This window comes from Arachis hypogaea, chromosome 8 (genome assembly GCF_003086295.3).
Source record: "Arachis hypogaea cultivar Tifrunner chromosome 8, arahy.Tifrunner.gnm2.J5K5, whole genome shotgun sequence".
Taxonomy (NCBI): domain Eukaryota; kingdom Viridiplantae; phylum Streptophyta; class Magnoliopsida; order Fabales; family Fabaceae; genus Arachis; species Arachis hypogaea.
The window spans coordinates 49,324,905-49,467,532 of NC_092043.1; the positions used below are offsets into that span (position 1 = coordinate 49,324,905).

Consider the following 142,628-nt stretch of genomic DNA (forward strand, 5'->3'; position numbering starts at 1 on the left):
ATTCTCTTAATGAATAAATAATTTAATATATAATTAAATTATACAAAATAAATATTTTATACAAGAAGACTCACTCTAGTACAACTCATGAGATATATAGAACAGGACTCATTTACTTTTCTTTTTTTTTGGGTAACTTCTCATTTACTTTACACACGAATGGTAAATTATACAAAGAATATGAAAGGCATTTATTTAAAAAATAAAAAAAATGTGCAAGCTAACACAAGTACGTACACTACTAAAAGAGAATGAGAAGTTTCATTACGAGTGGTTTCTAGTTAAGATTCGAATATAAAGATATATATCTTTTTCAAATATAAAAATAGTGACGTATCTTTTTAATAAATTATATATATTTATTAAAAATATAATTATTAATGTTCTTCTTTTATCAACTTAAATTTTTAGAATAAGTAATTTTATAATATGATATCAGAATTTTCTGTCCAAAAAATTTAAATAAATTCCAAAAAAAAATTAGAATGAGTAATTTTATGATAATATTCAATTTATTTATTTATTTTAAATTAATATATATTAAAAATAAGATACAAAATTACTTATAAATGAGAAAACACTTGAAAATAACATTATTATTACATTATAAATTAAAGTGAGATATACTCTCCTCCCTTCACCAAACTCTTTTTTTTTTTTTTTGTGAGAATGCATGACATGTACTAAAAATATATAACTAGGTAGATATAGCTTTCAAGAAGAAGGAATAATAATTGGACATCCATTGAGAAACCAATGTAAAAGCTTCATTCCCATTATCACGCATATGGCTGATAGCAAGTTCGAGGTTCATAATTAGTATGGACTATTAATTAACCAATCATATGTAGCCACCTCTCACATTTCTGTAAATATGGCTTCTTGTCCTGTATTCATTGTCTCTCCACTTTGAAATTCTTTCATTTGATGAAAAAATCTTTTTTTTTTAACAAGTTTTTTAAAATAAAAATAGAAATCAAATATACGTTATCTATCTGTCAAAAAATACTCTTGACTTTTTAAGAGGTTCTTTTTCAAAAGAATAAATACAATTTTAGGTTTTTGATTATTTACATAAAAGATACAGTATTTTTTTTATAAATAAAAATTTTTTAATTAGTTTTCAATTATTTGAGAAATTGATCTAAACATAAGGGAGAAGGCGTCAGGAAAGCCATTGCCAAGTTTTAAGAAACTAAATGACATTAAAATTTATTGATATATCACGTTAAATAATATTACAATACACATCTTTCAGTCTTAATTAGCTGTTAATATGATAAATTTGTGAAATTAGATGAAATCAATACTAAATTAAGGAATTTTAATGTCTTAAAGTTCCCTCAATTTGTGTTTAATTTGATTTAATTTTCTAAACTTATAATATTAGTAGTTAATTAGAATTATTAGTGTGTGTTGTAGTCAGTGTAATTTTATTTAACATACTACATCAGCAAATTTTAACGTTATCAGTAATAGAAATAACAGAATAACTAATATGACTAATTTATTATTTTTAAAGAACAAATTTAATTAAAAAAAATTTTTGAAGACTAATTTAAAAAATAAGTGATTTTTTAAAAACGAATTTAATTATTTACTTATTTTCAAAGTATAGATGAACACTTTGTCCTTCTAATAAATAATCAACGACTAAAAATAATATTTATTTTTTTTTAAATCAAAAACTTTAAAATATTATTCTACTAAAAAATTGGATAATATTATATACACAAAAATGACATAATCCCTAATTAATGTATAATATGTTTAGAGTGATTTCTCTAAACAAAAAAGCTAAGCCAATTAATGTGTATATAAGAAAAATAGTAAAGTTATATTATGATAATTAGCAATTGTTCATCATTCAGCAAATACCCTGAGCTGGATCCAACATATCTCAGTTTTGCTTGCTTTCAATCAATCCAGGTCATCCTTCATTAGCTTATTTGATAAGACAAACAATTCAAATTAGGGTTCAAAGAATAAATAATTAAGAATGGGTAACAAATATCTTGATCGAGAAGCATAATAAATAGAAGATTATGCTATTCTAGCTACCAATAATGAAAACATCCACGCACATTAACATATATACCGATAATGAGTTATATGTATAAATTTTTTGCGATATTTTTCAACTTGATAAATTAAAAATTATTTTATTACAAATTTAAATTTTATTTAAAAATATATTATTAATTAATATACTATTGTATATACAATATGAGATTTAAATTCTCAACATTAGTTAAAATAAACAAATAATAAATTGATAATTTATCAACCCACACTACAAAAAAATTTTAAAATTGTTAGTGTTGCAAGTGTGAGGAGTGTCGAAATTAGTCCCACATCAAAGAAAGCAAGAAAGAGTGAGGAGTTTATAAGATGAGAGACCCATTAACTTGACACCTTAAGGTTTTGAGTTGGATGTGGTGTCTTCTCATCTTATATTCTCTCACTTGATTCCTCCCCGAAGTCTTCTCGATTGTTGAGAGCTCTCCACGTTCGGCCCAACAAAAATAGCGATGGATTCCAATAAGAAATTGATCACTAAATCGGTTATTATTCCAATAATTTCTTGTAATGCCAAATTGGTTTAAAGACAAGTTATACAGTATTTGAAGATATACTAAAATTTAACAAATAATAATAATAATAACACATTTACCATTAAAATAGTAATATAATATATATCTAGTATATATATAATATTATTTCGACATTTACTCACTCTCACAAAATCTAGTGTGTATATATACATGTGCGCGCACACCCACTATTTTTAGCCACAGTTATAAAAATTTACCGTAAAAAAACAACCGCTATTTGCCGGAATTGGTGTACTGTAAAACGTACTGTTTTGAACGGGGGTGGATATTAATTTAAGAGAGAGGTCCCTAAACTATAATATATAAGAAGCTAACTAATAATAGGGTAGTAATAGGTAGCATAGTGTTGTATAGGTTCAGCAATAATTTTAATTGAACAACCACCAAAAATGTATGTAGGGTACATGATCCTTTGTGAACATTAATTGTTATGTGAAAGGTTCTTGACTTATACACTTGTGACCATTTGAATCACAGAATGTGCTTAGCTACATAATGCATGCATTTCTGTGTTCATAGCCCAACAAATACCAAACTACTTAGTACCAATTGAACGCCTCACTTATATATTTATCACTAGGGTTTCCAATTGAGCAATGTGAGCATAGTTACATATATACTTACTCTCTCTTTTGTCCAAACAGTAATATTATAAAATTAGAATCTTGTGGATTTTTTACTCCTCTCCTTTAATATGAGTTTATTATATATAAATAAATGAGTTGTGTACACCAAAATCAGTTATCAGTATTAAATACATGCTGAAATATAAATACACATTGAAAATAAAGTAAACTACACATGTATTTATATATAAATACATTAGTGGTTAATTTTTGTGTACAAATAATATTTTTGAAATATATAATATAAAAAATATAGGTGAACACTAAAAGTAAGCAACAAATTATTAGCCATTATGTATTTATTTATTTATGTCTATATACATAATGTTATTTTATATATATTATTTTTAATTACGCATAATTGAGATACAGTTATGTTACGTATATTCAAAAAATTAGTTACTAAATTAATTATTTGAATAGAAATTAAATGAAAAATATATTTATAAATAAATACATAATAAATGCTGATTTTAGTAGTTATTTTTAGTGTGTAATAATATCTTTGTGACTTTGTTGTATGTTTAATTCCACGTCAAAAAGAGAAAAAAAACAGCATAAAAATTATGACTTTGTTGATTTTTTTTTTTTGAGAAATTCTTATATACTTCATAACAAATTTAATTCATTTGTTATGTTTCATTCATTGTTTTGGCATGTGAGTAATGTAAATTTATTTATTTATAAATTAAATTTTTAAAATTATATGTAACCACTATATATCATCTAAGTTTTTGTCAAAATTTCTCCCTCTTTTAGGTGTAACCGGTATCTGACCTGTCCAAAAATGAATAGAAGAATATAGTAAAAAAAAAAAAAGCATTCAATTCTCATGGATTCTCTAGTACATACACTTTGGAATCTATGGTATCTTTTTTTTTTTTTTTGTAATGATACAACATGAACCATCTAATCATCTTAGAGTGAGTTATAAAGAATAAAAGAAATCAGGTACGATCTTATTGCTTATCACCTAATTCTTAAGTAATTAATTTCTAGTGTATGTAATGCTAGAAAACTAACCCTTTTTTAATTAATATTAGCTTTTTTTAAATATTTTATTTATCTTAAATTTTATACCATAAATTATACATCCTTATTAACTCAAAAATATAAATTATAAATTCTTCATAAAATAAGAATTTTAAAATTAAAAATTAATAAATATTGGCTAATTAAAATTAATTTCTTATATTTTTTAATTTATATTATGACAAAAAGATTAATTATTGTATTCATTTGATGTTAGATACTTTTGAGGAGACCAAAGATAAAAGAAATCTAACACCCAAATTAATTGGATTTTATATGTAGATCTCATTAAATGATGATAGAGAAAAATAATTAAATTCCCTTTTTATATATACATGTGAAAAATAAAAATAGGTAACAAAATTGGAGGTTGCCTAACTTCAATTGTACCACACCTCCCAAACCTTAAAGGCTATAGCAATAATTCAAAATGAGTGACAATATCTCATCTTTACCAATTCACTATCTATTAGGACCAATCTTAGTTGGGAATGGCCCATTTCCTTTATGTTCTAACCCCTAGGTATGAGCACTTTGGAGAAAAGTATCATTTTAGCATACCTTCTTATATTGTGATAATAAATTAATAATAATATGGTTTTGGTACCACTTAATTAGTTAGTACTCGTGTGCTGCTTCTTTAGCTTCTTCCAATTTGTTTTCATTTTTTAGCATTTTTGTGATCTATATGCTACCCTATGTGTTCTAGCTAGGATAGTGCATAGTGGCTCTTTATATGGTCAAGAATATTGTATTGTGTATGGAAGATGGAGGTTTGTTGTTGGGTCATTTATGAAAGCACTGTTCTTACTAAGTATGGACTCCAATAATTGAAACCAAAGGTAATCTACACTAACAACAAAGCCTTATTTCACTGAGTAAAATCGATTATATAAATTAAATAATGTTATTGTATTTTATTATATATTATAAAAAAATTAGACATTTTAAAAATATAAATGTTCCTATATTTTTTGTTGTTAATTAATATTAGAAAGTCATTTAGATAAAGATGTCTAAAATGTCTTTTTTTAATAATTAAAATTTAATATATATAATTAATTAAACTGTATTATTTCTGTCATAATTAGATCGGACAAACCAATTTAACCAAAAAATCGATGAACTAAATTTTAAACCGATTTAAATTAATATCTTTTTAATAAAAAATAACTACAATACTTCTATAATAGAAAATAACTAAAATATTCATATATATTAATTTTAAAAACCCTAAATTTTAACCTCAGGCTTAAAGAAAAGAGAAGGATTAGGATTTAGAGTTCTTAAAATATATATAAGTATTTTATCATTTTCTCTAATAAGAATATTGTAGTTATTTTCTATAAAAAAAATATTAATTTAAACCAGTTCAATATTTAATTTATCGATTTTTTTGCTAAATCAATTTGTCTGATTGATCTAATTTTGATAAAAATAATATGATTTAATTAGTTATATTTATTGATTTTTAATTACTAAAAAATATTAAAAAATATTTTAAAAGTCTTCATCTAAATAATTTTTTAATGTTAATTATATATATTACATGAATTAAACGATATTATTATATTCTATTATATATTATAAGAAGAATTTCAGGCATCATAAATATCATATTTTTATAATTTTAATTATAATATATATTAATTAAAATTAATTAATAAAATAAGTAAAATATCAATATTTTTGGAATAGTTGAAATTTTTTCTTTATTGTATATGTAATATAAGAACTATTTTATTTGGTGAATTATAAATGATTTAGTAAAATTCAAAAAACCCAAAAAAATCTAGAGGATCTAATTTATTAGTAGAATGATAATTAATATCAAACCTAAAAAAAGAGTACAATAATTGAAGGGATAGAGTCCTTGCTTTTGGTGCATGGAAGTTCACATATGTATGATGACTACTTCTATCTTACTCCATTTATGATGGCACAATTGATGAAGGATCCAAAACTAGCTACACTTTCTATATAAATATGCTTTCAATAATATTTTAATTTTTAGTATTTCATTTGAATTCTATAGCAATAATTGAGCCATTGTTCTTGTTCTTAATTATTCATTAATAATTGTTTATTACATTAAGTTTAATTTGTGTTGATTAATTTTTTTTTTTTTTTGGAGGGAGGGGAGCTGACCCCAAAAAAAAAAATTTAAGTTAGGTTATCCATTAGTGTGAGCAAATAAAGTTATATTATTAGGGAATGGATTTTTTCAATTTTTTTTTCATTCAATTATTATTATAAAGTATGATATCTTATTATATATTTTTTAAGCAATAAAAAATTACACTTAACAAAATAATGAGTTTACCTGAGCAACAATGTATAATCTCTTCTTAAAAAGAAAATCAATCAATTTTAGAGTTTGCTCTGATCTTATTAGTTGAGAAAATCCATATTTATGCTGATTAAACTTTTGCTAATATCAAGAAATATAAATTAGAGTAAGAATATGATACCATATATGGACTTAATTAAAAATCTAAAAATTGACCCTTCGCTTACTTAAATACTTTGTTGGACCCAACACTACAAAAAAAATCAATCTATCAATTTAATAACATAGATATAGACATATATTAACAACTATAAGGATTCCTTGTTGGACCTTAACACTGCTAATTTTGTTCCAGCTAATAATTTTCTTGGAGGGCAAGTTTTGACTTTATAGCCTTTCTAACGGTTTTCTCGTAAATCATAATGGTTATATCATGAAACTATACATTTGTATCAAAATCTAATGAAAAAACAAAAATATTATTTATACGTTAAAATTAATAATTAAAATTAATTATTATATATAATTAATTTATTTTTAATATATATTTTATATTAATAATTAATTTTAATAGTTAATTTTAATATACACTTAATATGTTAGAATAAAAAAGAATACATATATAAATAACTCTCTCTATAATACACTTTTTTTACACAAACTTATTTTAGATTTCAAAACATATGTATAAGCATTTATTTTTTAGTTTGTCATTATCTAACAAGTTATTTTTTAATCATTAAGAGTTTATTTGGACACTATTTTTGAAAACGATCCAATTTTTAATAATATTTTTTAAAATATTTTTTATAAAAATAAAACTAATTTTATATTTGAATATCTCATGTAAAAAATTTTTTTATTTATCATTTATGTTTGAATAAAATAAAATAAAAATATTTTTTTGTTCATTTATTATGTGAAAAATATCTTTTTTCTAAAAATAATCTTTTAAAAAAATATGTAAATTATCATTTTTTAAAAAATATATTTTTATTTTTCTATTATTTTTATTTTTACTATTAAAAATTTGTTAAATATATTAAAAAAATAACAAATTTTTTTATTAAAATATTTTTTTATTAATTTAATGACGTCCAAACAAACATTAAGAATAAGATTTAAGCCCGGCGCGCGCGCGCGCGCGCGCACACACATATATATATATATATATATAATTTTTATGTTTTTTTATTATTTTAAATTTTTTTTATACAAAATTTAAAAAATAGTTTATAAAAAAATTATTTATTTATTTATTTTTTTTATCAATTTAAGTTTTTAAAAAAATATGTTATGAATAAGTTTATGCATGGATGTTTGGTTAATCTATTTATGTATATTTCTTAGTTTTGATCTTTAATACCTTTAAATTACTCTATGATTTATTCTGGGATAATACTTTTGTTAATGGTATGAGTTGACGTTATTTCTCATGTTTATGTTTATGTGTATGAGATTATTGAGGTTGTAATTATTATAGTTAGAATTTGTTTCTCTTGTATGCCAACGCTTTTCATTTTTTTAGCTATCAATATTATAATATGCAGATTTTAATTTATTAAAATGTACTATATACTTAACTCTAAAATAGTATAGGTATAGTATTTGATTAGTGGGTGTCTAGATAGATACGGTTACATATGTTTATTATTTAGTTGCTGAGATTCAAATTTTTTATGTATATATTAGGTTATAAATTCGAGGGTAAAAAATATAAATAAGCCAAGGAGAGCTGGAAATTACCCAAATCAGCCAAATAAAAAATCAACACCTGAATCCACCAGGACCAATTATTATATAATTCGAATCAACTAGATTCGAATTATACTTTCATGTCATTCGAATTGAATTAATTCGAATTACTAGGAATGGAATGACTTAAGGAAGTTCGAAACAATTCGTTTCGAATTACAAATGAGAAATTCGAATTTACTTAATTCGAATTAGTAGGAGAAGCGGATCTTAGTGAGGTTCGAATCTACTTGATTCGAATTAGGTGAAAATCGATTTGAATAGTAATTCGAATCAAGTTGATTCGAATTACAAGGAGTTCGGCTATAAAAGGAGTTCGAGCCAAGTTCATTCGAATCACTTTCTCATTCTTCGACCCCACCAAATTCCAGAGAAAAAGACCAAGGTTCAGTACGAGTAAGACCAGAGCGGGTTTTTTTGTCGATGGGGGACGATCCGGGAAGGCTTTATCGTTTGGATGGAGTAGCTCATATCGCCGGTGTGATCAACGACGAGGTTAGTGGTTTATGAAAGCGGTTTATGATAACGGTATTTGTTAATGGTTTTTTATAATGGTTTATGTTACTGTAAGTGGTTTAGGATAGTGGTTTAGGATAGTGGTGTAGGCTAGTGGTTTTTGTTAATGGTTTTGTATAATGGTTTATGTTACTTTAAGTGGTTTAGGATAGTGGTTTAGGATAGTGGTGTAGGCTAGTGGTTTTTGTTAATGGTTTTTTATAATGGTTTATGTTACTGTAAGTGGTTTAGGATAGTGGTTTAGGATAGTGGTGTAGGCTAGTGATTTTTGTTAATGGTTTTTTATAGCGGTTTATTTAAGTGTTAGAGGTGTAAGGAAGTGGTTTAGGCCAGTAGTTTTCTTTAGTGGTATTTGAAATTGTTTTTTGTAAGCGGTTTGTGTTAATGGTTTTGGATGGTGGTTCTAGCGATGGTTAGCGGTTTGGGTCGGGGTTTTTTGTAAGCGGTTTGTGTTAGCGGTTTTGGATGGTGGTTTTTGTTGATGGTTTTTTTTAGCGGTTTATATTAGTGTAAGCGGTTTAAGCAAGCGGTTTATGCCAGTGAGCGGTTTGTGTATAAAATGTTGGTCGTTTGTTTCATATATCTTTTACTCATCACGATTTATTTTCTGGTTCCATATGAAATATGTTGTACATGTTAGTGGTTTGTGCATCGGTTCTAATTATGTGGTTTATGTACTGGCCAGCCTCGTCGTTGCATATCCAGCATTAGGCGGCAGCAGGGGATGCGTCTTGATGAGAGATACGTTCCGTACTTGCAGATGGCCGGATTGTACCATCTTGCGAGACTGAACGACAGATGGTTCCGACTAGATGAGCCCCTAGTCAGCGCATTCGTCGAGAGGTGGCGGCCTAAGACGCACACCTTCCACATGCCGTTTGGAGAGTGCACCATCACGCTTCAGGACGTCGCATACCAGCTGGGGTTGCCAGTCGACGGAGATTACGTTAGTGGTTGCCTGACAGACTTCCACCTTTACATTGAGGGTGGTCGACCTGCTTGGCAGTGGTTCCATGAGTTGCTCGGTGTTTTACCTCCCGAGAACCAGGTGCAGAAATTCGCAGTCAACTGCACCTGGTTTCAGGAGACATTTGCGGAGTGTCCAGACGGGGCTGATGAGGAGACGGTTAGGCGCTTTGCCCGGGCCTATATCATGATGTTATTGGGCACGCAGCTGTTTGCCGACAAGTCCGGCAATCGTATACACATCAGATGGCTACCTTATGTTGCTCAGCTTGAGGAGATGGGTCGCTACAGTTGGGGGTCGGCGGCACTAGCGTGGTTGTACAGGTGCATGTGCCGAGTCGCCAACAGACATGTGGTGAAGTTAGCTGGCCCTTTACAGTTACTACAGTCTTGGATCTTCTGGAGGTTTCCCACTCTTAGACCATCTGGGTATGAGGAGATTAGCTGGCCCCTTGCCTCGAGGTACCGTTATTGTTTTGTACTGTATATTTTTTTGGTATTTTTTTTCGATTATGCAACCAATTTATATGTTTCTCGTACGCAGATGGTCTGGTTACAATCTTGGGATTAGCAACAAGGGACCTCGGGTACAGATGGCTCGCATGAAGATCGACTTGTTACAGCCTCGGCAGGTAAGTACGCAGAACAGAAACATTGGGTATGAATAACAACTTTCATTACACATAGGAAACAACTTAGTTCCAGACAAGTGCTAATACACATTAAAAAAAAAAACAACTACAAGACAAGTGCTAATACAAAAAAAAAACAGTTAGACGACAAGAGCCAATACATTAACAAATAAAAAGAGACAAACCAAATCTCCTACTGATTTCCAGCAGTCCCGCTGGGGCCTGCGGCTTGTGGACAACTACGCTTGGTGTGACCTGGCTGCCTGCAGAGGCCACATCTCTTTGGCCGGTTCGGATCTACTTCATCCATGTTGGTGCGAATTCTTGTGGATCTAGGACGACCCTCCCTCGCACGCCTCATACTCGGATCCGGTATAACGGTAGGCCCGGCATAAGGTGGCCAGAAACCCTCCGGAATGGGAGGTGTAAATCCCATCTGATAGACACCGAAAACGGAACTAAGGCGGTAGACCTCGTGGACGTAAGGCTGCCATGTAAGTCGTGAATACACACAGCATGCCAGTGCGTGCGGACAGGGAAAATGAAGTGCTTGGAAGTATCCACAATCACAAGTCTTAGACCCTAATGAGACCCTGTACGTACCAAGAGAGAATGACCCTGTCGGAGTCGTCTCAGCAACGGTGTACTCCGAGTTATCCCTGTCGTAAACAGTAACCGTGAAGCACCTGGCTGTCTTTAGGTTGGCCTCGATACACTTTACTAGGTATTGACTGAATTGTTGTCCAGTACCCATCTGAGCCTCTGCCTCCCTACCCTTACGGACGAATAGCTCTGCTAGCCTTCCGTATGTGGCCTTCACCAGCGAGCAAACAGGGAGGTTTCTTACCCCCTTCAGGATTGAGTTGACACATTCCGAAATATTTGTCGTCATGTGCCCGAATCTCCGACCCTCATCACAGTACTGTGTCCACAACGAGTACTCGATTCTGTTCGCCCAGTCACACATTGCGGGATTCTCAGAGCGGAGAATGTCAAACCAGTAGTCGAACTCCACTTCGGTCTTCGCATATGCGGCGTTAACAAGAAGCCTCCGGGCATCTTTTCCCTTGAACGTCAACGCAAAATTCGCTGCAACGTGTCGAATGCAGAACGCCCGGTACGCAGCCGGGGGTAGCCATCCCCCATCTGGAGTCTCGAGTGCTGCCTTGATGCCATTATGCCTATCTGAAATAACTAACAGACCCGGCTGAGGTGTCACGTGCTCACGAAGGTGGGAAAGAAAGAAAGACCATGACTCAGCATTCTCACCCTCAACTAGTGCAAATGCCACGGGGAGGATGTTCGAGTTTCCGTCCTGTGCAATGGCGACTAGCAATGTTCCACCATACTTCCCATACAGATGGGTGCCATCAATACTAACCAAAGGCTTGCAATGACGGAATGCCTGGATACAAGGTGGGAAAGTCCAAAACAGCCTATGAAAATAAATCTGAGACTCGTCAACCTGTCCCCCAACTCGAACAGGGCAAGTCCTGAGGACGGCTACAGTGCCAGGCATCGTCAGCTGAACGCCTAAAACCCACCTAGGAAGCTCATTGTACGACTCCTCCCAGTCCCCATATATGACGGCAACGGCCTTTTGCTTCGCCATCCATACCCTCCTGTATGTTGGCCTGAACCCAAAGTGTGCGGCCGTGGCATTTTGAAGCACCTTGATGTTCACAGCTGCATCAGCCCTAACCATCGGCATAATGAAGGTGGATATCACATGGTAGTCCAGACTCCTGTGGTCACTGGAGATGGAGCTGGCCAGACATGTATGCGGTCCGTTGTATTGCTTCACTTCCCAGATACCCTTCCGCTGTCGGAGACTCAACCGAATCAGCCATGTGCACCCATTCCCAAACTCAAAACACTTTCCCACATACCTGCGGTAGTCAGACTCAACGACCTTGTACTGGACCCCTCGACGGATACTGTACGTCTTCACACTCAACAGCGCCTCATCTTTATCTGGAAATTGTTGGCCAACCTGGAATTCGTTCATACCGGCAGACCCCTCGGTTTCTCTAGCGCCAAATCCTGAGGGCTGCAGAGCATTTTCGTCCTGCCGCATGGCATCCAGGTCCAACGAGGAAAAATGGGGTGGATACTGCTGTGTGCCAGAGCTAGATCCACCGGTAGCCCTCCTTGGAACAGTAGTTCCAACATCATCGCCGCTTTCATCAGCGATCATATCCGGCTCTACGTCATCGTCATCTGGATCATCAAACAAACCATCACCAACACCAGCCGGTGTGGGACAATGTACCTCGCTGGGAATATGTTCCCCATACCGAACCTCCTCTCCAACATTGCCGCTCAGATCAACGGCAAACGAAGGGGACGCAACAGGCTGCATCGGTGGCTCATACACAGGAGCAGAGGATGAAGCAACAGCAGGTCTCGAGCTCGAGCCGGCAACCGCGGCTATAGTATTAGCATTCCGGTTCGAACCACCCGAGCTAGATACCACATCAACCAACTTTGCCAACAGCTCTGGTGTCCTTACCTCGGAAAACTGCCTACGAGAAAGAAACATAACCTGCAAGTCCTCGTCACTACCGATTGTGAAACAATCAAACTTCACCGTGTCATGGAGCACCGCTGTTGGAATGCGGTAGAAAAACTTCTTGACCCTCTTAACTCCTTCAAGACCAAGCTTCTCCAGCACAGAGCTAACAAGAGCATCGTAGGTGGTTGTTGGCGTCACGATAATACATAGGGGATCCTTATCAGTGAACTTCACGCCGGACCGAGTTTTTCTCTTAATCGACCCTCTGTAATGTACCAGAACTAGGAAACTCTCCTCACTAGCCATCTCCCCTCTTTGTTGAGAGCATCATGAGTTCACAGCATATATATATAGCTGTGGCTCGCACTATATATATGTAATTCGAAACAATTTGTTTCGAATTAGGTTGTATCTCAAACTAACCTAGTAATTCGAATTAACTAAATTCGAATTTGCTAAGTTTAATTCGACACAACTTGTTTCGAATTACCTTGTTTTGTGTCCTTACTAGTAATTCGAATTAACTCATTTCGAATTACCTTTTTGTAATTCGAATTAATTCAATTCGAACTTCGTTGTTTCATTGCATTCCTAGTAATTCGAATTAATTTAATTCGAATTACATGCTAGCATAATTCGAATCTAATTAATTCGAATTATATAATAATTGGTTCTGGTGGATTCAGGTGTGGATTTTTGATTTGGCTGATTTGGGTAATTTCCAGCTCTCCTTGGCTTATTTGGGTGTTTTACCCTAAATTCGATTCGAAACGGAGAAAAAAAAAACACAAAATAAATTCTACATCTCAGTCATATCTTTTTCGATATTACCATTAAAGATAAATGTATTTAATGTATATTTAATAAATTGATACACACAAAAATTAGATTGAGATACAGGTTATTTTAATAAATTATTTTATTTTTATATTCTCATTTTTGTCTTTTTTTTATTGTTTTATATATAATATGTCAATAAATAATTCAGATGTCATTTTCTTAATGATAAACGGCAGCACTGCTACATGCATGAATCGAAATTATATTACATAATTTTTTCTTTATTATTATTATTATGACGATGCCACAACCAACATAAACAAATTTTGATGGTTTATACTTGAAGGCTGGGTTTTGATAAAAGTGATATTATTGTATATTAGAATTAGGAAAGTTTAAATTTTAAATTTATAAAATTCCTTTTAAAAATATATTCTTAACTAATTAAAAAATATCTTTATAATATCCTTGTTAACAAAACTAATTTAAAAATTAAATAATTTGAAAAATAGATGAAGGTGTTGGTCCAAGTTTTTTTTACCAATGTGTTATTTTTCTAAAAATTTATTATCAAAAATATTATTTTTTGAAATTAATTATTCAGATGTCATTTTTTATATTACCATAAATAATCATAATTAAAATAGTAAATTAATTGTTATTGTGATAAAAAAGTAACATGAATAATTCATTAAAAAAAGACAATATTTCTATAATAAATTTTAGAAAAGGTGGCGTATATATTGATATAAAAAAAATCTATTAGTCTACTTCTAATAACCATATATGATTCCCTTCTAAAAAGAAAGCATACTTTGTTGGCATCTAACCAAAAATGAAATCATAATAATTAAGAAAAATTGTTAGCTAAAGTATATGATTGAGTTGAAAACCCTATAATGATTGCATTTGAAATGAAAAGTAGCTAGAAAGAGATAAGATGTATCATAGGATCCATAAAATGGTGGTCATTTTCAAATTATCTATCTGCATTCTCAAAAGCTAATTGGCAAATTAGATTGATGACATTTGGAAACAATAATAACAGTGCCACATGGGCCTTTTTTGTTTGTCAGTATCATACCCTTCAATGCATCACCAATAAGAATTAACCACATCCACCAAAGCCCATATGAAAAAAGCTTCAACAACACTATTATCTCGTGCAATGCAATGCAATTTTTTTTAGAAATACTCTTTTAAATATATTTTTGGCTGTCAATATTTACATCTACGAAATACTAAAACACAAAATCGTATTTGACAAATAAGATATAAATAAAAATATTATATTTAAAAATATTAAATTAGTATATTTTATATTTATTTCAATAAAAAATATATAAAAATATTATAAAAAATATATTTTATTTTTTATTATTTTTATTAATTTTTATAATTATATTTTTTATTGTTATATTTTTTTCGAATTTTTAAATAAAAAAATTAAAAATAAATTAAATTTTTATAATTTATTTTAGTTTATTATTAAATAAAATATAAAAATATTATTTTTTATATTTCTATCTTTTATATTTTATTTTTAATATTTTGTCTTATTTTATTCTCGGAATTAAACGCGATCTTTGTTTTTTATGTTTTGGAAAAAGTTTAATGAGAGTGAGGTTTGGACAGGGGAGAGTTTGAGGGAGATAGAGAGATAGAGGAGAGGATTTAGAGATAATCATCATGATTACGATGGTAGTGGATGAATCTTAAAGGATATAATTGGAAGAAAAAATGTTGACTAATTTTCAATTGTTAAAAATTTAATGAAAAGAAAACAACTGAAATGTATTTAAAATATTAAGAATTATATAAACTGAAATAAATTTAAATGTTACAAAAAAAAACTATTTTTTTAAAAATTATCATAGACACAAAATATATTTGATATTTGATCATTTATTTTAATATCTAACTTGGTATTTGAAGATAATTATCAAAGAGGAAATTAATTTATGGTTAGAAAAGATGTGTATGCACAAAAGTTTAAAAGTTAGGGGCCTGCTACACATACAAGTAAAAAGGCCGTACAAGTTTTACAAGTTATCAGTCCAAACTTCATTAACACGCGCATTAACTCATTTTGAATGGAGCGTAACTACACGCGCCCCACTCAAACGGTTCCTCTTCGTCTTCTTCTTCTTCTTCTCTTCTTCTTCTTCTTCGTCTTCGTCTTCTTCTTTTTCTTCTTTCTCTTCCTCTTCCTCTTCCTCTTCTTCTTCTTCGTTTTTTTTTTCGATTTTCATGATTTCTGAAATTCTTCTTATTCTTCTTGCTGCACGTTCTTCTTTCTCTTACTCTTCTTCTTCTCCTTTTCTTTCGTTTCTGCACGTTCTTCTTCCTCGTTTTTCTTTTCTTCTTCTTCTTCTTCATTTACGTCTTTTCTCTCTGTTTTCTCTTTTTTTTTTCGATTTTTCATGGTAAAATCGTCTTTGAAGAAGAAGAAGCAGCAGAAGATGAGGAGGAGAAAGAGAAAGAGTTCTGAATTATGCATAAGATGTACTTCAACGAATTTTGGGTGTATTTTCTTAAATCCTTTGGGTGTATTTTCTGTAACCCTTTGGGTGTATTTGAATGATATCTGACTGATATCTATGGGTGTATCTGACTCATATCTATGGGTGTATCTTACTGATATCTATGGGTGTATTTTTCATTTCAGAAAAAATGGCAAGCATTACAGAAATACACCAAACCGATTACATAAAATACACCCAAGAGATTACAGAAATACACCCAAACGATTACATAAAATACACCCAAGAGATTACAGAAATACACCCAAACGGTTACAAGAATTCACTCAAACGATTATAGAAATACACCCAAAAGATTACAGAAAATACACCCAAAGGATTTAAAGAAATACACCCAAAATCATGCATAATTCAGAACTCTTTCTCTTTCTCCTCCTCATCTTCTGCTACTACTTCTTCTTCAAAAACGATTTCAGAGCTTGATGTCAAAAAACAATAGAAATCGAGAATAACGAAGAAAGAAAACAGAGAGAAAAGCACGTAAATGAAGAAGGAGAAAGAGAAGGCAAGAAACAAAAGAAAAGAAGAAGAAGAAGAGGAAGAGGAAGAAGAACGTGCAACAAGAAGAAGAAGAAGGTGCAATGAAAACGTGCCGTAACAGTATGTGGAGGAACTAACGTCAACGACGAAGAACAAACCAGTGAAAAAGGAGGAGAAAAGAACGATCGAAAAAGAAGGAAAAGAAGAAGGGATGTAGCGCGTCGTACGTGAAGCAGCGCGTAATTTGATTTTATTGTTTAATGAACTTGTAAAACATACAAACCCTAATGGCTTGTATGCAGAGTTTTTCCCTAAAAGTTAATGTCAATTCAAACGTAAAGATGAAAAATTAATTAATGTTAATTCAAATGTAAGGTTAAACAAAAAAAGCGTGTTAGTCAGTTAATATTTTTCGGTTTAAAATACACATTATTTTGTTGACATTATCACATATAATTATCAAAACTAATTATTCATACACAATATTTCTCTAAAACCTTAAAGGGGCACTTTGGTCATTTTGAATTTCCATGCAACGACACCTTCCCTTGACTTCTCGTCTTCAAGGCTTGTTGGTAGGTGTGGCTGTCACAGCCTATCTATATAAGATTCAATTCAATTATTTTGGTATAATTATATTATCATGATTATCATATTTTAAAAATATTAAATAATATTTTTTATCTAAAATAAATATAACAGAAGAGAATGCTTATATCAACTAGTTAATTATGTAAATGTAATATCAACAATTCAAATTTTAACATTTTAAAACAATTAATAATAAATAAGATTGATAACTACAATTAATAATATTATTTTTATTAATATATATACATATTTTTGTTTAATTTTTATAAGTAAAAAAATTAAAATTATTAATATTTTTTATACTTACATAATAAATTTAGTTAATGTATATTAAAAACTAATAAAAAATAGAGAAAAAAATTTTAACGATTTCTGACAATTATTCTAAAAAAATGAGGTTTGTAACAAAAAATATGTCAATTTTGATTAGTACTCAATGGACAAATTAATTAATTAATGTATCATATAAGTATATTTCGTTAATTTTAAAAAAAATCATTGACAGATGAATTAACCAATTTTACGTAATTAAAAATTAAGAATTAAAAAAGTATATATATAATGGATCCAATTTTATTTCATCCTCGTTTTGAAATTCACGTTTCTGTGTCATCGCAAGTTACAATATTCTTGTTACAATGTCCAAATCACACACTATTGATGTAGAGTTTTCATTCTATTTCTTAGGGTTAATGCTAAATGCGCATTTTATGTGATTATTAGGAACACTCTTTTAATTATTTATAGCGATGTATAATTATCTTTAAAAAACCTAAAGATATATTTTTTTAATATGATGTATATTTAGCATCAACAAATTTTTTAGTGATTATTTGGTAATTAATAAACAAGCAAACGTTCTAATTGTATATTTTAGTATTTTAATAGCAAAAAATGTTTGAGAGATAGATAATAAAAAATTAATCTAAAACAATAAAAAATTATCTTATTTTATAGTTTTTAATTACTGTAGGTTTATTTTATTTTATGTTCTTTAATTATCACTTAAATAATTAAATAATATTAAATGTAATAAATATGTAATTATAAATATTAAATTAAATAAGATAATTTATATTATTATCTCCCTAATATATATTACTACTGTTTAATAATAATTTTTTATTTTTACTTTTTAAATTATTGTATAAAATAACATGCATATATAAGCAAAAAATTAGTGAGTAGCAAACTAATAAATATAGCAAAAATAAAAAACTTAAATAATTAATAAGTGGGCAACTAGCTAGGCATTGAAATTAACTCCTAATTCACACATAATATATACATAGATACTATTATGTATGAATACTGACACAGATATGAGATACGACACGCCGATACAGAACATGCTGACACACGAATTTTAAAATCTTATATATAAAATATAAAGTATTTTAATTTTTAGATAAATTGTAATGATATTTTGATATTTTATTGATATTAAAATATAAATTAATTTTTTATTATTTTTAATATTTTATTTTAATTATATTAAATATTTAAAATATTTTTTAATAAATAATAATATATATTATATCTAAATTTATTTCAAGAATATATGTTAAAAATAAAACTAGATATGTTGACACATGCTGGTATTTAGATGTATTCAAACATATTCAAAAAAAAATTATTTTTTATTAAAATACAATTGCATAAAATAGACACACATATTAAACGAATATTGATAAGTATCGTGTTTGAAATGTGTCTGATATACAGACACAATAATTCAATGAAATATCCATATTTCATAGCATAGATATGAGAAAAAAAAACTTCACTTTCACCTTCTAAAATTAAGTTCTGTTTCAACTTTTATATTGATGATAATTCTACATAACGATTTTGTTAGAGATATAACCATTAATGTTACCTTCTCCTATCAGCTTAAGCTTTTGGGATGAGTGGTTTCATGACATGGTATCAGAGCTCTATGTCCGAAAGGTCAAGAGTTCGATCCTTGGAGAACCCCAAAAAGTGAAAAAGAATAGAAAATCAAGCAAACCCAAAAGAGAGGCTCTTGCTTGAGGGGATTTGTTTTGACGCAAGAATTCTCACCAAACCATAAATTAGTTGCGCATTAATAATTACAATTTACACCTTGCACAGTATCATTAAAAATAGAATTGATTCAAGTAATACCGAATTTGATAGTCTCAAAAAGTTTGGACTATTAAAAATATATTTTTTAATTTTTTTTAATAATAGTTAAATAGTCTTTATTTAATTTTAATTATAAATCAGTTATTTATATATTATTTAATTATAAAATATATTTTTATTTTTTAAATTATTATTTTATCATTTATCTATAATGTTTATTGAGAATCAAAAACTAAAACAATAACAAATTAAATATTCCATTATGTAATAAATATTTTGTAATCTTAATCGATCATAATTTTATCATTAATCCAGTTACATACGTATTAGTTGAAAAAATCGTGTTTGTTAGAAATTCAATCTATTGGATGCACAAACCAATCGATTGAATTTTATAAGGCATGTGGGGTTTTTCTTATTATCCAATTGATTAAAATCATCAAAGCAATATAGATTTAGTTAATTCAATCGATTGGTTCTGTCCCTAAGTAAATTCATTTCCAAAATCTTATTTGGATTCATATTATTCATCTATCATATCTTGGTCACATACTAACTCTTCTTGTTGGTTAATATCATCGTCCTCATGATATTGCTCATCCATCTTAGTGTCCGTAAATATACTTGACATTTTACAAATTTACCAATGAAAATTTTTTTTAATACACTACGTCCTATAACACTAAAATTATCTTTACTTATCATTTGAAAAAATATCATTTTCCAAAACCCCATCTTTCAACTCTAATTTTTCAAGTACGATTTTTTTTTATTTAGGGAGAGTTAGCCGCATTCTATATTTTTTTATAAAATTCGCCTGATCCCAAACTCTATAATTTTTATAGAGTTTGCCAAACTCCAGCGAATTTCACTCGAATTTTTTTCAAAACCAACGAAACTCAAATTTTGAAACCATTATCATTGTCTACAAGAGTACATATGAGTACACAAAAATACACAAATAACAAACATGACTTTTTCAACATTAATGGCAATCATTATTATCGTCTCCAAAAATACACAGATACACGGGAATAAGCCATATTTTTATTTAACAAGGATTTTTTTTTATTATAAATTAAAAAAAACTATTATTTCTCCAATATTATTGTGTACTCCTATGTACCCTTGAGACAATGATAATGATTGTAATTGTTTATTGTGAAGTTTAAGAATTTGAGTTAGCTATTTTTTTATAATTTGAAGTGAAGTTCGTCGGGATTAGACAAACTCTATAAAAATTATAATGTGACGAACTTACTTTGTGTAAAAAAACTCGTATTTGGAGAATTAAAGTTAAAAAATAAAATTTTTAAAAATAATAATTTACTAAAGGATAACAAAACCAATCAATTGAATTAACGAAACTCATATTGCACATCAATTGATCTCAGATTTAATATGTTTAATATTGTACCATATATTAGTCACTAGCTAAGATTATTGAGCTAGCAAAAAGAGCCAATTTATATGAACTATATATTATATTATATTTGATGAAATAAATTTTTGTGACTAATTTAATAAGACTATTTTCAATTGAGGATTTTTTGTTTTTCTTTTATTTGTCTCGATCTGAAGAAGAAATTGATGATATATATATAATAAGTAACCTAACTTTTAATTAAATTTATAATCAAAGAGGTGCATGCATGCACAATTCGATCCTCTTTAAGTTGAATACAGAATTAATTTTATATATGAACTAAAAATTTAAAAAAATACATAAGAGAATAGAAAGAAAAAATGACATTTCGACTAAAATTTATGTCTTTATTATATTAATTTATCTGTATAAGTATTTATTTTTGAAAATTCATGATAGATATTTCAATTACTTAGTTTATCGCAGCGTTCTTTAATAATCAAAACTAATGCTTTTATAGAGTGTAACTCGATAATTTTTTCAAGACAAAAAGATTTACTATTATTTATTCAATTTTCTCAGAAACCAATTAGGAAGTAACCAACTAATTGAAAATAATGAGATCTGTTATATATATTCTCCGTTATCTTAATTTTTTAAATTTTAAAACTAAAAATATAAAAAATTAACTTAAATTGACTTATATTATAGTTAGCACTTAGACTATTCCTTACTCTAAAGTCCACTTTCATGCAAATGAAGTATCCAAAATTTAAGAACAAGTCCAAACCTAACAAAATATTCTAAAACTTTGCTAAAATTACTGTAGAGTTACTAAATTCACGCCGTAACAACTCAAAAACTTACATTCGTAGTCTCTCTTAACAAGCCATAGAGGGTCAGGCAGCTTGTACTACTTACACTTAAAGCAGCACGATAATATTTACAAAATAAACTAAAAATATATAGAATAGTATTTGTTAATTAATATAAAAAATTATTAAGAGTTTTTTGAAAAATAAATACGACACTATGATGCAAGCGAAGGGGTGCGCATTGTACCAAACTACGTGCCAATGTGAATGTGAATGAAAATATGAGAATACTATCTTTAATATTATTAATGCATGCTACTTGCTGGTCCTTTACGTAGAAAATAAGAAATCAATAGCTTTTAGCTCCTCTACTTGCATTGCAACATATAGGTTTAAAAAAAAATTGGTGTATATAGCTTTTATCAATGGAATGAAGACTAGAAATGAATGTATATTATTTAATGAATGAAAGGGTTAATAAGGGTTAAAAATATTAAATTTCACTATTTCGGAGTGAGTTTAATTTAGAGTAAATAGTTAAATTTATTCTTAAAAAATTATTATTTTCTAAATTCATCTTTGATTTTTATTTTAATTAAATTCATCTTTTAAAAATTTTAAGTTAGCTCCATTAATTTTTTTTATCACTTTTGTTAATAATATTAAAATTTACTTATGTGACACGTTTATTATTACTACATTAACTCCAGAATATACTTGACGGTCTTAATCAATTGAAATACCTCAATTTAGATGGAGTTAATTTAAGCTAATTGTATAAATTATCATTTTAACAGTTAATTAGGACAATCAAGTATATACTGTCGTATTGCTTAACGCATCTGTTTTGTCGATTTTTAGCAAATTTATAGTGATTTGATTCTAATGATTTGGGAGCGAAACCTGCTTCTCTTTCTGCAAGTACCAGTTTTTCTATAAATGCATCAAAGACCCTCAAATTAAACGAGCATTGAAATGTAACGAATTTCAAAAGGTGTGTAAAAGAAGCTTTTGGAAGACAACATGAATGAAATCGAAAAGGTTTGCAATGAATTTAAATAAAGCGATAAAAATGTCTTCGATTAAATCAAAGGACTTTTGACATGAAGATTAAAGATACTCAAATATAAATCTGACAATAAAATTTAAAGATGCTTTAAAAATAAATTGAACAGGAAAAGTAAAATTTGCTCAAATTGTAAATTGAAAAGATAAACACATAGAAGAAACTCTACAGAAATCAAACTCGAATGCAAACTCAAAAATTCGCTGTATGCTTGAATGTATTTCTAAAGAAAAATTCTAACTATAGTTTCTTAATATTTTCTAGTATTTATAACTCTTTTTTATAACCGACCATTAATGATATGATGTCCCCTCATGAGTGAAAATTTTAATAACCGTTCTCGCTCTTTTGTCCAAACATTTACCAGCTACTAAAAAATACTTAATTCGAAAACACATTCAATCTTTTTCATTCGAATAACTGTTCGATTTATGATATCAATAGAAAATTGTGCCAAACAATTTTCTACTTAATACCTTTACGTGCATTTCTTTTGATCTCTACCTCCTTTTTGAAACGTTATTAATATTTTGAATCAATTCAATTTTTGAATATAATTATTTTTACTAACAGTATCATATCATTAAATTTTGGTGTCATTGAACAATGAAAATAACAAAAAAACTAGTTTAATTTAAAAGTGAAAGAAGAGAGAATAACGTTTTATGAATTTTCCTTCCTCAATTTTACTCTCATAACAAATTCAACTTTACATTACATTAGTCAATTGATTCAAATTGAATCATATTATTTTTTGTTGAAATATTTACTAGATTTAAATGTTCAACTTGTTTTTTCTGATGAATTTCTTATATTTTACTTGAATTTGTTGGCAAATTTCAATTTTTGTAAGATGATAACAGCAATGGTCCACTACACCGCTGTATAGTAATTTCTTCGCTTATTCAGGAAAATTCTATCAATTGTAATATTATTTAAATTTTTGAACAAATTAGTACTCCAATACGCTTTTACAAATAAAAAGAAATTTATTTAAATTTTACCAACTTAAACGAGAGGTAAATGTAATTCTTTATTAAAACAGAATGTAAATTATGTTTTTATTGATGTATAATTTTAATTTCTATTATTAAGTTTAATTTCTTTAATCAATTCACTACTTACTTTCTGCAAAAGGATAAATTAAATTACTCTCTTTCATATATTATTTTATAATTATATATTTAATCAATCTACAAACAGTAATTAAAATTTGAATAAAAGTAATTAAGTTTTTAAACAAACATTAAAATATATTCTATGATTACATAAATATTTCTCAAGTTGATATTCTCATAAAAAAGAAAATAATACAATAAGTTGATTATATTATCTAAAGTTTAATTCAAACATGATATAAATGTATCATACAATAACACACAAAAGAAAATAATTTTACCTTCTAATTTTCAAATAATATTGAAGTAATTGCTTTTAAAAAATGTGTTTATTTTATTCAACTATATCTCTTGAATTATTAATGAGATCCATTTTAAACTTCAACGAATATCTTTCATCATTGCAGGTGTATTATTCATCTAAAGACAAATTATTAAAATTAAAATTAAACAGAAGATATAACTTAACTTCAAAAACTAATTTATAAGATAATAAATATTTCACACGTATAAATTATTTAAAATTTTATTTTTGCAATACAAATAATTAGTCATAAATTTATTCACAATTCTCCTTACTTAATTTAATAGACTAAAAATTAATTTATCATAAATTTAAATTTTATTTAATAATTTATTATTAACTAATAAAATATTATATATATATATATAATAAAATTTAATTTTTTAATATTTATTTAAACGAATAAATGAGCTAAATATTTAATCTATCCAAGTTTATTATAATTTGTCACAAGATTTGTCACAAGATTAAAATAGTTTTTGAGTAATGCTAGGGGACTAGCAATATTTGTGATTGGTAGTCATCAATAATAATTTAATAGTGTGAGATTTTATCTAATAATTCATTTTTATTGGCTGATTACATACTGACCAAAATGCAATAAAATTGCTAGTATGAGACTTTTCCATAATTTTTAATATATGAAAAATTACCGTATGATACCAACGTGATTAGTCACAACCTCCCTTTACCGCTTTATGAACACACTATAAAAACAAAAAGTTGACCATTAAAAAATCTATGTAAGGGGTAGTATCGTAATTTTGCATATGAGCACCACAAAGTTCATTATAAAGGAGAAGATAATGTTTGTAAACCGTTATTACAAACATTACAAAATAAAAAAAATAAAATAAAATAAATAAAAAAATTCCCTTCATGGAGCTACAAACAACGGCCACCACCACCGCCACCACTTCAACCGTAACCGCCGCGGCAAAATCCACCATAAACCGCGTAGGAGGAACGCGCCACCCTGTCTACCGCGGCGTGAGGAAGCGTCGATGGGGGAAATGGGTTTCGGAGATTCGAGAACCTCGCAAGAAGTCTCGCATATGGCTCGGTTCCTTCCCGTCGCCGGAGATGGCGGCGAAAGCCTACGACGTCGCCGCTTACTTCCTCAAAGGCCGAAAAGCGCAGCTCAATTTTCCCGACGAGGTTCACCGTCTTCCGCCGCTTCCTCCTCCGTCGTCATGCACCGCACGTGACATCCAAGCCGCAGCTGCAAAAGCAGCACACATGGCCGCCGCCGCCGCAGCAGCAGCCGTGACTGCCGATGACGCCGGCGATTCGCCGGAGAAGTGCGGCATTTCGAATTCTTCCTCCGACGGCGATGATTTCTGGGGAGAAATTGAGCTGCCTGAGCTCATGAACGATGGAGAGTGCAGATGGAGTTATTCTCACGGCGGCGGTGGGTGGAACTCCGGCGGATCCTCCGGCTCCGGCGACGTAACGGCTTGGCCGGAAGTTGAGTTACCGTATAGTGGTTAGTGTATGTGTGTGTTTTTAGAAAAAATGATAACTTTGTGGTTGGTATATTAATTCCTCTTTAATTTTTTTTAATTATTTTTATGTGTGTATTATAAAATAATTATTGGAAGAAAAACTATAATAATAATTTGTAGCAGTAACTGAAAATTTTTTCTCCACTAATTATTGATATTTAGCATAGTTTTTACTGTTTAAAATTTCTTTAAGTCATGACTTAAAAACAAATTATTTGTTTTTTATTTGTAAAAAAAATATAGTTTAACAGAAAAATCTAATAGCTAATTAGTATATTATTAACAATTATTTTGATATAATTTTAATTTTAATGCTGTTTAATTAGTTAGCATATAGCATGATTAGTGATTATAATTTTATACATGAAATGGTGGATTTTGAATTGAAGCTTTGGCTTACTTAATTATTTATAATTAACTTGAATACACATTTTTAGAGTTATACATCTCTTTGAAGTTTGGTTCTTCTGTATTAGATTTTTCATGAGTTCTTTATTTATTTTTTTTTTCGAAATTGAACTTCAAAAATTATAAAGGTAATATTAGAATGAATGTATATATTCATATATATAATATATATTTTTTTCAATTACTGAAGAAATTAAAAGAGGAAAAAGAATAAAGCAAGAAATGAGATTGTTTAAGTGTAATAATCATAATTATAAAACGGTGGTTAGCTTTGCATTGAACTTGTTAATTACTCTTCTCTCAAATACTAATATCTACACACACATATACACACTCACCTTTTTATTCTATCTATTTTTTTTTTTAAATCTTTGAAGTTGATATCTCCACGTTTCTCTCTCTATCTTTCACTACTTTTCATTTATTCCTCTTTAATTTTAACCCTAATAATACCCTAAAAAAAAGTTTGTATTTAATTAAGCCTAAAAAAGTTGTATTTAATTAAGTAACTATTAACTAACAATAAATTTGTCAAATAGTAGATAAATTCATTTATTTTGTAAGAATTTTGATTTTGAGTCCAAATTTCGTTGGATACTTATAGTTTACTACTAAATTAAATTAGACGAATTTAGAAAGGAATATTAGTAGAAAAGATTAAAAAAGTTAATATTTTCATAGTAAATGAAGATAAGGGTATGTTTAATTATCCATTTAATAATAATTTTTCCTTAATTAATCACTTAAATAAAAATTTCAATCTAGCCATCTTAGTTCTGGCGTGCAAGTGGAATCAACTATCACCAAATTGCTTAAAATCCATTTATCCTTTTATATACCTTTTACGTACACTACAAGAATTTTCTAAAGTAGTGGAATAATGAAACTTTCTCTACCATATTTCTTCTTTATGAACATATTCTCTTCCCTCTTCACACTTTGCATATTTCATTTTGGGAAGTCAAACTTTTCAATTTCAACTAGTTAAACATATAATATAATTAGATAAAGTTTTTAATATATATATATATATATATATATATATATATATATTATGTAACTTTTGAGAGTTGGAAAGTCCTTTTCTATTTTTGGTTTTTATCATTAATAATTAATTAATCAAGCCTTATTATAAGAAATTCGATTACTTATAAATTATTAAAAAAATTATTTATGCCAAGATATTTCAATTAGTCATAGAAATTCTAATACTATCTTAAATTTTTTTTTATAAAACTTAAATCAATAAAAAAACATATGAATAATTTAATTTAACAGAATTTTTTTTTTAAATCTCAATATGACGTAACTAATAATTGTTGAGCTGAAACCAAATTAAATGAAATTTAAAAAATAAAATAAAAGAAAAGATAATAATCCTAGAGAGTATAGAGATAGTAGTGGCTACTAATGCAATATTATTGTGCATGATGAGTTCACGTCATTAACTATATTGATGTTATAGCCTTATAAGCACTTCGTACTTTAGTGCATTATATTGATGTTGCGTTTGAACTGTATGTTTAGAAGAGTCATGTTACATGTTAAATAATATTAAACACAATAATCATCGTGATTATTATGACATAATTACATAAACCTTTTTTAATAAGGATATTACTATTTTATCATCTCCTACATTTTCGTGGTATCAAGTTATCTAAGAATCACTCTTTTTTTTTTCTCAAAGATAAATATTATTTTACTAATATAAAATAAAAGTGTTTCTATAAGGAAGTACAAAATAATTGGATATTCCCATTTATCACCAACTGTGACCGAAAGACTAAGAGCTTAAAGAAGAGTAAAGTAAGAGTAAAGAAAATTAGCAGCATCTATCAGGTATGGCTCACGAGTTCACGCACTAAATTGCTGGCTTCTTTCACTATCTATGGTGCCGGGCTTATTACCTTCTCAAAAACACACCGATTCCTCGCTTTCCAAGTGCTCCAACACAGCGCCGCGATGAGGAGGGTCTTTTGTCTACCGTCTAATTGAGCCGCTGCCCAGGATAAGACTCGTTGCCACCAATTGAAAAATGTCTCTTCTTCTCTCATCCATAGGTCAGGGGTTATTAAGTTTAGTCTCCATATTATTGAAGATAGGGGGCATTGGAACAAAGCATGAGAAATTGATTCAGCCTTTAACATGCATCTTGAACAAGTGACAGGAATGGATGCGAACCGGATGTGGACTTGTTGCAACACTGGAAGCTTTTCATGAAAACTTTTGATATCTTTTTATCACTCTTATTATATCTTTTTTCTTTTCATATCATATAAGTGTTATAAATATAATTAGTCGTTCTTATCATCTGATCTTAACTTAAAAGAAAAATTTATAATATAGCACCAGAGTTGTTTTAATAAAAAATTTAGAGTTTAATTTTTCTTTTTAGACTTAAAATTTTTTTTTTAGCATAAGACAAATTAAAAAAAAATCAACAAGACTCAAAAATTTATTTTTAAGAGCCGTGTTAAAAATATAAAAATTCACGCATTTTTTACTATCCATCTAAATTTTTAAGAAAAATATTTTATAAAAATAATAAGAATTGATAATTATTAGGTGATTACATAACAATATATATGAATTTTAACTTCATGTTCATTTTAATTTATTACACACATATATATATACCGTTTAGGTTTTTTTAAATTAATTCATGATAAAATTCATATATAATAATTAAGCTAAAAAAATTACATGAGAAAATTCAGTCACGTTGTGGAAAAAGATTAACAAGGATAGATAGAGAGATTTCGTCATCTTTTATTATGTGTACATTTTTAGGGGGGGGGGGGGGGGAGTGTGAAGAAATTGACATTTTACTATTTTTCATATCTTTATTTGTCTTATAATTCAATAAAAGGGAAGTGGATCGAAGTAACACTCAATTCAAAATATTATGTTTCAGATTTTAGAACCATGTCAAGAACGTGGGTGATTGTCACTTTGACAACGAAATCTATCAAATGGGTAACATTATGTGTGTGGCTTAGGTTTAATTTTTGGATAATGAGGTGAAAAATGTTTTTAGTTAAAAAAAAATTTGAGAGTTGACTAGTATTTGTTTAAATATAAAATAAATATAATAAAAAATTATTCATCTAATATTTTTTTCTTCATTTTTCTTGAATCTCAAGTTTTGAGATATTTAGTAGAAAAAGATTTTTTTTTTCATGCTGCTTTGTCACCTAAGAAGAAGAAGGTTAATATATATCATCAATAATAGTTGATAAAATAATTTATTTATTTTTAGTTTTGTTTACAAAGGAGTAAGTTAATTAGAAATGAGAGGATTATTTTCTAACTTTTATGACTGGTGAAAAGAATTCGATTATTGTTAAATTTAAAAAAAAATAACATAAGGCAAATTAAAAAAAACGAAAAAAGCTGTATAAAAATTTAAACAAACTCAAAAATATATTCTTATTATTTAAAAGAATTTATTAAAAATATAATTATTTATGTACTTTCTCTTATCAACTTAAATTTTTAGTAAAAGTGATTTTATGACGAAAGATAAAAATAAATTTTAAGATACATCAAAACTCGAAATATTTTAATTATTATTGAAAATGCTTCCACTAAATTATCACTCACTCCGCTATATGGAATTATGTGAACAATAATAATTTTAAAAACCAAAAGAATAATATTGATAAAAAAATGTTATTTTTCACACATGTTTAATGTGTATATATATACATATATATATACATATATATTATTCATATAAAATATACGCATATTAAAATATGAATACATAATATATAAAATAATACATATATAGTGATTTTTAATATGCACAAAAAATATTGGACTATACATTATCCTAATAAAAGCAGCATTGAAAACATTGCAATGAATGTCATTTTAAAGCTGGTCAAGGTCATTATCATCATAATCAGCAGATACAGCCATTGATAGAAGAAAGTTACTAGTGTCCATTTTCACACTTAAATAAATCCTCTTCTTTTTTTTTCATTTTATAAAGATATTGTATAAATAATAATTTTTAAGTAGTTAATATTATTAGCTATTTTTTTATCTTTATTTTTGAAGAATTTAGGAGTAAGAATTTAAATTTAAAATTATAAAAATTAGCTGATATATATTAAATAATAAAAAATTAACTCCCAAATTAAACACTATCATAAAATCAACCCCTCCCCTAAATTATTGTTTATTATAAAATAACTATAAATTTATGTAAGATTATTGTTTATTTTATTATCCTATAAATACATTCTTTTGTTAACCTACGTATTAATTACTTTATCCAAATGAACAATAATTATTTCTCAACATAAGTGGTTCATGATTATAAAACCAATATTTCAAGTGCTAATTCCTAATTAGATAACACTCTTGGCTTCTCATCATAAAAAATTTTTAGTATTTATTTATAATTCTATCTTTTGTTCTTTTGTGTGGTCCGGTAATTAGAATAAAGGACATATATGTTAATATATGATATGGAGGGCCTTCTTCTAAGATTCTCTCAAGAAATCTTTGCAAGTGCATTATTATATATACTAAGAGAATTATTTTGTGTTTTATATCATAAAAAATGTATAAAAAAATTGTTTCAATTATTATTTCTCATATATAATAAAATGCTAGAATATATATATATATATATATATATATATATATATCTCAATAATAGACAAGACATATTTAAAAAAAAAAAAAGAAAAGAAAAAAGAGATTGGAAGAACCCAATGCATCAACATCTAAGTGAGGGTATACCCATTTAGGACCACAATGTTGCTTGTCCTATAAGATTAAAAATTATTCATATATATAGCATGGTGAAAATTCAGCATATTAATTATTTGTAACGACAAAGACTGTAGTTTTGTGAAAGTTCTATATACAAAGATAAATAGAAAACTAAAATAAAGGACATAAAATTCAGCTTGTTCTATATGCAGTGAATTCATTTATTTTAACTTTTAACCATTGCCATTCACCAAAGTTTTTGAGTTGCAATAAATAAGGGTTGTTTACCACACGAGTTGATACAAGTAGCAGTAAATATTCGAAATATATATATATATATATATATAAAATATAAATTTCGTTTAAATTAAGTCGATATTTTATCCAGGTTAATAACGTAACCCAATTTAGATTTAGTTTAGTAGTTACATCATTGGTCTATTTAATTAAATATAAAATTCGAATTCTATTTTGTATATGCTGCAATTTGTTATGCAGTTTTATTCGAGTTGTAATAAATTAATTTTTGACTTGTTCAGATAGAAGATATTATGTGAAAAATTAAAAAAATTCATTATTAATAATAGATTTAATTATTCTGTTAGTCTCTATAATTTTACTAAAATTTTAATTAGGTCTCTATATTTTTTTCTTTTTTAATTAGATTTTTACACTACTTTTAATTTTATAATTTAGCCTTTTCTAGTGTAAAAAAATATTAGAATTAACTGAATATTTTTTGTAAATTAAATATATTCATAATTAAAAACCTAATTAGATCTTTGGCTGTATGTATTTTAGAAGAAATATTCTATTAATTTTAACGTTTTTAACATGAAAATGACCTAATTACAAAATTAAAAATAGTGTAGGGATCCAATTATTTATATATATATATATATATATATATATATATATATATATATATATATATATATAGGGACCTAATTAAAAATTTGATTAAGCTATATAAACCAATAGAATAATTAAACCTTACTAATAATAGGAAGACTTTATAACTAATGGTTTAGAATTATGAAAAGAGCAATGCTATATGGCTAGCAAATATTATTATTTTTTGTCAGCATTTAGCCAACAATAATTTGCACTCATATTTATAGACGTTTTGCATACAAAAAGTATATAATTTGCACCTATATTTATTAGAGTTTTACACATATTTTTCAGAATTTATACACATAAATTAATAAAATGATAATTTAATATTTGTACTAGCCAAATAATAATAAAAAATACTAAAATTTGCTGGCCCAAAAATTTTTCATATGAAAAAGTGAGACAAAAATTCAATAAACACAACATAATAGGGCAAAGGAGAAAGGAGTAATTAAAGCTGTAATACTACGTTATGTGTGACAATTACTTTGCATGCCAATTAAAGAAATTAAGTACCTTGCCATCTCAAAATTACAGTTCTGAATTTGTCAAGTTTTCAATTCTGACTGTCCTTTCATTTAATCATTGAATTGAATTCAAGTACGAAACGAACCAAATAAAATGATGCAACTTCATTCATGGTTCAAGTCATCCTAGGGTTTTAGCTTTTAGACACATTGACCATTCTTCACTGCATGTATTATTAATGCATACAGTTAATTAACACTGACCATGCATGATTCTGTTATGCAACAAAAAGGGATCGGAGCTGCAATCTTTATTGGAGTAGTTAATTTGTATTTTTCATAGGATTCTCAATAATTCAGAAAATTTTCTCTAAGAAAATAGTTAGAGTTGTATTATCTGTTATATATATATATATATATATATATATATATATATATATATATATATATATATATATATATGTGTGTGTTTTTTATTTAATAGTTTAAATTTTTAAAAGAAATAATTTTATGATATTATTTTAGAATTTCTATGACAAAATATATATAATTTGATCATTATTATTTCTAAAAAATTATAATATAAGACAAAGATAAAATTTTGTTCATTTATTTTTATCTAATATTTTAATCTTTTAAAAAAGATGATATATGATAGTATTGAAATGATTTTCCAAAACAATAATAGATGGATCGGACGAGAAGGTTTAAGAAGAGTTAAAAATAGTGTTATAAAACCGTTTTTTTTAGTTTAAACTGATAGGAGAAATAGGTAATATTAATGGTTATATCTTTAATTCAGGGCTGGAAGTGAGTCAAGTCAGCTCATGAGTCAGTTCGAGCTCGACTTGTTAATAGCTCAATAAGCTGAACTCGTGAGCTGGTGAGCCGAGTTTGAGCTTAGAATTGAGCTCATAAAATAAATGAGTCGAGCTTGACCTTGGATAAGTTCAGCTCATTATATATATATATTAATACACATATTTTATATGCATTTAATATATACTTTTAATATTATATATACACATATTAATGATCTTAATTATTTAAAATTTATATTTAATTTTTATATATAATTTTGATGTAGGATATAAATAAAAAATTTATAATTTACTGAAAGATAGAGAATATATAAAATTGATCTTTTTAAATATTTTTAAAATATATAAATTATAATTTATCAAAATAGAATTATAGATTATGTTTCTATTATTTGAGTCAACTCGTGAGCTTTCGGCGAATCGAACTTGAACTTAAGAAATAGGCTCGATTGTTAATGAGTCGAGTCATAAGCCAAGCTTAATTTTCGTGAGTCGAGCTTGAGCTTGATCTAGCTCGGCTCAACTCGGCTCATTTCTAGCCCTACTTTAATATTTTTCGCAAGCAAGAGTTTCTTTTGGGTTTGTTTGATTTTTGCATAAGTCTTTTTTTTAAATTTCTCTTATGCTTTTTTTTTTGAGTTTATCAAAGATCGAATTCTAAATTTTTTGGACATAAAACTTTGATGTCATGTCACATAAAATCACTTCTATTAAAAATTTAAACTGATAGAAAGATGCAACATAAATAATTATTATATCTCTAATAAATAATATTTCATATTCTTTTATATCTTCTTATTTAATTACGGTTTGGAAATTGTTTCCAGAACACAAGTACAAGAAAGCAAGTACATAAGCTTGTTTGATGGTTGAGACGTGAAGAAATTACTTTAACATTTTTTGTTTTATTCTTCCAAAATATTACAATTACTACCAAACACCCTTCTATCTTGAGACAAAATTAAAATATTTGACCCAAGCAACTTCAAGTACAAATTAAAAGTGGAAATTCACTTATTTTAATGAGAGGGATAGATATATGGATCTTATATTAGGTTAAAATTTAAAACTAAAACATAGTATTATTATTTTAGATTAATTAAGGAACAATGGTAAGAACAACGCAAGGAAAAAAAAAAATCAAAGGATTAAAATAGTGATAAGAGCGAAATTCCAAAATTAGAAAAAAAATAAACAAAAGGACAACATGTGCTACATGATAGATGACATTATATATTATATATTATATATGCTATAAATTAAAAATTATGAATATGAATAATTTTATGTGTAGCCGCCACCAATATAATATGTCACTACCATTGCCAACAAGTTTTCATGGAAAAAAAATTCACACAAGTCCTTTTCTCTACTCTTCCTTAAGTGTTTGATATCAAGAAGTGATAATATATATATATTAGATACCTCCAAATATATGTTAGCAAAAAGGTACAAAATTCATATCGAGTGCATTATTGTTCCAGCTGTTTGAGTTTTATTTGCTTGCTTTCTTCTTCATAAATATGAAGAAACTGAATAATATCGTGTCACATTTGAAAGTTACTTTCCTGATATATATAGGGGTCCATATTAATATATATGAACACGCTTAGCTTGGACGTGTTTTATTAGATATATATACGAGTAATTAGTTAGAATTAGAGATTGATTAATTACTTTTGAATTATAATTAGTTGGCTATTTATTTGTTATTTCTTATATTATATGAGGGTGTTATATTATTGGAATTTGAGTACGTAAAATATTCTTTTAATCCATAATATTTGAGTCGAGTCTTAATTTATGTTATTTGAGTAATAAATTCGTAAATATTAAATAAAATTCTAACGAATGAAATTTTCTGATGTTACATTTGAAGCGATTGTTCGAATTTCTTACAATATACAAATTAAAAAAGTTCTTATTAATGATAAAACAGGTCACAAATGTGGGAACTATCTTTATTTATCGGAAAATTTTGAATTGAATCCTGTTAATAATTTAGGTCGGAACAAAAGCATAACAAAATGACACAAGAAATTTTATGTAATTCAGTTTAATACTTATGTTTACAAATGAGAATAACCAAAACAACAAAACTCTTAAACAAAAATTACAAATAAAAGAACATATACTAAATAGGATGCATTTTTTTGTTTGTGTTGTGTATATATGATTTTAGGTTATATATAAATTGCAATTTTTTTTTATTTTGACTTCCTCTCTATTATTTCCCTTTTCTTTTCTAGCACCATGAGTCTACCATGAGCTTTTTTTGGCGTTTGATACATGTAATCTATTTTTCTCATTTAATTTAGCATGTGATATATGTATATGTAAATATCTATATATAATGGCGAAAGATCTTAAAAAGTATGAGAAATAATTTAAAAAACGGTCAACACTGCTTAAAAATATGTAAACTAATTAACTTAATTTGTGTCAAAGCAGTTAAATTAAAGAGTCAATTTTTTTTAACTAATATCAATCAATTTTTTAAATTATTTTTTAGTTCAATTAGAGAATTAATCTTTTTAAAGCAATATCAATCAATTTATTCAAATTTTAAATTTAATATAAACAATAAATTTTAAATTCTAAATTATAATAAATTATAATACTAAATTTCGAACTATTTAAAAAAAATAAAAATAAAAATAATTTTAATAAAAAATTAGTTAATATTAACTAAAGTAAAAATTTATCTGCAGTTTTTTTTATGAATTTACTAGTTAAAAATTGTTAGATAATAATTAGTCAAAGTAATAATCATGAGAAAAAAAAATTAAAGCATATATGCATGATTGGCATTGTACGGACAAAAAATTGGGTAGATTTGATTGTCTCATAGTTTTGGAACTGAACGAAGAGGACGCAAAGAAGAGCAAGTTGGATGCTACTGCTACAATGGAAGATAACAATTTATTATGAGATCTCAATTTATTGAAACCACAAAAATGGAGACACCTAATTCAACACGTGAGACAATAATAATCTTTTTTGGAGTTTATTTATGTATAATATGTGGAGGGAAATTATATCAACGGGGTCCATTTTTGTTTCTAGGGTTAAAAAACAAGGCATGTGATGCAAGGTTTCTATAAAAAAAAATTGATGGATGTTTTGTTTTATATCCGCAATTTTTGCATGCTCCATTTATCATCTATGTACCCATATATAAAATTACTATATATTAAATAAGTCAAAATTGATAATATTTTATTTTTTTAAGAATTTAATTTTGATACATTATAGCAAAGCAGTAGGACCTGATAATATCCCGATTGAGGTTTGGAAGGGTATTAGAGAAAAAAGCATTAACTGGTTAACCAAGCTTTTTAATGAGATTTTAAGGTCAACGAAGATGCCTGATGAGTGGAGAAAGAGCACCTTGGTACCTATCTACAAGAATAAGGGGGATATACAAAGTTGCGGAAACTATAGAGGGATTAAGCTTATGAGTCATACTATGAAGTTATGAGAAAGGGTGATAGAACGGAGGTTGAGAAAAGAGACACAAGTAACAGAGAACCAATTTGGATTTATGCCAGGAAGATCTACCACTGAAGCGATATACCTATTAAGAAGGATGATGGAGAGATATCGTAGTAATAAAAGGGATCTACATATAGTGTTTATTGATTTGGAAAAAGCGTATGATAGGATACCAAGGGAGGTCTTATAGAAGGTTTTATAAAAGAGGAGAGTAAGGATCGCATATATTCGGGCAATTAAAGACATGTATGATGGGGCCACAACTAGTGTGAAGACTCAAGGTGGTGTGACGGAGGAATTCCCTATTGGTATAGGATTACACCAGGGATCATCCTTAAGTCCATACCTTTTCACATTCGTCTTGGAAGTACTCACAGAGCACATCCAAGAGCATGTGCCATGGTGCATGCTTTTTGCCGATGATATCGTCCTTATGGGAGAGTCAAGGGAAGACCTAAATAAGAAGTTGGAGTTATGGAGAGAAGCTTTAGAAGTGTATGATCTGCGCATAAGCCGTAGCAAGACGGAATATATGGAATGTAAGTTCAGTCTAAGAAGGGAAAACCCCAATATAGAGGTGAAGATTGGAGAAAACATCATAGGAAAAGTTAAAAGTTTTAAGTATATTGGGTGCATCATACAGGATAATGGAGAGATTGAACAGGATGTAAATCATAGGATCCAAGCAGGTTGGTCAAAATGGCGGAGTGCATCTGGTTTTATATGCGACAAAAAAGTGCCTTTAAAACTTAAAGGTAAATTATATCGCACCGCTATAAAACCGACTATGCTGTATGGTACGGAGTGTTGGATGGCTAAAGGGGAGCACAAACATAAGCTGAGTGTGGCAGAGATGAAGATGTTGAGATGGATGAGTGGTCATACGCGATTGGATAAAATAAGGAATAAAGATATAAGGGAGAGAGTTGGAGTAGCACCCATTGTGAAAAAGATGGTTGAATCGCGTCTCAGGTGGTTTGGACATGTGAGAAGAAGACCGATAGAACATCCAGTCAGGAGGGTGAATGAGATGGAAGATGGACAAAGGGCGAAAGGCAGAGAAAGACCTAAGAAGACCATCCATGAGGTGGTCAAACGAGATCTACACGTAAACGATCTCTCTGTAGACATGGTACATGACAGAGCACAATGACGTCATTTGATTCATGTAGCCGACCCCACTTAGTGGGACAAGGCTTTGTTGTTGTTGTTGTTGTATCGGTATAAAATATTTTACACAATGGTATAATTATATCTGTTTTTTTAGATGATATTTAAGTAATCAAAATAAAAAATAATTATTTTTATTGATGTGGCATTATGTAATTAGATGCTGATGAGCGAATAATTTATACGTTTTTTGGCATTGTTTTTAGGTAGTTTTTAGTAGGATCTAGCTACTTTTAGGGATGTTTTCATTAGTTTTTATGCTAAATTCACATTTCTAGACTTTACTATGAGTTTGTGTGTTTTTCTGTGATTTCAGGTAATTTCTTGCTGAAATTGAGGGACCTGAGCAAAACTCTGGTAAAAGGCTGAAAAAGGACTGCTGATGCTGTTGGATTCTGACCTCCCTGCACTCGAAATAGATTTTCTAGAGTTACAGAACTCAAAATGGTGCGCTTTTAATGGCGTTAGAAAGTAGACATCCAGAGCTTTCCAGCAATATATAATAGTCCATACTTTATTCGAGATTTGACGATGTAAACTGGCGCTAAACGCCAGCTCTATGCTGCATTCTGGAGTCAAACGCCAGAAACACGTCACGAACCAGAGTTGAACGCCAAAAACACGTTACAACTTGGCGTTCAACTCCAAGATAAGCCTAAGCTCGTGTAAAGATCAAGCTCAGCCCAAACATACACCAAGTGGGCCCCGAAAGTGGATTTATGCATCAATTACTTACTTCTGTAAATCCTAGTAGCTAGTTTAGTATAAATAGAACTTTTTACTAGTGTATTATACGTCTTGGATTGTATTTTTTGATCTTTTGATCATGTTTGGGGGCTGACCATTCGGCCATGCTTGGACCTTCATCACTTATGTATTTTTAATGGTGGAGTTTCTACATACCATAGATTAAGGGTGTGGAGCTCTACTGTACCTCAAGTTTCAATGCAATTATTACTATTTTCTATTCAATTCCGCTTGTTCTTATTATAAGATATTCGTTGCACTTCAACATGATGAATGTGATGATCCGTGACACTCATCATCATTCTCACCTATGAACGCATGACTGACAACCACTTCCGTTCTACCTTAGACCAGGCGCATATCTCTTGGATTCCTTAATCAGAATCTTCGTGGTATAAGCTAGAATTGATGGCGGCATTCATGAGAATCCGGAAAGTATAACCTTGTATGTGGTATTTCGAGTAGAATTCCGAGATTGAATGACTGTGACGAGCTTCAAACTCGCGATTGTTGGGCGTGATGACAAACGCAAAAGAATCATGGGATTCTATTCCAACATGATCGAGAACCGACAGATGATTAGCCGTGCTATGACAGAGCATTTGGACCATTTTCACTGAGAGGATGTGATGTAACCATTGACAACGGTGATGCCCTACATACAGCTTGCCATGGAAAGGGATAAGAAGGATTGAAGGAAGACAGTAGGAAAGCAGAGATCCAACAGGGACAAGCACCTCCACGCACTTATCTGAAATTCCCACCATTGAATTACATGAGTAACTCTATCTTTATTTTCTGCTTATTTATTATTATTATTCGAAAACTCCATAACATTTACTATCCGCCTAACTGAGATTTACAAGATGACTATAGCTTGCTTCATACCAACAATCTCCGTGGGATCGACCCTTACTCACGTAAGGTATTACTTGGACGACCCAGTGCACTTGCTGGTTAGTTGTGCGGAGTTGTGACTAAGTGTGATTCACGTTTGAGAGCGCTACCAAGTTTTTGACGCTATTGTTGATGATCACAATTTCGTGCACCAGATGCACGTATAAAACTATGATACTTTATATTGACAGTACATTAAAATTAAATTCTATTTTTAATCCCTTAAAAATGAAAAATATTTACGTTAGAATAATCTTAGCCTTTTATAAACTTTTAATTTCGAGTCAACCTTAAAGATAGAGTAAAATTAAGAGAGTAGATAATTCATTCCAAAAAATTTTCCATGGATAGTGCTATTAAAATTATCTCAAAATTTTAGTAAGAATAAGTTTATTTATTTGTGAATTTGCCACAAAATCAACTAGTTTTATTTACACAATTTTCATTTGGTAATCATACTTGAAAGCTGGAATTCAAACTTTTGAAGAGCAAGGTTCTTCTTATTCTCAATATATGCAGCAGGTTAAATAATTTAGCTCAGGATTTTTTTTTTGTCATTATGTGTTTCTGACTTTTTGCATATTTAGGACTTAAATTTTAAAGTGGTAGTTAAAATTAGTCGTATAAATTAAAATAGTTTTGGAGATTCTAATTGTACTAATTATTTATTTGAAATTTATAAAAACGTAAGAGATTAGTTTTTAAAAATCTGATAAGTCACTTTATGAAAAAGGATTAACATGATTCGTTTTTTCTAATTTTAGAAACATAATTGAAACAAGGTGAAAATTCAAGTGCAATCGACTTCACATAAAATTAATAGTTGAGAGTTGTTAGATAAAAATTTAGTCAAATCAGTCAAATTATCTAACGTCTGTCAACTATCAACTTCATATAAAGTTAATTACATCTAAATTTCTACCTTTAAACAATTGAAATCTAAAAAAAAATTACTGCACATAAAAAACAACTTTAAAACTTAACTCATAAATTCATATCTAAAGTGTGAACAATATATTATATTATGTTGGCAGTTTTGTAAATAAAATAAGTTAGTTTAATAGTAAATTTACAAATAAACAAACTTTTTTTGGACAAATTTAAAATATCTTTTTATGGTGTCCATTGTTTTCAAATTAAAAAACCCAAAATATCCTTACCAATTGCACACTTAGTGTAAGGATGACCGACGATGACGTGTGAGGACTGTCCTGCAGTGACGCTAGCGGCGTGAGGACGAAACCATAACAGTATAGGATATTGAGAAGAGGGATTAGAATTTGTAATTTTGTGTGATAAATAATGAGTAAAAGTGAAAATAAATTAAGATAAATTTTAATTTAAAAATATTATTATTGTCAATTAATCAAAATTTAAATTTGATCAAATAATTTAAAAATAATTATTATTAATTGAATTATTTAATTTTTGATTAGTGGACAATTGGCAGTTGGCTCCCTATACTTTTCCAAAATTTAAATATCCGCATTGAATTTTCGTGTTTTGTATCATGATTTAATCTCTCTTGCTTTGTCTCATCTATGGTTCTGAAAACCGGATCAAATGGGTCGGTCGGTCGGACCGAACCAAAAACCGTCCGGTTTACACAAAAACGGAAGCTCCTTCATTTCTTTCTCCCTTTCTCCCTTTCTGTCTTTCATTCAAAAAGAAATCACACTAGCCCAGCCAAAAGACCCTAGCACTGTAAGCCTACACCACCGCCGCAAGGAGTGGCATACTGCCGCCATCCGTCGCACTCAAAGTTCGCCATCCGTCCGTCTATCTAGGTTCTCTCGTGCTCCAAGTCTTCAACCCCTGTTTGCTGTCACCGATCGCGGCTGCTTCCTCGAGCTCGGCGTCCGTCGTCTTTGTCTGCTCAGCCGCGCTTCCGTCGCCGTTTGTTTGCCGTTCACGTTCGCGTCTTCGTTCGGCTGTCGTCTTCGTTCGCGTTCTTCGCCGTTCACGTTCGCTCGGCGTTCACCATTCGCGTTCACTCGCCGTTCACCGTTCGAGTTCGCATTCTTGTTCGTCTGGAAGCCACGTTGCTCTGCTTCAAACTCTGCGACCAACCCGCGGGCTCCACCTAGCCGTGGAACTGCTCTCTTTTGTGGCCGCCGTGAGTTCCCTAAACCCGCCACCAGACAATACACTCACACAACACCAATACTCTGCTTCAAACTCTGTAACTTCTGATTTCTGTTACAATAAGTAACTATTTGATTTGTTAGTGGTTTGGATTTTTTCATAGACTGAATTAAAGTTACAATAATTATGTTCTCTTCTCTATCACATTGATATTAAGCTTTGAATTCTCTTATTTCGTTTTAATTTTACCGCACTCAACATGTTTGATGAAATGCTTTAACCATATTTCTGGTTGGTTTTATAATTTCTAGCTTTTAGAAACTTAGTAAGTTGATTGCATGTGAAATTAGAATAATTGGATCTTAGTAATTAGGAAATTTTAGCTGCACAAATAGCATCTTTGCAGAAAACATATTAGCATGATGATTCCACTTGCATTAGTGTTCTTCTGGTAAATTTTAACTGTTATTGTGAACTTGTTAATTTGCTAATTGCTCTTGTGTTGTTGTTCCGTTGTTCTTCTGTTACTTTTATTTTTTTGTTTTTGTTGTGATTTTCTGTTCTTGAACTTGTTAAGTTGATAATTTGCTAAATTGTTGGGCTGCTGTTGTTTTAATTTGCTAAATTGTTAGGTTGCTGTGATTTAATTTGTTGGATTTTCTATCTAGGTCTTGTTCTTGTTTATTTGCTAAATTGTTGTTGTGTATTTATTGTTGTCTTTGAGATTATTGCTGGATATTGGTGGTCACTGATTTATTATATGCTTCATGTTTTCATTGTTTTCTTCTGAAGGAAAAAGAAATTCTGTTTTCATTGTTTTGTTGATTGTTTGTTTTGTTTCAGAAATCAATTTTTTGTGATCAATGCTCAAACTCTGAATGTTGTTCTGTTGTTTTTGTTTTGTTTCAGAAATCAATTTTTTTGTGATCAATGCTCAAATTCTGAATGTTGTTTTGTTTTGTTTTAAGGCTGTGTTTGGAAGAGGTGATGATTTCTGAGTGTTGTTTTGTTTTTGTTTTAAGGCTGTGTTGGGTTCAATTTTCATTTTGTAGGAAATTCTTTGAGGTAATAAGAATTAAGAAGGAAGACTATTTCAACGGTATTACTCTGTTGATTCTGGTCTGCTACAAGCTTGAACATAGAATTGAAGAGAGAAACCCTTTATTATTTCGTCATTGGCCTATTTTTGGCATTGCATATCATTGTAGTTTGTTTATTCATAGAACTAGTTGTTTATGATCCCCTTTTGAAATAAAAAAATGCTGTAGAAGAGTGTTTAGAACCAGTTGCTCTATTTATTGAATTTTTATAGAATCAGGTGTTTATCAGAAAATGGTTTTTCTGGTTGAACCACGGTTAAATCGGTTGAACCAATGAACTAGTAACTAGAGCGGTTTGATGACCGGTCCAGTTTTCAGAACCTTGCTTTTGGTTGTTAATATGGTTGGAAAGTGGGAAGGGGTGAAAGCTGTCACTGGTTTTGCTTCTTAATCTTGATGCTGTTTTTTTGTGTCTGCTGCTACCTCGGCGGTGTTAATACGATATTGAATTTGACCATACCAGTTATCCAACACTAACTATTTTCTATTGTACAGAAAAATAAGACCTGTAACAGCTGCCTTAGTTATGAAAACTTTTTGTGTAGGTACTAAGAATTTGTACTCTCTGTGTTTGTTGTGCATAGTTATTTTTGGACTATGAACTGGCCATAGAATGGCATTTGATGACATGGTTGTAGCTGTTCTGCTTGCTTGTTCTCTATTTGTAAGCATGGAAGGGCTGTTTTTTTACAATAAGTGGAGGTCATGTCACCACACCTTTCATCTTTTCAGTTGAAATGACTTTAATGAACTTTGCTTTAGAAGTTTAATGGAATTGGGTGTTACCCTTGTGTTCTTTTAGTATGTAGTGGAGCCTGTCCACTCTGAATTCTGAAATCTCAAGTGTGATGTCTGAAATAGTAGTTCCGATTCAACAAGACTCGATTGCTTTTTTGAATTTATTAGTATAAACTAGTTATTTTGTATCCAAAAAACATGAAGTTTGCCTATGATGTTTATTGAAATCTAATATAATAGACGGTGATGGATGTTGTTGATACGGTTATTCTAAAGATGCCTATGGTGTATATTCTATAGTATTTGCCTAGACATTTTTGATGGTTTGGAGTATTGAGATCAGGTTTTCTAATATAAATGTGTTATACGTTAGGCAAAAAGGGTAAAAAGTTGGTTTTATAATGGAAAAAAAAGGCTAAACTGGTTTTTTAAATTGTCAAAAATTGGTTTTATAAGTTAAAATTGATTTTGTAAAGAGAATGTTGACATGTTGACATGTTCCTTTCAAAAAGTCCCTTGTTAACAGCTTAGCTCAAAATCCAACAAGAAGCAGCCAATAACAGCTGCTTTCCCACTTATCAATTTGTTATTCACATTAAAACCAAATCCCCTGAATTCTCATCAACAACCATTCAACCTATAATCACAAACACAATGGAAAAAACTATAATAATCATGGATCCAAAGCTAATTAACTATAAAAGTAGAATTTTAATGTTGTTCATGTTGCACTGTCTTGATTTCTCCCTTTTCAGGTTGCAAGCTTCCCTTTTATAGATCAACACATCAGGTTGGCAAATAAAACAAAGGTGGTATATCATGTGTACATTGAATGGAGTAAGAAGAGTTGATCTTCAATAGAAGTAGGTGAATGGAGTTAGAAAAGGTGATAATTTTGAATAAAAATAGATGGCAAATTGAATATTCTTGATTAACCATAAAGATTCATTCCACGAATTGAACCTTATATCAAATTGTAGATCAAAATAGTTTCATACCTAACACTTCCCCTCAATGTCTCAACCAGAAAATGAGTCCCAATCTCCACACCGCCACCACCATCAACCTCACCATCTTAAAATCCCTCTTACACCGTTCAATTTCCCTAAACCACTTCAACCAGATCCTCTCCCAATCCATTCTCACTGGTCACATCCACAACACACTCTTCTCCACCAAACTCTTCACCTTCTCCCTCCCCTCCTTCCCCTTCCACCACTCTCTCCGCATTTTCACTCACTTCCTCCAAAACCCTAACCCCTTTGCCTCTAACTCCCTCATGCGTGCTCATGTCGATCGCAACCAACCCCACCATGCCATTTCCCTCTACAACTCCCTTTGCAGAACAAGTGCTGTTTTTGATAACTACACACACCCCATCCTCCTCCGTGCATGCGCCTCACGTACCTCTGAGCTCGAGGGGAGGCAAGTGCATTCCCATGTTCTCAAGATGGGTTTTGGTTCTGATCTTTATGTCAACAATACCTTGATTAATTTGTATGCTGTTTGCGGGAACATGGAGAGCGCTCGCAAGGTGTTCGATGAAAGTCCCGTGTTGGATAAGGTTTCGTGGAACACGATTTTGGCTGGATATGTTCAATTGGGTGATGTGGAGGAAGCAGAGAGGGTTTATGCTATGATGCCAGTGAGGAACACGATTGCTTCGAATTCGATGATTGTGCTGTTTGGGAAGAGTGGTTGTGTTGAGAAGGCGCGCCAACTGTTTGATGAGATTGAGGAAAAGGATATGATCTCGTGGACTGCGCTGGTTTCATGTTATGAGCAGAATGGGATCTTTGAGGAGGCCTTGGGTTTGTTTGTTGAGATGAATGCTAATGGGGTGGTGGTGGATGAGGTGGCCGTGATTAGTGCTGTGTCTGCTTGTGCACATTTGATGATAGATAGGACTGGGAAGGTGATACATGGCTTGGCTACAAAGGTAGGGATTGAAGGTTATGTTAGCTTGAAGAATGCACTGATCAATTTTTACTCGAGTTGTGGGGAAATATTGAATGCTCGGAAGGTTTTTGATGGTGGTTTGCTTGCGGATCAGATATCTTGGAACTCAATGATTTCTGGGTACTTGAGATGTGGCTCGGTTGAGGATGCTGAGATGCTGTTTGATTCTATGCCTGAGAAGGATGTTGTGTCTTGGAGTGCTATGATATCTGGTTATGCGCAACATGAACGATTCTCGGAGGCCTTGGCTTTGTTTCAGGAAATGCAGGTTCATGGAATTAGGCCTGATGAGACTGTTTTAGTGAGTGTTGTCTCGGCATGTACCCGTCTTGCTGCTTTGGATTTGGGTAAATGGATTCATGCTTATATAAGTAAAAATAGATTGAAAGTTAATTTCATCTTGGGCACAACACTTATAGATATGTACATGAAATGTGGTTGTGTGGAGAATGCATTGGAGGTTTTCCACGGATTGGAGGAAAAGGGGGTTTCTACATGGAATGCGCTCATTCTTGGGTTGGCAATGAATGGTTTAGTACAAAAGTCACTTAGCATGTTTGAGATGATGAAAAAATCAGGAACTTGTCCTAATGAAATTACATTTGTGGGAGTTCTTGGGGCTTGTCGGCATATGGGACTAGTAGCCGAGGGGCGCCGCTACTTTAATTCCATGATTGGAGAACACAAGATAGAGCCGAATGTCAAGCATTACGGATGCATGGTTGACCTGTTGGGGCGTTCAGGTTTGCTTAAGGAAGCAGAGGAAATGATCGAGAGTATGCCAATGGCACCGGATGTTGCTACATGGGGTGCTTTGCTTGGTGCGTGTAGGAAGCACAACAACAATGAAATGGGAGAGAGGGTTGGAAGAAAACTCATTCAGCTTCAACCTGATCATGATGGTTTCCATGTGTTATTGTCAAATATATACGCTTCGAAAGGGAATTGGGGCAATGTTCTTGAAATTAGGGATATTATGGCACAACATGGGGTGGTCAAGATACCTGGTTGTAGCATGATTGAAGCAAATGGGATAGTTCATGAATTTTTTGCAGGGGATAAGACACACCCAAAAATCAATGATATTGAACATATGTTAGACATAGTGGCTGCAAAATTGAAGATCGAGGGATATACACCAAGCACAAATGAAGTTTCACTTGATATTGATGAAGAAGAGAAGGAAACTGCACTTTTCAACCATAGTGAGAAACTTGCGGTCGCGTTCGGACTGATCACTATTCCTCCACCAACTCCTATCAGAATAATGAAGAATCTGCGAATATGTAATGATTGCCACACCGTGGTGAAACTAATCTCAAAAGCATTCGATCGCGAAATTGTGGTGAGGGATCGTCATCGCTTCCACCACTTTAAACATGGATCTTGTTCCTGCATGGATTTTTGGTAGAAGAATTTGTTGCAGACAATCGAATTGGTTTGGAGCAGCTTGCATTCATAAAACATCACTTGGCTTGAACTCCTCTTAGTTTTGCTCAAGCTTGATCCTGATCATGAATTGATTATTGAGCTTTTGGATCCACAATTTGTGACAATTCATAAAAACTTGCTTTCACTAAGATTCATGAGGGTTCAACAAAGTTGATTCATCTTCTTACCAGATTAAACCCGAGGTAATCACAACATAAGTTCACCTAAAATTATATTGGCATGGCAGCCCAAAGTTCAACACAGCCATGAAAAGGATATGATGTGATTGGTATAAAATACAAAGGTGTCAGTGTCACTGAAGACTATGAGTCTGCCATCTCTGCATGCTTCGGAATATTGGGGTACCACTTTTTATTATTATTATTATCTTATATATTATCCATGAGCCTAATCAACCTGCTGAACATTTTTTAAGTGCATAGTGTATATTTGATTATTTGTAGTCAAATTCTATCCTATCCTATCCTATAACATACCTAGAAAATAAGGTTATTTTAGTAGTGGAATTCCAACGTGTCATCTCTTATGTTCATCTCTTATGTTCATTCTGAGGTTTTATTAAGATATCAATATTTTCATTCTTCACTCATCATATTCTTATTACCATATCACTTCTACATGAAACTATTTTCATTACACTTCACATTTCATGACTATGTCAAATTTTTCTATCCTATTTTTAAGCTTGCTTCACATGTGCACACTTTTTTGAAATTTCAATTTTTGTAATTTTGAATTCAAATTCAAAATTAAAAAGAGAATCTCTCCATTCTCTGTTTTCAGTTTTTTCTCTTCCTCGTCAAAATTAAGAAAATGATTCTCTCCATTCTTTTTTTTTTCCTCCGTTCACTTATTCTTTTCTTTTTTAGTTCTTATTGGTTTCTTCCGTTCACTTTCTTGAGACACACCCCGCTATCAGGCGGAGGCACAAAGCTTTGTATGGGATCTGCTTCAATTATGGATTCTTAATGCTTTGCGATGACGAGTTATGTATGTTCTTTATTATTTAATCTAATGTATATTTTTTAATTTTGGTAATATTTGAAATATTGTTGTTGTTATGCATATGCGTCTTTGTTTGGTATGTAACTGTTCATGCAGAAAAGCCATAACATTATTGTTGTTGCCAGGAATTTATTTTCGATTCGCCAAAAGGTCTTAACCTCTTTCCCTCTTATATTCAATTTGCTTACAATGTGTAAAACCAAATAAGATTTTATGTCAATGTATGTCAAAGGTTGGACTTTCTTTCACGATGGGACTTCGTACATCATCAGAAATTTTCCTTATCAGGAGATGGCACAGATTTTGTCTTCAAGATGATATAGTCGAAGAAAACAAGGTCAAATTTGACGTTCCTATTGATAATGAGAAATCAATGAATTTAAAAGTTTTAAATATTTAGTATTTGTTAGGATTTTTTCTTCCATCAAACACTATAGTTTCTTTTGGTTATTCATTATGCAGTTAATTTATTTTTATTTATCATTATTTTATCTATTTATATATGTGATAGATATCTTTATTTGAATATAGTAGTCTAATTATCATGCTCATTATTTTTTTTATTAATTTTTGTTTTTTTATTGATTTTTCTTCTAGAATGCTTTATACATAGCTTTCATTGTATTCTTACATGGTATTCAAATTCTTACTACGAAATTGATGCATTCTAATTATCAAATAACTTTGTGCAGTGATATAATAATTCTTACATGGTATTCAAGTTCATACTCGTGTAATCAGCTTCAAAATTTCTCTTATATTATATGTAACGGTAATTTATATATTGAAAAATCATTTAATCCTCATAATATGTTTTTACCAGATTTCTTCAATAAATATATAACTATTTGTATAAATGTATTATTCTATATGCCTAAACATAAAGCGAATTATTATAACTCAATGCATCCAAACCATATATCCATTAATATTAAACTTGCTATGATAACTCAAATTTATATTCTTAGACACAATTTAACATTTTCATGCCGTATATAATTGTTGTTGTATTGATCACAATTATATATTTGTTGTTACTAATTCAGTGACTTCTCATTCATTTTGCACATAAAAGAGTTCAATCAATGTTTTGTCACCTATTTTATACTAATTTATTTTAATAAATTTGTACTCCACTTGATAGTTTAACCTTTCTTTGAATCATACATTTTTGTTCTTTTTTTCACTATTCTATAATAGTTCTTTATCTACTTTACTATTCACATAATTATTTTTTTCTTTCATATTTAGTTACATGTGTCACTTAAATTCGTATATTTTACTTGATTTTTTTTTTGTGTGTACAATATCATTACTCATAATTTCAATTATCTATCATGATTTTTTTAGCCTATTATCTTAATTGTACACCATGATTATCTTTATGTTCTTCCTCATCGTTATTGATTTTTTTTTGTGAAAGTCATGATGGTTGTTCACATTATAAATATTGTCCTCCTTCAATTTGTTTTACTACACCAAAACAACTCTTTTTAGCACCATCACCAAATTAGCTTGATTATATTTTCTTTCACTATCTTTTTTTATTATTTTAAATAATTTCATCTTTCAACTTGCTAAAGGATATTAAAACTATCAACGAAAATCAAAATTACAGGATAAAAATCATGAGTTTTAAAATTGTGATCAATCTTACCAAACGATCCAAATTATTATAGAACACTTATACATATGTTATTAACATAAAAACACTTTCATAATAAATAATTTTTATTAAACTTATCATATCCGTGCATACAATTCACTAGTTCTTAATAAAATAAACATTAGAACAGCTACATCAAAATGATTTAAATTTTTAACATGTTTGTTCGATCTTTTATGATTTGGAGTCGTTTTTTTCTCCTTGTCTAAAAGTTTGGATGCTTTTTAATTTTGGGTGATTACGGAGCAAGAAAAACAGAAGAAATATGTAAATTAAAAAAAATACTGGGTCGAATATAAACAACAGATTAATTTAAACTTGGAGAGCCCATTTGTTGTGTCATATGCTTTTCTTTTTTTTGGTGAACAGTATGCATCTTTTTAGTGTTGGTAATTGATCAAATGTCAACAATAACAAAAATTAATATGGAAATATACCGGACCAAAAAAAATTCGTTATGCTACATTGGTAGTGTAGATGCTTCTTTCTTATATGCCTAGTCATTAAATATTTACTAATATTTGCCACATACTAATTAACTTGGAATAAACTCAATCCCAAAAGACAAAGAAATATCATACTAATATTTATTATTATTATTATTGATGAAAATTACATAACTTGAATTCAACCTGAAAAATCCTTCTTTGCCATTGGTAAGCATTATATGCTCACACGTCCTCACTCGTAACTTTGCTTTAGAAAAAGAAACAAAAAAAAAATGTTCATTTGAAAAGCAAGCTTATAGTTGACACTTGACATCTAATTCTATGAAAAAGGCATTAACAATTCATAACTTGTTCAATGTAAAATCTGCATTCTTTTCCAAACATGTCAATATTCAAAGTTTTTCAAACATCCTAGTCTTTTAACGGAAAACATTAGGTTGAATAAAAAATGGAAATAAAAAAATTGATGTACTTAATTAAAATTATAAATAATTTCCCTAAAGTGTGAAGCAACTGTGATGCTAAATGCTAATCCACTATGGAGGAATAAAGGAATATCTTCAGTTAATCCAATTTTCCTTATTTTCTCAACACTCGGATACATGAATCCAACATCATTTGCACTCAAATCTAGATGACCCAAACCTAAATTACCAAAAAATAAATAATAAAAATAATTATTACAATATAAAACTCAGCATAACAAACAAGTAATTTACTAATTTATAAAGTGTTTTGTTGTTTAACTAATCATACTTTATATTAACTTGGATTTGTCTAGTGAATACCTAATTCAATCGTTTAAATAAAGTAACAGAAATTTAAATTTTATTTTATATTTGTAATAATTCATTGGCCAACGATTGACATAAAACTCAAATCTGTCGCATATTAATCCTGTCGAGCTAATAAAGATCATAGAAAAAAAAATAATCATATTTTATTGTATCAAAATTACTTTTGAAATTCTATCTCTAAGAAAGAAAGATTATATTAATTTAGATTTTGATTTAATTTTAGACTCTAAATGTGTAGCTATGTTAAAATTTATTTAGAAATATGAGTTTAATTTTGATATATCTGATATTTTGAAATATTTTACACAATCGTCGAATCATTTTTACTAACATAAAGTTATATAATTTGATGCATGTATAAAATTACTTTACACTGACATTATATCAAAAATAAATTATAAAAATATTTTTTATGTCTAAATGATCATAATAATTTTAATGGATCAAAATTACAGAAATGACCTCTAGTGAAAAAGAAAAAAAAATACACGTACCTTATTATAAGAAGGAGGAAAAAATGTGATGGAATCTAAAAGTGAATGTCCCTATACATGTGTAACTTGTACGGTCTATAGGGAAACCAAAAAACACAAACTGAATTGGTCTACACAATAGGGTGTGCTGTGCATTCAAATCACTAGCCCCACCAACACTATTATAGTTTCCAAATATTTTATGTCCCTAAATTAAAGGCAACCAATATAGAAAGGAAAGCTAGTTAGGTCAACTCTGACTCTCTCTCATCTCTTTCTCTTTCCTTTTGCATGTGTGTGTGTGTGAGAGAGAGAGAATGAAAAAAGTGTCAATTTTGTAACACAATCCATAGTCATGGTTAGGGTAGAATTGAGAAGATTCTAACCAAGATACTTAGCTTTATGCTAAAAAAAAATATATTAATAACAATCATGGTGGAATAGAATCATTATTTATTAGGTCAGGTCAGGTCAAGAGGACAAAATTATTGGCTGTATTCTCAATTCTTTGGAAATTGCTTCCAAATGATCCAATCTCTAATGTTTGATTAATGGAGGAATCTGATCCCTGATCTAAATGGAACCTACATATATACTATAACATAGCATGAATCTTATGAAAATGGTTGATGTTGTTATTACTATTTAAAGTATTTATTGATATATGTTGCTATTTATATATATGTACATTAATAAATAAATATAATTGCAATAATTAGTATGTAGCAGTAGACTAGTCTTTTTTTTTATTAAAAAAATAGTCTTTTATTATTATTATTATTATTATTATTATTATTATTATATACTCAAAGTTTAAACAGGTTAAAATTCGTCAATATAATAAAATATATATTTAGATTATTTTTAAATATTTATAAAATTATTATAAAATAATTTAAAAAGTAACTATCATAATTCTCTCTCTCTCTAAAATTTATAATATTTTTGGATATTACATTGGTTCTGAAAATGGGATCAGATCAATTAATTAAATCCAAAACTCAGCTAGGTGAGAGTGTAAATAAAAAATATCTAATAAATATTACTATAAATATGAAAAATAATAAGATTATAATATTAAACACAAAAATAAGAACTTAAAGTAAAAAATTATTGTGAATTGAATTTTTTTTATTCATTTAAATTCTCCAAGGCCACAATTGAACTCCCCACAGAAGAAGCAACCCAATGCACCTTATTGACTGATGAGTCCCAGTTAGTTCTTGTCACAGTTATTATTTACCAAACATTTCGGAACCATAAATTATTTTTATTTTGATATCATTAATTTATACAGCATCAGTCACAGACACGAGGAGAGCTTTCTGTTGGGAGCACATTGATGAAAAAGTCAAAATATATTGTACCCAGAAAAAGAAGGTCCTAATATATTTATGAATTATGATTGTTCTTTGAGGCTTCCCATGAAGTTTTCATTGAAAACACTAGGTTGTTTCAGTATTTTTATTGGTCAACTTATATTATTATTATTATTATTATTATTATTATTATTATTATTATTATTATTATTATTATTATTTGCCTCAAAAAATTTAAAAATTTAAAATATTTATCTATTTTAAATATCAAGATTATTACAAATGTTTAATCATTTAGAGATAGTTTCATCTTCAGTTTTATATTATATATTACCGAAACCTATTTATTAGTTTAATTTTTAAGATAAATTGTGTTTTTTTTAAGACAAAAATTATAAAACGAATAAAACATATTTTGAACCCTACTTGAAGGTATAAACCCTACTTAATTGTTAACAAAAGAAGATTTTCAAATAATCTCTTCAGCTTAAAATAAAGATATATATTATAAGTTTAATTATTTTATAAGTTTCTATAATTTTATTAAATTTTTAATTAGATTTCTATATTTGTTTTGTTGAATTCCTGCATCATATTAAATTTTATAATTAAGTCCCTATGGTAACAAAAATATTAAAATAAAATATTTTGTTAAATAAAATGAATATATATAATATTTTACTAAATATTCTGTATAATTTAATAGAATATTTTATCATAATAAAAATTTAATTATAAAAGATAATATGATATAAGAATCTAAATAAAAAATATAAATAAAATTTAATTAAAAATTTAATAAAATTATAAAAAATGACAGAATAATTAAATATATATTATAAATTTCCTACCTACTCTGGTAACATTCTAAAAAATCTTAATAAATTAAACTATATCTATCCACGATATGAATAATCATGATTATTAGGATCAATTAATAATTATCTAGCATCATATATGAGTGTGTGTTACACATGCATAATTTAATTTACATAATATAATTAGGAGTACAAACAATTAATTTTTTTCTTAATTGAATTAGTACTAGAAATAATCAAAAGTCTATCATCATCTCTATTTGTGGCAAAAGAAAAAAGACATTTTACGTACGGCTTGTGACAACTTTTTATATATGAAAATCAAATTCTTTTATTTTAATATATACTAAGGTATGGTATTTTAGATTTGATATCTAGCTATTTTGGAATCAATTGAATATTTTTTTCCACATAAAAAATTAATATATTAAAATTGTTATTTTAGCTTTTAACATTGACTTCTCTTGTATGAATAATAGTACGTAGTGTGAACGGATTAATATCTATTGGGTAAATACCTGAATCACGCATGGCATCTACAACTTTATATGCTAAAAGCTTGAAAATAATTATAACTTAAGACAAGATATATTCCATAAGATAAAATTTCTTTCCATGCAGGATTACCGAATTTATAGCATCTAATTCTAAAAAAATGTATCGGATCACAACTCACAAGTAATAAAAAATAATAAAATATTGTCATTTTTTATTTTTAATAAGTGTCAATTCGCTTAGATTAATTATTTTTTAGGAATTCAAATAATAAATTGAGTAGATAAATAAAATTTAAAATCTAAAAAAATTAAAAAATAAAGAGTAAAGGACAAATCCGTCCCTAATCTTTTTTATCGCGGACTTTTTCGTCATCGAGGGTTGGAAAATACGGTAATGTCCCTGACCCCTCAGAAAACTGGACATTTTTACTCATCCGTTAGAGTGTCTCCGTTTAGCCCTAACGAAAAACGATAACGTGGCTCCGTGGTGCTGAGCTGGCCGTAACGGGCTGCCACGTCGGCTTGGCTTTCCAAAAGAGGACAAATATGTCCCCAGAGCCCAAAATGCTCCCATTTCTCCCCCATCCCCAATCTATGAAATCCTTAAACCCTAATCCTTCGAATGCAGTCTGAGAGTGAAGTGGGTGAAGGAAGAAAGGGATCATTGCGACCATGGCATCCGAAGGAGTGTCGTCAAGCTCGAGAAGAGGCCCAGTTCCGAACGGCAATGATGGAAAAGAGGGTGTGTCACCAAGGTGCTTCTGTGGAGAAAACGCAATCCTATTCATGTCGAGGACGAGCAGCAATCCGAACAGATTGTTTCTGGGATGTCCCTTTTATAAGGTAAGCAAAGGACATCCGTGTAACTCCGTTTGTGTTAGGGTTTATCCTCAATTCCAACCTTTTCTGAGCCTTGAGGATTGATTTTGTGCAGGTAAAACAACCATGCTGCAAGTTTTTTTTTTGTGGCTGGACGAGCATGTAGCCGGTTTTGGTGTTGGTGTTACAAGGTACCTGGGGCAGGAGCAAATCCTGCATGGTGAAGAGCATCTCAGGATGAAAGACATGAAAAACAGGATATTGTTGTTGGAGAAGAGGATAGAAGCGTTAGTGGTTAAAAAAAATCCAATTGGGTGGAGCATATGTGTGATGTTTGTTGTCCTGATTTTTGCTTTATTTAGTTGTAAGGAATGATGTAAGATTGGTAAAAATGTTGGAAATGAAATGTATTAATCATTTGTGCATCTGGTATCACTGTGGGTCATGTTTGTGATTATGTTTGTATGTAACAAAAGTTGGCAAAATCACAGGAAATAAAAGTTTCAACAACTAATATTTAGAGTGTAAAAGTATACATTCATCATCTAAACTGACATCAAAATAAAAGGAATGCTACCATTAACATCTCCTTACTTGACAAGCGTTGTCTTAACTCAAAATAAAGACCCAAATAAAAAAAAGAAATTGTATCTAGAATTTGTGGTTATCAATTACATTGGGTCACATGTAAACAACAAAAAAATCATAATATCGTCAGTCTTCACTCATGTTGATTCCCTAGATGTTGGGTCACTTGGTGTTGTTCTTTGGGAGACTTCCTGAGCTGCTGCTTCCTGCGTTGTGCCAGATTGTCCTTGAACCAGTGGTGCCGGTGGCCTGAAGATCTTCTGTTTTGGTCTGAATTTTGATGGTTTCGGGCGAGAAGTGTTGCTAACAATCTCTCGAGCCTTGCCTGGAGCATTACATAGAGGGGTTGTACTTGGGACTGGTGGTCTGCATAGAATGACTGTTGGGACCGGAGGTGCTATCACAAGCATGGATCTAGTAACCCTGGTTGGAGCTGGTGCAGCATTTGCATGAGTTGGTCCTGCTACACTCATAACCTGCATGCATGAGGAGACCAACCAATGGAAAAAAATTTAAAGCACATCAACTGGATTCAAACAACTAGGTATATCAACTTCATCAAAAAAATCACAAATTAAATAGTTACAGTAGTTGCTTGTTGCAGGGGTTGTGTGTTGGTTGGTTGGCTGCTTGAAGAATCCTGGACAGTTAATGAACATAGGGTATCAGTAGGATAATAAGACAGATTTGTCCTCTAACTTGTCTACACTAAGACATCCTGATCCTTGAGGAATACCTTACTAATATTCATTAACCCCTGAACTATATGGCAATCAGATAGATAAGTCCCTGACAAACTCATCTCTAAGCACGCATTTGTATAATAGTGTATAATCCAAACCAAAAAAATACAATGCAAACTTACCACTGAGGGTGGAGCTGACTGAGACAAAGGAAGCACAACTAGTTGTTGAGAGCTGCTTCCTCCTTTCTTCTTAGACTTCTTCGTTTTAGACTTTCAGTTGGGGTTTGATGGAGCTCCCTTGCAAGTTTTGTAGTTGTGGCCCTTTTCACCACACTTACTGCAAGTCACCGAGAATGACTTCTTCAATTTTTCACCTTGCATCAATGGCTCAGCAGGATCTTTCTGACTGTTGTGAACTTTTGGCCGGCCAATAGGTCTCTTGATGATGGGGGGTTCTGGTTGTGAGTAATCAGTACGAGGCCAGAATTCTGCACTGGAGATTGATTTGATGCAGTGTGAATATGTCCTCCTGATTGAGTCCATACACAATCAGGGGTAGACATAATCTTCTGCCTTGTCACGCCTCTTCACAATAGCAGCAAGTGTATGTGTGCATGGCATCCCTAACCAAAAAATGTTTTCAATTTGATCATAGAGCAAAGACTAGTTAAATTACAGGTGATAAAACAATTAACAATATAATTAACAAATTATAAGTAGATTTGTAGTTTACAGTAAGTTGCCATCGATTGCAGGAGCATGTGTAGTTAATGAGGTCCACATCTACCTTGCTTCCTTTGCGGTTCACTTCGAACCTTTTTCTTTCATTATCTCCAACCCACTCTGCTGTCCACTTTGTCCCAAGGGTAAGTAATCTTTCCATCCGTTTTTGCTGTATTGGTGCTAGTTTACCAGGGTGATTTTTCAATACTCGCTTGTGATTTACCATCCTCCTCATCAGGTAACACCTGATTTCTTCGCACATAGTTAGGATTGGCTTACAGCGGTAATTAACAATTTCGGCATTGAAGACCTCACACATGTTGTTAGTGAGGTTATCAACTTTCGGCCCATGCGAGAAATAAGCCTTGACCCATGTCTCTGGCTCAAACTTTGAGAGGTATTCCCAAGCCCCCTGATTCACTGCCTTCAACCTTTCCATACAGTCCTTGAACTCCGCAACTGTTGTGCATCTGGCACACTTCCAGACAACCTCTCTTATGTATAAATATTTGAAACTATTAACGAAATTCTTCCACATGTGCATCACGCATTTCCTGTGCCTGGCTTTTGACATGACTTCCTTTAAGGCGGGGAGTAAACCCTGCATTGAACATGAGCAGCCAACAATTACAATTCAGCAAATATATGAAGTGTGCAATAATGAACCAATAATGCATGATACCTTTTGTTGATCTAAAATGAAGTTCCACCCATGGTTTGCATCGTCTCCTATGTCTGCCTGAAGGTTAGTCAGGAACCACTTCCAGGCATCCTTCGTCTCAGCCCTCACAACCCCATATGCAATAACATAAAATTGGTTGTTTGCGTCTTGGACAGCTATTGCTAGAAGCCACCCCATGTAGTATGTCTTGAGAAAGCATCCATCCAGGTGCAGCAAAGGCCTACACCCTTCCTTGAACTCTCGCTTATAGGCATCTAAGCATATGTATATCTTGTCGAAAACAGGGGGGCTTCTGGAATTGTCATAAGTTCCAACCTTGCAGTAGATTCTGGATTAGTACTTAAAATCTGCCCACAATAATTCCTTGTCCTCTTGTATTGTTCCTTCTCGTTTTTCATAATTTTATCCCTGGCCTCAACTACTGCTCTATACACCATCTTAGGATGGGAAGCTAAAGAAAATTCTTCCCTTAAGAATTCAATTGCCTCCCTAGTGGTCATGTGTGGTTGGGTAGCCATCCTCTTCACAATTTTCCTACTGATCTAATGTTGGTCAGCTGCGTTACTCCCTAAATCTCTTGCACAACTATGCTCTGGATGGTCTTAATTTGGTAACATTGCAGAATTTTGTTGTAAGACAGATGAACCAAGAAATTGCACTCTTCATCCTTGTAGCCCACTCTCACTCTCTCCCTATCATTCTTGATCCACTTAACCTCCTTATCTTCAGCAATGAATGAGTCCTTCACCACATATTTAAACCGTTCAACAGTTGTAAACCTCATCCCTAACTCAAATATGCCCTGACCATGAGCATAGTCATCATCAAACTCTGGAAACTTGTGGCCTTCACCTTCATCCTCTGATCCCATAGGTGTGTGCAATTCCTCGGACTCGTACTCAAACATGATTTCCTCAGGTTCTGTCGGGACTTCACTTACATAGTATCTCCCTATATTATCCACTCCATGCCTATTGCCACCACCTCCTCCATCACTAGGCCCAGCAGCTGAGTCCATTCCACTTTCACCAGCTGTCCCTTTTTTAGTCTGATCACTATCTTCTTCACTTGGATTCTCTCTCGCACCATCTTGCACCTTCTTCTTACCCTTCTTATACTTATCCTTCATCCATTGTCTCTTTGTGACTTTCTTCTTGGGGTTACCACCTTCTTTCTTGGCTCCCTTACTATTTTTCTATTGCCACCAACAGTCCCTATATTATTGTCAGAATCACTTCCATTATTCTCCAATCCAGCTGGTGGAGGTTTATATAATACATCTTCGGTGCTCTCATACCCATCATCCGATGAAGAGGATGTCTTCAATTCCTTTAAAATTTTATCCACATCCACAAAATCTAGGTTCATCTCCGGAAACCTCTCTTCCTTACCATTCTGATAAACAAGAACACCATCATTACCTCTCATGAAGCTACCTCCGTGGTGAAAAACTGGCACCACAAAAATATCCACCATCTGAAATTTATCAAGAAATAACTATGTGTCAATACTACATTACATTCAAAATTTATTACAGAACCCCCCATTACCCTAACACAATACCTCCTACGACTACTACACACCATGCTCTAAAAACCATGTTTAGCCTTCATTACACCACTGTTACACACATTGTCAACATGCACACATGATCACTTCACCCTTAGTAAAAACTACAGAAACTTCAGGAGTAAGGAAGACGATCTTACCTTGACAGGAAGACAACAGTGCTAACCTCCACAGTAACCTTCTTTCTTGCCTCCGACAGCTACTTCACCGCACGCTGATTGCTTTTCCACGTAGTGCAATTTTTGGAGGGAGAAACAGGGGGAGAGATTTTGATCATTTTGGTGTTATGTGTATTGCGTATGTGAGTTATGCTTAGTTTCAAAAGGTTAGGGAGAAATGGCAGTATTTTGGGCTCTGGGGATATATTTGTCATCTTTTGGAAAGCCAAGCCGACGTGGCAGCCTGTTACGGCCAGCTCAACGCCACGGAGCCACGTCATCATTTTCCGTCAGGGCTAAACGGAGACACTCTAACGGAGGGGTAAGAATGTCCAGTTTTCTCGAGGTCAGGGACATTACCGTATTTTCTAACCCTCGAGGAAGAAAAAATCCGCGACAAAAAAGGTTAGGGACGGATTTATCCTTTACTCAAAAATAAAAACACCGTGTAGGATATGGTGTTAATCTTAGATGTACTTTTTTATATTTTTTTATCCTATTGCAAATTATTTTTTTATATTAAGGTAGAAATAATATTTTTGAAAATCATAGATCATAAAAATGTCAATATTAGATGTAGATTTAGAGGGTAAAAATTGACCATCTGATTTCTAAGAAATAAAAATCAAATCCTTCCATTTTTAGAAATAAAAATTGAACCATTTAATTTGTGAATTTAAAAAAAATCACAACAAAAAAGATAGACTTTCCAATTTAATATAAAAATATTTTAAAAATTTTATTGCAAAATAATAGGCCAATCGATTACACATCTCCATATCACAAAAAATACCAACAGTCAACATAATTGGATTGGATTGCACACAATGCTCCTGCATTATAGAAAAAAGAATAAATATTATTTTGTTCTCTAAAATTTAGGGTTAAAATTAAATTCATCTTTAATTTTATTTTAAATTTAAAATTATTTTTAATATTTTATTTAGTATTAAAATCGTCCTTTCAATTTTTTTCGGACAAAAATATTATTTCTTAATCCACTATTTACCACCACTACCACCACTTTTATTACCACCAACTATTTCTCTTCTCGTACCTATTCATTTTAATCTATCAACAACAGTACAACAAAAATTTATTATCAACAACATAACATTCAAGTTTAAAAACTTAATCAATTATAAAGAAAGACAAACAAAATCTAAAGTGAAGTAGAGACAACAAGGTCGCCGGTTTGCTCCGCCACTGCTGTCGTTGGAGAAAGTCGTTGACAGCCGATAAGATAAATAGTGACGGAGCCTGATCGACACCGAAGAAGAGGGCGACGACAGCGGAAAGGATGTCCTTCAATAGCGAAGGTGAGATGAGGGTGCGACACGGCGAGACGAGGATGCGGTATGGCAAGGCGAGGGTAACTGTCAATCTTGACAGCGACAGAGGAGTCCTCAATGGTTGATTTATGCCGTGGTTTTGGTTTTCCCTTTCAATACAAGCAACAACAGCAACAACCACAATTACAACAATGTCAATGTTTTGAAGAGCAATGAAATTAGGATAAGAATGCTCAGGAGGAAGAAGATGAGTAAATTTAGAGGGTGGTACAATTAAAAAGAAGAAGAGAAAGAATTAGAGGAAGAGAAGGAGGAGTAGTGTGAATTTTTGTTGTATGTGTTTCTGTTGTTGATAGATTAAAATAAATAGATATGAAAATTTGAGAAGAAGAATAGTTGGTGGTAGTGGTAAATGGTGGGATTAGAAAAGAATATTTTTATCGAAAAAAGTTGAAAGAACAATTTTAATACTAAATAAAATGTTAAGAATGATTTTAAATTTAAAATAAAATTAGGGATGAATTTAATTTTAATCTTAAATTTTAGGGAATAAAATAGTAGTTATCCCTAAAAAAATATTTAGCCAAAGAAAAATGCGTGCAAAGATTATTTTCCTTTAATTAATTTATTGACTTAATGAGATTCTGATCAAATTACTTTTAACTTAAGTGAAATTTCCGAACAATTGGACTTTGAATGATACATATTATGACCCAAATCTAAAATGATATTGAATTATTGATACATATTATTGGACAAAAAAAAATCTCTAAGGTAGGAAGACACAGACAATTCATAAATTTGTATTCAGTTATTTTTTTTATTTTTTAATACAAAATAAGAGATAAATAAAAGACAAAAGTTAAAAATAAATAAAAAATATATATTGAAATTGAAATAAAAAATAAAAAATAAAATATTAAATTTAAATATAAAAAATCATTATAAGTAATAAAAAAAACTCATTCAATTTAATTTGTTTATGCCATAATTTGAAAATTGAATTAAAAAAAATTACTCAATTTTTAATCTAATTTTTTGATATAATAAAAAATGACTCACTCAAACTTACTTGTTCACATTACAGTTTGATCACGAAATCAAAATTTTTTTTTTTACATCTTTAATCATTTAATGATAACTATAATAGTTTACAAAGTATTTGTAAATTGTAACCTCATATTAAGTTAAAATAAAAAAAATTTAAATTTATTAACATAAAATTCAATTTATTAATTAAATAAATAAAATTAAAATACATAAAATTAAATATTTAATACTTAAAAATATAAATTAATAACTATTAAATAATACTTGAATTTTTCAGTACAAATATTTAAAGTATGTATTATTCTCTTTTTCTTTAAAAAATATTCATTTTTTTAATTTTGTAGTTGAAAAAAATATATATAAAGAAACATATATAAAAAAGATAAATTTTTTTATTGTTTTTAATTGAAAAGAACATCAAGGCTCGTAGGTGATCACAAGAAAGCAAAATTAAAGAACACTAACGCTGGTAGAGACGGCAAGAAAATCAACACTTAAGACACTTTTCTTTGTTTGAATTAAAAAATATAAAAGCAAAGAACACAAAAATAAAAAGATACGACGCAAGAATAATAAAGATGCAGTAATTTCTTTTACGAGGACATAAGAAAAATAAACATAGATTAATATGAATTAATTTAATATTTAATATTTAATACTAATTTGATATTAAATAAGGGATAAACAAAAAGAGAATGATTGAAATTGAATGAAAATAATAAATTAAAATTGAAATAGAAAAAATAAAATAATATTAAAATTAAACATAAAGATAATTATTTTATTTTTTTATTTAATTTTTTATTTTTTTAATGTAATAAAAAAGGACTCATTATTTAATCTAAATTATCCACACCATAATTTAAAAATTGAATAAAAGGAATCAATCAATGTCTCAAATTTTTTACTAAATTTTTCGATGCAATAAAAAAGACTCACTCAATCTGATTCGTTTACATTGTAGCTTCATTATGAAACCCAAAAAAAATTGTACACCTCTGATTTATCAAAAATAACTACAATAATTTGATAGATATTTATTACCTCATATTAAATTAAAACAAAAAAAAAACATTCAGTTCGCTAACATAAAATTTAATCTACAAATTAAATAAATAAAATTAAAATACATAAAATTAAACATATTAATATTTAAAAATATAAATCATTAAATAATATTTAAATTTTTCAGATCACAAATATTTAAAATACATATATTTTTCCTTTAGAGAAATACAAACATGGTGTAAAAAATTTATCTTGAGACCATTTTATAAATACATAACTTTTTTTGTAATTAATATATATGGACATTTTTTTTTATCCACAATTGAAGTATTTACTATTGATTATTATTATTATTATTATTATTATTATTATTATTATTAGGACTAATTTAAAATGACTATCCGAAATTTCGGTGACCAATACTTATGGGAACCTAAATGGATAAAATAGCTCGATTGAAAATTTTAAAATTTTTCTGTTTCAAGTAAAAAAATTGAATTTACAACACTTAATTAATAGAGGATAAGTCCTTTTCTCTCAACTGCATTCTTTGAATTTGTAATATTGCAACATTACGAAGCTGATTTTTTTGCTTATGGAAAGAAGCCATGTGTATCATTTCATGGAAGGAATGTAAAATATTGCACTGTTATGGGTCAGAGACAAAACGTGACTTACGTTTTATATTTGTTAAATATTTTTTAATTTTAAAATAAAATAAACGTAACTTACGTTTTGGCTTTTTAAATTTTTTTAATTTTGTTTAGTTGGCTTTTAAAAAAACGCACCTTGCGTTTTTGTACTTGAAAAGGCTGAATTTTTTTTTGAAACCCACAAAACGCAGGTTGCATTTTGTTAGTGTCAGAAATTTTTTTTTGGAAGTCCAAAAACGCAGCCTGCGTTTTGTGCACATAATAATATTTAAATGCACAAGTTTGTCTATAAATACGAAGTCCGATTTCGTTTTTCTTCATCTTGACTTCTCCTCTTGGTTTTTCTTTCATAAAGTCCTCAATAGGGTGTTTTTTTGGCAGATAACTGTGTAAAAAAAATAGAGTTAGTTGAGGTTGAAGTTATGGAAGGTGTTGCAAACTTGCGAATATATTATAACGGTGAGGTTATAACAAACACACATGAAGGAGTGACCTTTGTTTGTGAATGTCCATTGTCATTTGCCATTCCATGTACCATGAGTTTTGTCGAGTTGCAAAATGGTCTTTGTAATAACATTCAAAGCCACATTTTGAAAAGGGTGAGCAATCTTTTATACAGAAGTCCTGTGCAAGTATTTGGTGGGCTAATACAGTTTCAAATAATGCCCATCACTGACGATGCCAGTATGCAGCAGATGTTTTATATTTATCAACAAACCCGATCTCAAGTGCCGATGATAGAGCTGTACGTTGAGTTTGAACAGCAGTCGGGGATGAGTACGGTCGGCGAGGATGTCAATGTTGATGAGCTCGGGGATATAGATTAGGAAGAAGATAATAATGATAGCGAAGAGGAATTCGAAGCTAACTATGAAGTTGATGACGAAAACGATGACGGAGACTTGGCAGGCAATCCGGCGATGCAAAATGAAGCAAATGCCGTTGTAAGCCAACACCCGTTTGGTGTTCCGTCTTTTATGCGGACTCTAGATCTCGAAGCCATGCATGCCCCGGAATTTCCTGAGTATGCGAATACGGGTATGTTATGATTATTAACTCAAGTTTCCTGTAGTGCTTAAATAATTTGCCTTGTCTGAAACTGATGCTGGTGCGCACGTCGTAGGTGAAGGCAACGTTGCGGCGGAAGATGGCGAGTTTAGTGTTGGAATGGAATTTAGTTCGAGAGAGTCAGTGATATCTACAATTAAAAGCTACACCATCTCTAGAGGAGTTGATTACACTGTGTATGAGTCTGAGCCGCAGACATTCTATGCGAAATGCAAGGGGTATGGTGCAGGGTGCGACTGGCTTATTCGAGCTAGCTTGATTCGAAAAAAAGCTTGTTGGGAGATCAGGAGATACAATGGGAAGCACACGTGCACCATGAGCACGATTTCACAAGATCATGCCAAGTTGGACTCAGACACAATTGCAGATGCCATTAGGCCGTTGGTCGAAGCAGACCCCTCGATAAAGGTGAAGTCCGTTATTGCAGAAGTTCAAGACAGGTTCAACTACACTGTAAGTTACCACAAGGCTTGGTTGGCAAAGCAGAAAGCTGTCGCAAAAGTTTTTGGTGATTGGGAAGTTTCTTACCAGACTCTGCCAGTGTGGTTGAAAGCAATGACAGTGAAGATGCCAAGGTCTCGTGTTTAAATTAAAATGCTCCCCGTTTACCGTGAGAGTGAGGAGGTTCAAGGTGTAAGAGTTCTGCACCGCGTTTTTTGGAGCTTCTATCCGTGTATTGTAGCATTTAGACACTGCAAGCCACTGGTGCAGATTGATGGCACGCACCTGTACGGAAAATATAAAGGTGCACTTCTGGTAGCTGTTGCACAGGATGAGAATCAAAACATTGTGCCTATTGCATTTGCGATTGTCGAGGGCGAGACAGCAGACGCGTGGGAGTTTTTCCTAACCAATTTGCAGAGATATGTTGTTACCATTGATGGTATGGGTATTATTTCTGACCACCATACCTCCATCGACGTTGCAATAGCTCGCAGTAACGGTGCATGGTCACCACCAAGGGCGTGGCACATGTACTGCATCAGGCACATCGGGTCCAACTTCTTAAGGAGGTTCAAGGCTCCATATTTGTATAAACTCGTGGTCAACACAGGTATTTCAACTTGCTATTATGGTTCTATTCATAGTAAATTTGTGGCACCTACTTATGATTAAATGGTTTGTTCAACAGGCTATTATAGGACGGAGCAGGAGTACAACAAAAACTACCAAAGGCTTAAAGAGCGAGATGAGGCATATACTTAATAGTGCGATAAGATTGGTGTTGAGAGATGGGTGTTGGCATTCGATGGTGGTCATCGTTGGGGACATATGACAATAAACTTGGTAGAGTGTATAAATTCTGTCCCGAAGGGTGCACGCAACCTTCTTGTGACTACCCTTGTCCGGTCAACTTTCTATCGGCTGAATGAGTTGTTCACTCGGAAGAGTACTGAGGCTCATGACCGTCTCTGCAACGGATTCACGTATTCAGAATTTGCAACGAAGAGAGTTGAAGAAAGCTTCCGACGTGCATGAAACATTGTGGTCAACCGGTTCGACAGGCGCAACGAGATGTTTGAGGTCCGCGAAATGCAAGATGGTACCATTTACACTGTTAATCTTGCGCAACGACACTGCGACTGTGGCCACTTCCAGGTTGAGCGACTTCCATGTCGCCACGTGCTTGCATGTTGCGCCAACCAGCGTCTTGATTGGCAAGTGTACGTGCACGATGTGTGCAAGATGTCTCAAATTTGCAAGGTGTATAGAGGCGAGTTTGTTCCGATGGGTGACCCATCTACGTGGGATAGATACGAAGGAGCGAAGGTGATCGCCAACTGGACATTGAGGCGCGCGACAAAGGGAAGACCGAAGTCAACCCGCTACTTGAATGAGATTGATTCGTGGGATATGCGTGGTCCTCGCCGGTGTACGGTTTGTGGACGCGAGGGACATAGCCGCAGCCGGTGTCCTCAGTGCACAGGTCCAAGCTCCGCTGGAGGACATTAGTGGCTAAGCTTTTGTGTAACTTTATTATCCCCTACGTCACAGTTGTATGTGGCTTTTATGTAACCTGGTCCTCTATTTTAAATTAGTTAACACTTATTGAATCAATAAATATTTTAAACTTGTCATGTAACTTTCTATGTTGTTAACTTTCATTCTACGCGGTAAACACTGAATAATAATTAAGCAGGATAATCTGGGACGTCTTTTATGCGAGCACAAAGCTAAATATATAACAACAATAATACTTAACACTACCAAGTCATAATACAATACTGAATAAAACACTGAATACAAAATATGACAATGAAAATAAAACTAAACTCTAGTAGTACAACATAAAGTGCAACTGACTACTTCCTCGGCGCCTTCTTCGAATACAACGACGGCGTGTATTTGTCCGGAGGCACAGTCTGTGTCCGTAAGTTATACGGATGACCCTGAGACACACGGGCATCCAGACCCCTGAAATCTGTCATGCTCGAACTGCCAATGTCACATATCCAGGAACCAGTCACCCCCGGAGCACTCGCTCCACCAAGGTCATAATAGTGCTGAACGTCATCCCCCAAAACATCCTCTTCCTCCTGAGGGCATTCATTCAAGTCAAACAACTGGGTGCACGGTGGTGCGGAAGGACCGACATGATGTACATGCCCCGTAGAGGTGTCCACGTCGAAGTCACTGGCATGACCTGATGAGGCCCGACGACCAGCAGACTGCGCAGTTGGAGCAGGCGCTTCCTGCTCTCGCGTCGGAAATAGATGTGTTGTATCTGTATCTCTCAGGACCTGAGACAGGCTGAGGCTGTCCGCTGGAACTCTGTCTGACAGTCGCAGGTGCATCCCATACTGCTCCATGTACCACTCGTAGTACACTGGAAAAGGATGAAAGTCAATAATCTCCGCGCCTAACTGCAATGTGTTATAGCGGTCGGTTCTCCACCTGTCAACCCATCGACTGTAAATCTGTCCCCAGTCATGGTTCTGTGCTCCTCTCAACCCAGTACAATGATCACGACCAAGGTCGAACGCTGGGCCTGGTGGAAGCTGTTGCATCCCGAACTGTCGCCTAACTCGGTCTGTTGGGTGCCATTCTATGCACTCGAATGACACTAGCGGCGACTGGGTGGAGCACATAAACAACTGGGCAGCGACGACATCTGGAATCTCGACAGCTATATACGGCCGCCATATAAACTGCATATTAGTTACCAAGAGGCCGATTAGAAAAAATATTCTTCTGAACGAAAAAACATTGGACATTAATGGTTACAACTTACATCGTCAACTCCCATGTCGTCGAGTCCTCACCTAAAGTGCGCGGTAGGCCGTCGTATATTCCTTGTATGTCGGCGCCAATGACTCCACCTAACAAAAAACCGAATAAAACCATTAATTAGAATAACAAATTAATAAAAATGATAATAATAATATCAATAATAATAACCAAAATAGAATAACAATACGAATAACAATAAAAACCAATACCGTCGCGCAAGTGGAATACCAACATTGCCGAGCTGATCGCGGGGTACAGGTGCCAGGAGCGGCATACACTCCCACGCCCAAACAAAAAGCAATATCAGGGGGCCATCCATCTCTTTGCATCTGTATCGTGATGCATGACACAACGATCTGTACAGGTGTGCCAGACAGGCTGCCCCCCAACTGTATGATGAAATGCGGTCGAAATCCCGAAGTAGCGGTAGAAACTTCGAGTTCAACGAAGTAGTTGACTTATCCGGAAACACAACTATTCCGAGCACGCAGAAAATGTGCGCTCGGACGTACCGCTTAACAGACTGCTGAGTATCACACCTCTCGGTGTCTCTGCACCGTCGCACCCATGCAATATTAACCTTCCCCGACACGTGATCTTGCGGTCCGGGCTCCCGACCAAAACACGCCATGCAGTTCTCCACCAAAAACTGGTGACTGCTGTCTGATCTACCTGTAACGGCCTCCCTATTAACCGGGAGACCAAGAATATAGCTCACATCTTCCAGCGTCACCGTCACCTCACCGACCGGAAGATGAAATGTGTGAGTCTCTAGCCTCCAGCATTCTACCAAAGCACTCAGTAGTGCAGAATGACCTCTCATTTCGCCGACTCGCGAAACGGGTTGAAACCCAGTCAATGCCAGTGCCGCAACAGCTACCTCGTTAAAGGTATCTGACGGATCAAATTTTTTGGGCAACAAATTCCTGATACCCTGCAACAAAAAAATTGATAGCTATTAAAATTCTAAATAATATCAGTTAATAATTTATTCAAAAAATGAGTTAGCAATAATAGTTATTAAGTATTATTATTACTATCTTAAAAAATAATAATAAATTATTAAAAATTCATAAATATTGATTACTCATAATAACCAGTATTGTAAACAAATAATAATAAACTAATCATAATAATAACAACAAATCACTAAAAAAAATAATAACTTAATATACTATACAGTATTACCACAAATAATAAACAGTATTCTGTTATTAAATAATATTATTTATTATTACAATATTCTATCTAACTATTAAAAGTAGTAAATTTTTTTTTCAAACAATGTCAAAAAAAAACCTTTTACAAAACAGTAGTATTATAAGTTATTCTCACTATCATAACTAGTATTATAAACAAATAATAATATACCGATCATAATAATAATTACTCAAATATAACAATAATAATCATAACAATAACTATTTATTATATTGATTTTTTTTAATGACAATAACAATAACAATTAATATTTTTTTTAATTAAACAAACATTGTTAAAAAGAACCATTGAGTATAGCATTATTATCATTATCATGAAAAATAACAACAAATCACTAACAAATAATAATAACTTAGTACACTAACATAACAAACCAGCATTATAAACAAATAATAATATACCAATCATAATAATAATTACTCAAATATAATAATAATAACCATAACAATAACTATTTATTATATTGATTTTTTTAATAACAATAACAATAACAATTAATAATTTTTTTTAATTAAACAAACATCGTTTAAAAAAATCGTTGAGTACGGCATTATTATCATTATCATAAAAAATAACAACAAATCACTAACAAATAATAATAACTTAGTACACTATCTGATTTATTATTAAAAAATATTATTAAATTATTCTCATTGCCATACCCACTATTATAAACAAATAATAATGTAATATTAATAATAATAATAACAATAATAATAATAACATAATAATAACACTACCAAAAAAAATTAAACGGTTATGAGAAATAAATAATAACATAATATTAGTAATATTACTAACCACAGTACTAATTACAAACAAAATTTAAATAAATATATATTAAAATAAAAAATTTACTTATCCATTGAAAATGATCCAAATATTCAATAATGTGATCTTCAGGTTTAATAAAATCACGAACCATTTTTCAAATGATGGTCTTTACTCTAACTAACCCCGTTTTGCTCTTCTTCTTCCTCACTAAACCACTCAGCAAGCCTCTGAAGGTACCCCTCACGATTGCCTCTCTCTCTCAACAAGCCTTTCACTTTACAAAATTTTATTCCTGCGTTTTACATTGCACTCGCGTTTATAGTCCTTGGAACTGATGTCCTAAACACGTGTCGTGCATGCAGCAGGGAAGCCTTCAAAATGCAACCTGCGTTTTTTCCTGACAGCTTTAAAACGCATCTTCCGTTTTGTTTCTCCAATGCGGTCAAAAAAGCAATTTTGGTCTGCATGCAGGGGGCACAGAGACACGTTTCGCTTGTTGCAGCTACTCCCCTTTAAAACGCATCCTGCATTTTGCAGCATGTTAATAGCTTTCAGAATTTCTCATGCAGGCAAAACATTTCCTGCGTTTTGCTTTTTCTGCCACTCGCAGATCCACATTCCAGTATTATACGCCATGCAACAATACACTTGAATATCACCATTTTTTTTCCCATTCATTAATTAATTTCTGACATTACGAGTATATAATATATTGATTATATATAAATTATGAGTTTAATTTTGAATACTAATAGTATAATATTTTATACAATTGTTCATTTATTTTTTTTTAGATGATCATTTACACAGTTAATATAAAAAAATTATTTTTAATGATATGATATTACATAACTAAATATATACAAAATTATTTTACATTAATTTTTTTGTTTTTTACGGTATCTTTTAACTTGGTAGACCAAAGACTAATTTACGACGATATTAAATTCTATTTAAAAATTTGTTATTAGTCAATAAATAAAATTATTTTACACTAATAATATATTAAAATTAAATTCATTAACTATTTCGAAATTTATGGATGGACATGAATATTGGTCAATTTAAATAGATGGGCAAAGAAAATGAATCCAAAACCTTCTTAAATAACATTTATTCTCACAAAATTATATTTATTTGCATTCAATGTTTTTTCGCTCAATCAATAGTTGTTTCTAAAATTTTATTAAATGTTCATGTAAATGACAATTAAATAACCGATGCATCGTTTGGTAATTTGTAACTTATTGTATGTGTATTCTAAATATCTACTTGACGCTCGTATAAATTTATTTAATTTATTCTTTTTACTAGATACATTTCACATATTTCTCTGATAAAAAAAAATAGAATTAAAATAAAATAAAATAAAATATTATTTTGATCTCCAATATTTGGATTAAGTCTTAGTTTGGTCTCTAACATTTTTTACATTTTATTTCAGCCTCAAAAATTTTAAACGTCCTATTTCAATTTAAAAAGGTTTCGAATATATTCAATATTGTTACACCGTCAAATTTGACACGAACAATTAATATATTCAAGAGTTAATAACGTTTAATTTTATTATGTAAGTAAAATCGATCTATCAACGATCACCAACTTAAAAGTTTTTTCTTTGATTCCGGATTGTTGATGATTAATTGATAACATTTTAGATTTTTTTTAAGAAGGAGATCAAGAAAAAAGAGTGTTAGTATAAACAAAATGTTACAAAAAAGTTTTGATATTATATTAATTTCAATAACACAAGAAAGAAAATATGACTTAACAACAATATTATTAACGTTTACGTAATTCATTTTATTAGCTATTTTTGTCAAATTTAATAATAAAATAATATTAAATTATTTAAAACTTTTTAGAACAAAAATAAAATATTTAAAATGTTAAAAACTAATTAAAATTTAACCTAAACATTAAAAATTAAAATAATACTTTATTCTAAAATTAATCCTTTCTATTTTGACGTGAAGGATGATAGGGTGAAAAATGAGATATAAAATGAAACTCTTTATATAGATGATTTTCTAATGTTCATAAAAGAAATTTAAAGAGAACTGTTCACTTGCTAATTTGTTATATCAAAATGTGAATGCATTTTTTTGCGCTGTGTAATTAATTATACTTTTGTCATTGCGTGAGTATATATGTATCATTTTACTTAGAGAAACATTGCATCAATTATTGGTTTATTCCAATTACATATATCATATATGTCTATGTATATATCTTTCTTAATAGTTTAATTTTTTAAAATATGTAATTTTTTAATATAGTAGTATTATTAGAAACTTTTCTTGAGATAGTGTATATGAAAGGAAGAAGGTTCTTTTCTTTCTTTCTTTAGATATACTTTTAAGAATGTAATTTTAAAATTATTAGGATAAAAAAAATACTACCAAGATAGTTTTCATGTTTAGTTTTTACATAAATATTTTACAAGAAAGTATATATTTAAGAAATTAATAAGGATATGATAGATTTGTATTTGTATTTTTCTAATTTTAATTTTAATATTTTTGGTTCTAGAATTAAAAAAAATAAAAGTAAAATATAAAAAATAATAAATTTTATTTTATCTTCTATTTTTATTTTTATACAACATTTTAAAGATAAAACAGAAACAAAATGAGCAAGTTGAGATTTAGACAAGACAAGTTTTATGTAACCTAAGTGCTAAGGCCTAAGCTGAATCTATAAAGTAGTGTAGCTAGCTTGGATCTAGGAACCAGAAAATCTGTAGAGAGAGAAAAAAGTGTTGAGGGAAAGAAGCAACAAAAACTGCTCAAAGTTATGATATGAGAGAGAGAGAGAGAGAGAGAGAGAGAGAGAGAGAGAGAGAGAGAGAGAGAGAGAGAGAGAGAGAGAGAGAGAGAGAGAGAGAGAGAGATTAATGAGTGAGTAATACCTTTAAGGCTTTAAATTAGCATATGTGTGATTAAAAGAAGTTAGTTTTTTCGAGTGTTTAAGTTAGTGATTCGTTTAAATAAATGTTGAAATTTAAATTTTATTTTGTATATATAATAATTTATTAATAAGTAATACCTTTAAATTAAATTTCAACCACAATAAATTAGTGTTTGGTACGTTAAATTGAAAAATAATATAAAAAAATATTACAAAAGAAATATCCACATATTTTTAAAATAAAAAATTATTATATTTATATTAAAATTAATTAACAAATTAATTATTATATTTTTATATATAAATATATAGTATTTTATATTTTTTAATATATATTTATATTTTAACATATATTATATATATATATATTTTATTTGAATAATTAATGTATTTAATTATAGGTTTCTATTTTGCATTTTAATATTCACATTAGTTTTTTGGAGTATTTAATGTATAGATCTTGTGTAGGTAAAACAAAAATGAATTATTAATTAATTAAAAAAAGTTTTGTATATCTAATCATTTTAAAATTACATTATTAAAAGTTATATTAGTTAATTTTTTAAAATTTATTGACTATACTTGGAATAAATATTTAATTTTAATTCATAAACATTACATTAGAATTTGATAGCTAGGCAACGAACATATCGAACTAAGAAAATTTATCAACGTCACTGTTTTTTGCTTTGTTGCATCTGAATTTTTAGTTTTAGTTTTTTAGTTTTGTTTTTTTTTTGTTCTAGTTTAAAGAATTCTTTGTGGTTTATTTTTCATTTTTACTGTGACTCCTTTTGTGGTGATAATAGTTCTTTTTAGTGGGTCTTATAATTTTGGTTGTATGATTTTTACAGATCTAAAAAAAATATCTTACAAAAAAAAGTTTGTTGTTCATAGAAGTTTTCGCAAATTTGAAAAATATTAAAATTTATTTAGAAAAATGAGAAATAGTATTTTATTGTGTTGTAGTAAAACGACCATATGTAATTATATATTTATTTTTACTCTTTAAAATTTTTTAGAATTGAATATTATGCCTCTTATCAAATAATAATTTATTATACAGAATATTTATCTTTTTTATTAATTATAAATCTTATCTTTTTTCTGTGATTTATAAGTGTCATTTGATTTTTTTATGAAAGTTTTAATTTTTTTCTTAAAAAAAAATAACCAGGAAGACTAATATTTAAAGTTGTATAAAGTTAATAAATGCATATAAGATGATATAATATATATGAAATGTTTTAAAAATATATAAATTCTTTAAAAACATGATTTAAAGTTGATTTCTTTGTAAATATCTAAAATAAAAACATTATATCGACTCACATATAGTTATAGTCTAGATTGCATTCGATCATTAGACATTAATGTTGTGTAAGTCGTGATGTCATCTCAAACATAATATTAACACATATTTCTACAATTATAAAATATTTTTCTACAACTAATCATGCTATATCTATATGAAAAATCAGTTATTACTCAGACACTACGTATAAATTCGTATTTGACATTTCATAATTTTTTTTTATTATACTACTCTGAATAAATTTAGTTTTATTCCATTGCATATTTGATTATTCTACTGTGTCAGGTTTTGATTATTCTAGCAAATAATTATTTAGTTAAATAAAATATATAAATTAATATGTATAAATATATAAATATATAATAACTAATTTAATGACTAATTTTTAGTATATAAATAATATTTAAAAAAAATAATACTGATATATTTTTTTTGATATTTTTGTCTTAATATCTTATTCTAACATATACTGTTATGCAAGAGTGTTTACGGATACCAATAACTAAAGTGATTTTATTTAATTACATTAATTTTTGACTTGATGAATAATCGGATATTATCAAGACATACCCAATCAAATTTAACTTTAAATAAGTATTGATTTTGGAATCCTCAAACCCAAACCAAGCTGATTATTCGATTAGTTTAATATTAATTAAAAATAAATAAAATTTAATAATATATATGAATAAATTTAATCCATAATCTTAAATTTTTTTAATTATGATAATTATTTAAGTTTAAATTAATGATGTATTATTATTATTATTATTATTATTATTATTATTATTATTATTATTATTATTATTATTATATATTTATAGTATTTATATTTTTTTAATATTTTAAATTTTTTTATTTTTATTTTTAATCGGGTACCAAATGATCTGAATTGATTCAATTTAAATTTCATCGGATCGAATTAATACAAGTCTATTCACTAAAAATTACAAATCCAAGCCAATTAAAATTTATTCAGTTAAGTTCTTATTTTTCTCAAATTTAAACAAATTCGACCAGTAAAAATTCTTACTAATATACAATCATTTTAGATATACACAAAACTTCAGTTATTAAATTAATCATCTTTATAAAATATATTAAAATATAAAATATATATTAAAAATAAATTAAACAACATATATTTATTTATATATATTATAATTTATTTACTGACTGACTTGTAGTAAAATTTTTTATTAATATATTATGAAAAAAAAAAGAACATGTGATGAAAGGGAAGGAGAAGGAGCAAAAGGAAACAGAAAGAGAATTTCAGAAACTCCCCACATAACAAGAGAGAGAAGAGAAGCCTTCCTTTCAAAAAAAGTGTGACCCTTTTTCTCTTGCAGCTTCAAAGTTAAGGGGCCAAAAAAGTTATGATCCCTTGATATTCTTCGGTTTTGGTGACACACCTTAAACAACACAACCATGCTTTCTGTAACCGAAACTTGAAGCAGCTCCAAACAAACAAACAAATAAAAAAGAAAAAGAAAAAAAAACACATATATAAAGCAGAACAATTCACAGTCATCAGTTACAGAAAGAGAAGAAGAAGCAAGAGAGAACACATTATCATTCACTCTCATTTAACCATCATCATGGCTGGTTGGTCTCTCTCTCTCTCTCTCTCTCTCTCTCTCTCTCTCTCTCTCTTGTTTGCTTTGTGTTTGTCTTTTTTTGTCTTTGGTCTTTGTTTTTCTTTTGTTGGTGTTTTTTTTTTTCTTTTATGTGCTTCTATGGTTGAATGGCACATAAGGAAGAAGGTACTAATCTCAGTGGTTTCTTGTCAAAGGAAACAACTTCAGTGTGAGGTTATGGTTGGAATTTCATGTGTTTTTGTTGTTACCATGTTTGGTTAATGCGACTGTTGAGCTGAAAAAGAGTAATGTCTGTGTTCTTTTAGCAATTGACTAATGTTGTTGGGACCCTTCATTTTTAATGTTTTCCTTTAATTTTTCAATATGAAGGGAATGACCCTTTTGCCTTGTGAACATGGAGGTTACTAAGGAAGAGCTTAATGCAAAAATGAGAGAAAAAAGTTTCCAACTTTGGTCTGAAAAAAACCATGCAAAGTTTCCAACATGTTTGTGTTTTGTTTTGTGGCAGATGGGGCTGGTGATGATTTGTTTAAAGAGCTATGGAGGTTGTGTGCAGGGCCATTAATGGATGTTCCTTGTGTTCAAGACAGAGTTTTCTATTTCCCTCAGGGTCACATTGAATTGGTATGATATATACTTCTTTACCTTGTTTCTGATTTTGTTTGTGAATTTCATTTTTTCCATTTTTGTGCTATGTATGCTTTCAAATTTAAGCCTTAAGGGTTTTAGTTAGTGTTATATAATTTTGATTTTTTTTTTCTTTTGTAGTTGCCAGAACCTACAGAACAAGAATTGAGGCAGATGAAGAACCAGAAATCTCCCAAATACGATCTTCCTTCGAAGATTTTATGCCGTGTTATCGATGTTAAGTGTCTGGTAATGTTTATCTTTTTTGGTTCCTTGTGTTATGTGTTCTTGATTGGCTCATTGGAATGATGATTTTTCATGTACTGACTATAGAGTCTTGTTAATTTTGTTTTGTAGGCCGAGATGGAAACCGACGAGGTTTATGCTCGAATCACTTTGCAGCCATCTTCAGATGTGAGAATTTGATACATTTTCCGAACAATTAATTCCCTCATTATTGAAAATTGAAAAATGTTTAACTGATTTTTCCATTTTTTCTTTCTGGTTTTGTTCTATGTACAGCAGAATGATCCTCTAGATCCTAATCCAATTTGTTCCGAGAAACCGAAACAGAAATTTTACTCATTTTGTAAGACACTGAGTACCTCAGATACTAGCACACATGGAGGATTTTCGGTTCTTCGGAAGCACGCTAATGAATGCTTGCCTCAATTGGTGTGTTTTCTAGAGCCGAGAATGATCGAACCAGAATATATTTTCGATTACAAGAAAATAATTAGAAGAGTTTATATGTTGTAGGATATGACAATGGAAAATCCTACTCAGGAGTTGGTAGCAAAGGATATTCATGGGGTTGAATGGAAGTTTAAGCATATATACAGAGGTAACTTTTTCTTGGTTTATAATATTGGAAAATCTTCGTTGTTTTTCTTTGAATTTATGTTTTAACTGCGAAATCTTGCGTATTGTTTTGCACAATTTGTTAAGGACATCCGAAGAGGCACCTGCTTACAACTGGCTGGAGTGCATTCGTTGCGGCCAAGAAATTGGTTGCCGGAGATTCTTTTGTTTTTTTAAGGTACTTGAAATCATGATAATGCATTCTATAATGTTCTGCTTTGACATAATTAGTCCTTATGCTGCGAATTTCCGTGCTTTAATCCTTGATTCTTACAGGGGAGAGAATGGACAACTGAGAGTAGGCGTTAGGCGTTTGAATCCGCCACAGAGTCCTACACCTTCGTCCGTGGTGTCGACACAAAACATGCGCCTCGGAGTGATTGTTACTGCAAGCCATTCTGTTATGACTAGTACCATGTTTGTGGTTTATTACAAGCCAAGGTTTGTAAGCATCTTTTAAACATTTTGTGCAACTCTTACTTGAAACATTTATGCTTTTAATTTTTGAATTCAATTCAGGACTAGCCAGTTTATTGTTAGTTTAAACAAATATATTGACACAATGAACAATGACTTCAAAATCGGCATGCGATTCAAGATGAGACATGAGGGTGAAGATCCACTTGACAAAAGGTATCATTTTAAATGTGTATCTACCTTGGTCTCTGAGTTGATCTTAGATTAATGTACCATTATTTTGTCAGGTTTTGTGGTACTATAATTGGAGTTGGAGATGAATCTCGAGAATGGCCGAATTCTCAATGGAGGTCATTGAAGGTTCGACTTTATTCGAAAGCACTCATTAAGTTCTTCTAATTTTCTCATTAGTGTATAATTTTTTGTCTTTGTTACATAGGTTCAATGGGATGAACCAGCAACAATGCAAAGACCAGATAGAGTTTCATGTTGGGAGATTGAACCTCTTGTTACTTCGCCTTTGAATACGATTCAACCGATGGCGAAGGGAAAAAGATCAAGGCATGCTGAGGCTTCATCTTCTGGTAGGAAAAAGAATGTTACTTTGGATCATGTGCACTTTACATCCTAAACTTTATAAATATGCAATTTACACCTTGAAGTTGTTGAACTGCGCAAAAAACGACTTCTCTTAGCTTTTCTTCCAAAATTACCCTTTCACGTGATGCGTTTTATTGATAAAATAACATCTTAATAGAGGGGTAATTTTGGAAGGAAAGTTAACAAGAAGCCGTTTTTTTTACCGGTCGACAACCTTAAGGTGTTAATGAACAAACATTGTTGGATTATTAACTTAATGATGATGTTAATCTCCAAATTCAGCTGCTTCAGGTAGCAAAGAAAGCCAAGTAGCTACAATATGGCAGCCACCACATTTGAATGGCAATGGAAATTCTTCTCAAGACCCCGAAAACAACAAAGCCGTCGTCCCGGCCGGTCCAGCTGGCGAAGGCCCGGCACGCGACCACAATGAAGACAGGAAGAAGGGCATGGATTGCTGGTTGTTTGGGGTGAATTTGACTAGCAGCTATAGTAATGTTGTTACCCCTTTGGAGAAAGAACTTTGGTGTGAAGCTTCAACTATCCTTCATTGTGGTCCCAAAGAATCTATTATTGTTGGTGCATGTGAGACTGAGAAGGTTCAGAGTCTCAATAACCATTCACTGTCCAACAAGCAGGGCCATGTACCATCCATGAGGACTAGGACTAAGGTACCTTTATTTTATTTTTATTTTATTTTTTTTATTTTTGTTTCAGCCTTAAACATACATATGAATATATGAAAATTTTTAAGTATACCAAGAACACGGGTGTTTTAGTACTTTTAGTCATTAATCTCAATCATGTATATATTTTATGATTGAGATCAACGGGTAAAACGACTGAAACACCGTTATTCTTAGTATACTCGAAACTCTTCATATGTGATACATGTAATGTCTTCAAAGATTCCTTCCACATTTTTATGAGAGGTTGGGTCAAATAATGTAAAAAGGGGAAGGAAATTTTTCAGCCTTTGTTTTGAGTAGGACAGTGTTTGGTAGCTAGGAATCTTTGAAGGTGACAAATTAGTGAAATACCTAAATAGTCCCTATGAAAGCTTACTTAGTTGACAAAATAACCCGTAAAAGATTGAATATTTATTCGGTATGTTCTAAAAAATTAGGCGGTTCGACAATTGGATCCGATTGTCGATTGGGCCTAATTTTGTCATGAATCATGACATGGAAGCCCAACTGACGATCGGATGAACTTGTTAGACGAGGATAATTAATATTAATGTTTGGTTGGTTATTTTATTAGCGAAGAGATATTTCGGGTGTTATTTCAATAATTTACTTGTATAAAATTCTCTCTTGAATTTTTCCCTTCAAAATTCATTATTTTATTTTTGATGTTTTGAAGGTGAAAATGGAAGGTGTAGCAGTTGGTCGTGCAATTGACTTGACCACATTAAATGGTTATGATGAACTCATAGTTGAGCTTGAGAAAATGTTTGACATTGAAGGAGAAATTATATCTCAGAAGAAATGGGCTGTTACTTTCACTGATGAAGAAAATGACCTTATGCTTCTTGGTGATGATTTATGGCAGTGAGTAACTTCAACTTTCTTGCATAGTTTCTTCTGTTTTTCAAATTTTCTTTTTAAAGATATGTAAATGCTTTATTATTATTATTATGAAAACTTTCTCAAGACTCATCATGAAGCTTTTCTATTCTGATTTTCACCAAAAAAAAAGATATTTTGTTTGTAACTTGATGGTGAAAACTCAGGTGCAGTCGACTTCACGTGAAGTTGATAGTTAAAAGTCATTAGATGAAAATTTAGTCAAATTAGTCAAATCATCTAATAGCTCTCAATTATCAACTTCACATAAAGTCGACTGCACTTGAGTTTCCACCTTTTATAAAAGGTTTTACAATTATATGAATATTTTTTTTAGTAATAACAAAAAGTTGGAACAAACCCTTTAATTTATGCTATATGAAATTTTGTAGGGACTTCTGCAAAATGGTGAAGAGGATTTTCATTTGTTCAAAGGAGGATTAATTAGTCATTTGTTGAATGACTTGACTCCATGTTTGTGATTCATAACATCACTCAACATCTATCAATCTAATATAATATGCTTTGGAACCTTAATTAACCTTTTTCTTTTATTTTTAATTTTTATTTTTAAGCTTTAATAGGTTTAGGAAGGGAAGGGATTCTGATGGGGTAGTGTGCATAGCAACTAGGTGGATTTTAATTTTTAGGTACTTTATAATTGTAAATATTTTAATTTTTTTTAATTTTAATTTTATTGTGTTTAATATTGTGCAGTAATTTTCTAAATCTATAAAAGTTCTAAGTCAATTTGGGGCAATGTTTAATTAGGAATATTTAAGTATGATTTTGTTAGTGAGTGTTCTAAATATACATGACATAAGCTTGGTTATTATTTTATTTAAGAAAATCAAAATTAGTAGCCCCCAAAAAAAAAATCAAAATTAAAACTACAAGACAAAATTTAATTCCTTGAAAAGGGTTTAATTCACTTAATATAATAATACAAGATCAATAAGATTGATGCACTTTAATGCACACATATGAGCTCTGTTGGTGATGCAGATATTGACAATGACATGATGGAAAGTGACATATAAGTGTCTTTGGAGATACACAAAACAATCATTGCCTTAGTATCATCAAAATCCACTTTTGGATACCTACACAACTGGAAAAAAAAAAGTTTAATCACAATTTTAATTTTTAATGACTCACAATTTATTTATATAATGCGGATTTTTTTTTTGTTAAAATTTACGGGTTTTTTTTCCTTTCTAAAAGGTCATTCTAATCTACCATTACATTTTTAAATATTTTAAAAATATTTTTGTTATTTTAGTGTTTAAATATATGTTTGTCAGCATTTAAATATTTGAAAAATAGTTTTTTTTTTTTGCAATTTACTCTTTTTTTGGTTGAAAATCAAATATTATTACTTATCAGAAAAAAGTAGTTTTAAAATTTTCTATATATAGTGTTAAGGGGATTCAACTTTAAATAATAAAAAAATTATGTATAAACTACAAAATATAGGAGAAAATGATAATACTGTTATGCAACATAAATAATTACTAATTCAATATATCATCAATAATATTATAACTTTCAAATTGAAACCTAAATTTTTTTGTTTGTTTGTGAAATTATATTTTCAAATTTACTTATCTTAAGTTCTTAACTTTCATTATTAGCTTATTTTTTTCATCAATAGTCAATTTTGAATAATTTTAAGTATCTTTTAATGAAGACTATTGTTGTTGTTGATTGGGTTGGTTTGGTGTTTATTTATTTTTATTTTTATTTTTTAAAAAGAAGAAAGTCAAGGTTGTATATAATAGGCTTTTTTTTTTATATAGAAAAAATATTGGTATTTTTGTTGGAAATACGATTATTTGGTGTAATTATAAATGGATAGATTTCATAGGTAGAGAGTCAACATATGACAACATCTTGACCAACATACAGGAGCATGCTAAATAATTTCCACAATACCGTAATATATTTTAAATGTCAATATTCTAGTAAAACATTATCTCCATTTTCATATTAAAAATAATTTCTTTACATAATACATATATCTTTTGATTTGATATTTTGATGATTCTCAAAGCAAATATATGGGTTGCCCAAAATGTGGAGACAAAAGTTGTTTTCAACATGATTCTTGTTCTTCTTACCTATAAGGCTATAACAATCAAGATGATTTAACAAAACAGTCCATGAAAACAGTCAATGAAAACAAGAGTAGTTGGTACAACAACTGTATTTATATAAATTAAAGTGATTTTATCTATCAAAACTAATGGCCATTTATACCATTCTTAATCAAATAGTTGATGAAATTATTCATAATTATCTCTCTCAAAATTTGATTAAAGTGAAAAATATAGAGTAATTTTTAGATTGGAATTCATCTTATTATGAAAAATGGACTTCAATTACTACAAAATGATCATGAATATTTTATTATTATGAATTTATTTATTAAAATTTCTTGTAATAATTGATGAGATGTGATATATAATTATATATATATATTTTAAGACTATCATGTTAAGGATTATTTTTAGACTTGCATGTGAGATTTTTCTTGAAATAATTTATTCAAAAAGTTTACATAGTTAAATAAAAATATATAAATAATTATGTATTTATTTTATGCACCCTTTTGTGTAAGAAATTATTTTTTGGTTGTGCGAATTTTGTACAAACATTTTTTTAATTTTCTTATATTTGTCTTATTTTAAAATTCGATCTTTTTTTTATTTTTGAGAAGCAAAAATCGATTTTTTTATCATAAAAATTTTAATATTATGTTATAAAATTATTTATGCCAAAAATTTAAATTATTAAATAGAAATATATAATTTATATATTTTGCAGAGATAAATTTATGAATGTGATTATATATTTTAAATTTTTTATTTTTATTTTTAAATAATGGCTTCCACTAAGATAGGCTTAGATCCGTTTTGGCTTTTATTGACTTTTATTGACTTTCACCTACCTATCTCTTGCCTTCTTCCACTACCGCTAGAGCTAACAGCTTAAGAGTTTTGAATAAAATGGTGAATGCTATTGCAATTATTTAATAATAGGGTTTTTTTAATTTTATTTTTGATCTTTTAAAGCAAGGGTCCTTTGAGGTAAGGAATTTATTTTAAAGGATAAAACAAAGAACTTACTTTTTAATAAATAAAATAAAACATTTTTAAAAATTCTCTTATTTCGCTTTTTAAGCTTATTTTAAAGTATTTAAATTAAATTCCTTCTTTTTCCTTTAACATCATATATTGAGATATACCTTTTAAGGCAGACAATGATGCAATCCAAATAAAAAGTTGAGAATTTCACATGGTAAAGAGCCGGATAAATAACACTTTTTTTTTATACCAATTATGGATATTTTGTTGAGTTATTATGTTTGTGTCTTGAATATATTTTAGATATAATATTTATCGGTATTCGTCTGATACACATATTTATTGTGTCCAACTATATCTTAATAAAAAATAAAAACTTTTTTTTAGATACATTTGGACACACTTAAATACTATCACGTATCAACATATTCAACTTTATTTTTAACATGTATTTTTGAAATAAATTTAAAAATAATATATATTATTATTTATTAAAACAAAAAATATTTTATATAATTAAAATAAGACAGTAAAAATAATTAAAAAATTTATATTTTAATATCAATAAAATATCATTACGATTTATTTAAAAAATACTTTATATTTTATATATAGACATGTCCCCGTATTTTATAAAATTTTAAAATTCATGTATCGATGTATTTTGTATCGTATTGTGTCCCATGTGCCCATACATCATAGTCCTTTCATTTAAATCTAGATTTTGTCCACCCAAAAAAATAAGTTGTTATTATTTTTATTTTTAAAATTGAAGCTTTCCTACAAATATATTTGACTTTTGATATAGTGGCCATATATGAACCTCAATTCTCAGCTTGTAACTTTCACATGTGCTTCTTGGTGAAGGAAAATCATATGGAATTTGTGGCAAATTGAAATTACTTGTTTTTTAGGGCAACTATGTTATGTTAATCAATGTTGTTTTGGAAACCAATCACTAGTGACTATTTCATGCCCTATGCATGCTTCTCAATTCTCCATCACAACTTGGCATCAACCACATACACTAAGTCACACTAGGAACCAACCATTAATATTTGAATAATAAACTCACAAAATTATCCATTTTTAAAATCGGAATTAAAGTAGTAGATCTTTTAGCTCCTTATCGCCGTGGAGGAAAGATTGAACTCTTTGGCGGAACTGGAATGGGTAAAACAGTACTTATTATGGAATTGATCAATAACATTGCCAAAACTCATGGCGGTGTATCCGTATTTGGCGGAATGGGAAAGCGTACTCGTGAGGGAAATGATCTTTACATGGAAATGAAAGAATTCGGAATAATTAATGAAAAAACTATTGGAGAATCAAAAGTTGTTCTAGTGTACGGTCAAATGAATGAACCGCCTGGAGCCCGTATGAGAGTTGGTTTAGTGTGGATGGAAGAAGCACCTGTTTGATGGCACATGAATTGGCTCAATTAGCTCTTACCTATCCAAACTCAGTGTGGATGGAAGAAGCACCTCTCTACATCTGTAATTTGGCCCTGTTTGACATTATGGATTCTATTCATTAATGATAGTTACCAACTTTACCTGTCAAAAAAAAAAATAATAAACTTCTAACAATTTCACTACACATAACTATTTTCAGATTGGTATTTTTTTCCCTCTTATGTACACTCTATAACATTAAATATTGGAAGTTCAAGAACATTATTGGTACATCAGATATTGTTAAAATCCAAATAAAAATATTATTATGATTAATTAATTGTATATTTAAATTATTTTTAAATTAATAAAATATAAAAAAATGGTCAAGTAATCATGTGATTAAATCAATTGATTATGTCAAAACTAGGACATTTAATAAAAAAAATTATGTGAAAGCTTGTGAAAAACATGTTATACATTTCGATAATATATTATGTGTATATAAAAAATTAACTATCAATCAATCACCGTATAAAAATACATATTTAGTGTTTTATAAAACTTTTATTATTCTCCTATAAATAAATTAATTATTAAACTATTACAGATTTGATAGCTAATTGTTTAATTAAAAAATCTATTAATTAATTAATTAATATATATAAATATACACAAATATACTATGAATAACTCAGTTATTAATTTTTAGCATGCAAATTTTACATACATAACAGACATTTTATGCATGTTTCTACAAATTATGTTTGTTTTATGGAATGATAATGTACGAAGGAATTGAATTGCCTACACTATACGCATATTTTGAGAAAATTACATGTAGCAATGCAAGATGGAGAACAAATAATAAGAGCACATATGATTATTGATTACGAATGGTCATTTGTAACTTTTCTGCAGAGAAAGGCAACATTTTTTGTGGAGTAGCTTCACCTTTATGGCACTTTCTTTCCTTCAATATCTCATAAAAAAGATACCAAAGTTTGTTGTATATTCATAAATGTCCTATAACCCTACATATATAAGTTTATTTATAATTTATAATAAATCATATTATTAAGAATTTAACTAATCATAACCATTTTTTTAGGATGAGTATTTTATTTCGTAACATAAATTAATAACATCTAAAAAATAATAAGATCATCTATTAAACTATTGTTTAACCAACTGAATATTAGTATTTTACTACTTCAATTTTAGATATTTTAAATAGTATGGACTTGTAAACAATTAAAAGAAAAAATAGATACCAATATATTTATCAATTATACTAGGTGTACACTAAAATTAGTTAATAATATAAAATATATATTAAAAATAAATTAAACAATACATATATTTATACACAAATACATAATAACTGATTTTAATATATATATATAATATTTTTGTATATTTATTTATATGCACTGTAAAAGCGGGAGATATCTTATAATATAATATGTTAGAAATATTTTCACTAGATTCACATAAAGATAATTGAAATCTCCAATATTAATGTATGCTTTTATATATAAAAATACAATAAAAATAACTAAATATTAGCTATATTCTCAAATATTAAATTATTTTTTACAAACAAATTGAGGAATAACCAAAAGGTTCTCTTGTTAATACACAAATAAGAAATCCCCTCTTATTTATTTATTTATATAAAGGATTTGGAATTATATATACCATGAAATTGATTTGATTATTTTCAAAATAGGACCACAAGATTAAAGAGTCTTATTATATAACAAACACAAAGAAGGGAGAAAAGAAAGCAAAGATGAGTGGTTGTAAAACAGAGTCAGAAACAGAGCAAGAACAGAGTAACACATCAATTCTTCTACCAATATTCAAGTTCAATCCTCAAACAACAATGGTGGATTATTCTTATTCTTCTTCTCCTGAGAGGTCAGGGATTGTAACTCCACCACTTTGCACCTTAGCCTCAGTACCATTTGGTTGGGAAGAGGAACCTGGCAAGCCAAGAATAACTTCTTCTTCTTCTTCTAATACTAATGCCATTGTTACTTTGACCAACTCAAAGTCAAAGTCAAAGTCAAAGTCATTGCAACTTCCTCCAAGATTGCAACAACTAGTTCATGATGAAGGTGATGATGATGCAACCAAAGTTCACTCACCAAGCAGTGTATTGGAGGGTCCTTATTGTATCTCAAGAAGTAATACTTGCCACCTTCCTCCATCTTCTAGGGTGAGTTTTCGGCTCGGACAAAGAGAAATGATATTTGTACTTTTTTGTTTATACACTTTTTAATAATATAAAAACATTATTTATTTATTTATTTTTAATTTTTATCGATAACTTTTAATATAAAAGAGATGTTAATTACAAAAATAGTACATGTAAGATTTTTTTATGTATAATATACTTTACTAACTAAGATTGTTTGTATTAGGCTCTAGACAAAGGAATGAGAATGAAGGAGAGAGGGTGGTTTGGTTCATTAAGGGGAAGGAAGGGCTTCAATGTCAAAAAGGAAGTGAGTAGGGGTAGTTATGTCTTTTCCTCTAATTCTACATCTTCTGCTGATGAAGATTATCATGGCAATAAGGTGAGAAGTGTGACAAAGATGCAACGTTCTAGAAGCATTTCCCACCTCTTCCATGCCAAGCCATGGGTAAGTTTTGACTTCTAAACATTAAAAACTTGTGTTATAGTGATAATTTTCTTTCTAGGGTTAAGTGGTTAATGAATATTAGTACTTATTACTTCTTTTTATAGGAGTGCATGTAAATTCAAAGTGGTTGATTTATTTTCATCTAAGAATCTCACAGGAAATTCTTTTGAATTTTTTATTTTTTAAGGATAGAAAATTATGAAGATTATATTTTCAATTAATGTGGCTTTAGACTAGAAACTATTTGTGAGTATATATATTTATATAATACATGTTTTAGAAACTTTTATAACCATTCAAAATAAAAATTAGTAATTTTAAATACATATTAAATATATTTTAGGAGCATCTATCTAACATAGACTTAGATCTTTTACAAAGTTATAACATTGAATAAGGATATGGTCCCTTAATATTATTGCACTGCTTTTGATTTTTATAGACAATGATATGTGAGAGCTTCAAGCAAGTGGTTCCATGGAAGAGTCAAAAGCTCAAGGAAGTTGGCTATGGTGCCCTTAATCTCTAGGACTTTTTTACCAGAGCCAGGTCAAAATCAATCATACCTTATCCATGATCCACCTGTTTTTTCAATAATTTAATTTTAATATTATTATTTTTTTGGTTTCATCTTTTTCTTCCCTTTATGAAATCAATATCACTGTGAAACTTTGTACTGAATCCTGGGAGTGTTATTTTATGTATTAAAAATTTTATACTTTAAATATTCAATGTTTATAATATAGTATAGTTGATATTACTTTTATATAATCATTTATTTAATGTTGACAAAATAATATTTACTTGGTCATAGCTTAAAACACATGATACAAGCATAATTTGTATATATTTAAAAGATTCATATTTTGAAGCACTTTACACACTATTTCAGCAATTAAATTTGGTCAAGTTCCACAGTAATTTGAAGCTTTTTCACCCATTAATAGTTTCATAAGTTGCATTGCAACAATTAGCTGTGTAAAATTAGCTACTAGTTTGTTTATCCAACAATTCATTTGTGAATGATTCAAATTCATAATGAATTAGTCCTTAGTCTGATGAATCAAACGGCAAGTTCTATTTGTTCTTGTTGCTTTATTTATGTCATATTCTTAACATATGTTATCTGCACAATTTTGGTAAACAATTTCTTCACAAAAGGGATTACAATTCAGAAAATGTGCACTATGTTAAGAACACAAATATACAAAATTCCCATACACATTCTCTCTTAACCATTTCCCATCAAACATGCTCATTTTCTTCAAGTTCTAAGCATGCAAAAATGGATCTTCAATCTCTTAGATCTAAACCCTACGACGCGGCCGCGGCCGCTACAAACGCGGTAACATCCATCCAACACTCCATCCTAAGATCAAGCCAGCACCAACAAGACTCAATCCTAAAGCAAATGCCACAGCATATGTTGTTGTGATATCACCTTTTGGTTTATGCCTTGTCTTCCAAGGTTTCGCGCCACGTTCAAAGGACGCCGGAGCCTGGAAGAGACCAGAGATTTGCTGATCCTTGTTATTCTTGAGTTGAATGTGAAGATTTTCTACAAGCAGCAACTGAAACCATTGCTTATAGGCGAAGAGTTGTGAAGCCTGTTTGAAAAACAGTGTAATAATGTGCTCTTTCTCAGCATAAGCCTGTTTCGCCGCCTCTTCCGCCATCCTCGCCCTTGTTTGAGAGCGACACAGTGCTTCTATCAGCTCTGTTTTGCTATGGTTTCCCTCCAAAACTTGATCCATAACATCCTCATGGATTGAGCTATAAATGCTGCAAAAAAGTCAACATGTTCAAACAACCTAAATTTAATTAGAGCAATACTCCAAATTAGTCCAAATTTTTAGTCCAACACATTAATACTCAATAAATTTTAATCGCAAAATTACTTTCTAACCTTTTATTTGTTAGAAAAATCAATCTTCACATCAAATTTACTTTAAAAAGTTACATATTAGTTCCTATCATTATTTAAATAAAACATAACGGTATAACAACCCTAATACTTTTAAAATTTTCATACTAGTCCTTCCATATAGGTGAATGATCTCATGTGGAGACAGATTTGTTTACTGAAAAAAAATTTGGAAATTAAAGTGTCCGACTAAATTTTTTAGGAACTGGTTTAGGGTATTACTCATGGGTGGAAAGTCAGGTGCAGTCGACTTCACGTGAAGTTGATAATTGAGAGTTATAAGATAAAAATTTAGTCAAATTAGTCAAACTATCTAATGATTCTCCTCTATCAACTTCACGTGAGTTTCCACCGTACTCATGTAATTATATACTAACACATAAGACACATAAGACCTTGAAGGGAAAAAGTAATGAACACTTGAACACTTGAACATGTAGCAACAAGAAAAATACCTTGAAGACTTGTTAGAAGCAAGATATACATGCCTTGTATCGCAAGAAAGTGCCGGTAAACTTCCCTTCGATCGAGCCGTCGAATCGGCAGAGCCACAAGGCTGCCCACTAAGATACTTCTGCGGCGGAGGAAGGTCGCAATTCTCAATGTGGTTTACCGATTTCTGCGAAACAAAGGAAGCTAACTCGTCTCTATCCGAAGTTCGCCACCAAGGCCATGACTTACCAACTTCAATCCAAGAAAAATCCGATTCTAAAGACATTGAGCAGTCAACGAAATCATTTTTATCACTAAACTGAGTAGCATCATTTCTTTTGAATGCTTTAGTTTCATCACTAGCTTTCAAAATCTCAATGTCATCCTGTAATGAAATTAACTCTTCATATGTTAAACCTTTTCGAGATCCGTAACTCGGCTGCGGGTGCAACCACCATCTTGAGTCAGGTGTTAGACTGGAAAGTGAAGATTTGTTGTTAAAAGAGGTGGCACTAACGGCAGCATGATTAGATTCATCTGCTGCATTGGCAGCTCCGGCATCGACCGGTTTCAAAGCTGTGCAGCAAGGTTGACAACATGCTAACTTGGGAGCTCTCTTTGCATCTTCTTGGACAAAGCAACGGTTAGCCGTTCTTTGCCAAGCCGCTCTCACTTCCGCCGCCGCCGCCGCCATCATTTACCTATTCTTTCTTCATAATTCCTATGGCAAAAAATTTTGTCAGTTGTTAAAAGTGTAACCTGCTAATTTGTTTGCATAAAAAATGAATCACTTTAATCGGTGATTTCAATTAATATATAATATACATTTTTTATAATTGAGACCAACAGCTAAAAATATTGGAAAAATTGGTTGTAAAATCTGCTATAATGCTGCAGAATTTGAATCGGAAAATGAGAAAAGAGTGAAAGTGCAGAGTGAACTTGAGAGAGATTCAAAAATGTAATTGTGATTATGGCTAATCTCATTTACTTGCAAATGACTAGTTCTGTATTTGTAGATACTAGAAAAACTAAATCACACTAATTTAGCACTCTTCTAACTAACTTAATGCTATGAGTTGGCAACCTCTAACAAACTTACGTAACAATTCTACTAATTTGAAGATACAACTAATAGCTATATGAGCTACATGGCCTTATCATCCAACATTGATTCAATTGGATAAAAATGAAAAATGAATCTGGACATGATAAAGTTTATATGAAATATATAACTTCATTTTTGACTTAGTCTTCACAAATATCCAAATATACTAACACTAAATTATAAAAGATTAGATAAGATAAAATGGTTTTGCTACTATAACATGAACAATATGATGCAATTTAATTACCACATGTTTTCAAACATGCAATGTAAAGATTTTATTATTATTTTTTGAAAAAATGATCTCAATTTTCACAACTAAAAAATGTTATATAGTGAGATTTTGGATTTTCTCCACACATTCAAAGAAGCAAAAGGAGTAGGAAGACAATAAAGAAACCACAAATATCTCTTCAAGGGTGGTATTGTAATTGTACTTCATGTCTCCATCTAAAGATGTGAAATGATTAAAAACCATCCTCCCCAAAAACCCAAACAGAGGAAAACAGAGTGAATAGAAAGCCAAAAAACAAAAACTAAAAGGCAAATTTCAGCAACAAAAGCATAAAAAAAAGAATCAAATAATCTCATGCATCAGATCAAACACAAGTTCAAGTACTTGAAATTGAGATCATAATAAGAATACTTTGCAATTTGCATACAAAAAGAAGCTGGAAGTTAAAAACAGAGGAAAACAGAGGAAGGGGTGGCAGAATTTACCTTAGAGTGACTCAGAGATTGTTGAGATGAGAAACAAGGAATCTGAGAAATGATGAAAAAGAAGAGGATGAGGATTGTTGTGTCAGAGAAACATGGCTTTATCTTATTATGTTATTGTTAATGTTGTTTGTTTCTGTTGTTTTGTTTATGAATTTCAATGATGATGGGTCGGTTTTCAAAAGAAGCCTTTTCTTTCTTGCAGGGTCACTACTTCCTTTGGTTCTACTCTCTTGATTAAGCATATTTTTTTTGCACGCCCATTCCCTTAAACAAATGTCAAAAATTCAAATTTGATATGTAATTATTAATTTAAAATTTTTTTAAATAAAATTTAAATTCTAGACAAATTCATGTTTGATTTTTTTAAATAAAAAAATCATAAAAAATCACAATTATTTAATTAATTATATTAAATATATACAAAAATTAATTATTAAATTAATTATTTATATAAAATATATTAAAATATAAAATACATATAAAAATTAAATTAAATAATATATATTTATACATAATATATAATATCTGAATTAATGACTAATGTTTTATAAAAATAATATTTTATTATTTAATTATATTCTTGTTTTAGTTGACTATTTAATGATATTGAATTATTTTATTAATATAATATTGTATAATTAAATGCATGCACAAAATTTTTGTATGCAGTGAATATATTAAAATTAAATTTAATAGACTAATGGATTAGTGAATAAATTTGTTTTCATATTTTTCGGCTTAGGTTTTAGAATAATATAAGCTGCCTGGAAATTAATCTTAATTTTAAAAAATAAATAAATTAGTTAAAGTGTGTGAATTGTGAAATCAATTGCTACTCTCAAGTCTCACCTCAGCCGTCTTTGTGAAATGATGGGATCCACTGAAAAATATATATGTATCTAATATTCTATTCTAAGCTGTCTCTAGCATCCTCAATTTATTTTAAGATTTGGTTACTACTAAATGTTTAATGCAATTTTCAATGAGACTAAATAAATAAAATGTGTGATGCAATTTAGGAAACAAATGTATATCATAATGCCAATCTTTGACGAGAAAGTAAATGGGTTGCGTCATCATATTTTTTTTATGATTGATAAAATATGTTTTTTTTTCTCTAATATTTATAATATTTTTTTGAGAAATATTTAATTACATTTAACTTTATTTTTAGTATTTTTAATTTATATTAAAATCATTTTTGGGCATTAATTTTAAGTCAACGATTTTTAAAAATAATTTAATACAAATTAAAAAATACTAAAAATAAAATAAAATGAATTAAAGATATTAAAGATAAAATTAAGTGAAATTAAATATTAAAAGTATTTTTGAAAAATTATAAACATTAAAAAACAAAAAATATATTTTATTATGAATGATTTGTTTCGTCGATGCGATGATGCTTAAATTATACAAAATATCAATTTGTTGTTTTTTAATTATTAAATTGATGTATGAATGAATCTTAAATTCGAAGAGGAATTCATGATGAATATGCACTGGTGTGTAGCCTTAGTCATACACGTGGCATGCAACACAAATTTGGATGGCTATTGCCGATCCATTTAATTCTCAAAAGATTAGAATAAAACTATAGAGCATATATCAATTTTTTCCCAATAGATTTATTTATTTATTTATTTTTTGAGAAATTAAAGTATAGGTAATCAATCACTTTATGTGTAGTCAATGTTAGCACTTCAGGAATAATTAATTGAATTTAGTAGATTAATTTATTAATAATAAAGGTGGTGACTCGTTAACATTTTCTTAGAATGAATGCCTTTTTTAATTTTTCACGTTACTAATTTTTAATGAAAACCTAACATCACATTTTAGTATATTATTTGTGAGATGTTATATAGATTCTAATTTTTTTTCATATGTATTAATGACTTATTATAGACACTTGTTAAAAGATTTCTTTTAATTTTTGAAAATTAATAAATAGAAATAAGATGTGGACAAATCTACTTAAAATGTACTAAACTACTAACCTATCCCCACAATGTGAAAAAAAAAATAGAAATTCAGGTGCGGTCGACTTCACGTGAAATTTATACCTAGGAGTCGTTAAATAATTTGACTGATTTGACTAAATTTTTATCTAACGACTATGAAGTATCAACTTCACGTGAAGTCGGCTTTACCTGAGTTTTCACTAAAAAGAAATGCAACCTAGGATAAACGTAGTTTGAGGCAAACTATGTGGTTAGTTAGGTTGGAACAAAAGATCATAATGAAACAATGTGCTTGCCCATGGTTTTATTTCTGAGTCCAAAATTACAATGGGTTTGATAGGAAATGATGCATGAAAATTAGGTTGTGGGGCATAATCTCAAATCCACGTTTCACTTTTTGGTTGCTGAAATTAAAAGATGAAGAAAAGAAAAATGTGTTTGTTTTCTTTGGTAGGTAGGTGAAGGATAGCAAGCTATTTATTGTGAGCATATATCTTTTTAAAGAAAAAAGGTAGTTGGGAAAATTTTGTTACTAACAAAGTATACGAGTGAAGTGAGTGTGAGTGTCTATTATGATGTGTATATACTGACCTATTTTGAGGGATTGCGAGTTTAATTAGAGTACTATAAAGTCTTTAATTTCTTCCTAAACGGAAGTTGCATTTATGGTATACGACTTTGTCCTACTTTATACAAATTTTAATAATCATTGTCCTTTTGCTTACTTGTTGGTTGATTATTGTTCTCTTTAAACAAATAAAGTAATGATTTTTGACTTTTTGTTCTAATGTAGTTATTTAAACTAGAAAATGATGGGAAGTAAGGTTGTAAGATGTACCTTTTTTCCCCCTTAGAATTTAATTTAATGAACATCAATATAAAGTAATTTTACACGTATATTTATTTATGTAAAGTTATATCATTAAAAATAACTACAATTTTTATTGACAGCATGAATGATCATCTAAAAGAATAAATATAATTATATAACTGTATAAAATATTTTATATTATTAGTGTATCAAAATTAAATTTTAATGTTTTCTAAGTAAAAATATAATATTAATCTAAGAAAAGAAGATATTGCCATAAAAACATTTTCATATAAAAACAAGAATTGTTAAATGATTCAGTTAAACAAGAATGAATTCTTTTAATTTTTTTTAATTGAAGGTGTAAAATATGATTTTTGATCCTTTAATATTTTTTCTTAATTTTACTTATAAAATGTATAACAAAAAATCACACTTTATCTCCTTAAGTGAAAAAAAAAATTAAGAAAATTTCATCTCCAGTCAAACATTTCAAACTATTCAACAATTTACTGTTTAATTCTAGAAAAAAAAGGGATAAATTTAAAATTTGAAAACATGAATAGAAATATTTTTAAACTCAAATTGTTATTTGAAACAAAATAAAGACAACATTAAGAAACACATGGTCATTTTCAAAAAAAAAAAAATCATTTTATATGATACATAATCTCATTAACTATATGCTCAAATACTTATGTATAATTTAATTAGAGTACAATGGTTGGAATTGATATGTCAATTATTTTCAATAAACACTACTAATTACATGTTGTGTTTGAGAAGTAAGTTGTTAAATTTGTATTTTGTAAAAAATGATAAAAATTAAAAATCTGGATCAGAATACATTGTCACAAAGCATATGCTTTACGATAGGTGCATTTACCATTTAAGATATTATTTGACAATTTTTTTCTCAATGATAACATTTTTATCTTGGTTAGGCAGTTTATGAAATTCTATGATAAATTATAAGATACCAAAAAAAAAAATTAATAATAAATACAATTTTTCTATAAAATGTATAATTAACACGAAAAATATTATTCATACGTTAAATACTTCTAAACCGGCATGAAAATTCGATTATTACTAATTAATTACATATTTAAATTATTTTTGAATTAATAAACAAAAAAAATCCTTATATAATTTTTAAAAAAATACTAGTATAAAAATAATATTTATTATAAAAAATTTACATGTAGCGGTTAGGGATGGCAAACCACATGAACCTGCAGATACTTATCTCGTCCTTACTCGTTCGGGGCGGGACGGGACGAGACCAAATTTAAATAATATCCGTCCCGATATTATATATATATATAAAATAATTAATATTGTATCATATTTAAATTTTTACTTTAATATATATTATGTATTATATATGTGATGATGGTTATATAAATTTTGAAATTTAATTTTATTTATTAAATTCTAATATTATAAGAGCGGAACGGGTACCGGTGGGAGCGGATTAAAATTCAACTTTTTACGAAATGGATTCCATACGGATTATGGTGGGAGCGGATTAAAATTCAACTTTTTACGAAATGGATTCCATACGGATTATTGTAGGACGAAGTGGGGTTAAATAGAGAAAAAATCCGTCGCCGCCCGCCCGTTGTCACCCTCCCGTTGCCACCCTAGTAGCGGTAGCGAGATTGTTAACCCAGTAATTTTGTATCATAATTGAACCCTTATTATCATGAATAAAATACAATTCACAAAGTACACTTGGCAACCTATTTCCCTATGCATTTTTGCAATTTTCAAGATATAAATATATGATTGCATTTGGTACAATGTTGACCTTTTAATTTTTATATGCATCTCTGATTCTTATCCCTCTTTATAATGAGGTACTATACACCTTAACACCTATAAGCTGTATACTACAGGAGAATGCATTAAATCTTAATTTTACGCAATTAACTTACATACATCTCAATTTCAATTTACTAATATAATATATGATTGAATAAAACTGTAAATTGTTTTACACCATTAATATTAATAAGCAAAATTAAATTCCTACTCTAACTAGACATGCAAGCATGTCTTTCTCATCTCTGATCACATTTGCATTTGAGTATATGAATAAAACTTTTCTATGATTTATTTAACACAACTTTACACTAATTGCACTTCTCAAAATCAAGCACCCTGCAAATGGAACCTAATAGAAAATTGAACCCACACAGAACAATAACCATCTCAAAAGGTGATTAAAAAAGACAAAAGGACTGTTATTTCTGGATGCAGATGAAGTTATGCTGACCTTTTCAACACGTGGACGAGGACGTGGACGTGGACGCGGATGTAGTGATGAACTATCCTGTTCAAAATCGATGGCTGCTTCAACAATCCGGAAATCAATCGCAACCACTCATTTCATGAAAACCTTTGCAGTTTTGCAGCAAGTTATGCTTGAATGAGAGTAGATCATCAAACATCATAGTTTGACTCCATGGCTATCAAGGTGACCGCTGAGCCGTAGCAACTTCACAGTTCCATCCCCACCACACGAGAGGAAACCTTGCGAAACAACTTGTATATCCGTAACAGCAGCCTGTGATTTTTCAAGCTATCAGCTTAATGCATGAACTTTTAGGTCTCCAATGAATTACTAGTTCCCTAAAACTAACATATTGTTACAAAGCTAATTAACTAAAGACTATTCTTGTTAAGAAAAAGATCCGAGAGTTAAAATGAGGATGTTAGAATGCTCTTAACACTTGTTTTAACACAATATAAATATAATCATGAAGGGAACCATTGGAGCAACGGTTGAATTGTTTCCGTGTGATCTCAAGGTCACGGGTTCAAGCTGTGGAAACATCTACTGATGTAATTATCAGGTTAGGTTGCGTATATGACACCCTTTGGGAGCGGTCCTTTCCTGGACCTGCGTTAACGCGGGATGCTTGTGTGCCGGGCTGCCCTTTTTTATAAATATAATCATGCTATGAAAATCATTGCCAAGCCCACAATAAGGCGCGCCAAAACAAACTTGTCCAGTAAGAAAATGGCAAGGGACAAGACTATAGTTTTATTCATATTTTTAACATGTAAATGTAAACAAATTACCCGAACAACACCACCAAATCCACGGGAACTCGGCTGCACGAAGGTGTGCTTATCATGTATCCTTGACCAATGATGTACTAACTTTGTGTTCTGAGCATCCCAGAGTTTGACATCTCCATCTGTGCCTCCAGTTAGAAACAAACTTGTATTCGGGATGGTAACGACTTTTGTAACAGTCCCTATGATCATAAAATTTAATAAGAAACGACTTTTGTAACAGTCCCTATGATCATAAAATTTAATAAGAAACAGCCCTATAAAGAATAAACCAAGCTGAGAGTGAAAAATAAACTTTATCTTTACCTGAGTGAGCCTTTGGAATATACCAAAGCATACCATCTGTTTTCTGGTCCTTATCATGAGTCGAAGACACAGTAGGGCTATGCCCCATAGTATCAATATGCCTGTGCCTTTTTGTCTTTCCAGTCGCTATATAGCGGAAGTCGTGGAGACCAACATCACCACCTTTACCACCAGTCACGATAATTGGGGAAACAGAACCACCGCCTACATGGCTATCGAAAACAGAAAGGGAGTGCGCACCACCTACATAACACAAAAGACTAGGTTAGTAACATGAAAATATGAGGAACAAACCATCGTTTTTAAGGAAAAACATCATATAAACCTTAGAATTTATTCATCCTTCACAAAATTTATGTATGAACATTCACAAGTACATATTATTTAGGGTAAGACCTTCATGACATAGAATCGAAGCACGGGAAGTTGTTGGTGGAGCTAAAGTGTCCCATATAACCACATTAACAGCATTAGAGCTATACCCAGCTACAGCTATAATTGATCCACTTGAAGACAAGTAGGCGACATCCCTGAAATCAAATATAGAATAGTTTTTGCAATTATGAAGAGTAATCGAGAAACAAACGATGAGCAAAATATTCAAACTTGTTGAATTCCACCATACACATTAATCAAAACCTAAACTCACTATGTAATTGGCTTGATAGATATTCTAAATCAACGGTAAAAGCACAACTAAAGTCAACAGTGACTAAATATATAACTGAAAAAAAAAACTACATACAACGCATGACCGCTAAAGCAGAGTGATGATTCTGTTGGATGAACATTGCTCCTTCCCCCTACCTCCAATTGCCACGTACAGACAGTTCCATCTAATGCAGCACTAGCGAACCGATGTCCGAAGTGATCAAACTTCAAAGCTGATATTGATGCAAGGGCATAAGGTGGAGGGACATTGGCCGCGGGTAGCACTCCATATGTAGCCATAGCTTTGTTCTTATTGAACTGTATACATAATAATGCTCCTCATTAGATATAAACTTGAAATATTGACTGAAAAAGCCAATTAACTTTATATTTTTATGATAGAATTATTTAGATTACAAAAGAAGTTGAAAGTCCGAGAAAATGAAGAGTCCCGTACAGTATATAACACCTGGAAGGGGGAATTATACATAGAGGAAAGATGACAAAGACGAGGAACAATTAAGCTAAGAGAAGTATCTCCTACCCAATTATCTTCCCAAAATTTAAAACAAGAACATCACCTACCTTCAAAGAAAGCATCGGTTTAAAGGCATTAAAAAAGGAATTTCCAGAGGCTCGAATGAGTAGCATGTGCAAAACATACAATTAATTAATACTTAGAAGAATCTAAATAGAATGACAAGTTCAATTCTTATCTTCAGTTTTCAAATAAAATAATTAAAAGAGGGGGCCCTATTTTCGAAAGAATCTAGTGGGCTAGTCCTACAAACTGTTGCCTCACATTACAGCTTCCTTCCAAGTGACAGAAGAATTGCGTGAATATATATGTACATGATGCTAGAATTGTAACATGCCATTAAGATACCATATGATAAGAAGAGAGAAAGCCATCATTACACTTGATTCTATACAAATACAAGCGCATACAGATATATCTATCATGTATGTATAACAATTAACAAGATAATAATTTCTTACCTCCCACAAATAAATGTGTGTATTGCTTGAGCCAACCAAGAAGAAAGGTCTCATCGGATGACTAGACAAAGCCTTCGTAGTTACGTTCTCCATAGTCGCAGGTGGATCAACAACATCTTCAAAATCTTGTTGAATTCCCCAACCTAATCCATAGGCACCAATACCAGCAAAACCTTTAACTCCTAATGCTCCACCACCAGTAAAGTCTTTGCTAGGCCAAACTGAAGAACCTACGCCAACAGTTGCTCCACCGAGCCCAAGGTGTGCGCCTTTGTTGTTGCCAAGACCAACACCAGGCGAAACACATGTAGGAGCAGGAGTAGATTCCGAACCTGCCCACCCATCTTGTGGCCAATCAGCCTTGGCCCACAAGAAGTCCGATGACTTATCACTTGAAGGCATCCCATCTTCCATACGGAAGAATACTATACCCTGAGTTAGATGAAAGGAAATAAACCAATTTATAAATCTTCCAGACATCTTCGACTATTGGATTAAAATATTCCTAGAATGTCAATCTGAATGTAGTGAAATTCATAACAAAGCCGTCAAAGAAGATAACCAAGCACATTTGCTAATTTGAAACTACCAAGCATCCATAGCTTCAGAATAACAAAGAATGAACAGTACAAACCTTCCGGTTGCTAGCAACTGCAGCTTCCTGTTGATCAGTAGAGTTTATACACAATGCCTGTTCAAATGTAGAATCAGTGTCGTTATTATACACATATTGACATATGGGTGGCCATGTTTTTTTTTTGTTTTTGTTTTTTTTTGGGGGGGGGGGGGGGGGAGAGGGTGTGGAAGATTAAAGAGAAGGGAAAATCACCTCCAAAAGTTCCCCATTTCTCTTGCACATTTCTCTGGGATTATGGAAAATTGAAATGTTCCTACTAGATATATCTTTCTGGTTGGAACTTGTCGAAGCATTGCCACTTGGGAACATTCCTTTAACAGGAGATTGAACTTCAGGAGTTTGTAATGGAACGCCAAGTTTAGATTCTTTATCACGCATGTCATCAGTTTTATGTTGCCCTGTCAGAAGTATATGCATGTCGTTCCATCCTTTAGTAGGCACATGATCCAAATAATTTGACCAATTGAGTTTTTCCTGAGCAAAGCATTCCGATATTAATTTTTGATCGGCACAGTGGTCCCACAGTAACTGATGAACTGAACATTCATCTTTCCCATTCACCAGTTCCAAGATGTCCAGGTTTTGTTTTTGACTGGATTCTGATTGATGTGATTGTTTCAGCCATTCAAGAGTCATCACATTCGAATTATTCTCCAATTTCTGCCACAAATATTCTGCAAGTTGCTTGACATGGTAAGAAGAAATGTGGGTAACTGTTGTTGTCAGTAAATCACATAAGCTAAACGAGAGTAATCGAATCTGTTCAGGCAAGCTGATGCTATCGGAATCAACACTTAAGAGCGTGAACTCCCTATGAGCAAAATTTCTGTGGAAAGAACCTGAACTGTTACCATCTTCAAGTTTATCAAGAACCAAATTTAAATTAGATATCATAAATCTAGACATATGTCGCCACAAGCAGATCCCTAGAATCTTCCATCTTTCATCTTCTGGAATTGAATGCTTTGTGTCATCAACTTTTCCATCTTCTGTACATTCAGAGACTTGGAGGTTTTGTACATTTGTTGTGAATGAATTTCGAGTCAACAACTCTGCAAATTTAGGAAAACGGTTCTTCAGATTCACCATATCAGCCTCATAATGATTACAACCATTAGCATTTGCAGTCAAGAATGGTTCCACCATAAATAAAAGTGCTCCTGAGTTTCTTTGAAGCCAAGCTAAGGAAAACTGTAAAAAGTACTCAAATAAATCAAGGATATCTAGATGTTCTTTGACATGATCTATGCTGATGGACCGCAATTCGATCTTGAAAATGGCTCTTAAATACCATAATGAAATCAGAACACCTCCAAAGTGAGACTTCGAAGCATCAGAAAACATAGATCGACTCTCCGTAGATGCAACTTTCTCAATAGAAGTTGAACTTTGTTCAGAATATCCCATGCTGCAGGCAGAAATGAATCTTGAGTAGAAAAAGGAGATTTCTTCTACAGTCTTAAAGAAGGGTTTAACCGGACACCGATATAAACTGAAAGCATCAGACACATCACTCTTCTTTTGAGATAGTTCTCCTCGAGCGCATCCATCGGCGATATCATACCCAATGTACAATAATCCATGATGGCATAGAATGAGTAAAATCTGCAGAACAAATGGAAATTTAAATAAGAGTTATGTCTAGGAAGTATATTGCTGAATACGAATATGTGCAAAAAAAAAAGGGAAAAAGATAGAAGCGCCATTTAAGTAGCTGAACAGTATACCTTACTGATAAGAGACCTAGGAGGCAACGAAAACCTCCGTTCATATAGAGAAATCCCTGTGCATAACTTTTGCTTAAAACTTTCAACTGACTTCTCATATTGTATCATACATTCATCATCATAAGAAGCTTCCCCAACAGGTTCAGTGAAAGTCTCAAGCCAACTTGGATGCTCTCTTATCAATTTCAGTAAGTAGCGTAGTGCCAAATTCAATTTCTTATGGAACTCCAGATGAACAGACACATCGGAGGACAACCAGTTAGAAGATTTTCTTGGCAAAGGCTTTAATGGACTGGAAAGCACATTATGGCTGACATTCAAATTGCTCCCTTGATCTGCCGTCCCATGCATGCTCATTGAAGATGAGAAACATTCCAATGCCTCAATCTTGAAATGGAAAGACAAGAGAATATAACCGGGTTCCATAAAGAGAGCTTGCAACACATTTAACAAATCATTGAAGTAATAACATATAAACTTGGACTATATGCTTGTACTTCCAAGCATATCCACTTTGTTTAGTACGACTAGAAGAGTCAAATAATTGAATAATATGTAAAATAAACTTACAACATTGCCACATCGTTTTAGGGAAGTAACTGTCATCAAAGTAGCCCATCTTAAAAGAATCGCTGAATTTTGCTCCCCGACAGCATTCCTGAGGCTATTCTTTGTTGCTAACATATGGCAAAAAGTACCAACACTTGGATCCAGAAAAGGACCACAATTGGACATGACAGTGGACTCCTGAGCCACCAGAGTTATTGAAAACTCTAGCATTCTATGAAAAGATTGATAATAATTACCCATTTCCCACTGTGAATGAAGGAAAGCAGATTATAGTTAGAATCATATACAGAGAGAAGCCATTAGAGGAAAAGCATAACAATCTTTATGGACAAATGAATGCAAGTATTTGGGCACCTCCAGAAGGCTTGCAAGCCAGTAGTCTCCCTTTTCAATTGCAGAAGGAAGTATATACTTTGTTATTAAGTGACGCTCCAATGGTTCACCATGGCCCTCAACAAGGCGACAAATAACTAGTGCAAGTTGTTCATCCCCAAGGTTCTTAGCACAAATATTTACAGCAGACGAATGATCACCTCCGAGCAAAAAAAACGAGATTGCTAATTCCACCTGATGCTTTCCCAACAACACATATGCATTTTTCAAAGCAGCAGCTTTATTTTTCTCATCCTGTAAATCAACAGATTATGATTACTCAAATAACAAATGCCATAAGCATGCTAAGACAATGTATGTAAGGAGTAATTCTGACACATCAATATACCCCATATTAAAAACAACTCAAATTGTTGTGTGCACATAACTCGACCAGTCTGATCCGCAGTTGATTTTTCACATTAATAAACTACTAAAATTTTTCATTCGGGCTATAATTTTTTGTACAAAACAGAATACCTGAAAATTACGTGAAAGAAAGGCCACTAAAGGCTTGTCTTTCTCATCCTTACTGAGTTTGAAAAGGCCAGCCAAAACTTGAATTCGGTTCAGTGCAATATATAGCAATGCACAATCCCTAGGATTCTTGTTTTTCAAATATTGAGCTCTTGCCAATTTCTCCATCTAAAAATTAAGAATAAATAAAGCATCAAACCTACTTGAATTGGAAAAATAATCATGAACAATCAGATATTCTGATTTCTGAAAGGCAACAATCAACAGATGACAAGGACATAAAGGAAGAATTAAACAACAATCATTGAAATGAGAGTTCTCCATCCGCATACTGGTTTTACAAAGATGAGTAAATATATTTACTTTCTAGGAGTGAACACAATCCAAATTGACTTTGTAAAATCGTCTATCAGAAAAAAATAATAAATAAAGATTATGAAATCAAATCAAATGGTTAGAAAAATAATACTTTTTTAAATTAAATGACCAAGTTTAATTTATTACACTGCACAGCTGCAAAATAGCAAATTTCCATTCAAATAATGGATTAAATAAATAAAAGGATTTTATAAATTTCAAAGCCAAATAATAATAATAAATGCATTAAATTAAATAACAGTCTCCAAAATTAATGCATCAAATAAGTAGGAATTGTGTAAAAAATCAAAGAGAAAAGAGCAACTAAACATTTTGAAATATAACATAATGCTATAGCTATACTTTGAAGAGAAACTAAGATATATTTTCCTTCCACCTTTTTTTCTTTTTCTTTTCTTTTTTCATGAGCATAAAACCCTAAAATACCAGTGTGGAATTTAATTTTCTTTTTCCTATGAGATGCAGTCATAGCATTTCGAATGCTAAACACTGAAGATCACAATTTTCAAGATTTCTTTCATGTTAGTTTCGCATATAGCACACAGAGAATAGTGCAAAATAGAGAAAGAAACCGCATTACCCTTGCACGTAATTGAGGTACGCTAGCATACCAAAAGCCCATACCCAAAGCACGGATTTCTTGCCATGATGGTTCACTGGGTATGACAGAACCAAATAAATTTTCTAGGGAATCAGAGTGGTAAGCCCACACAAACAACCTTGAACTAACATTCAATTCTTCGAAAGACGCAGCTCTAGCAAACTTTCGGTGAAAAAACAGTTGCTGAAACCTCAACGCAACCCAGAACCTATAAATAGAGTAATAGAGTAATTAAGAAACTGCACAACTATCACCTACGTCAGATACTTTGCCATTGAAAATTCAACACAATAAAACTGGGGTGTTTGAAGTTCAAACACAATACAAACGAACCAAGCTATAAACTGGGGTGTTCTATGGCAGAGATCCAGAGGCAGAAATGTTCAATTCAAGACATTATATTTAATCTTGTACTTTGTTCTCCACTACAAAATGTTCCATCATGGATTGAATTAATACAAAACTTACAATTTTCGGTTTTATCCTGGCAATTTTTGGTATTTCTTTTTTGTATACATTGAGTTTGAGCAAGAAATGCTTCACGGGTATTTCAATAGTCAATATTCTACCTATCATCTTTCAAAATGAGAGCAAAACAGGACAAAAAAAAAAAAAAAAACAAAAGATGTAATCGAAAGGATCTGATAATAATCTGAAGATTACCTCCTGCCAGGTTCATCAAGACTTTGGTATGCAGAAGACAAGTGTGGACTACCAACTTCGCCAAGCAAATCAATGATTGCAAGAATCTCTGACTTCTCTACATTGGTCAAATGCAATAACTTGGGCGAATTCTCAATGGATTCAACAAAGCCATTAAGCTCAGACTTTGTTGAGGTAGAAATGCTACTTTCCATGTGAGAAGTTGACGTGATTGACGCAATATCTCCACTCCATTGGAATCTCCTGTCTTGGGAACCTTCTGACAGGCTTCCTTCTAGATAGTATGACAAACTCATCTCTGGAAGACCCTTATTTTTGGAGACGAACCTTATTTTAGGATCATTATTAGAAGTCAAATATTCAACAAAATGTTTCACAGCTACATAAGCACGTTTCCAATTTCCTGAAAAACATTACAAATAATATAACAAAAGCATAATATGTTCAAATTCTAAATTACATGTTTACTTAAGTAATTTAGCCGAGTCATCTTTAAAGAAAAGTAGAAAACAACTTACTCAATCATTACCTGAACTTATATTAGTGAGGAGAATATTGGGGTGATATGTAGGCAAAGGCCTACTAATTGTCTCAGCTACTTCTAAGATGCTCCATAAGCCAATGTTCGTGCAAATTTCAGACTTCAATTGCTTCTTGGCCAGACATAAGCTACTTGATCGGTCATCATCCCTCATATTAATATTGGAGGACTGCATGGAGTCACAATCGGTAAGAACTGTAGGTCCGTCTTCATATATTTCACCCTTGCAATTTGCGGCATTTGGCTTGGAATCACGGAAATGAAAATTACTCCCTTGTTTTCTATCCTCTTGAAACAACCAGTGACTGAATATACTAAAGTAATTTTCATGAACTACCACTGCTGTAGCTCTGGGACCCCACAAGAAATCAAGAATTGGAAGGGAAGTCTGAGCAAATGCAATATTAATCCATATATTAATCTTCGGAAACTTTACAGAGTTTGACAAAGTCATACCATCAAAACGCCTCTGCGCAAAAACTTGTAATTCATTTTCCAAGCAAACTCCAAGCAGCAACTGACCAGTACCTAAAGTTAACCAATTTAGACTACAAATATTACTTTCAAAAGTTAGCCTGTCTTCCAAAATAAAAGTCCCTTCACTGATCAGGTTTACAGCATCCCATATATGAATGGTATTGACGCCATTTGAATCACTTCTGTTGCAGCAAGTAGCTATCTTCTGACCACAATCAGTGAAACATATATAATTGACCGGACCATCATGTGCAGTAAACATACCCACAAGCTCCCATGGCAAGTGCAGAGCTGATCGGTTGCCAGAGTTACTTCTCCAAAGTTTCAAGCTACCATTGGAACAACCCGTGGCCATAATAGAAGCAGGATAACCACTACATAGATCATCTGCAAAGCCTAACTCCTGCTGTCTGTGGCTTAGAGTGACTGCATCAACCACAGCAAAGCTGGTAACTAGATCATCAGGTGTTGGATACTCAGAAGAACAAGGATTTACAGCAATGAAATATCTTTTATTAGCAAATGTACTTTCAAATGCCCAAATATCACCATTATCGGGGATTTTAGCATCAATACCACATTCACAACAGCTTGTTGACATATCGAATGAGTGTAAGTTAACTTCCCATGATAGGGCCTGGAATCTCCCTATCCAAATTGCCAATAGCATAATTTTATTATTATGAAACGTTTTATTACAAGTCGAGTTCAAAGGAATTGCAAATATATCAGATGGGCCATGCTTAAAAGGACCATGACCATTAAAAGGAATAGTGCATAAGTAGTGGCATTCTACATTTTCTTCTTCAGTTCGACAAATATTGACTATGAAGCAATCAACCCCCCTGGCATGTCCCATAAATAAAACCAGGTTGTCATTAAGTACTGAAGGTGCCCACCTCAAACTTGTATACTTGGAGCATGAGCCTTGAGTTACAAGCTTCCCACAAAGTTCCCAAGAAGGAACCAAAGTTGGACATTTCAAAATGCAGTTTGAAATGTTAGAAAGTGACCAAAAAAGAATCAGCCCATTCTTATCAAGAGAAGCAGCAAATTGAACTTCGCATATATGAGGATGAATTGAAACCTTTAAAATTTTCCCACTGTGACCATCTAAGTTTAAAACTCCACCACTCAAATTGGAGATGTAATCTGTTTTGGCTTTATCAAGGGACGTCTCAACAGTATCGTCTATTGCTTGAATACGCAAATATGACCAAACTAAAGAATTGCAATGTAATAACTGGAGTGGAGAGCAGACTATAGGTGGACCAGACAAGCAGTTCCTCAATATACTGACTTTATGCAGAAGTAATGCATTTTTAAAATCAGATGAACCAAACTTATGTGTGCTTCCTATGTCATTGGCCTGGAATTCCTGTTTCCTCCATAATGTAATTCGAGGAAATCTAAGTGGTGAAATGTCATCAAGACAGTGGACAGCCCAAAAGCTTAGCAACATTCCAGGACCAAAACCTATTAGCCATTCACAATTTCTAACATCATCCTTGAATCTTTCTTTGGAGAAATCTTGCTTCACTCCTTCACCGATTTTAAATATTCCCTCCATTTCTCTTCCCCATGATACAAATATATTTGAACCTAGGGTTCCATTCAAGGCTTGATTAATCTCAATTACACCAACAACACAAAAAGAGCGCTCCGTGATCTTTAGATCATTGGTATCCTTCGCATTCCTTCTAGCCTTCCCATGATCAATCTCGCTCCATAGCCTTGCAGTTCCATCTAAGCAGCAGGTCAATAATACATGCCTAACTGAATGCCCCTCATATCCGTTTGATAGCCTTCTTCTTGACGGTCTCCACTGAATCATTACGACAGGTAGAGGATGCCGTAGGTTGGCTGTTGAATATTCAGATTGTCCATTGTTTTGAATTACCAACACACATTTGCTTGCCTGATTTGCTAATGACCCCTCAACTTGTTCTTTACCATGATGTGCCGTGGTTGCCGAAGGGCCCTCAATAGACCAGGTTGTGCAAACAAGAGTTTGAGGTTGATCCACTTTGAACTTCCAAGCTATTTCCCAACGCTTATTACTCTCTTTCCAGAAAACCACCTCGCTTCCGCCAGAAACTATTCCATCCCCTGATTCTGTCCATTTGATGGCCTCCACCTTCGTTTGTTGTACAAGCACTGCATTCTGGCTCCAACAAAAAGAACCTGAATATGAGTGACAACATTGTGTTTTCAATATGAAGAGCTAATCAAAGAAATACTCATCCTATTTTGCAAAGCTACTATATATTAGATAGTAGCACCTATGGAATCTCCCTATCCAAATGCAACCTTAATAGAAGTCTCAAACTTTCAGCTACCTCATAGCAGAACCATTCAGCAATGCTAATCAAAGAAGTAGAAATGCTAACACTATTTCGCAAAGCTATATATATTAGAAGTAAAAATTCACCCATTCAGCATTCAGCAATCAAACTCGGTAAACGCAAGGCTCATTCAAACGTTGAAGTTCTAATTAATGGTGCAGCATTTGAAAAGACAAAAAGTTTGGAACTTTGAGTTACCCTTTGATGTAGCAGATCGATGGTGAAAGACCCAGATGCAATTTTGAGCTGAAGCAGCGAGTTCACCGGAGGAAGGGGTCCGGGGGCACCATGAGACGGCGGAGACAAAGGAAGAAGGGTCGCCGGAGAGCTCGAAGAGTTGGCGGAAAATGGAACCGATGCGAGTCTGTTTGTGAGAGAGAGGAGAAGGGAAGTGAGTGATGGAAAGGAGAGAGGAAGCAGCGTAAGCGATCCATGAGTATCCGGCGAAATCCGGGAGGAAATCGATGGCGGAAGAAGGGGAAGGTGACGGTGGAACGACGTCGGATCGGTGGAGTTGGAGTGGCAAGTGATCGATGGGATTAATAGAAGAAGAATTTCTTTGATTCATGGTTTTGTTCAGAGGAATGGATTCAAGAATTTAGACATTGAAAATTGAAAGCAGCTCATGCTTCAGCTCAAGAATCTAAAGTTTTTAACCATCACTCACCGGGTTGCAATTTCAGAATCTAATGTAGTTATTTTATTTTGATTAAAAAATAATTAAACTGACAAATAAACCTCTTAAAATTAGGGTTAGTTTAGAGAAACCTCAGTTCTCACCGTCACTCACTCAATTAGGGTTAGCAACCCCTTTCTCAGTTCTCACTTCCTCTGTTCCTCAGCTCTTCACTCTCAGTTTCTCTTCACTTCACGTCTTCACCCTCAAAAAGAACAGAGCTCTTCCTGTTTCCCCCAAAAAAACCCTAGCCTCCTCCACCGCCGCCGCCGTCCGTCGCGCCCAAAAGCTTCGTCTGTTCGTCGTGCTCCAGCCCCTCTCCTCGTTCCCCTGTTCCTCGTCCGTTCTTCTCGCTGCTCAGTCGCGCTTTGCCCGCCGTCTCTCGTCGTGCTCGTCGCCGTCGTCCGTCGTGCTCGTCCCTCGAAGGTAATGGCTTCTTGTCCGTCGTGCTCGTCGAAGCTTCTTCGTTTTTTTTCATTTTTTTCAGAAATCATATTGAAATACTGAATGATTAGCTTTAGATCTGCACACTGCTGTAGTTCTTCATTTTTTTTTTTTGTTCAGAAATCATATTAACAATCCTCAATGCTCACTGCTCACTGGTCAGTGGTCACTCCTCATTCCTCAATGTTCAGAAATCATGTTTTGTTCTTCGTTGAATTTTTAATGGCTACTCTGAGTTTGTTTTGTTCAGAAGTCATTTTTTTGTGCTCAATGCTCATGCTCTTAAGTGTTGCTCTGTTTTTGTTCTGATTGATTTTTGACTCTGATTGCATGTCAATTGAACTCTACGCTATGAGAACCGTGTGTTTGTTTATTAAAACTTAAAAAGGAGAATGGGACTTGTAATTGAAACAGCTTGTTTGGGTTGAATCACAAACTGTTCTGTTTCCTTTGTTAACAAATATGCACTTAGTTGGAAAAAAGCTTGAAAAATTGAAGTTGTTTTGGCTTCTTTGTTGATTGGTTATAGGCAGAAGTTGTTTTGGCTTCTTTATCATTCTTATGCATTCTGGATTTTGATTTTATTCTGATTTTACAATTGTCATGGTGTTCTAATTGTGGAGAGAATCACAAACTACATACTGTTCTGTTTCCTTGGTTAACAAAATATGCACTTAGTTTGATGTTGATGTTAAGGGTACAGTGTGGGGACTGGGAAGTTATGCAAAATGGGGGATGGGGCGGGGACCATGTTGGTTTTACTCTTTTCCTTATTCTCTTTGTGTTTGTCTCACCATGAACCTTTGTTTTCCTCACAAGTCATAACTGCCAGAGTCTCCATGGCAGAAAGGAGCAAGGAGCTTCTTCACTTGGAGCACAAGGCCACACCCCTCTCATCCTTAGGTCTATTTTTTTCTCCCTTTTCTTTTTTCTTTTTTATTTATTTTATATATATTTTGCTTTAGATATCTTATTGTTGAAGTTTGATTTTTTTTATTTTTTTCACTTTTATGCAGAATCCACACTTCTTGTTTGTAACGGCAAAAGAGAACAATGCACTCAAGCTAAGATACTTCCCCCTAATGGCACTCCTCTTACTTCTCCTATTCCCAAAAGCCAACGTACTGTTTCAAATTCATCTCAAGTTCTTATATTTTTAAATTTTATTTATTTATTTATGGTGGAAGTAGGACCTATGCTAATAATTAAGTTCATTTTTGTTTAATAACACTTGGCTGTTATTATTCTTGTCGTATTTATTTATTTAAGTATTTAATTATTCATGTTGGGTTTTGAATAGTAGTACTATTATTATTGAAGGTAGAAATAATTAAAGATCTCAATGAAATATTTGATTATTGGTAGTTTTAATTGTTTAATAATTTGATAATAGTTATCTCTCATTGTTAGTAAATCATATAATTGAGTAAAAGTGAATGATTGGTAGATCTATGCGGCCTTTTCATTAGTAGTTGAGATTAGTCCATATTCTACCTGAAGAAATTTTCTTTTGAAACATTGTGCAGTATGGAATCAGATGATATTGTTCTGAAATTGTGAATGCTTTATCTTTTCTAGATTTTGAATTTGATTATGTTATTCCTGGTTATTCAGCTGGAAATATTAGAGTAACTGGACAAATGAGAGAAAGATTATTACTAATTGTGTCAATTGCTCTGAAATTTATTACTTTGCTCTATCATCATGTTTATTTGACAGCTGTGAACTAACAAACTCTTATCCTCGCATTCTCTCCGTTTTGACTCTCGCCCTCTCCTTTTCCTTTCATCACTTCCCCACAAGCTTGAGCATATAGATAATATTTATCAAGCTTAGAACATAAATAACCTATAGAAGATATTATTTGATATTATGAGATATTTAAGGATAAACTACTTCTCTAAGACTCACCCTCAAGCTAAAGTTACTAAGCTCTAAGCTTTTTACAATAATACTTGTGGAAATATAATATGAAGACTAAAGAAAGGCCATCTGTATCTGCTGGAAACATGTCAGGGCCAGCAAGAACTGCTGAAGATGTGGAGGTGCCTGTTGCGACTTCTGGAGTTGTGCAAGGGGTAGCTGGGACTGTTGGTGACTTGCTGGGACTATCCAGAACTGCTTGGGCCAGTAAGGAGGTAAGGAACCTAGGAAAGCGACTTGGTTGAGCAGTCATCGTCTTTCAAAGAGGCCATAAATAGCATATAACTGGCAAAGACTGTGAATGACAAATATTACCGTTGGTATGGTTCACAATGGGAGGTTGGAAGGAAAACACAACCCAATATTCATCACTTTGGCTGCGTTTGGTTCTGAGAACAGAACAAGATAAGACAGAACATTGAGAACAAGACACAATAGACAGAGACACAAAGATTAATGTTCTTGTATTTTGTTTGGTGATAAACTAGAACAAAATATAAAAGTCTAATTTACTCTTATTTTTTCTATACAAAAATTTAGGAAGAAAAATATGACGAAAAACATAATTTTGAAAATTTGGTAGAAATATTGAAAGAAAAAATGAAAAATAAATTGTCTCTTGTTAGTGTTTCTGTGTCCTTGACAGAAAGGACGCAAAATACACTAATTTAGTGTCCCTACACGCATTGTCTCTGTCTATGTTTTATCTATCAAACATAATTTGTATCTCTGTATCTTCAATGTTCCGTGCCTATAAACAAACGCACCATTGTGCCAAGAGGATTAGATACCAAAAGTAAGAATAGGGAGATGCTGGAGGAGGTTACACAGACTTGCACTATTAGAAGCAGGAGATCAATACTCAAAATAGTCATGGCACCCATTTGGGATAAATCAAGTTTGATACTGTAGTGGACTAGCGGCTTGATCAAGGAGATAAACACATATGCAAAGATAGCACAAAGAGGTGAGCATTGAGGTGTCAGTAGCTGCAGGAGTTGGCAGCAGAATACAGTGGTTGATGTGCCCTCAGGCACTAGTGGAAGTAAAGTCGGTGACTTGTTTGTCAGAGATATGTTGAATGTGGCAACACGTGGCTTGTCGAAGAGCAACACTGTTGACAAGGTTGGAGAGGTTGGGCATTGCTGGATGCCAAGGGTGTGGTCTTTGGTCAGATTTGACAATGGTGGACGGCAGCAGTGCCGTAACAGTTTTCAAGGAGGATACCATGTCTTTGATGTTATATTAAGATTCATGGTTACTCAGCTGGAAATATTAGAGTAATTAGACAAGAGAGAGAGATTATTACTGATTGTGTGAATTGTTATGTATCGTTATAAGGAAAAAGGCCAACATATATAGAGAGGGGAGTGATAAATCTAGAGTACCTTCTCAACTACTCTCCATAAATGCACCGTCCAAATTACTAACCACTATCTAACAATGATATCTCTCTTCATATTTCAACAGATTACTCTTGTTTGCTTCTAGTGCTCAAGCCTATTTTATTATTTATTCAGATTGCTTAATTGGACTCAATATGATATGATATGCTTTTATAAGTTTTACAATCATGCTGATGCATATGGCATTCATAACCCCCAATTACATTGCCTGCTAGTGAGATGAATCATGATACTTTATAATTGTGAATAAGTTAATGAGCATTGCAGTTGGACTTGGATCTCAATAGGGATATAGTTATTCTCTGCTAGTGCCAGAGTTGTTGCCCATAAGTGTGTCTGATACGTGCTTCAAAAGTTTGTGTCATGAATAGTTTAAGTATTATTTAGTAGTTATTAGTTTATATTTTTTAAATATTAGAGTGTTTAATATAATTTCATGTACTTTAATTTTATTTATTTAGTTAGTAGATTGTGTTTAATGTCAGTGGGCATAGGGTTTTCTTTATTTTAACCTAATATGAGGTTGTAAATATTTCCTAAACTATTGTAGTCGTCATTGAGAAATTAGAGGTGTGAAAAACCACTTTTTTGGTTTTGAAACCATGACATGGACAAGTGAGGTCGAGTGAGTCACTCTCTTGTTGCATCGGAAAATTGGATAGAAGATTGAGTGATTCCCTTCGATTCAATTCTCAAATTATAGTGTTGACAAGTTAAGTTGAGAGAATCCTTTTGTTGTTGCATCAAAAAATTGGATAAAAAGTAGCGTAATTCCTGTTGTATTCAATTTCAACCTATTCTGTTGTTTTCTATTTTAATTTCAATTTATCTTTTTATTCAATTTCAGTGTTTATCTTTTTGTTTATCCTTCGTTTCGTATCAGTGTCTGACTTTGATGTGGTCTTATTCTTAATTTATTTTGATTTGTGTTCTTAGTTGGCGCTTTCAAGTGCAATGCCAAAAGGATTGTCTGCATATTCCAAGCTATTGTTATAACATAGAAGCGAACTAGTTTAGGCTGGGAAATCAAAATTTGTGATCTTATATTTGTAGTTATGGCAATGAAATAAGAACCTAAATATTTGATGGCAAAATCTGTTTCATTGGTCTCTGGGATTTTTTTGATTAGATTTTCTCTGCTTGTTCACATGTTTTGTTGTTTTACTGTTCTACATTTTTAGTATGGGGTTAGTCCCTTGTTCTTAATTAAGTAGTTGTTGATGTTATCAGTAGAAGATAACTGAATGCTTTTATTGTTGATATACATGATAATGATTTTCTTTTTCACAATATTTCACTGCGGACTTTGGTGTTCAAATGAAACTACCTAGTTAATACTTAGTACAAGTGAATATTATAGTTGTAATCACTGAACTAGTACTTTGAGTAGAGCATAGCCCTAAGATGGAATCACAAAATTGAGCTGCAATATTTTTAACCTAACATGACCTTTTTTTTTATTTTGTATTGATGCAGTTTTAGGGAAGGTTAAAGATTTCTTAGGAGTGATGTCAGAAGCAAATAAGCGGCTGGAACTTGATGCGAAGGTTCAAATTTGAGTTCTGATTGAAGCCATATTTTTATTGTTTCACAACCATTTTCTCCCTTTGTTCGCCTATCTATTTTCTTGTTGCTTTGTTTTGAAAATTTGTAGGATCATCCTGAGAGTTACAATATTGAAGAGCTCACTGGAAATGAATCCAAAGTTATTGAAATGGTAATTCATTGTTCAATCCATGTCATATCTTCTATGTATGATTCGTGCTACTGACCTGCAAATAGTTGATTATTGCATTGGTTTTTTTGCTCAATCTTTTTCTTTTTAAGGATTTGATGCTTGGTGTTGCGGATCTTAATACGCCTGAGGCTGTGGCTGCTGCTGAATCAGCAATTTCCAGTTGTCAGCCTGCGATTTCATTGGCCGCTGATGGCAAAGACACGGACACAGATTCAGATGAAAGCAGTGCTGAAGATGATAACGAGGATGATGGAATCAGAAGTGGTGATGCTGGAAATGATGGTAGAAAGCCTTCATCTCTTGATGATGAAAAACGAAAGGGAAATCATAATTCCAAAAAACGAGCAAGGATAGTTGAGCTCTCCTGAACTCGATGGTTTGTGGTAACTGGTAAGGGGTTATGAGAACTAGATGCATGAGTTGGCGTATATTGTTGTATGTACTTACTAAGATGATATCAGCAAGAATCAAAATGCATCTTTTACATCTAGGGTAGGAATATATTGTTTGATTTTGGCTTACGTTTGAGATCAAACAATAGCAGCCTCCATATCTGAGTTAATTTAGTGGTAACTCCTCAATGAGCTATGCACGTATTTATGCCCTTAATGGCAGATATGCTCTTGCTAAATTTCAGTGTTTTTAACTTTTAGAGCCATTTTCCATGCAATATGTTAATTTATGCAACCTGTTAATTTTCAAAACAGCCGTGTTTCTACTACAAGTTATAGCAAGTGATGAGTTTAATTTTGATGTATTGACAGTGTAAATGTTTTACGCAGTTGTTCATTTTTCGTTTTTTTGAATGATCATTTACAAGGTTAATGTGAAAAGTATTATTTTTGCTGATATCGGGTTATATAATTGGATGTAAGTACAAAACTGTTTTACACTGATATCAAAATTAAATTCAGCAATTGATAACAAAATGAATAGTGTAGTAGTTTCAAATAGGTATGAAGTTGCAAACTTAGATAGTCACCAATAAATTTCATGAATGGGGTGATTTCCCTTATGTATTTTTCAGCTTTGTCTGATAAAGTAGTATATTAACCCAAATATAGCACCTATATATTATATAGCATAGTTGACATGACATTTTCTAAAATTAAAGGAAAATGTATTTCAATTTTTAAACGTAGTATTTTGAAACTAGCGAGGATATGGATCAGTAATTGAGGCTTTATTGACTGATTCTTGTGCTGGTCCTTTTGTCGATGTGTTTGATCCTGTATTCAGCAAAAATGCAGGTTCTGAAGGTACTGCAAGTGTGACCGAATGATTATTAAGCATGAGTAAAACTGTAGCCATGGTTGGTCTATCAGCTTCATTTGCTTGAACACATAGTAAAGCAATGTGGATGAATCTTATTATTTTATTCTGTGAACTATTTCTTAATGAGGTATCTACAATGTTTGAAATTGTCCCATCCTTCCAATTTCTCCATGCCTGCAAGAATTTTCTCAGATTAGTATCCTTTTATTAATTTGTGCTAACAATTAATCTTCCGAGCCCTTGCTATTAGGTCTGTGTGGTAACTCTTAAGGTACAAATAGATAAGGAAGGCATAATGAGAAAACAGTGTGATATTCAGGTGCCATATATCCACTACATAACAAGATAGGTAACATAGTGTCAATTAGTAAGCTTAATGATATTAATACTAAAGGAAAACTAAGTAGATTTTAATATATACTTACTAAGTTCCAACAATTCTATTTGTATTAGAGTGAGTTTGACTTGTAACAAATAGTTTCGCAGTACCAAAATCTGATATCTTAGGATTCATCTTTTCATCTAAAAGAATATTTGCTGCTTTGAGATCACAATGAATAATACGCAATCGAGAATCCTCATGAAGGTAGACAAGGCCTCGAGCAATACCTCCAATGATTCTGTGGCAGCTTTCCCAATTCAAATTTGCTCTCTTGCTGGGATCTACACATGTATATATTCAAAGCACATGAAATTTAAAATGATCTCATTAAACTTAATTTGAAACCAAAATGAAAAAAATAGAGGTATTTAAACCTACCAAATATAAAGTAATCAAGACTTTTATTGGATACAAATTCATAGACGAGTAACCTTTCCCTTCCTTCCAAACAAAAACCAAGTAGGCTAACTAAATTTCGATGTTGAAGCTTAGCCAGTAACAACACTTCATTCTTAAATTCTAGGTCTCCTTGACCAGAACTCCTTACCAACCTTTTTACAGTCCATTAATGAGAATACCCTAACAAGTAAAAACATACAATATATATATAGCCAGAAATTATTTGTCAAGAATATATATATATATATATATATATATATATATATATATATATATATATATATATATATATATATATATATATATTGTTATTTTTTTTATTTTTTTAAATATAGATTTTGTAGATGACTATTTTTCGTATGCTCAGTTAGAAAATCATCTCTTCAAAATAAGATGCAGGCACACTCAAAAGTGATAATCATATTATTTGACAATATTATAGCAAGTTTTAAGAATACAAAACATAAACAACTTATCATTAAAAAATTCTGTGGTGGCTATTATTATAGTAGTTATGACACTTTAGTAACATTTAAAAATTATAGTTAAAGTTAAAGTCACATTTTTTTTACTATTTGGCTACACTTTTTAATTTGAAAAAAAAAAGTGTGATCAAATAAAAAATGTGATGTTAAGTTTTGAAACTTTTTTTTTGGTGTTTTATCAAACTTCCATTGCCACCACAATCATACCATAGTGATCTTATAATTCACCTATCTAATATTACTACTATAACAGACTTTGTAAACAGCCCCAAATCCACCTTGTCCAAGCTTATTAGCATCAGAAAAGTCATTTGTAGCGTCTCGTATACTCTCCAAGTTAAATTGTAATGACTCAACAATTTTCATATCTTCAGTGTTATCATCCTCTGGTGTTTGACATGGATGACAATTTAAATTAACCGGGTAATTCCCAAAATTGATAGAAAAAAAATGTGAGTCTTTTTATGTTATAAGCAGGGACGGATCCAGAAATGATATTATGGGGGGGCCAATAATACATATAATATTAAAAATTATGTAAAAAAATTATATAATATAAGATGTATTACAAAAATATATTGACAAAGAATATATTTTAAAGTAAAAAGAAATATGTGTATACTTTTTACTAACGAAATAGTCGATTCTTCATATCATAAAATTCACCGATAATAGAATTTGTGTAAAATTTTTCAGTAATTTTCTTTTCAATATAATTAAAAGAAAATTATCAAGAAATTCATCTTTTATTTTGTTTCTAAGTTATTTTTCACAATATTCATAGTTGAAAAAGATCTCTTAATTGTAGCAGTTGAAACAGAGAGAATTAATACCAAATGAATAAAAAAAGACGGCTATAAGAAGAAAAAAAATTCACTTTATGATATTTGAAATTTTTTATTTAATTAAAAAATATTAGTAATAATATCTTTTTCAAAAATTTTTAATATTGTTACTTACTTTTTAGATATTAAAAATTATTAATATTTAAATTAGACTGAATTTTTATTTATACTAGACTAAATACTAAATATTTTTTTTAAAAAAATTAAATTATACATAATAACTTATTACTCTTAAAAAATGTTGGGGGGCCGAGGCCGCCACTCGCCCCCCCTATATCCGTCCCTGGTTATAAGAATACATTGTACTTTTTTAATATTAAGCAGTGTTTAAAAGTAACTTTTTCAAACACAAATTAAAAGAGAGTTAGAGATAAACAATACATAATTTTGTTTGGTAGTTGAAGTATGTATAAAAAGTTTTCTATTTTAAGCGGAATATTTTTTATTTTCTGTCGTATAAAAAAGTGAAAATAACGAAAAAGAAAAACCTAGAAAAAACACATAAAAATTTGTCCTACATGTTAAAATTGCTATTAAGAATTAAATCAAATATTGAATGAAGTCATAGATCAAATTAAACATTTCAACTCACTTGAATTGCTTTTCCTTTGCTTCCTCTTTCTTAGATACCTGCTGCGAATAAAAATAAACATGAACATAATCACAGCCACTATAGGTATTGTTATGGCGATGACTAGTATTGAAGTGTGGCTCTTTCCTGCAAAATTTCATATATAATCTTTAGTGGGACATAAGATTAACATCAATTTCTTAATTAGATACTTGTAATAAAGTTTAATATTTTTTTAAAAAAATAATAAAAGTGCATTAAGCTACTAGGGTTGATACAGTGATAAGAAGTTCGGATAGTGTAACAAAGAAAGAAAGCAAAGTGAATTTATCTTAATGAACAAGTATTTAACAGCAGAAGAGAAGAGTAAAATTATCTACCATGATTAAAGTGACTATATATGTATTGTTAAAATTAAAGTAATATTTTTTATATTTTAATAACACTTTTTTTAACAATACTTTCTATACAAAATGTTATTTAACAATACAGTTTTGCTAGAAAATTAATTAGGAGGATAGCCAACTAGAATCAACTAGTTGAAAAACAAGAAGTCTGTTATAAAAAAAATCTCTCACCATTCTAATTTTTTAAATTTTAAAATTAGAAATATAAATGATTGAATTAAGTTGGCTTAGGTCGTAGATGGCTCCTAAATTTTTTTCTTTAACAATAAAAGAATATTATTTTAATTTTAAAAATATTTTTTAAAATACTATAATTAAGGTAGCCAACACAGCATGACATACTAGAACTCCTCCTTTGGACATAATGCATTTTATGGACTTTACTTTTTTTTATGTTTATTACGGATAGTAAATACCTCCTGAAGACGGGTTAGTTACAGAGGTGGTGGTGGGCGGCGGAGATGCTGGCGGCGAAGGTGGCGTATACGCCGTTGGCCCATACAATTGATACGATGTCTCAAATCTCATAAAACAACTTGGCCTAACAACCCTACCACCCATGCTATCCTTACAACAATCTTTTGATATTCTTTCAATAGATTGAGCTATGCAGTTATCACAATCTTCTCCAGACAAATCAGGCGTGCACTGAACAAGACCATAAACATCATCAAAATTGGGAAGACTAAAGTTTCCCACAGCATACTTTAATCGAGAGTCACCAGAAGAAACTTTGCTTTTTAAGCCATTCAACAAATCGTTCAATTTTATATTGAACTCATTCAAATCCGTGGCATTTTTGTCGCTTTTCTTGTAATAAGCCGGTCCATTGTCCATCCGGTCGAATATGCTGCGGTTCGAGTATCGCAGCATGCATAGTTCGTCGTTGTACCACCCGATAGCCACCTTGCGATTCGGACAAACCGCCGTGAGATTGGCTCTGGATTGGTTTAGGCAAGTTCGGCACTGCTCCGGCTTAATGTCTCCTCTATATAGTCCAATGGCGTACACTCTGTTTGGGTACTCGCCGTATGAGACGTTGTAGAAACCGTAATCGATTTTTTTGTTGTTGAGAATATTTGACATAAGAGTGTTGAAGTTGGTATGGTAGGTGCTATTGGTTGTGTAGTTGCCTTCAATGTCTATGGTAATGCTATGCTCATCACAGAAGTATTGGAACTCCTGCGAAGTTACTGAAGCGTGTGATTCAAATGCTAAGTTACTAGCAGCGAAGAGAAGGCAACATAGAAAGGACAATGTCCTTAAAGAAAGAAAGATCTTCATGGTTGTGTTATGGGAATAAGAAGTGATACATGGGAAAGTGTTTCTTTAATGGAAAAATTTAAGGTCAATTATAATGTACATCTGTAAAGAATAATGTTACTGTATATCAAAATTAGTCTTCAAAGCCGGTCACATTATAAAATATATGTTCAAATATAAATACACATTAAAATAAAATTAAACCACACATATATTTATAATACATTTATAACTGATTTTAGTGTATAAATAATAATTTTTTATATATAAATTTGCATAAAATTAAAAGAGTAGATATTTTTTGTCCATGTATTTTTTGACATGTGTCTATCTTTCTGTGATTGGAAGTTGGTTCCCATCTTGGTTTTGGAGTCTGAAGATGAGGAAAGTCTATTTATTTAAAGTTTATATATTAAAATTTGGTTTTTATACAGGTCTCTCAAAACCGTTACAGTATTTATTTTATTCTGTTAATTCAAATAATTCAATAAATTTTTTTTAATATTTTACAATAATTTTGATCTTACAGTTAAATATACATTTTACACTTTTCACACATTTTTTATTTTTAATATTGGGTTAACAATAGTGTTTTTCTAAATTGTGATCTACTATGGTATTTTTTTAAAATGTGGGATGATTTAATTTACAAAGTACAAATCAGACTGCCTGATTTTTAAGAGATACCAAACTCGGACCGTCCGATTTTTGTACTCGGACTGTCCGATTTGTGTTTAAAAAATAAAAAAAGTTTGGAGTACACAAATCGGACGGTCCAATTTGTGTACTCCAAAATTTTTTAATTTTTCACCGATTTGTGTACCCCAAATTTTTAAAATATTTTAAACACAAATTAAACCGATTTGTATGCCTTCCATAATTTAAAAAAATACAAAAAATTATCACGATAAAATATAACACTCATCCTACTTCCATATCCAAATTTTTTAAGTGTCTTTTCAAGCTTACATGTTTAAAGGTTAAAAATCACCATGAATCATTACTCCCCGCTGCCGCCGCCTCCCTCTTCTCCCCTTCCTTCCCCTTTTCTCTCTTCCAACTCCAGCAGAGGCACCACTGCCGGCATTGCTTCTCTGTTCTCCACATCTCCTACGCCGTTCACCTCTTGCGTCGCCGCTCCCGTCTCTCCCCCTTTGGCTGCTGCAAGCGTCTCTTCCCGCTTGCCCGTGTCGCTGCCGCCAGCGTCTTTTTGCCACTGTTGGACAAACCTTTGAACCCGTCACTTGACCGGTTCAGTTCTCGCAACCTTACTCTCTCATCCATTCACACTCACTCTGCGTCTCTGCTTCGCCTCTCAGACCTCCTCGCCGCCACTTCCTCGTCTCCACTGTCCCTCGACATCGCCTCTCAACACTTGGTTTGTGGCCTCGCCTCTTCTTCTGAGCCTCCGCGTCTTGCCAACTCGCCGTGCCTCTCTCTGTCGCCGTCAGTCCGTCACGGTCCCACTGCGTTGCCCCTCCCTTTCCGTGGCCAATTTACTGTCCATCTGCAGTCAGCAGGTAGGCTGTTGCCATTACCTCTGCTCTTTTTTCTTTTTCTTGATGATATAATGTGATTTTAGGTTTAGGTTGGGTCTTTTTGATACAAGTTTAGCTGTGATTTTGGTTTAGGTTAGGTATTTTTTAAAGGGTCAAGTATATTTTTGTCTTGAAGTATGTCAAAAGGTTGAAAAATATCAGCTTTTATTTTATTTCAATTTTCTCCTAAAAGTTTTTTATTTGCATGAAATGTACCAGGAAGCTAATCGTTTAAGAAATTTAGGATTAATTCAGCAACAATTTCTTAAGTAACCTTTTCACACAAGCACTGGCCCCTAATTGTCAAATATTATTGCTAAATTGGTCATAAATTTCTTGAAAATTTAGTTGTTGGGGTAATTTGATGCAAGTTGAAAACTTTTAGACAAAATTAAAACAAAATAAAATTTAGTATTATTTTTAAAAGTTTTGACAAACTTCAGGACAAAAAGTATACTTAACCTTTTTATGAACTATTGGCAGCTAGGTTTAGTTTGATTGTTATTTTTTAGCATATGCATTATGTTGTATTAGACTAGTTAAGGGTAGATTGTGTACTTTTTGACATGAATTTGTCTATTTCTCAGGTATGACAATTTGTCTTCTGAAACTCTGTTTATTACTATTTAAACTATGTTTGAATTATGGATAAAGACAATGTTTATTTCGATTTAAGTCTTGACGACAATGAAGATTATGCTTGTAATATGGTTGAAGAATATTTAAGTCCCTTTTTTTTAATTTTTCTTTGAAAATCCATAGATATCCACTCTGATCCGGGATTGGGTGAGGAATTGGTACCCGTCACTCGTCAATAGGAATGGCAGCAGTACGTACCGTGGGTACTCGCCCTGCCCCTACCCGGTTGGGGCAGGTTTGAACCCAACCCGGAGCGGGGCGGGTCTGAATCATGGCGGGTCGATAAGCGGGGCGGGGCGGGGTCGGGTTCAGGCTAAACCCGCTCCTACCCGTCCCGGAGTGCATATATAATCTTTTGATTAATTTTTAAAAAAATATTAATAAAATGTTTTAAGATAATAAATATGGATAAAGTAGTTTAAATTAAAATTTTTTATTCTAATCATAAGTACTAATTTAAAAATAATATATCTATATTTATTATCTTCAAAAAATTTATTGATTTTTTTTGAAAGACTAATATATCAAAAATATAAATTATTAAAATTTTTATTTTAAAAAAATTAAAAATGAGACTCAAATTCAAAATTTTTAAATGAAAGAAAAAGACTATATCATTTGAATTATAGTTCATTGACTAAATCATCAGAATTTATTTATGCTTTAATAAAAAAAAACATTATAATTGGACACTTTAATTTGATGAGTCATTGTTATTTGACTTATTTCTCAATTTAATCTTGGTGAATTATATGGTACATATCAAGTTGATATAGAGAGAAATTGATGCAGTGAGGAATTGACACTTATGACTGTGAATCTGATGTTGACGTCAGATGGAGCAGTAATTTGTTGGCAATGAGCGACTTGGTGGTTGTGAGCCGTGAGGCTTCCATATTGGCTTGAAGAGTGGATCTCGATCATGAGCCTTGTTTTGTGTGGGTCAGCATTTTATTGGGTATGTAACAATGGTTGCTGCAAAAACACAATAATGGGCCTTGAATTGTTTGCAATGTGGGGCAATACCCTCTTTTTGTTAGTTTGCTTGCTTGGGAGGGTCGCCTACTTTGTGCTGCAGTACTCAAGAGATTAGTCATTGGACTTCCGGCCTGATGGATATTCTGGTGCAAACAAAAAAAAAAATCAACACATTATTACTGCTCAAAAAAGAAAAAACATCAATACATTATTGTTGTGTGTGATAAAATGAAGATAAAAATCTACAAATTAGTTATACTAACATTGTTTCATGTCTATCTTCATGGGAAATATAGATATAATTACACATGTATATTATTTGGTTAGTAAAATATTAATTTTTGAAGAATATGGTTATACACAAACATACATAGAATTCGTGTATTTAGTGTCTTTAAAAAAAGATGAGATATTGAAACACATTAAATAAGGCACATATTTTACATTTTTATCCATAATTATTTTTTGGGTTAAGTACGATTTTGGTCCCTAACGTAGAGGACGAAAATTTTTTTCGTCTCCAGCCTTTTTTGGCCTACAAAATATTCCCGAAAGTTTAACTTAATCTTAAAATCGTCTTTTTTACCAAAATTTTTTATTTTTATTACCAAATTATTCCTAATTAAAAAATATATATAAAAAAAGAAAAATGGGTTAAAGGGCTGGGAAGCTCTTCACACGAGGGGTTCAGGGAAGAAGCGGGATAAGGGAAGGTGGGGAAGGAAAGGAGAAGGGAATCCGCCGCAGTCGCTGCTCGTCATCGTTTGGCCGCTGGATCTCTCCGCTGCTTCTGCTTGATCTCGCCGCTGCTCCGCTGGTTCGAGGCAAGAACAGGGAAAGGTTTCAGTGGTTTTATGATGGTGGGTGGAGGAGAGGCCGACGATGACAGTGGAGCTCAAAGAAGATGGGGCGAACTGAAGGTGAGCCGAGGGAGGAAAAGAGGGCTTCGTGCTGTGACGGTGGCACTAGGGTAGCGCAAAGTAAAAAGAAGAAAAGGGTGGCGGTGCTATGATGGCTGATCAGCCAGGGGACAGTGAACAGAGGAGAAGAGAAAACAGGAGAGGAAGAAGAAAAGAGAAAGGAAGGTGGTTTGGGTGGCTTGCCGACTTCTGCTTCTACTTCCATTCTTCTTTTGCTTCTTTCTTAGAATATCACCTTTATCCTGAACCCTAGTTTCTTTTTTCTCCTCTTTTTTCATTCTCTTTCTAGAGCTTTCATCCTCCTCCTCTTCCTTCTTTCTTCCTTTCTCCCTCTTCCTTTGCCATTGTCGTTTCTCTCCACCCTCCTTTCTTCCTTCTTCTCTTCTCCCGCTCTTCCTTCCTTCTTCTGCTTCTCCCTCTACCTTCGTGTGCATTTCCTCATTCTCTTCACGTCGCCCTCTACTTTTCTCTTCTCTCCTTTGCATCACTTTTCGCGTCACCATCGTCGTTATCATTGCATTTTTATTTCGTCTCTGTCATTCTTCAGCTTTACCTTTCTAGATTTGAGTTTATACCGATTTCACTTGCCACCTGTTGTCTGCCTTTGTATCCACGACTACAACTTTCATCCTCCTTCTCACTTTTGTTTTTGTTTTTTTTTTTAAAGAATTAGAAGAAAATTATTTTTTTTTAATTTGAATTATTTAACTGATGTTTGAATTAGAGTTGTTGATTTTGATAATTTGAATCATTGGGGATGAGAAATTAGTAATGAAGACAGTGGTAGTGGTGAAAATTAGTGTTGAGGGCGGTGGTGCCGTGGTGGTGGTAGAAATCAGTGATAAAGTGATTTTGACTGAGGTAAATTTGACTTTTAAGTGAGACAGATGTGTCTTGTATATTATTACCAAACATAATATAAAATTTATGTATCTTTATGTCTATGTGCCTTTGTGTTTTTGTGTTTCTGTCTATTATTTTGTATCTATTGTTACTAAACGGAGCATTATGGATAAATATTGTTAGTTTTAGGGGTAAGTACGATTTTGGTCCCTAAAGTTTAGTGCCAGAATCGAAATTGTCCCTCTTGTATTTTTGGATTTAAAATCGTCCTTAACGTTTTTTTTCGTATTAAAATCATCCTTTTTATTTTTTTGAACAAAAATACCCTCCCCCCCCCCCGGGTCTCCCCTTCCCCCTCCCTTTCCCCCACCCCTTCCCGGTCTCCTTTTCCTCCCTCCCCCTCACCCCACCCCACCCTCCGGTCTCCCCTTCCCCCCTCCCTTTCCTCCCCACCCCCTCCCGGTCTCCCTTTCCTCCCTTCCCCTCACCCCACCCCCACCCTCCGATCTCCCTTTCCCCCACCCCTCCCGGTCTCCCTTTCCTCCCGCCCCCTCCCTCACTCCCACCCCCATCTCCGGTCTCCCCTTCCCCCCTTCCCTTTCCTCCCTTCCCCTCCTTTCCCCTCACCCCCATCCCCACCCTCTGGTCTCCCCTTCCCCTCTCCCCCTCCCTTACCCCCACCCCCACCTCCGGTCTCCCCTTCCCCCCTCCCGTTCCCCCACCCGCCTCCCGGTCTCCCTTTCCTCCCTCCCCCTCCCCCTCCCCGTCTCCCATTTTCCTCACCACCACCACCACCACCACCACCCCCCTAAACCACAACCACCACCAAAATTCAACAAATGCAGCAAATTCAACAGCAAAAACAGCAAAATTCAACAGCAGAATCAGAATAAACAGAAGAGAAAAAAATTCAACAGCAAATTCAATAGCACTCTCTTTATTTTCTTCCTCTTATTCTCCGGCTTCTTCCACTTTCCCTCCTCCCTCTCCCCCAACACCAACACCAACACCAACAGAATAAACAGAAGAGAAAAAAATTCAGATCTGGGAAGGAGAAAGGGCTTCGCACGAAGGGGAGGGGCCTGGACGCCGCGGCGGCGCTGGGTTGGGTCGCCATGGCTTGTCGATGGTGGAGGCTACGGGTTAGTGGTTCGGCCATGGGGAGGTTGGTTCGCGATGGTGGTTCGACGTTGAGAGGAGACGCGAGGTGGAGAAGAGGGTAGAGGGTCGCGGGGGTGGTTGGCTGGGTTAGGGTTCGGACAGGGGGTGGTGATGAGTTGGGACGCTGGTAAGGGCGCAGTGGCGAAGGTTGGGTGGCAACGCCGTCACTGTGAGGGGCGCGGCGGCTGTTCGGTGGCAGAGGAGAGGAGAGTGGGGCAAGGGGACAAAGAAGAGATGAGAGAAGAGGAAGAAGAAAGGGGAGAGGGGGAAAGGTGGTGTCGTGGTGGCTCGCTGGCGATTAGGGTTGCTGGCGGTGCTGTGGTGATGGGTAGGGTTTGGTGGTTTTATTAAAGTAGGGGTAGTTTAGGAATAAAACAAAAAATTTTATTAAAAAGGACGATTTTAATACGAAAAAAAAACGTTAAGGACGATTTTAGATCCAAAAATACAAGAGGGACGATTTCGATTCTGGCACTAAACTTTAGGGACCAAAATCGTACTTACCCCTTTGTTTTATTTATTTTGATTAAATTTTATTTATCAAAATACCTTTTAACAAATTATTTTTTGTTGATTAAATTGTATTTTTACCAAAAATTTTTTTAAAATTTTTTTTAATGATTAACTTATTTTTTTAAAGATACCTTTCAATAATTTTTTAATTATTAAATTATGATTATACCAAACTTTTTATTAACAATTATTTTTATACTTTACTATTAATTTTTTAATATCGATGTATATTATTTTAACATTAAACTAAAAAAATCTTACTACTATTAATATGTATAACAATTAATATTAATAAATAATTTATTTCATACAACTATTGAAAATTATTAACAATTTTATGAAAACTTAAAAAACAAGTTGAGATGAAAAAATCTCAAATTTAAAAAAATTAATATCTCATTCCTTCACATATTTACAAAACAAGTTCCTTAATAATTCAAAAAATTATTGAAGGATATCTTAAGAAAAAATAATTTAAATTAAAATTTTTTTAAAGAATATTTTGGTAAAAATACATTTAATCAGTAAAAACAATAAATTGTTAAAAGATATTCTGGTAAATAACATTTAATTACAAAAAAATAAAATTTTTATTAAAGGGTATTTTTATAAAAAAATTTTTTTTGAAAAATAGATAAAATTAATGTTGGTTAACACAAAAAATTTTTAAATAGATTAAATATAAAATTTTTTAAAAGTTAGAAAGAAGGAGAGTGTATATTATATCATTATGTTATAGTATAAAATATTTTATGATATAATTTTTTATTTGAAGTCTTATATAGATTATGTTAGACCTAATTATAAAATAAAAAACTTATTTATTATTATTATCTGAATTATCTAAAAAATTATTTAAAAATCAATTAAAATCATTACCCCGTAATTAATAAATTTATCACATGATGGCATGATGCCATGATGCAGTCTAATTCTATTCACCTAGTAAAAAAATTTAGCATTTGCAAAAAATGTCTCGCTCAATATTAATACAAACATAATAACGGAGCCCACTTCCATCCACCATTTTCCTTTGAAGTTAGACGGCTAAACCGCCAATGAGCCTTAGTTCAAGTGGCATATGATTCTCTATCTTATCAAGAGGTTTTGGGTTCAAGCCTCATATAATGTAATTCGAGTTTGTCCAATCTATCGATCAAAGAAAAAAAAATATTATAACTTTTTTTTAATTAATTATTATTATATATACCAAAAATTAGTTATCAATTAACTATTACATGTAATACATGTTTAGTATCTTATAACTTTTTTATTATATTATTATAAATAAATTTAATTATTTTTATTATATATTTAATTATTTCAATTTTAACTGATTTGATTATTTTAGTAATTAAATATTTATTTAAAAATATTACCTAAATCAACGTATATAAATATATATAAATATTTAATGACTAATTTTATAACTAAATTTAGTATACATAGAATATTTTTGTATATTATTTACTAAAAAAATACAATATATATTTTATATTTTATTATATATTTTATAAAATAAATAATTTAGTTACTGATTATTTATATATACAAGACAAAACATGATTATACTTTCTAACATCATATTTGATTTTCCCCCATTGTTGATGGATTGGAAATAACTCCGCCTATGTTACACTTGCGGTACATAGCCGGTCCCAAACCCGGATAAAGGAGGAGGGTTGTGTTAGGTCTTCGGCAACCAACGTAAAAATATAGCCGAACCCCCCATGACATGAATCAAAGACATTATTGCGCTAAAGCTAGGTCGTTACCCGGAAGTAACGCGCCGTATGGCTCGAGTACGGTGTCAAAGCAAGAGCCGCTGCATCGGTGCCCGGATGTAGTGTTAAATGAGCAAGGGTTCTCGCGTTTTCGTGAACGAACGAGGGTAAATAAGCTAGTTCACAAAGAAAAAGGTAAAGGTCGAAGTGACAAAATGTTGAGATTTGGGACATGGAACATAGGCACTCTAACAGGAAAGTCCATGGAGGTGGTGGACACCATGACAAGGAGGAAGATTAACATTATGTGCCTACAAGAAACGAAATGGGTTGGTGCAAAGGCTAGGGAGTTGGATTCTTCTGGTTTCAAACTTTGGTATACAGGAAAGGTGAAGAATAGGAATGGAGTTGGAATAATTGTGGATAAGCAGTGGAAGAAGGACGTAGTTGATGTCAAGAGGGTGGGAGATCGGATCATCTCTATCAAACTTGTGGTGGAGGGAGGTGCTTTCCATGTGATTAGCGCCTATGCACCGCAAGTGGGTTCGGACGAACAACACAAGATAAGATTTTGGGAGGATCTAGAGAGTTTGGTTCAAGGCATACCTTTGGGAGATAAGATTTTTTTAGGAGGAGATTTAAATGGCCATGTTGGGAGAGAAGTGACTGGATATGGGAGTATTCACGGAGGCCATGGTTTCGGGGTGATCAATGCCGAGGGTAAAACTATTTTGGACTTTTTCTCAACTTTTGATCTTCTCATCGCAAATACATGTTTTAAAAAGAGAGACGAACATCTTATAACCTATAAGAGTGGCATGACAAGCTCTCAAATCGACTTCTTCTTGTTGAGGAGAGTCGACCGGAAATTTTGCATTAACTGTAAAATTATCCCGGGAGAGAGTTTGACAACACAACATAGGGTGCTCGTCATGGATTTTCGCGTTGAGCAAAAGTTGAGGAAAAGACATCATACGAAGAACCCAAGGACGAGGTGGTGGCGGATGAAAGGTGAGGAACAAAGAAGCTTCCTAAGACGGGTAGGAGAAGAGGCAAAGTGGGATGGGAATGGAAGCGCGGAAGAGATGTGGAGGGAGATGGCAGAAGTTATTAGAAGAACAGCAAAAGAAAGTTTTGGTGAATCTAAAGGAATAGGACCAAGAGACAAGGAGTCCTGGTGGTGGAATGCGAGTATACAAGAAAAGATAAAGATAAAAAGAGAATGCTTTAAAGAGTGGTCTTTATGCCGCAATGCAGATAACTGGGAAAAATATAAGGCGGCTAAGAAAGAGACAAAAGTGGCTGTAAGTGAAGCAAGAACAAGAGCATATGAGGGTCTCTACCAGTCTTTGGGCACGAAAGAAGGAGAAAAAGGTATATATAGAATTGCAAAGAGCCGGGAAAGAAGAACGAGAGATTTGGATCAGGTTAAGTGCATAAAGGATAAGGATGGAGAGGTGTTGGCTCAAAAGGAGAAGATTAATGAAAGGTGGAAGAGCTACTTCTACGAGTTATTTAATGAGGGACAGAAGACTCTTCCGAGCCTTGGTCGATTATGCACAAGGGAAGAAGATCAAAACTTTGACTACTATCGAAGGATTCGAGACTTCGAGGTAAAAGAGGCTCTAAAGCAGATGAAAAATGGCAGGGCAGTAGGACCTGATAATATCCCGATTGAGGTTTGGAAGGGTCTTGGAGGAAAATGCATCAACTGGTTAACCAAGCTTTTTAATGAGATTTTAAGGTCAAAGAAGATGCCTGATGAGTGGAGAAAGAGCACCTTGGTACCTATCTACAAGAATAAGGAGGATATACAAAGTTGCGGAAATTATAGAGGGATTAAGCTTATGAGTCATACTATGAAGTTATGGGAAAGGGTGATAGAACGGAGGTTGAGAAAAGAGACACAAGTAACAGAGAACCAATTTGGATTTATGCCAGGCAGATCTACCACTGAAGCGATATACCTATTAAGAAGGATGATGGAGAGGTATCGTAGTAATAAAAGGGATCTACACATGGTGTTTATTGATTTGGAAAAAGCGTATGATAGGGTACCAAGGGAGGTCTTATGGAAGGTTTTAGAAAAGAGGAGAGTAAGGATCGCATATATTCGGGCAATTAAAGACATGTATGATGGGGCCACAACTAGTGTGAAGACTCAAGGTGGTGTGACAGAGGAATTCCCTATTGGTATAGGATTACACCAGGGATCATCCTTAAGTCCATACATTTTCACATTAGTCTTAGAAGTACTCACAGAGCACATCCAAGAGCCTGTGCCATGGTGCATGCTTTTTGCCGATGATATCGTCCTTATGGGAGAGTCAAGGGAAGACCTAAATAAGAAGTTGGAGTTATGAAGAGAAGCTCTAGAAGTGTATGGTCTGCGCATAAGCCGTAGCAAGACGGAATATATGGAATGTAAGTTCAGTCTGAGAAGGGAAAACTCCAATATAGAGGTGAAAATTGGAGAGAACACCCTACGAAAAGTTAAAAGTTTTAAGTATCTTGGGTGCATCATACAGGATAATGGAGAGATTGAACATGATGTAAATCATAGGATCCAAGCAGGTTGGTCAAAATGGCGGAGTGCATCTGGTTTTATATGCGACAAAAAAGTGCCTTTAAAACTTAAAGGTAAATTCTATCGCACCGCTATAAGACCGGCTATGCTGTATGGTACGGAGTGTTAGACGGCTAAAGGGGAGCACGAACATAAGCTGAGTGTGGCAGAGATGAAGATGTTGAGATGGATGAGTGGTCATACGCGATTGGATAAAATAAGGAATGAAGATATAAGGGAGAGAGTTGGAGTAGCACCTATTGTGGAAAAGATGGTTGAATCGCGTCTCAGGTGGTTTGGACATGTGAGAAGAAGACCGATAGAACATCCAGTCAGGAGGGTGGATGAGATGGAAGATGGACAAAGGGCGAAAGGCAGAGGAAGACCTAAGAAGACCATCCATGAGGTGGTCAAACGAGATCTACATGTAAACGGTCTCTCTGTAGACATGATACATGACAGAGCACAATGGCGTCGTTTGATTCATGTAGCCGACCCCACTTAGTGGGACAAGGCTTTGTTGTTGTTTGTTTGTTGTTGATGGATTGGAAATAACAAATACCCTGATGGACTAATTTGCCTACATAAGTTGCCATATAAGATAAATTCCTTTTAGTATTTTGATAGAATTAGTGACACAAAAAATCAGTAAATTTTTATATATCAAGGGTAACAATTGACAATATTAACATATGTAAGACTAGGTAAAGGCTCATAGAACAAAAACACTAGCAAAATTCTCATGATGCCAAATAAAAGAGAACATGTAAGAGATTTTTTTTTTAATGACAATAAAACTCTCTGTTTTTCAAGTTCTCAAACCAAATGCAACCCTTTTCTTCTTCCCTTCATTCTTCATCTTGAAGGACTTGGATTCTATAAGATTTTCAAGTGATTTTGCCTTCTTGTTTCTAACTCTTCCTGCCTCTTTCAAAAGCTCAAACAGTCTTTTCCTTTCATCATCAACATCTGGATTTGCAGTTCCAAGTTTTTCTTCTCTCATCTTAAGTATGTACTCCAATATCTCAATGGCATCCTCAACTCTGTACACACCAAGAAAAAGAGAGATTTTCTTATCATATACTAACATGGAATCATATAATTATGTCTTCTGTGCCAAGAAATTCAATACAGCAAAATATCACAAAAGCCCTATAGTGGTCCCTTTTTGAAAGACAAAAAATATGCACTCATATCACCAACTAATGGAAAAGGAAGCAGTGTCACACTATACATGCCATGAGGAGTGAACTAACAAAATAGTTCTCGAAAGATCACTTCGCTAACGAAACAACTCATGAAAGATTGAAACTTTGTTCGAGATTCCCTATACTTTTGCTCCATTTAACCATTGAATCCAATCAAAATTTAGTTTAAGCCCAATTGACGATTAGATGAATTTGTTAGGCGAAGCTAAACCTTTATCGTATATTTCGTTAACTAAGTGATCTTATGGGAGCTATGTTGGTGCTTTACTAGGCCAAAGAATTGTCCCTAGGCAATGAATGATAATGATGATCTTCCATGATGCAACATTTTGAGTGACTACTAATTTTAGGGTATTGAAGAAATGAAAGCTTCAATGGCACAAAGAATAGATGATTGTAACACAAAATAGCATAAAGACAGAAACATATTGTTCAAGCTAATAATGAAAGATGTGCTTACCTCCCCATGGCATCATAAGTTGCTGCAAGATTGCTATAAACTCCAAGAGTGTCCAAATGGTATGTTCCACACTCCTGCTCCAATATCTCTCTTGCTTCTTCGAAATGCGTGGCAGCTTCCGCAATTTTATACAGTTGCACACATGCTAGGCCCATCTGGTTCAACACAAATCCGAAGAACGCCGATTTCCTCTCTCCGCTTGCTCTAAGCTTTGCAATGGCACTCGCAAAAGATTTCCATGCATCACTGTATCTCCCAACCATGTAGAAGATTACTCCTATTTGGGATTCTATTCCTGCCACTGTCCTATATTGTCCGGGGATATTCTCCAATAACTTCACTGCCTTCTGGAGGAGCTTCAGCGCCTCCTCCGGCTCGTTTAAAGCTTCATAGATGGCAGAGATTTCGTTCAATCCACTTGCAATTTCCCCTGGGGTAGTTCCAGGTACAGGTTTGGAGTATATTCTTAACGCATTTTCACAATAGGATTTTGACTCCCGCAATTTTCCTGTCTTGTAGTAGAGGTCGGCAAGGCGAATGTACACTAATGCTATGGAACTGTGACTTTCACCTTTGGTGGTTTTGAACACCGTTAGCGCTTTTTGGTAGGCGAAAATAGCCTCCTCAAAACGACAGAGCGACAAGTAAATATCGCCAATGCTAATGTCAATCGCTGCAACCTCATTGTCCTGCCCATGGGCAATCATCGACATACTAGCAAGGACAAGATGTTCAAGTGCCGGCTCGTATTCTCCCTTCGCCTCGCATATGAGGGCCATAAGACGTCTATCAGCTGCTTCTGTAAGAGAAGCTGGTGAGCAATGCTCCCTATGAATCTCAAGGGTCTTCTTGCAGAATTTCTCAGCCTCATCAAATTGCATGGCTTGAACATGCGCCTCGGCTAAGTATCTATTAACAAAGGAAAGGAATTATTTATGAAGCTAACCATTTACTTCAATCAACTAGTTCCTAAACTCATGTCATTTTTATATTGCTTCTTTCAAGTACAAAACAAAAGAGAGTTTTTTTTTTTCTATTGAATACTTTCTTATAGAGTCATCATTCAGAATCCATAACCATGGTTCAAAGCAACAATAATGCTGCATCCAGCACAGAAGGAACTGATTTGAATATGATAGAATAAACAATTGCGCAGTGCATGTGATGCGCCATTATGAGTGCAATGATCAATGGATAATGTATCCATATCCAATGCTCTAATAGGCCAAAACCAACAAAACAATTCATAGGTTGTTGTTTTCAGATCCATATGACCCTTGATCAAATTATTCAGAGACAAAAAGTCGAACTATTTTAAACTACATTTTTCTTTTAGAGGGTCTAGCATCCAACCAAACCACCTAAGAAAAGATTCTACAATATTTTTTTAGAATTTTTTTATAACAGATACTCAACATCATTTCTGCCACCCAACTCAAACAAAATCCACTAACATTGGATATACTAATTAAACTGATCCACTAACTCACTAATCACTAGAATAATAATACATTACTTAATTAACAAACCAACATACATGAGAATTGAGATGATGAGAAGTCCAAATAGAAAAATAAACAATGTGGGACACCAAAAACAAAGTGGAAATATTTCGCATACTTAATAATATTATATCCTAATCCTTAAACCTTAAATACCTACAAACTAAATAACAGAGTTTAAAACCAAAACAAAATAAAAGAACGTTTTATGCTCCATCAAAATTAAACTCCATTGTATAAGGCAATGAAATTTTACTATACCTGCAAGTCTCAGCAACTCTCGGGTCAGATCTACCCAAAGCCTCAACTTGGATTTTCAGACCCGATTCATAACACTCAATGGACCTATCCAACTGCCCAATCATTGAATAAGTATCTCCTAACTGCATCAACCCTGAAAACTTCACCATTGCATGACCCGACCCGTTTTCTGCACTATCCGACACCAGAATTGACCGCTCCAGAGTCTCGACCGCTTCCTCTAACCGCCCCAGCCCGCTCAATATTGCAGCAACCACGTGGAGACACGTGGCAAGATCCGGACTTGGACCCGACACCCGCTCGAAATCCTCGGAGGCCCGAATTGCGTATTCTAGGGCTTTCTTCGGGTCCTGACCCGAATGAATAGTGTCTCGGGCCATCTTCAGAAGGAACGGGCCCATGTCTGGGTTGTCAAGGGAGGTATCGTTGTCGTCGACGGCGAGTTTATCCGGCGTTCTCATGGTGGTTCGTTTCGCTGTCGGCGGCGGAGAAGGGTTCAGCTCGCTGGAGGGTTCGTTTTCCGGCGGTTCAATGAGGAAATCGCGAAACGACTGCGTTTTTGATGGGGTTCTAGCGGCGAATAGTCCTGGCATGGTTAAAGATTGAAAACCTAGAATTCAAAATTGGAACTTGGGGCTTCTGGATTATGGGTTTATGTGAATTGGGGAAAAAAATGTTTTTTTTTTCCTTTATAAGCTGAATGAGTTGCCCACTATTGAATTTCAGGGTATTGTGTTGAGTGAATTACAGAAAATGAAACTTTTCTTCACTAATTTCAATATTCACAATTCAATTTGTGGGTTTGGGAAAGAAAAATGGAAACTTTATGCTGTTGTTGTAATTCTAATGTGTATGTATGTATATATTGAGTCTAGGTTAGGTTAGGGAATTGGGTGTAGCTATGATTAAAGGAAGAAGAAGAGTAAAAAAGAATTGAATTGGAGAATTGTGGTAATGGATTATTAGGGATTATGGTGGTAGTAGTGGTGGAAGGTTGCTTGGAAGAGACGCCTCATGATCATAGCATTTGGGTACTTTAATCTGAGAACAAGCTTGACAAGGAAAAAGGGGAAGAAGATTGAAACAAAATCCATGATAGAATGATTGGTGAACTAATAGAACAAGTAGTGTTTGCTTATGTTTATGTGCCTTTGTTTAAGGTTGAGTTGAGTTACACAGAAGCCTCTATCTGCTGCTTTTTTTGCAGTTTCTTTCTTCTTCTTCTTCTTCTTCTTCTTCTTCTTCTTCTCTCTCCCCCTTTTTGTATTTGTGGTTAGTAGATTACGTAGAAATTTCTAAATTGGGAAACAATTAATGTGTATGATCTACGTTTGATTGTGTCTTAAGTTAACGTGATGATACCGATTTTTTTATATTATAAGTTTATATAAAATGTGATTTTATATTATATAAATTTTATATAATATAAAATCAGATTTTATTAAATCAATTGAAGGAGAAAATTAAAAAAATTTATTTTTGTATAACTTTAGTTAACGGATACACATTAAACTATTATTAATAATAAATTTTAAAATTTTTTAATAAATAATATATATATATATATATATATTATATATACATTGAATATTTTAATGCTACTCTTTTAAATAATTTTTCAATTAATCACTTTAATGTATTAAAACTTAGATAATAAATAATAGTGATTACTTGTATGAAAATAATTTCACACAAATATAATTTTTAGTGAAAATAATAGATAAAATTTTTATAATTTGATATATTTAATTAAATTACGTACGATAATACATATCAATACCATTGCTATTATTTTTGTATAAAAGTACACCTGCCATAATATTTTTTTTTTTTGGACAGAGACCTGCCATAATATTTGAAATCACAACATTGTAACTGTTTTTTTTTTTCTTCTTTAAAAGTATGTTTTGATCTTAGAGATCAAGGAGTAGCTTAGCTCCTTATAAAATTTCAACTTTGCAACTTTAAGTTGATAAAAAAATATACGAATTTTCGTCAAATTTTTGTAAGATTTGTCTGATTTATAAATTTATAATGGGTTAGTCAATTTAGATAAATTTTTGTCAAATTGATCGATTTTACACAATTTTAATTTAAGATTTAATCGAGTCGATCAAATCATTCATTCATCGAATTGTGAATTGAACCAACCAATTTAATTCTATCTTAATAATTATGGTAATGCTGCATTTTTATACTAATAATCTATTCTAGAGATTTTGCACCTGACAAAATCTTAATAGTTTATAATTTATACATAAAAATTGCAACTTTACAATTTTGAAGGTCTCATAATACAAAAAATATTATCTATCTCCCATAAAAAGGAGTGTCTATTTTACACCATTTTTAAATTTTAACCCATTTAGTCACACCACCATTGTATAAAAATTGATTACCTTACCTCCATGAAATTCTTATAATTTAAGTTATTATCATTATTAGAATTTAGTTTAGAACTTAGAAGGTAAGCTTTTATTTTTCAACTAAAAAACATATGGGGCTAAGAAAAGTTATTCCTCTTACAATCAAAAGCTGATTTCAAAATTTGAATTCATTAGGAGTTATTAGTATCTCTATCCTTTCTTAAAAGGAATAATATCAGCGAAGCTAATTCACATTGATCAGCAAGGACCAAAATTTTATTTTGGTCTTTGAGATTCATGCGATTATCTATTTTGGTCCTTAAAATTTAAAATTATCAATATATTGATCCTCTAGATTCAAATTTAGGTACTAATGTGGTTCTTCGACTTTTTTTTATGATGACTAAACAAATAAAATACTGAGATGACATCCTTCCTGCCACATGAGTAAACGACATCGTTTACTCTTGGCACCTGAAGGTTGTGGTAGGCTTAGAGAAGGGGGGGTTGAATCTATACCTTCTTTTTTTTAGCTGTTATAACCCTTTTAAACAAAACTTTCAATTCTGATTCTGTTTGTACTCAGCAGCGAAAATTTATGAGACAATTTATTTTTGTCTCATGAATATTAGAAAAACAGAACACAGCAAAGAAGAGAAAAGCTAACACCAGCATATATCCTGGTTCGGTTGCCTTGTGCTATGCAACCTACGTCTCGTCTCCTCCACAACAATGGAGGAATTTCCACTATAGTTAAAAGTATTACATACACCAATTTCACACTCAAGTTCTAACCTAACTTGACATTGGCTATGCTAACACCTAACTTGACATTGGCTATGCTAACACCTAACTATTCACTCTTAGTGCTAACCCAACTAAGAAAGGGATACCAAACAGGTACAAGATACAAGATACTTAACCAACCTAAAGAAATCAGAAAATAACTCTAGGCTTTTCTCTCAAGTGTATCACTCAGCCTTTTTCCACTCATGGCTTTTACTTGAGCTTTCTCACAATGCCTTTTCTCACAAGAAATTATAGAAAGATAAACATAGAAAAGTACATTACAATCAGTAAAACATGAAGGAGATTGAATTCATCAACAGCCTTTGTGCTATGCGAAAGCCATATTAGCAAGCCTCTGATTCAGTTCTTCATACTGGCGGAATGCACCTTTGGTTTGGTTACACTGTCCAGTTAATTGAACTTTCTCAAAGAACACTTCTCAGAACAAAACCTCAATGCTCTAGTTTTTTTTCCTTGCTTTCTGAATGAACAGCAAGCTTCTTTTATCTCCTTGCCAGTTCCTTGGTCCTTCTTCCAAGGTCAACACCTTGAGCCTTGAGCTTCACCAACCCACGGATTCACTTTTTCTCCTTAATCCCTAGATTAGAAACTTCGCCTCTGATTTCTTCATCTTGACCGAAAGCCATAAAACAGCAACCATAGAAATCTTCCAATGGTCAACTTAATCTTACCCCTTGAAAACCAACTTGGTCCCCAAGTCATGTTTAAGACCGTGGATACACAGCAGAGAAGAGCAGAAGCTATCTTTCCTTTGTATCCCATTTCGGATAGAGCAGAGAGTTGGGAAGAAGAGATGAAGATCTGATGCATGCAAGAGAAAATGGGTTACCTTTAACCTAAGCTTGATTTGGTTTGAACTGGGTGATTTGAAATCTGTCTTTCAAGCTTAATCTTTCTCTTTCTTGCTTCTTTGGTGATAAGCTTATGGAAGAAGCTTTCTCTTTCTCTTTCTTACTTTTCTGAAACTCTGATTTGACTTAGACACAAGAGAGGGGAACGTTGCTGAAATCAGATCAGGCTTGGATCGGATAGTGATGTGCTTGGTCTGTTTTGATTTCTTTGGCTTCTTTCTTTATTTTTCCTTGGGTTCTTAATCTTGCTTTCAGCCCAACATCCTTGCTGATTTCTTTTTCATTTCATTTGGGCTATTGAATTTTGGCCTGCAATAATAAACAATTAGTAATAAGTAATTATAAATAATCAACACTAATTATTTATTTTGCCCAAAAATAATGTTTGTCATCACTTAATTAATTTAGTTAATTTCTTAACTCAACAATCTCCCCCTTGATGACAAACATAATTTAAGTAGTAATCAAAAGGAAATAAATTTGAGTAAGGTTTAGAAACTCCCTTTGATTGTTGTCATTTGCTTTTATGTTGCTTCCCCTTTCCTTTTCAGAATTAGCTCCCCCTGGATTTAAGCTTTCCTCTTTTGTTCCTGTTTTACATTACACTTAAAGAGAGTACAGTGAAGAGCTATACACATCAAATAGGCAACACCATATAATCAGCCCAATCATTAAGCTGATGTTAGCAGCAAAAGCAGCATGTGAAATCAAGTTTTAATGCAACAAAGTCAAAAGCCAAAAACTTATCCTAACACATTTATCCTAACACATTTTACCAACCTATTGTCCTACTCCCCCTTTTGTCATCAAGGGCGGACAACAAGCAAGATCAACAAAAGTAACATATTGAACCTGCAGATAAGAGTTAGACCATAGTCCAAAGTACTAACTGAACTAACAAAAGTACAACAATATTTAGACTTATTACAGTCATCCAAGATTAAAACAGTTCATAAGTAGCTAAAGAAATAGAATTCATGAGACAAAAAAAGCAGCAGCAGCAGTTTTCATGAGACAAATCTTAGGCATCAGAGCCATTTCCCTCCGAATCAGCTTCCTCGTCAACATCAGTGGCAGGGTCTTCATCCTTTTGAAGGTTATCAATGAAGGTCATGAACACAGCTACTCTATCCCTTGATTTCTTTAGGAAATTCTCATGTTTGCTAGCTAATTTCCTTTGCTATTTGCTCATCGCAATCATGTGATTTGATTGGAAAATGAACTCCTGAACAACATCTTTAACCACATTCAGCAAAGCAGATTTCTTTCCAGTAGAGATGGATGTATCCTCAGTCGAGAGAGACAGAGAATCCTCAGGAACAAAGTCTTCATCTTCATCATCTAAGACCACCCTTTCAGATCGAGTAGGTCCTTTGTTCTGTTTCACTGAACCACCCCTTTTTAGGTATGAATGTCTATTTTCATATTCCTCATTGGTCAAGTCAACACCAAAATACTCAAATATGCAAGTTAGAAACATGCCATAAGGAAGAGCTTTGTCCTTTTCACTCCTAACAGAGTCAAACATATATCTAACCATCAAGTATGCAAATGAAATTTTAGTTTTGGTGAGAAGGGCATATAAAACAAGAGTATCAGTGTAGAAAACCCTTTGATATGAGCCGCTTTGAGGCAGAATAATGTGGTTGACCATTCGGTGCAACTAAGCACGCTCATATCCTAGGGCTTTGTGAGTGGGTGTAATGCCATCAATTAAAGAAACATGTTCACAAATGTGAGCCAATGCATCATGATAAGATATTCCAACTCCTTCATCCCACTTAACAGAAGTGTAAGCACAAGGCCCAACATCAGTATATTTCAAAGCATCACTGATGGTTTCATTGTTTAAAACTATGTCTCGGCCCTTTACATATGAATGAGCAGCGCCTTCATGATAAGTCATGTTTGCATGAAATTCTTTGACCAATAAGGGATAAACAGGCTTTTTGATGTCAAAAAGAGGATTCTAGTCCAGAAAAATCAAGTTATCAACAAATGGAAAACCTTTTCTTTTCAAAGATGGCAGATCAGCGAGAAAAGATGGACAAAGGGTGCGATACTTGATATCCCCATCATAAAAGTCATTATTCATGGCAGATTTGAATCTATAGGGGTTATAGTTTGAGTGAGAGGTCAAAAAGTGAGTTTTGTGATCAAAGGTCCAATGTCTGGTTCTTTAACATTTTATAGAGGGACTCGAGTGTTACCTCGTTGAGAGCGCACAGGAACCGACATGGATTTGGGTTGTGTTGGTTCGGGAACAGGGTCCTCAGCCACCTGACGTTTATCCTTGGAGGATCTAGGCTTCGCAGAACCAGGTTTTGAGGAGCCTGGCTTGGAAGTTGTGGCCTTTGGTGGTGTCGGCTTGGTAGGGGCAAGGTACCTAGGCGTGGTTTTGGTTCGTGCCATGGGAGCGGAGCGAGGAGGAGAGGTAGGAGGAGAAGGTGAAGGAGTAAAAGTGGGGTCTTGAGAGCAAGTTGATGGTCTAGGAAGCTTATGAATCTTTTCACGCGGTGCTCTTTTAGCAATAACTTTCTTCCCCATTTGGTTAGATTTAGGCTTTTGATGGAAGAGAGGTAGTGGAGTGAGAGGGAAGAAACCGAAGGGTTTGAGGAGAAGTTATGGAGGGAAGAGAGGGAGTGTTGGTAACTGTTCTGAGGGTTACCTGAAACTGGAGGTCGATCTCGGACGAGATCTTCTGTACTGGTCGGTGCTAACGTGTCCGGCTGGTGGGAGATGGCCGGAGCTGTCATGTCCGACTTGTTGGACTGGCTGTACTGCTGATCCTTCGTCACCGGGGGGTGGGGGGTACCTGCAAGAGACTCCGATGCTTAAGTTAGCATGGGTATTAAACAGGTTTTGAGTAGAATCAGAGTATGAGTTATACCTGGGTGCTCTAGTGTATTTATAATGGTGAGGAGTGACCTCTCTGGAGATAAGATAGTTATCTTATCTTATCTTATCTTATCTTTGAGTGAAGTCATCTTATCTTTAGGGGAACCGCCTTTATCTTTTTGGGCTTTGGCTGCCTTTAGATTGGGCTGTGTTCCTTCATTTTGGGCCTGCTTTGGGCTCCTTTGGCGATTTGGCCGAGCTCTTTGAGAAGAGGTCGGATAGTCTGACCTGAAGAGGTCGGTCGGCTTGTCGCTAAACATCCCGGGTCGGACAGCCTGGCCCAGGATATGAACAGTGCCCCTGCTTGAGTTCGATCTTTCTGTGAGATCGTGTTTTTCAGAGCTTCGATCTCTTTGGAAATCGTGCTCAAGCATCTGTCTGGCTTGTTTCTTCATTGCTTTGCAATCTTTGCAGATTTTATAGAGGTTTGGTACTTTCACAGTCCAACCACTTTTGAGTGGTAGTGTGGGTTTTCTACCCTTGCCTTCTGGATCACGCCTTGCTTTTAAGTTTGTGTTGACGACCGCTCTGCTTTGGCGAAGTTATCCTTGTGGCTTGATATCTGGGCTTTTTGTTCAATGACTTTTTAGTGTTCTTTATATAGAACCTTTTTTAGTCTCGGATGACGTTCGTAGCCCTGTTTGAGATTGTGCCTTCTTTGAGTGGAGTTGTATCCTTTTTGGCTAAGCGCATTTGAGCCTTAAGTTGTTTTCCAACCTTTTGGCTTGTTCTTTTTTGAAGTTGTACTTGCGCCTCTTCTTTAGCTGATGTCAACCTGTATGATTTTGCCCCTGCTTGAGTTCGGACTTTTCCGTGAGACCGTGCTTTCAGAGTTTCGATCTCTTTAGGGAAGTTGTGCTCAAGCATCCTGACTTTGGTCGATCTTTGAGTAGTTTCTCCTTGTGCGAGTCTGGTATTGCCCCTTTTACTTTGTTGAGGGGACTTTTCAGCCTTCTTCCGACTTGTTTGTCTTCGCTGTTCGGGCTTTTTAGTCATAATCCAACAAATTTTTAGGTAGTGTTCTGATGGGGAACCTTTTTATAGTTTGTTTGGATGACTTTTTAGCTCTGTCTTTGAGGCTGTGCTTTTCGCTTTTTAAGTAGTGTCTTTTTTCAAGACTTTGTACCTTTTAGCAAAACATTCCTGGCCTTTCTCTGGCCGTTTGCGAGATGTCTTTGTCTATTTTTGTGGATCTTTGTAGAGTGTCGGTACTTTGTTGTCCGACCTCTTTTGATCACTTCTGATTTTGTCCACTTTCTGCTTGGTCGAGGTGGTCCTTGGGGCTAATTTGTCCGACGACCTTTTAATGTTTTCGTAGAACACTTTTTAGTCATTCTGAACAATTTTGATAGCCTTGTCGTGGAGCCGTGGCTTTTTGGGCGGAGCTATGTCCGTTTTAGCGCACGTTTTTCGTTGGTCCGACTTCTTCTTGTCGGTCCGAGCTGTAGCTTTCATTGGTCCGACTTCTTCTTGTCGGTCCAAGCTGTAGCTTTTGTTGGTCCGACTTCTTCTTATCGATCCAAGCTGTAGCTTTCGTTGGTCCGACTTCTTCTTGTCGGTCCAAGCTGTTGCTTTTGTTGGTCTGACTTCTTCTTGTCGGTCTCTTATGAGTTATGTCTGTAATCCTCTTTCTTGGACCTTGTTCAAGTCTCTTTCAGGGATTACTTTTATAACTTTTGTCGCTTGGGCTGACTTTGTCATGTCGGGTCCTCCTAAGTTATTTTTGTAATCCTCTTTCTTGGACCTTGTTCAAGTCTCTTTCAGGGATTACTTTTATAACTTTTTTGTAGGAGACCGACTTCGTTAGGTCGATCTCTTCTAAGTTATTTTTGTAATCCTCTTTCTTGGACCTTTGTTAGGTCTCTTTCAGGGATTACTTTTATAACTTGTCTTGTAGGAGACCGACTTCGTTAGGTCGATCTCTTCTAAGTTATAGCAATTCCTCTTTAATAGGGTTGGCCAAACCTCTTTCCAGGGATTTGCTGATAACTTGGGTTGACTTGGTCCGACTTTTTAGTATCGGCCAGTCTTTTTAAGTTATTATATAGCAATCCATAAGACCTCGTCAGGTTCTTTTTGGGATCATTTTCGATAACTTCTTGCATTATTCTGTGTTCATCTTTGCCGATTCGTAAATGGTGATTTCTGTCCCGGTTTGATCGTCCTTTAGGTGAATCACGTTTTCACCTTTGTCGGATGATCAATCCTATCGAGATCGTACAGTGAATCTGTTCTTCACTTTCTGTCGATCTGTTGCTTTATAATCGGACGATGAATGCTTCAGATTAATGTGTCTTGGGAGTTTGTAGAGCAGTGAATTTTGGTTTTCACTTTGTCGACATTTGTCAAAATCAAACGATGAATTCGGTTTTCATCGTGGTTGGGCGGTGAAGTTGGTTTTCACCTTGCCGACTTGTCGCTTTGTAATCGGACGATGAATTTGGTTTTCATCTTGCCGACTTTGTCGTGATCGGGCGGTGAATTTGGTGTTCACCTTGCTGACCTGCCGTAGTCGGGCGTCTTGGTAGGAAACTTTTTAGGGAATCTGCAATTTTTTTAATAAAATGAAGATAAGAGTGTGTACATGTTAGTACTTACCTTTCTAGGTCGGGCAATC

At 32.1% G+C, this 142,628-nt stretch overlaps 11 protein-coding genes and 1 pseudogene across 21 annotated transcripts; 7 read left to right on the forward strand and 5 right to left on the reverse strand.

Moving 5' to 3' along the window:
* The first annotated feature begins 9,705 nt into the window (after positions 1-9,705).
* Positions 9,706-10,499, forward strand: LOC112705479 (protein MAIN-LIKE 1-like). Its single transcript, XM_025756302.1, has 3 exons — positions 9,706-10,262; positions 10,345-10,432; positions 10,488-10,499. The coding sequence occupies exons 1-3, from the start codon at positions 9,706-9,708 to the stop codon at positions 10,497-10,499; spliced, it is 657 nt and encodes a 218-aa protein (XP_025612087.1).
* Positions 10,500-24,896: 14,397 nt separating this feature from the next.
* Positions 24,897-25,757, forward strand: LOC112708063 (ethylene-responsive transcription factor ERF023). The gene has a single exon (XM_025760183.3). The coding sequence runs from the start codon at positions 24,999-25,001 to the stop codon at positions 25,608-25,610; it is 612 nt and encodes a 203-aa protein (XP_025615968.1). The 5' UTR covers positions 24,897-24,998; the 3' UTR covers positions 25,611-25,757.
* A 15,152-nt stretch (positions 25,758-40,909) lies between these two features.
* On the forward strand, positions 40,910-48,177 carry LOC112708064 (pentatricopeptide repeat-containing protein At3g62890). 2 transcript variants are annotated; one of them, XR_011864982.1, is made up of 4 exons: positions 40,910-41,373; positions 43,936-47,581; positions 47,693-47,746; positions 47,829-48,177. XR_011864982.1 is itself a non-coding variant. In XM_025760184.3 (2 exons), exon 2 carries the CDS (start codon positions 44,211-44,213, stop codon positions 46,548-46,550), a length of 2,340 nt encoding a protein of 779 aa, XP_025615969.1. In that variant the 5' UTR covers positions 40,910-41,373; positions 43,936-44,210; the 3' UTR covers positions 46,551-48,177. The 2 variants fall into 2 exon arrangements, 1 of the variants encoding a protein (XP_025615969.1); XM_025760184.3 differs by having other exon boundaries at positions 43,936-48,177.
* A 17,248-nt stretch (positions 48,178-65,425) lies between these two features.
* On the forward strand, positions 65,426-65,863 carry LOC114924370 (uncharacterized). Its single transcript, XM_029288778.1, has one exon. The coding sequence runs from the start codon at positions 65,426-65,428 to the stop codon at positions 65,861-65,863; it is 438 nt and encodes a 145-aa protein (XP_029144611.1).
* Positions 65,864-67,138: 1,275 nt separating this feature from the next.
* On the reverse strand, positions 67,139-68,742 carry LOC112705481 (serine/threonine-protein phosphatase 7 long form homolog). The gene is made up of 3 exons (XM_025756304.1): positions 68,737-68,742; positions 67,370-68,075; positions 67,139-67,230 (listed from the first exon to the last, which is right to left on the reverse strand). Exons 1-3 carry the CDS (start codon positions 68,740-68,742, stop codon positions 67,139-67,141), a joined length of 804 nt encoding a protein of 267 aa, XP_025612089.1.
* Positions 68,743-74,755: 6,013 nt separating this feature from the next.
* Positions 74,756-79,752, forward strand: LOC112708065 (auxin response factor 18). 3 transcript variants are annotated; one of them, XM_025760185.3, is made up of 14 exons: positions 74,756-74,969; positions 75,471-75,586; positions 75,731-75,838; positions 75,947-76,003; positions 76,112-76,264; positions 76,349-76,433; positions 76,538-76,628; positions 76,727-76,891; positions 76,970-77,083; positions 77,155-77,227; positions 77,307-77,451; positions 77,750-78,138; positions 78,833-79,020; positions 79,428-79,752. In XM_025760185.3, the coding sequence occupies exons 1-14, from the start codon at positions 74,963-74,965 to the stop codon at positions 79,477-79,479; spliced, it is 1,743 nt and encodes a 580-aa protein (XP_025615970.1). In that variant the 5' UTR covers positions 74,756-74,962; the 3' UTR covers positions 79,480-79,752. The 3 variants fall into 3 exon arrangements, with proteins under 3 accessions (XP_025615970.1, XP_025615973.1, XP_025615971.1); XM_025760188.3 differs by having other exon boundaries at positions 74,835-74,969; positions 77,759-78,138; XM_025760186.3 differs by having other exon boundaries at positions 74,835-74,969; positions 76,115-76,264.
* A 5,375-nt stretch (positions 79,753-85,127) lies between these two features.
* On the forward strand, positions 85,128-86,894 carry LOC112708067 (uncharacterized protein At4g00950). Its single transcript, XM_025760192.3, has 3 exons — positions 85,128-85,742; positions 85,948-86,169; positions 86,612-86,894. Exons 1-3 carry the CDS (start codon positions 85,314-85,316, stop codon positions 86,696-86,698), a joined length of 738 nt encoding a protein of 245 aa, XP_025615977.1. The 5' UTR covers positions 85,128-85,313; the 3' UTR covers positions 86,699-86,894.
* A 409-nt stretch (positions 86,895-87,303) lies between these two features.
* Positions 87,304-90,585, reverse strand: LOC112708066 (uncharacterized). Of its 3 annotated transcripts, XM_025760191.2 has the most exons (4): positions 90,354-90,515; positions 88,943-89,246; positions 88,549-88,801; positions 87,304-87,951 (listed from the first exon to the last, which is right to left on the reverse strand). In XM_025760191.2, the coding sequence occupies exons 2-4, from the start codon at positions 89,220-89,222 to the stop codon at positions 87,504-87,506; spliced, it is 981 nt and encodes a 326-aa protein (XP_025615976.1). In that variant the 5' UTR covers positions 89,223-89,246; positions 90,354-90,515; the 3' UTR covers positions 87,304-87,503. The 3 variants fall into 3 exon arrangements, with proteins under 3 accessions (XP_025615976.1, XP_025615974.1, XP_025615975.1); XM_025760189.2 differs by having other exon boundaries at positions 88,549-89,246; positions 90,354-90,585; XM_025760190.2 differs by having other exon boundaries at positions 88,582-89,246; positions 90,354-90,500.
* A 4,494-nt stretch (positions 90,586-95,079) lies between these two features.
* On the reverse strand, positions 95,080-107,680 carry LOC112708068 (uncharacterized). 6 transcript variants are annotated; one of them, XR_011864983.1, is made up of 17 exons: positions 107,158-107,680; positions 104,126-106,798; positions 103,597-103,999; positions 102,913-103,141; positions 101,958-102,122; positions 101,460-101,732; positions 101,106-101,351; positions 100,536-100,922; positions 99,001-100,413; positions 98,806-98,862; positions 98,172-98,603; positions 97,329-97,490; positions 96,918-97,051; positions 96,522-96,764; positions 96,219-96,397; positions 95,410-95,700; positions 95,080-95,307 (listed from the first exon to the last, which is right to left on the reverse strand). XR_011864983.1 is itself a non-coding variant. In XM_025760193.3 (16 exons), exons 1-16 carry the CDS (start codon positions 107,525-107,527, stop codon positions 95,584-95,586), a joined length of 7,545 nt encoding a protein of 2,514 aa, XP_025615978.1. In that variant the 5' UTR covers positions 107,528-107,680; the 3' UTR covers positions 95,080-95,583. The 6 variants fall into 6 exon arrangements, 2 of the variants coding, with proteins under 2 accessions (XP_025615978.1, XP_029144506.1); XR_003156228.3 differs by having other exon boundaries at positions 97,267-97,490; XR_011864984.1 differs by having other exon boundaries at positions 97,267-97,490; positions 104,126-106,778; positions 107,158-107,679.
* LOC112708069 (uncharacterized) lies at positions 107,679-113,777 on the forward strand (the record flags this gene model as incomplete). Its single annotated transcript, XM_072201594.1, has 7 exons — positions 107,679-108,061; positions 108,200-108,237; positions 108,926-108,982; positions 109,096-109,200; positions 112,885-112,955; positions 113,063-113,125; positions 113,236-113,777. Coding segments are annotated over 7 exons (996 nt in total), but the record flags the coding sequence as incomplete, so codon positions are not given.
* Positions 113,778-114,216: 439 nt separating this feature from the next.
* Positions 114,217-118,794, reverse strand: LOC112705482 (cysteine-rich receptor-like protein kinase 29; annotated as a pseudogene).
* An 11,494-nt stretch (positions 118,795-130,288) lies between these two features.
* LOC112708071 (protein KINESIN LIGHT CHAIN-RELATED 1) lies at positions 130,289-134,446 on the reverse strand. Its single transcript, XM_025760197.3, has 3 exons — positions 133,087-134,446; positions 131,324-132,232; positions 130,289-130,698 (listed from the first exon to the last, which is right to left on the reverse strand). The coding sequence occupies exons 1-3, from the start codon at positions 133,677-133,679 to the stop codon at positions 130,464-130,466; spliced, it is 1,737 nt and encodes a 578-aa protein (XP_025615982.1). The 5' UTR covers positions 133,680-134,446; the 3' UTR covers positions 130,289-130,463.
* Positions 134,447-142,628: the final 8,182 nt, after the last annotated feature.

Bases quoted from the DNA above. Each gene is read 5' to 3' on its own strand.
- LOC112705479 (XM_025756302.1), top strand. From the start codon at position 9,706: ATGCCGTTTGGAGAGTGCACCATCACGCTTCAGGACGTCGCATACCAG. The intron at 10,263-10,344 runs GTACCGTTATTG...TCTCGTACGCAG, and splicing joins AGCTGGCCCCTTGCCTCGAG to ATGGTCTGGTTACAATCTTG.
- LOC112708063 (XM_025760183.3), top strand. From the start codon at position 24,999: ATGGAGCTACAAACAACGGCCACCACCACCGCCACCACTTCAACCGTA.
- LOC112708064 (XM_025760184.3), top strand. From the start codon at position 44,211: ATGAGTCCCAATCTCCACACCGCCACCACCATCAACCTCACCATCTTA.
- LOC114924370 (XM_029288778.1), top strand. From the start codon at position 65,426: ATGTTTGAGGTCCGCGAAATGCAAGATGGTACCATTTACACTGTTAAT.
- LOC112705481 (XM_025756304.1), bottom strand. The intron at 67,231-67,369 runs GTATTCCACTTG...GTTTTTTGTTAG, and splicing joins CGATCAGCTCGGCAATGTTG to GTGGAGTCATTGGCGCCGAC.
- LOC112708065 (XM_025760185.3), top strand. The intron at 75,839-75,946 runs GTAATGTTTATC...TTTGTTTTGTAG, and splicing joins TTATCGATGTTAAGTGTCTG to GCCGAGATGGAAACCGACGA. The intron at 79,021-79,427 runs GTGAGTAACTTC...GAAATTTTGTAG, and splicing joins CTTGGTGATGATTTATGGCA to GGACTTCTGCAAAATGGTGA.
- LOC112708067 (XM_025760192.3), top strand. From the start codon at position 85,314: ATGAGTGGTTGTAAAACAGAGTCAGAAACAGAGCAAGAACAGAGTAAC. The intron at 85,743-85,947 runs GTGAGTTTTCGG...TGTTTGTATTAG, and splicing joins ACCTTCCTCCATCTTCTAGG to GCTCTAGACAAAGGAATGAG. The intron at 86,170-86,611 runs GTAAGTTTTGAC...TGATTTTTATAG, and splicing joins TCTTCCATGCCAAGCCATGG to ACAATGATATGTGAGAGCTT.
- LOC112708066 (XM_025760189.2), bottom strand. From the start codon at position 89,222: ATGATGGCGGCGGCGGCGGCGGAAGTGAGAGCGGCTTGGCAAAGAACG. The intron at 87,952-88,548 runs GTATTTTTCTTG...ACTTTTTTGCAG, and splicing joins GCTTCTAACAAGTCTTCAAG to CATTTATAGCTCAATCCATG.
- LOC112708068 (XM_025760193.3), bottom strand. From the start codon at position 107,527: ATGAATCAAAGAAATTCTTCTTCTATTAATCCCATCGATCACTTGCCA. The intron at 104,000-104,125 runs GTAATGATTGAG...AATGTTTTTCAG, and splicing joins CCTCACTAATATAAGTTCAG to GAAATTGGAAACGTGCTTAT. The intron at 97,052-97,266 runs GTATGTAGTTTT...ATTTGATTTCAG, and splicing joins TGCTTTAGCGGTCATGCGTT to GGATGTCGCCTACTTGTCTT.
- LOC112708071 (XM_025760197.3), bottom strand. From the start codon at position 133,679: ATGCCAGGACTATTCGCCGCTAGAACCCCATCAAAAACGCAGTCGTTT. The intron at 132,233-133,086 runs GTATAGTAAAAT...CTTTGTTAATAG, and splicing joins AGAGTTGCTGAGACTTGCAG to ATACTTAGCCGAGGCGCATG. The intron at 130,699-131,323 runs GTAAGCACATCT...TGGTGTGTACAG, and splicing joins ACTTATGATGCCATGGGGAG to AGTTGAGGATGCCATTGAGA.